This window comes from Dromiciops gliroides, chromosome 4, assembly GCF_019393635.1.
Source record: "Dromiciops gliroides isolate mDroGli1 chromosome 4, mDroGli1.pri, whole genome shotgun sequence".
Taxonomy (NCBI): domain Eukaryota; kingdom Metazoa; phylum Chordata; class Mammalia; order Microbiotheria; family Microbiotheriidae; genus Dromiciops; species Dromiciops gliroides.
The window spans coordinates 15,977,425-16,121,145 of record NC_057864.1 but is presented as its reverse complement, the minus strand read 5'-3'; the positions used below and the strand labels follow the sequence as shown (position 1 = coordinate 16,121,145).

At 44.2% G+C, this 143,721-nt stretch overlaps 3 protein-coding genes across 8 annotated transcripts in view; 1 reads left to right on the top strand and 2 right to left on the bottom strand.

Moving 5' to 3' along the window:
• LOC122754524 (transcription elongation factor SPT5-like) overlaps positions 1 to 2,499 on the bottom strand; it is a 2,724-nt gene extending 225 nt beyond the window's left edge. The window contains exon 1 of the mRNA XM_044003057.1: positions 1 to 2,499. This exon is cut by the window's left edge and continues 225 nt beyond it. Coding sequence (XP_043858992.1) covers positions 1 to 2,499 — 2,499 coding nt within the window.
• Positions 2,500 to 45,296: 42,797 nt separating this feature from the next.
• ATG4C (autophagy related 4C cysteine peptidase) lies at positions 45,297 to 121,625 on the top strand. Of its 6 annotated transcripts, none has more exons than XM_043962676.1 (12): positions 45,329 to 45,390; positions 55,557 to 55,611; positions 69,065 to 69,200; positions 72,973 to 73,056; positions 75,143 to 75,379; positions 78,278 to 78,605; positions 82,421 to 82,491; positions 87,438 to 87,574; positions 96,871 to 96,949; positions 97,617 to 97,693; positions 107,061 to 107,180; positions 120,385 to 121,625. In XM_043962676.1, exons 3-12 carry the CDS (start codon positions 69,125 to 69,127, stop codon positions 120,550 to 120,552), a joined length of 1,377 nt encoding a protein of 458 aa, XP_043818611.1. In that variant the 5' UTR covers positions 45,329 to 45,390; positions 55,557 to 55,611; positions 69,065 to 69,124; the 3' UTR covers positions 120,553 to 121,625. The 6 variants fall into 6 exon arrangements, with proteins under 6 accessions (XP_043818607.1, XP_043818611.1, XP_043818606.1 ...); XM_043962671.1 differs by having other exon boundaries at positions 75,140 to 75,379; XM_043962672.1 differs by lacking the exon at positions 55,557 to 55,611 and having other exon boundaries at positions 45,297 to 45,390; positions 75,140 to 75,379.
• Positions 121,626 to 141,786: 20,161 nt separating this feature from the next.
• Positions 141,787 to 142,239, bottom strand: LOC122725363 (40S ribosomal protein S15a-like). Its single transcript, XM_043962444.1, has one exon. It carries the CDS (start codon positions 142,228 to 142,230, stop codon positions 141,838 to 141,840), a length of 393 nt encoding a protein of 130 aa, XP_043818379.1. The 5' UTR covers positions 142,231 to 142,239; the 3' UTR covers positions 141,787 to 141,837.
• Positions 142,240 to 143,721: the final 1,482 nt, after the last annotated feature.

Below are 143,721 nucleotides of genomic sequence, written 5' to 3'. Positions count from 1 at the left end.
ATGATGCACGGAAATGGTCTGGCAGGTTGAATGGAGCTCCACGCGGGCAATGCATTCCGTCACGACCTTCACGAGCCCGATGTAGCCCTTGTAGGGCCCCTGACGGATGCGCACCGACTGTCCGATGAGACTGTCCTTGCCGCGATGGCCGTCGTGGCCGTGGCCGCGGCCCCCGTGGGAGTCCCGGTCCCGGCTCCTGCCCCTGCCTCGGCTCAGCTCCCCGGCAGGGGTTGTCTCTGATGCTCGCCTCCTGGGACCCTCGGGGCTACGAGGCCTGGGACTGGCGAGGTCAGCTTTCGGGCCTGGAGCCGGGCCCCCTACCAAGAGGCCCTGGCCGCAGCTAGACTGTGAAGCCCCGGTGAGCAGAAGGTGGCGGGACTTGCAGACGAAGAGGCCCCCATTGTCCGTGAGCCTCTTGGAGTGGAGGAAGGCAGTCCCTCTGAAGAGGTGGAGGATCTTGGCCTCGAGTCCAGAGTGTGGGCCCTCAACGACCCTGACCGTGTCCTTGACGCGAATGCTGTTCTGCTGGCCGTCCAGAGCCACGACCAAGTGGTTTTCCTTCCTGGGGGTGACTGCTTGGCGGCGCACCGTGACCAGCTTGTCGTGCATGTTCAGGATCTGGAAAGCGTCTGCGTCCAGCCCGACGATGATGCCCACAGTGTCCCGGTGCAGCTGCACCAGCTGGCCCCAGCGGTGCTCGCCCCCAACGTCCAGCGTGGCTGACGTGTCCCGGCAGAGCTGCAAGTGTCTGGGAAGTAGCTTGATCTCTTCCCTGGTGTGGTCGGAGAAGATCAGCACAAAGTTGTCCTGGGTGCTCAGGACGAAGCCCGTGGTGCCGCGGAAGCGGCCCGCGATCACTTGCACGTGGTCTCCTGTCTCAAAGACCTTCTGCAGCTCCCAGGCGAACAGCTCCATCAGGTCGGTGAGCTGCTCGTGCTTGGGCAGCATGATGACCCGGGGCCCGTGCACGCTGACCACCCGGCCCCGCAGATTGAGGAGCTCCCCGCTGCTCACTTGCACGTTGTCTCCCGGCTTGAAGCTGTGCTCGGCGTCTGCGCTGTCCTCCACGAGCACCTGGACGTCTTGCAGGGCGTCGGGCCGCTCCTCAAACGTCTGCAGCTCCGAGAGCGTGGGCTTCACACCGTCTCTGACCAGGGCCGAGAGGGCGAAGGTCTTGAAGAGGAAGCCTTGGTGGCTGTAGCGGTTCCCCCTGAAGATGAGAAAGTCTCCATCTGCAGCCAGCTTTCCTCCGAGCGACCGAATCTTCTGAGCATCAAAGAGCTTCTGTGGGGGCCGGTTGAACCTCTTCCTCTTGGCGAAGTTGGCTTCCTGGTTGCTGGGGGCTGTGATGAGGCCGTAGTCGATGCGAGGAATCATCTTGACGGAGACAGTTGCTTGGCCCGGCTCGGCGAAAACCACCTGCGCGATGTCATCCTTGTAGAGGCCCGCCCTGACTCGCACCCAGCTCTTGGGCTGCAGGCTGCGGGCCTCCTTGACCTGCACCCTGAGCACGTCCGTCATCTCCTCGATGGGCACCATGCGCTGGCTCTGGCAGCCCTGGCGCAGGCTGGCCACGCCTTCGATGGCTTCCACCACGTGTCTGGGCTTGTAGGCCTCCACGTAGATGTAGCCCTTGAGGTATTCCGGAGCCACCACGGACTTGATCTGCAGCGGGCTGTCAGTGAACTGGGAGGCTATGAACTTCCGCATGAGGGTCAAGGCGGTGGCTTTTTCCTCCCCGAACTTGCACTTCACCATCCACAGTCTGGGATCCCGGATGCCAGGGAGCAGCCTCTGCTGGCTGATGTCCTCGGAGGGCTGCTCAGGGGCTCTGCGTTGGGCTTCCCGGAAAGGCACACTGGCGTACTTCTGCATGTAATAGTGGGCCAGCTCCTCCTCTCCCTGATCCCTCCAGGCATTCTGGAGGCGCCGGGCCTGGGAGAGGTCTTCCGCAGTGGTGGTGGCATGGAGGGCGCTGCGGCCGCCCAGCCCTTCTTTCTCCAGAAGGTCCTCCGCTCCCTCCTCCCATTCTTCTTCTTCCTCTTCATAGTCAGCATCCTCCTCAGCTTCCTCTAAGATGAAACCCTGGCATCTGGCCTTCTTTCTTGGACCCTCCTCCTCCTCCTCTTCGTCGTCGTCGTCGTCGTCGTTGTCGTCCTCCTCGTCCTCGTCCTCGTCCTCGTCCTCGTCCTCGTCCTCCTCCTCCTCCTCCTCCTCCTCCTCCTCCTCTTCCTTTTCCTTCTCCACTTCCTCCCCGACTTCCTCAGACACCTCTTCATCTGATTCTGACACCGACTGGGACCCCGACTCCTCGGACTCGGACTCGGACTCGGACTCGGACTCGGACTCGGACTCGGACTCGGACTCGGACCTGGGCTGCTCCGACGCCCTGACTGAGGCCAGGCCCTCGTCCTCGGACGTACTTTCCGTGTCCTCTTCTTCAGGGACCCTGCGAGGAACCCACCGGGGCATCTTCCGGGCAGACTGCCTGGGGCTCATCTCCAGGCCTCGGTGGCAGCTGCTCTTGGGGCAGTTTCTGGCTTGAGTCACTTCAGTCGCCTGCCTTATATACTCTGAATTCACACCTCAAGAGGAATGACGTTGGGCAGGGAGGGAGGGGCCGGGCTGCAATGATTCTGGAAGTCTTTTGTGCTCGTCCAATGGAAGGAAGGAGATCGAGGCAAGGTGGGGCACAAGGTCTCTACTTTCATGGTCATCAAACCTAAGTCCCTCACGACTGCACACGTAGAACCTATATCAATTTGGGGACTGCTCAACGAGGGAGCAGGGGAAGGACAGAGGGAGGGACGAGAGTTTTCGGAGTAACTCACCATTTAAAAGCAAATGAATGTTAAAGGTGTTTTTTGCATGTCATTGGAAAAAAAATTAAGTATTCCCAAACATCCAAGTCCCTGCCCTCAAGGAGCTTCCATTTCAATGGAGGAAACCACACGGAGACAATCATATACAAACCAAGGGAGCGAGATTGGGAAAGGTGGACATCATCTCCTCAGGAAGGTCCTGGCATTAAGGAAATAACTGCCAGGAACACAGTTCTTTGTTCTCTTTCAATGGCTACATAAATGGCAATAAATCAGTTAGCACTTATTTAGCACCTACTCTGGGTCAGGTACTGTGCTAAGCCCAAGGTAATCAGAGACAAAAAGAGACAAAATTCAGAGACAAGAAGAAAACAATCTTTATACCTTTTAAAAATAAGGTTCTTTTTAATGGATATTGTTTGTCTCTCATATCATAGCCCAGTAGTGAGCCCCAGTATCTCCACCGCTCACCCCACCCCCAGAGACTTCCCATAGAACGATTTCCAATTTTTTAAGGAGGAACAAAAAATCAGCACGACTGGTGGATGCTTTGAAAAAGCTAGAGCCCTGGGAGCTGTGTATGTAAGCCCTGAGGACCTCTTACCTCCTACAACAAGAAGGGCTGGGTTGGGGCCCTCCTTCTCATCTCCACCACAGCTGGCTTGCTCTTCCTAATTTGGTCCCGTTCCCTTGTGATTGTGCCGGTGCGTCATTCTTTCTCGTTAGGTTGTGGTGGTGGTTCGGTGTCTCCCCTTCTGCCGGTTCTGCCTCCTTCACTCTGCAGTAGTTAGGTTAGCTTCCCAGGCTTCTCGGCAATTATGACACAATTCATTTCCTACTTCACAGTAATATCCCATCACCTTCATGTGCCATCATTTGCTAAGCTGGTTCCCCAGATGGTGGGCATTTTCTTTGTTATCACCAAAAGTGCTTCTCTACATCATCTAGAATATGTGGGGACTTTCCTCTTATCAGTGGCTTCTTTGGACCATAATAAGCCCAGTAACAGAGTTTCTGGTACAAAGACTATGCTTCTTTTGGTCACGTGATTAGTATGGCCCGATTTGCTTTCAGGGGCAGCTAGGTGGCACAGTGGATAGAGCACCGGCCCTGTAGGCAAGAGGACCTGAGTTCAAATCTGACCTCAGAAACTTTACACTTACTAGCTGTGTGACCCTGGGCAAATCACTTAACCCCAATTGCCTCACAAAATAAAAAAAAAAGAAGTAAATGGTAAAGCACTCCAGTATCTCTGCCAAGAAAATGCCAAATGGGGTCACAAAGAGTCTGAACAAATTGCTTTCCCAGAAGCTTGTACCATGTTACTGTTTCAGAAACTCTCAATTAGTATGCCTATCATTCCACACCCCCCCCAAAATGGATTCTTGCCATTTGGGGGGTCATGGATGTCAGTTTGGGGGGGTATAGAATTTTGATTTGCATTTCTCTCAGTATTAGTTATTTGGAACATTGTTTCTTGTGGATATGAATACTTCACAGTTCTTCTGAGAACTCTTGGCTGATATCCTTGAACCATTTATCTCTTCGGGAATGTCTCATATTGCCAATTTGTGTCTCTCTGTGTGTTTGTCTGTGTGTTTGTGGGGGTGGGGTGCTATGGCTTAGAGACCAAGCCATCATCAAAGACATTTTTTTAGAATTTTATTTTCCAAATTACATGTAAAAGCAAATTTTGACATCAATTTTTTTAAACTTTGTGTTCCAACTTCTCTTCCTCCCTCCCTTCCCACCCGAATCGACCCCAAGAACTCAAACAATTCAATATAAATTATACATGAGTAGTCATGGAAAACAATTCTACATTAGCTAGGTTGTGAGAGAAAACAAATAACAACAAAACTTCAGATTAAGGAATTGACAAAAAAAAAATGTGTTTCAGTCTGTTTTCAGATACCATCAGTTCTTTCTCCATAGATGGACTGCAATTTTCGAAAATTCTTCAGAGTTATATTGGATCATTGCCTTGCTGAAAATAACCACATGCTTCCCAGCAGATCATCTTACACTAATGCTGTTATTTTGTATACAGTACATTTCTCTCTGCTTCAGTTCATGTGGGTCTTTCCAGGTTTTTCTGATAGCATTCTGTTCATCATAATTTTTATATAGTACCTTGAACTTGACAGAGAATTTTCTTCACAATAGCCCAGCAGAGTAGGTACCATACATCTTGACATTGTCGTCAATCATCATAATTATTTCCCTCCATCCCATTCCCTTCCAGTGATATTTACTCTATTGTCTCTCTTATTTTGCCCCATTCCTCCTCAAAAGTGTTTTGCTACTGACTGCCCCCTCCCCCACTCTACCCTCCCTTCATTCACCCTTTCCTCCTTATCCTCTTCCCCTCCTACTTTCCTGTAGGGTTAAATAGATTACTCTTTCCAATTGTGTGTGTGTGTGTGTGATTCCCTCCTTGAGCCCACTCTGATGAGGTTAAGGCCTTTGAGCTGATTCTGTTTTCTAAATTTTTCTTCCTCCCTCCCTCCTCAACTCTCCCTATGAAATCAAGCAATTCGATATATGTCATACATGTGGTGTTATGCAGAACATCTTCACCTTCCTCAAAAGTGTTTTGCTTTTTACAGCTCCCTCCTCCAAACTTCCCTTCCCTCCTTCCCCTCTTCTCCCCCCACTCCCCTCCGTCTTCCACTTCTCCTTCCACTTTTCCTCAGGGCAAAAATATATTACTATGCCCACTTGAGTATGTGTGATATTCCCTCTTTGAGCCAATTCTGATGATAGTGAGGTTCACTCCCTCCCCCACTCCTTTCCCCTCTTCCCCTCCCCTCCATAGGCTTTTTTCTTGTTTCCTTCACGTGAGCTACCTCTCCCCATTCCACTTCTCCCTACTCCCCTCCCCCAGTCTATTCCTCCTACCCCTCACCCCTATTTTAAAGATGTCATCATGGGTTAGCTAGGTGGCGAAGTGGACAAAGGACCAGTCCTGGGCCCAGGAGGCCCAGAACCCAAATCTGGCCCCAGACACCAGACAACCCACCCTGTTTGCTCCACAAAGGACAAGGATACACAAAAAATAAATGCTTTACAAATACCATCCTTTCATATTCAGTTCAGACCTGTGTTCTCTGTGTATACCTTACTGAAAAAGTTATTATGAGTTGTAAGTATTATTTTCTCATGTATGAATGTAAACAGTTTAACCTTTTAATGTCCCTCATGATTTCCTTTCCCTGTTTACCTTTTTATGATTTTCCAGGGTCTTGTATTTGAAAGTCAAATTTTCTATTCAGTTCAGGTCTTTTCATCACAAATGCCTGAAAGTCCTCTTTTTCATTGAAATCCCACTTTTTCCTCTGAAAGATTATACTCATTTTTTCTGGGTATGTGATTTTTGGCTGTAGTTCCAGTTCCTTTGCCTTCTGGAATATCATATTACATGCCCTCTGCTCCTTTAATGTAGACGCTGCTAGATCTTGTTTTATCCTTATTGAAGCTCCACGGTATTTGAATTCCTTTTTTCTAGCTGCTTGCAATATTTTCTCCTTGACCTGGGAGTTCTGGAATTTGGCTGTAATATTCCTGGAGGTTTTCCTTTTGAGATCTCTTTCAGGAGATGATTGGTGGATTCTTTCAATTTCTATTTTACCTTCTGCTTCAGAATATCAGGGCAATTCTCCCCTCACTTTCTCTTGGAGGATGCTGTCTAAGCTCTTGTTTTGGTCATGGTTTTCAGGTAGTGCAATGATTTTTAAGTTATCTCTCCTGGATTTATTTTCCAAGTCAGCTGTTTTTCCAAGGAGATGTTTCACATTGCACTCTATTTTTTTATTCATTTGGATTTGCTTTACCATGTCTTGGTTTCTCATAAGGTCATGTAAGGGGCTAAAATTCTAGCTAGTCTGTCTAAAATATCTAATGAGTGGTTGCCAATAAATTATAAGCTTTAGCAAGAGTATTTAAGTGTTTAAGTATTTATTAAAGAGCAGTAGGATCAGAGAGGAAGGTAAAAATCTAACTATTTCTAAGAGACCCCATTCTCCGATCTGCCATGTCCAAGTCAGGAACAAAAAGGACAATGCTTCCTCCTTCTTCACAGAAGCCTCCTCTGAAATTGGGAACATCCTGTCCACACAAGCACACAGCTCCAAGCTCATTGGCTAGTAGCTTTGATAGACAGCACCCACGAGCAAAGTCACTTCCTGATGGCAAGGAAAAGCCCCGTGGCTTGCCACCAGATGCCTTCTCCTCATGGCAGAGCTTTCCTACAGTAACTCTCCAGCAGGCAGCATCACTCCAGTCATCACTCCAGTTGTTACAGTCACAATCTCCCATTTGTTTAATCCTAATTCTTAGGCAATGATTTTCATCAGACAGTTTTAAAATTTTCTTTTCCATTTGGCTTTTCGAACTGTTGACTTTTTTCTCATGACTCTGCTGTATTGCTCTCACTTCTCTATCCATTCTTTCCTCCCTATCTCTAAATCTTCCTTCTATCTCTCCTACTTTCTCTTCAAAGTCCCTTTTGAGAGCTTCCATGGCCTGAGACCAATTAATATTTTTCTTGGAAGCTTTGGATGTAGGGGCCCTGAGGTTGTTATCCTCTTCTGAGGGTGCACCTTGATCTTCCCTGTTGCTGAAGAAACTTTCTATAATTCTGAACTTTCTTTGCTTGCTCATGTTTTACTTGACTTTAAACTCTCCACTGGAGGGCCCTACTTCTCAGCTAAGCTACTGTTCCCAGCTTCAGAGGGTCCCAGGTGTTTTGGTTTCAGGGAGGGCAGGTTTTACTCTCACCTGGCCTGTTCTCTGGTCTGAAGATAATCTCCAGCCTACTTACTAAACAACCAACCACCAAAGCTTACTGTGGTGTGGGTCTTAGCTTTGAGGGGCCTGTGCCCCTCCCCAACCTGGGCCTTCCACCTCTCAGAATTTCTTCCTGGTTCCCCACTGGGGTGGGACAGCCGAATTCCTCCCGGGGTCCCACTGATACCCCTGCACTCTGCCGCCCCCCACCAGCTGTTCAGCCCTCTCACCTCACCGCATGCTCAGTTCCAGAAGACACTGGTGCTGTAGCTGATTCAGAAGCTCAGGGGTAAATTTCTCCTGTGCATCATTCCCGGGGTCTCTGATGGTGAGATTGCAGGGTTGGACTTTACTGGTAGCCCAGCATGGCCCCCTGTAATCAATCTATCTATAGCTGGAAAATAATCTCAGCCTGTATTTCTGTGGGTTTTTTCTGCTCCAGGGATTCTTTTATTGCTGTTTTGGGGTAATTGTATCAGGAGTTCTGTGTATTTAATGTCTTTACTCCACCATTTTGACTCTGCCCTCCATCAGAGAAATTTAATTGAAAAAATGTTTTCCTCATTCAACCACTTCCCTTCTTACACTAGGTGTATTAATTTTGTCTGTCTGTGCAGAAACTTTTCAATTTGATTTTCTGCTTCAAGTTATGTAATCAAGAATGACCTATTTTATCATAGGCGTTACCAGCAACCTCAGGTGCTTGTCCACTTGTAGTGAGAAGAGCAAAAGCCTTCTCCAAATAGGCTCCCTTTTTACAGAACTCAAAATCCCTGTGCTCCCTTCATTTGCCACCTGCTGCTCTGCTTGATTTCCAGTCACTATCTTCATGATGCCTCTTTGGAACTGGGCTTAGAGTAACACCATACACCAGATTGCACACCACATTTTATTTTATTTTTTTTTTTGTGGGGCAATGGGGTTAAGTGACTTGCCCAAGGTCACACTGCTAGTAAGTGTCAAGTGTCTGAGGTCAGATTTGAACTCAGGTACTCCTGAATCCAGGGCCGGTGCTTTATCCACTGGGCCACCTAGCCGCCCCTGCACACCACATTTTAAACAGAGACATGACTTTACTATGAAAGATCTGACTCTAAAAAAATGGGGACACAGATCACAGCCAAGAGATGTATTTATTGTGAACCAAACAAGAGCTAGAAGTCATTACAAGACAATACAACAAGAAAAGCATTCATTAGCTCCTGGTAAGTACCAGGTATAGTGCTAGGTGCTGGAGATACAAATAAAACAAAGAGAGTGCCTGCCCTCAAGAAACAACTGAGCATCTATTGAGGAAGACGTGTGCACATAGAGATATGTATGGCCTCTCCTCGAATGTACATGGAAGTGTACTATTGATTTGGGGTTTGTTAGAAATGGACTGGGCTGGACTGGAATGGGTTGGAATAGAATGCAATGGAATGCAACGAAATGGGATGGGATGGAATGGAATGAATGAATGAATGAGTGCTTGAGCCATGGGTAGGAAGCTGGCTGGGGAATGGCTGGGGAATTGGTGAAGGCTGGTGATTATCTTGGAGACCCAGCCTGGATTGGCAGGAACCTGTGGGAAACCAGCTAGTGTAATCCCTACTGCACATGGTCAGGGAGGGGAAATGGGTTGGCTCTAGGTGTTCTCGGGCTTGTGGGGTGTGTGGACCCGAAGGGAAGAGGACCAGAAAAGCCTGGTGTCACGGATTGGGGAGGGGTGGGTGAGGAGCAGTGGAGCGGTCTAGTTTCCCCCTGACAGCTACCAACTCTCCTCAAAAGAGAACAGAGGGAAAGGGTCGAAAGGAATCACCAACAAGGAGGGCAGTTTGAAAAATATATGTCGAATTTATTATACACACTTAAAGAGAAAAGCAAGTTTGGTTGAATCGGGAGCTTCAGGTTGGTGTACAATTGGGAACGAACGGATCTAGCGTTTCAGGTGAGATTCAAGTCAAAGAAAAGCAATGGCCCAAAGCCGTGAAACAAATACACACACAAGTTCTACAGAGGTGTGGTGGGCGAGGGGCGCGGAAGGGAAAGGATTCTGGGAGTCCAGTGGTTGGAGCAGAGGTTGGGGGTGCAGGGCTGAAGACAGCCTTCGGGGTAGGACGGCGGAGCCGGGGTGGGCTTGTGGTGCCAGGCATCTTCCTAATCTGTCGTCCATGGGCTGGAGGGTGTGTTGCGGTTGCTGGGGTCCCAGGCACCAGTGTGGGACGGAGTAAAGCTGCCCTGGCACATGGGGGTCTGGGAGCCGTACATGGAGGTAGTGGAGATGGTAGAAGTAGTGGAGGTAGAAGAGGCACTGAAGGTGCTTCAAGAGGAGGTAGAGTTGGTGGAAGATATAGGGATGGAGGAGGCAGAGATGGAAGAGGTGATGGAGCTGGGGGGTGGGGGTGGGGGAGGTAGTAGTAGACGGTGCAGGTGGTGGAAGTGGCGCAGGTGATGACGGCGATGATGACAGTGCTGGTGCTGGTGCTGACCTCGCTGTTGTCACTGGCAGAGTTGGAATCAGAACCAGTCAGAAACGGAGAGGAGTGTGAAGAAGAAGAACTGACCCTCCCCCACCTCTCCATTTCCTCCATCTCCTCCTAGCCCTCCTCTTCCACCTCCCCCTCCTCCCCCTCCTCTTCCTTTACCACCTTCATCACCTTGGACCCCATGAATTCTAGAGCTCCTTTCTAGCTCCATCATTCAGGCCTCTGTGATTGGGGTGGGGGCTGTGGGGGGACTTAATCCGGCAAAAAAAGCTAACTCAGAAAAGGACACCAATTGCAAATTAAGAGAGCCATCTGCTGGCAGCCTCTGGAAACCTGACTAATTGATTAGGTTCCTGTGTCCAACATAATTTACATTCTCTCTTAGGTACCATTATGAAATCTAATCTAAGATACTAACATGTAACCCTTGGTATCAAGTGGAAAGAAGTGTTTTAGATTGAAGCCAAGTTCTTCAGTATCTCACAGAATCATCACAGCCTAAAGTAACAAAGTATCTCTTGAGAGATTTATTCTCATGTACACCTGGGAAAGAATGTCTTCCATGACATTTTGAACAAGTGGCCACCCAACCTCTGATGAAAGATTTCAGATCATGGAGAACCTCCCACGGTGGCACATTTCATTCTAATTTTTAGGAAGTTTTCCCTTATATTGAGTCAAAATCTACTTCTCCTACAACCCAGAGCCATTATTCCTGTTTAGTAATCTGAATAACTGACATTTCTATATCATTTGAAAGTTTTCAAAGCATTTTGTAGACCTTACTTTTTAAAATAGCATTTTAGGGGCAGCTAGATGGTGCAGTAGATAGAGCACTGGCCCAGGAGTCAGGAGTACCTGAGTTCAAATCCGGCCTCAGACACTTAACACTTAGCTGTGTGACCCTGGGCAAGTCACTTAACCCCAATTGCCTCACTAAAAAAATTAATAAAATAGCATTTTATATTTTCGAATCACAGGTAAAGACAATTTTTAAACATCCATTTTTAAATTAATAAAGTATTTTTTTTCCCATTACATGTAAAGATAGTTCTCAACTTTTGTTTATACAAGCTTTCCAATTTCAGATTTTTCTCCCTCCCTCCCCCTCCCTCCCCCCCTCCCCTAGACAGCAGGTAATCTGATGTAGGTTATATATATATATATATATATATATATATATATATATATATACACACATATATATATATACATACATATATATACATATATATACACATAATAACATTAAACATATTTCTGCATTAGTCATGTTATAAGAAAAATCAGAGCAATGACAAAAAACCTCAAAATAGAAAAACATCAGCACCAAAAACAAAAGAAATAGTATGGTTCATTCAGCATCTACTCCACAGTTCTTTTTTTTCCCCCTGGATTTGGAGATCCTCTTCTATCATGAGTTCCCTGGAACTCTTCTGTACCATTGCATTTGTGAGAAGAATATAGTCCGTCACAGTAGATCAACACTCAATGTTCATGATACTGTGTACAATAAACATCCATTTTTTAAAATAAAAATTTGAGTTCTAAATTTTCTCCCTCCTTCCCTCCCCTGCTCTGCTCCATCCCTAAATCAGCAAGAAATTAGATATAGGTTATACACAATGGTCCCAAAGTCACAAATATTTAATAACTCCTTTTTTTGTTTTTAATTTACAAGATCAAAACATCATATACAGCATATATAGGAAATGAATTTACATTATGTATGAAAGAAGCAAATCTCAAAAATGGCAAAAAATAAAGAAAAAATAATTTTCAAAAACTTATTAAGACATCAGACCCCTTTGTGATTTTTGGGAAATCATGAAAACATTTACATTTTAGTCATGTTGTGAAAGAAGAAACAGAACAAAAGAGAAAATCCACCAAAAAATAAAGAAAGTGAAAATAGGATTCTTCGACCTTCATTCCGACTCCCTCAATTCTTTCTCTGGAGGTGGATAGCATTTTTCATCCTAAGTCCTTCAGGGTTGTCTTGGATCGTGATATTTCTGAGAACAGTTAAGTCATTCACAGTTGATTATCATTATATCTCTGTTACTATATATAGTGTTCTTGTTCTGCTCACTTCACTTTCTTTGAATTCATCTAAGTCTTTCAGACTTTTCTGAAAGCATCCTGCTCGTCATGTCACAAAGTCTTAATAATTTGATGAAGAGCTCTTATTGGCCTCAAGTTTTCAATAGGCTAATGAGTCTTTATTGGCTCCAAGTTCTTATTCATTAAAGTAGCCAAAAGTTCTTATAAACTGATGAGTTCTTATGGGTCCCAAGTTTTTATTGGCTCATCTAGATTCAGACTGAAAATACATCACTGGAAGATGAAGTTTTTCCCTTTAGGTTTGATGAACAAGAGAAGGTAGAATTTCTCCCTGGGAGGCACCTGTGGAAAAATAAATGTGAACAATCACTTTACCTTTGGGATTGTGGGAGTCAGGGAAAAGTCAGGAAGGAAGAAGAGGGAAAGGTAACCAATCTTTCTTTTCTAGGTTGTGATTCCCTAGTAGCTCATTGGTTGTGGGATGAATTTCTCCTGGACATGATTGAGTCCCAGGCTCTTCATAGTCCCAGGCCCTCTTCACAGAGGGCTACCCAATACTTCTAGAAATTGCAGGTGTGCTCCTTCTGGAAGATTTAGTTATACTTTTGAATGAGGCATTGACTGTAGAATCATGGACAGCAACCTTGATTAACTAAGGGAAGACAAGAGAAAAGGGGAAGGAATAAAGAAAGGTAGAAAGGAAAGAAGAAAGGGAGGGAGGGAGAAAGGGAAAGAAAGAAGGAATGAAGGAAAAGCTCATAAATTCCTTCTAATGATTCAGGCACTGTGCTTAGCAGCGGGGCTCTAAATACAAGCAAAAAGAGAAACAGTCCCTATCTTCAAGAAGCTTCCATTCCAATGGGGGAAACAACACATAAAAGGGAGTTGAAAAGTGTGGGGGGAGGGGGTATGGAGGAGTAGAAGGGGGATGTTGAAGTCCAGAATGTCAGGAACTGCTCCTGCAGGGAATGAAGGCAGGCAAGCTTGTGTCCCCATGAAGAACTCACCAAAAGGAAAAGAGGAGAGGGGCAGGTCTTGCGGAGGGATATACCAGGGTGAGCGGCCATCCCAACATGAGACAGCAGTAGAGCGTGGTTTTGATGCCCAGAATGCCAAGAACATGTCCAGGAGGAGACCGAAGGCAAGCTCGATCGATCCCTGTGGGAAAGAGTCCAGAGGAATACCCTAATCGATGAGCTCCAGTCGCTCCCTCCAGGATCAACCAGAGTCAAATACAAAATCCTCTGGTTTTAAAGTTCTCATAAACTGGCTTCTTCCTCCCTTGCCAGTCTTCTACTACGCAGTGACATTGCCCGCTTTCTGCTCCTCATACATGACCATCCGTATTCCAATTCTGTGTCTTGTCACTGACTGGGGTCACGTCTGGCATGCCCTGTCCCTTCACTGCCACTTCCTGGATTCTTTGGTCTTCTTCTGCAGGAGGCCCTTCCCAGTCTCCCACCTAATGTCTTCCCTTTGAGTTTGCCTTTCACCGATGGTGCATATCACTGTTTACCATGTTGTTTTGCTTGTTGGAATGGGAGCCTCTTGGTGGCAAAAGTGTGGTTTTTGCTTTTATCTGTATCTCTAGCACTTAGCACACTAACTGCACATGATAAAGCACTCAGTCAATGTGTGTTGATTTGAATCCAGGTCCATTAACTATATAGCCAATATCTTCTGGCCAAGAGTCAATTAGTTAACAAGTATTAGGTACTTATGGTGTAGTAGATAGGATGCTGTTCAGTCTTGTGCAACTCTTTGTCACCTCACTTGGGGTTTCTCTGCAGAGATACTGGAGTGGTTTGCCATTTCCTTCTCCAGTCAGAGGAGGAAACTGAGGCAAACAAGGTTTAGTGACTTGCCCAGGTTCACACAGCTAGTAAGTGTCTGAGGCCAGATTTGAACTCCAATGAGGTACTCAATCCACTGTACCACCAAACTGTCCCTGCTTATACTACAATGACCCTTAAATGAATAGATGATGAAATTAAAATGCAAGATGACATTGACATTTTTGGACATGGCCACAATGTTGAAATTTGTTTTGCAGGAACATGCGTATTTGTTATGCGGCTTTAGAATATACCTGGCCTATTCTCTGGCATGCTAGTTCTTTGTAGAGAAGATTCCATTCTGCTGGGATATGATCATCTTACCTTCAAACGGATCTCCTAACTGACCATTACCTGCCTCATTGGAGAGAACATACTGGAGGATTTGTGTCAACCTCATTATAAATCTTGGAGGTGAAGGGATGATCCTCAGAGGCCTCACTTGGAAGGATTATGAGCATGCTAATGACTATGCTAATCTTACATTACACTCCTGATTATTATGCAGATCACTCTCTTGGACTCTAGACCTGATTTATGCTGGAAGGATTTTGCAGGCTCAGCCCCACAGGATTTCAGAAGATGAGAATAATTAGATCTTTTCTCTCTTTCCTAAAATAGACTCCAAATTTGGAGAGGACCCCAGCGATGTTTAGTCAAATACATTTAGAGATAGAAAGGACCTCCTAGCTCAACCAGTCCAACCCGTTCGTTTTACAAAGGAGATAGATGATGCCCAGAGAGGTTAATTAACTTCTCCAAGATCACACAAAGTAGTAAGTAGAACAGCTGAGATCTGAACCCAAGTCTTTTGACTCTGAACAAGCACTCTTTACATCCCACCCATAATTATTCAGTGATGAATCTTGTCATTGGTCCCAGAAACTACAGGCACTTTATAATGTTCCCACTCATTTCCTCTCCATAGATATTTGCATAGATTTCTCCATCTCCTAATTACATGTCATTTTGCCATCAGCCTAGCATGTTGTCGATAGTTCTGTATGGGACAATTGCCTCAGTTTACCCAAATAATTCAAGGACACCACCAAGTCAAGCAGAGACAGATTCATTTCATTCCCATGAGAATGGGTGACCTCATGCAAAGAATGAGGAGTGTGCTGATGAGCTCATGAGTTGGGTTTTTATGGAAGTTTAAGGGGGCAGTCCCCTCGTTTACAGGGTGAACTCACAAGCTAACATCCAATTCTGTCTCACCCAAATTTGTGTGATTAGCTTGTGATCGGGGTATGGAGGCCTGCTCAGCTAGGTTCAAGAGTGGGGGGGGGGAAGGGGAGGGAGAAAGGGTGAAACCACTCCACCTGTGTAAGGAGGGAGCAAGGAGGAAGAAAGGATAGATGGTACCAGGAACTAGTACCAGGAGCTAGGGTGCTTTGGAATGCCAGAAGGGAGAGGTAGTACCAGGATGGGGTCTGCACTAACAGGAGACAACTGTGTAATTTTTTTTTTTGTGGGGCAATGGGGGTTAAGTGACTTGCTTAGGGTCACACAGCTAGTATGTGTCAAGTGTCTGAGGCCAGATTTGAACTCAGGTATTCCTGAATCCAGGGCTGGTGCTTTATCCACTGCACCACCTAGCTGCCCCTGACAACTGTGTAATTTAAAATTCTAAATGTGGGTTCTAATCTGTCCCCCCAGTTTTGGGGGGAAACTGACTAAAATCACTGATAAACGAGTTTAGGTTTTTTAAGGGTTTATTGAAAGATAGTAAAAGAAAGAGAAAAATTGAGAACAGATTTCTTATAACCTGTAAATCCTCACCTTCCTAAACCTCTCACTTTTGAAGTCCTCTGCCACCACGCCCAAGTCTCGCACCAAAAGAGGAAGTGCTCTCTTGCCAGCATCTGCTTCCTCCTTCATGTTCCCCTCCCAGAAATGAGAGCTTCTTCAAGATGATTGGCTAGTGTCATTCAAATTCATTGGTTCACTGGACCCAAAGGTGGTCTCAATGTAAAGTTCAAAGTTTTTAGCTTCTGAGAACAATATTCTTAAGTACCAGCCAGATGTGCTTACAATCTAGTAAGAAAAAAAAAGAAAAAGAAAAAAGAAATCACTTAAAGTAAATCATTGTTTAACAAAACAACAAAAAAAAAGGTGGATGAACAGCCCTCACACCAAAGGTGCTAGTCCTCCCTGAACATCCCATACACTCCCCTGCAGAGGAAAGCCAATCCCCATTGGTAGACATTTTTAATGACAGTTTGGTTAAGAGCTATTTCAGCTCCTCACCATAACTTCCTGGAAGATGGGAGTAATCCTCCCAGTGATATCCACAGGTGGAGCCTGCAATGACTTTAATTGAATCAACTTGTATTGGAGTTAAGTGTGTGATGAGTGAGGTTACAGTGGGGGTGAGGAAGTGAAGTAGTGCAGTGGATAGAGTGTTGGGCCTGGAGTCGGGAAGACTCATCTTCCTGAGTTTAGGTACCTGTTTCCTCAGTTTTCTCATGTGTAGAACGTCCTGGAGAAGGAAATGGCAAATCACTCTTGTATCTTTGCCAAGAAGGGTGAGGTTATTAAGGAACTTGAATGTGAGGTGAATGAAATTACAAAGGTGGACTATTCTAAGGTAGGGATGTTCAGTCAATTCAATCATGACTTGATTAAGTGACTTCCCCAGGGTCATACAGTGTCTGAGGCCAGATTTGAACTGAGTCTTCCTGACTCCCAGCCCATTCCATTATTGCTATCTAGCTGCCCCATGGTGGAGATACAAATTAATATAATAGAATTCAAAATAATTGAATGGAGGTTACTTGAGTAAAGGGTAGAGGTAGTTACAAGACAAAAGCTTGACCTCTTGGCAAGTTTCTCCAGAATGAAGATGAGGTGAAATTACAAGGCTAAAGAGTTTAGACTCACCAGGAGTGGAGAGATATTAAACCTATGCCAGCTTGATTGAGTCTTAAAAATGGAATTAAAATCAATTTTCGGGGCAGCTAGGTGGCACAATGGATAGAGCACTGGCTCTGGATTCAGGAGGAGCTGAGTTCAAATCTGCCTCAGACACTTAACACTTACCAGCTGTGTGACCCTAGGCAAGTCACTTAACCCCAATTGCCTCACAAAAAAACCAAAAAACAACCAAAAAACAAACCCAACAAAAAATATCAATTTTCAATTGTACAGTTCTAAGCACTCTACAAATACTATCTTATTTGACCCTCACAACAACTCTGGGAGGTCAGTGCTTTTACTATCCTCAGCTTACAGTTTGCTGTTTTGTTGTTTGTAGAGAACGAAAAGGATAAACAATTATCCTTATTTTATAGTTAAGGAAATCGAGGTAGATGGAGGTTAAGCTATTGACTCTGGGTGACACAGCTAGGAAGTCTTCAAGTCTTCCTGACTGTGGGTCAAGCCCTCTATCCAAGGTGCCACCTAGCTGCTTCTGCCTAATTCCATGTGGTACAAGCTGCTTGTGCCCACCACAACCTTTCTATTGACCAATGAGTGGTCATGAAATTTGGTTCTTTAGAGACTCATGTTCGATGACTCACAGCCATACAACAATGCTGGAAGAATATTGGTGTTTGGGAAATGGTCAAAAAACATTTCTTAAGCTCACGTCATATGCCAGGCATTGTGCTAAGTGCTGGGGCTACAGAGAAAGGCAAGAAATGATCCTACCTCTCAAGGAGTTCACAGTGTAATGGGGAGGTAACCCATAAACAACTATGGAGAAACTACATATATGTGTGTGTATATATATATATATATATATATATATATATACACACACACACACAAACATGCATATGTATGTATACACACATATATATATACACGTGCATATGATAAATGGAAAATAATCAACAGAAGGAAGGCACTAGCATTAAGGGGGGTTGGGAAAGGCTTCTTGCAAAAGGTGAGATGAAGGGGCTTCAGAGAATCATCAAGGCATCTACTGCTGTGGAAATCTTAGTAAATCAGAATAGTGATTTTGAGCCCATGGAGGGAGGGGTTTATTGCTGACTTCTTTCCTCATTTTACTAAAAATATTAGCTTTAGCAATAAGAGAAGAAAAAGAAATGGAAGGAATTAGAATAAGCAAGGAGGAAACAAAACTATCACTCTTTGCAGATAATATGGTGGTTTATTTAGAGAACCCTAAAGAATCAACTAAAAAACTACTTGAAACAATGACCAACTTTAGCCAAGTTGCAGCATATAAATAAGCCCTCCGTAAATCATCGGCATTTCTATATATGACCAACAAAGTCCAATAGCAACAGATAGAAAGAGAAATTCCATTTAAGATAACTATAGATAACATAAAACATTTGGGAGTCTACCCGCCAAGGCAAACCCAGGAACTATTTGAACACAATTACAAAACACTTTTCTCTCAAAATCAGATCTAAACAAATGGAAAAATATCAGACTTCTTTCCTCCTCATCCTCAAACTACATTATGTGAAGCTCCATCATCCCTTTGTTCAGACAAATATTTGAGAGACTGACAGCATGGAATAGGGTAAGAGCATGAAAATGAAAGTCAGGGGAGACCTGTGTTGATTCTTGCCCAGTTAGGAGACCGTAGTCAAGTCAATTGACTTTTCTATGCTTGTTTCTTCATCTGTAAAATTGTGATGGTAATACTTGTGGTTTCTACCTTGTAGGGCTTTTAGGAGGTATAAATGAGATCATGTAGATGAAAGAACTCAGACAACCTTAAAGCACTGCTAAAGTGCAATCAAATGCAGTGGAATAAGAGAATGGACAGCTAAGCTGGTGAAATAGGAAGACTGAATTCAAATCCAATTTTAGACACTAGCTGTGTGACCCTTGACAAATCACTTTCCCTAGTTTGCCTCAGTTTCTTCATTTATAAAAAGAACTGGAGAAGGAAATGACAAACCACTTCAGTATCTTTGCCAAGAAAAACCCCAAATGGGGTCATGAAGAGTCAGACACTATTGAAACAACTGAACAGCAACAACACTGATTATGAGTATAATCATTTCCTGCAAAAGTTTATGTGATGATAAATAGTTCCCATAGTGAAGGAGGCCAAAACAGCCCAGAAACCTCCTTAGCTGGTGTGGGAAAACTTTATGGCATTGTTTGAACTCTATGTGGTTCAGAAACCAGACCTGTTGCTAAGAAACCAGATTAATTTAAGGTTTAACTCAGGATTTAGGTTATGCTGACCAGAAGCCCTGTCTGAGCCAAGAATTGATTCAAGGAATGTAAGGAGTTCTCTCCTATTGTATGTCTTGTTGGGAAACTTCCTCCATGCTGGCCAATCAGCTCCCATTTCCTTGTTCCTTTGTTTGAACTCTACAAGATGTATAACTTATAGACATTTGGGGGGAGTGTGCCCCCCTTTTTGCTCTTCCCTTTGCCGAATGACTTAATAAGCTTCTTTCTAAATTATTCTAGTTGTGGATTTTGTTCTCAGCTAAGACCAGCATATAGTGGGGAAAGGGACAGAGGCCAAGTCACACACAAGAACATGTAATGATTGGAATGACGCCACCTGCTGGATATCAGCCCACTTGGAATGATGTTACTGACCTTATGGAAATAATATTGTCCCCAGGAGAAAGAGCAGATATAGTAGCTGCAGCAAACAGCCTGGAAGCCACGGGAAAGGTTGATATTGGGTGGCCTATTCAAGACCCTGACTGGGACCCCAATAACCCTGAGTATTTTGATATGTTGAAAGATGCAAGGGAAACATTGCTGAAGGCAATGGAATCCTGTATTAGAAAGACTGATAACTGGCAAAAATTTATAGATATAGTTCAGGGACCTGATGAGAGACCTAATAGATTTTATGACAGGCTGTGTAAGTATGCCAGGCAATATGCTAGACTAGACCCATTAGACAGTAGAGACGCCCATATTATCTGCTCTCATTTTGTAAACCAGTCATTACCAGAAATTCGGAAATATTTTAAAAAGCAATGTCCTGGGTGGAATAGTTTGAGTCCTGACAGACTTAAAGAAATAGCAACATATATTTACGAAGGAAATGAGAGAGAAGAAAGGAACAGACAGGACATTTTAGCTCCAGTACAGGAAACAACAGGGCAGAGAAACTGGAAAATTGAAAATCGTTATCAACCCCCTAAATTTTGTGAGTACTGCAAAAAACAAGGACACTTCTTGAGGGAATGTAGAACTAGAAAACAAGACCTTAAGAGGACAATGACCGAGAGCCTTGAGGAATTCTTTGGGGGAAATCAAAATAATTTTGGAAACTTTTATCAGAAAGGAAACAACCGGAGTAATTATAACCCTTATTACAGGCAGAATCAAAATGGATATAAATCTTTTCAGGGGGATACAAAGAGACAGTATCAGGATAACCGTAGACCCTATCAGGGAGGAACAGAAGGACAGAACCAGAATCAGGGTAACCATGGACTCCCTCAAAGGGGGGCACAGGATTGACAAGAGGAAGGGGAGGAATGGAACAAAGATAATGAAAGCAACATATTCCCAGATCTGGATTTTTTGAATGCGCTTGTGCCAGTTCATTCACCTCCCCAGAGTAATGAACCTCATGTGACCCTCAAAGTAGGGGACACGTATTATGACTGTTTACTAGACACAGGAGCTTCTAAATCAGTATTAATAAGCAAACCAGATGCTGGGTGTAGACCTGTAGGATTTTTGAATGTAGTAGGAGTCTCAGGAAAGAGCCAGAGAGTGGCAAAATTGAATCCTCGCATGGTATCTATGGGGCCCTTAACAGTAGAACATTCATTTTTACTCATGCCTGATGCCATGGACATCTCAATCTCATGCATCTGATTAAGTCTGACTCAGTTTCCTCCAATATGTTCGGTGGCATGGACATATATTCCATCCATCTATTTTAAGCCTGGCATACTGTATGGGCAGTACATATTGCTCAAGTGTGGGAATGCTCATATCCCATCATTTCTCTGTTCTTTTATGGTAACCCCCATAATTATCTCAGGTGTCATGATAAATAACAGTGTTGAATTTGGCCTTGACATCTGTTACTAATTATATTAGATTTTAAAATTTCTCATAATGGCATGAGGATAATTAGGCAGATGATGCAAAAAGTGATGAAACAAAGATAAAAATTACTTTTAATAATTAATATTGCAGCAATTGTCTTCTCAATTACCCTCCATAAGGGGGACTATAGTAATATTATAATTTTAAAGAATGTTTCAATTTTTGTTTTATTATATGTTTCATGTGTAACAACTAAGATTCTGAATTCCCTTAGACATGTTTTTGAGAACTTTCATTGTTTGATTTGATTATTGACAAAGCTATTTTAAAGTTGTGTTAAGCTCAATTTTGTAGGAAATTTTCCTGGCTGATTACCAGCATCCACACATCAACCCCTGAAAAGACTTCCATTCCACGACTACACCTAGAGGACATCTGAGAAAAGACTTTCAGAGACTTTAAATGAACAGTTTTGATTTGTTGTTTTTGTTGTTTTTTTCTCTTTCTGTTATAATATACACCATCTGTAACATGTATTCTCTGCAGAGGCCCTCCCTTTGCAAGACCAATGTCAAAGTGTCGGTTCATGAGGACAAAAAAAAAATCGCCCCTCTGGACAAAACTTTCCTCTCTTCCTTTTCTATATTGTTGTTCACATATTATTAGTTAGCAATAGTTATCATATTGTTTTTACTGTTCCGTCAAGGAAACATTTTGTTTCTTGAGGAACAACAGGGGGGACTGTAATGATTGGAATGACGCCACCTACTGGAGACTTGCTGTGGAGAGCTCCACCATGAGGAAAATGCCTCAGAGGCATTGTGGCTTTTCCTTGGCGTCAGGAAATGACGCTTGCTCATGGGTGCTGTCTATCAAGTCTACCAGCCAATCAACTGGAGGAGCCTCCTATGGTCTGGGAGGAGACAGGAAGGAGGAAAGGGAGCCTGCGCAGAGAGCGCTGGCCTTTTGGCTTCCGGACTTGATGGTGGTGGCGGCAGAGGACTTCACAGGAGATTTGAGGAAAGATAGGAATGCCAGACTGTTAGAATTCTGTTCTCAATCTTTTTCTTTCTATTTTCCAATAAACCCTTAAAAACCTAAACTCGTTTTATCAGTGATTTTTAGTCAGTTTCCCCCAAACTGGGGGAACACATTAGAATCCACATTTAGAATCTTAAATTACACAAACAGAAATGTATTTGTGAAATACTGTGGAACAGGATGGCAGAAGATGACAGGAAGTCCCTCCTTTTAAAGCAATGAAAAGTAGAAACAGAAAATGAGACCCAAATGAGCCAAGTCCTCCTCCCAAGAACTTTAATGGGTGAAACTAGTAAATAATATTAATAATAATAATAATGATAATGATAAATCAGCTCCCATCCTTCAATATCTCCATCAAAGCTGTGATTTTATTGAATGAGGAGTTCCCTCTGATGAATAGTGACCACATCCTGTGGGACTCTTGTCCATGTTCTTCTAAAAGTCCACCACAGAGGGGTTTCCCAACTTTCTGGAGTCTTTCCTCACCTTCCCCCAGCAATCGTGAGGGTATCAATAGATCATGTCCACTGTCCTACTGCCATGCCTTGATCTTGCCATGTCATTAGCTCATCTTATCTCCCTATTCTACATTTTTTTTATTATGAAAGCCTTCTGGTTACATATAGAGATAGTTTTCAACATTTTTTTGTTGTTGTTGGTTTTTTTTTTTTGTTTGGTTGGGTTTTTTTTTGTTTTGCAGGGCAATGAGGGTTAAGTGACTTGCCCAGGGTCACACAGCTAGTAAGTGTCAAGTGTCTGAGGTCGAATTTGAACTCAGGTCCTCCTGAATCCAGGGCCGGTGCTTTATCTACTGAGCCACCTAGCTGCCCCTCAACATTTGTTTTTATAAGATTTTGAGTTCCAAATTTTTCTCCTTCCCTCCCCCCTCCCCAAGGCAGCAAACAATTTGATATAGGTTATATATTTCTGCATGTCATGTTGTGAAAGAAGAATCCCTATTCTACATTTCTTTCATGGCATCCTTTACTGCTGTTTTCCTGCAGAGTTCCTCAGTCTGGATTCTGTACTGGATCTCCACCACTACAGTGGTGAATACCTTCGGGGGAAGATATGTGTCTCTGTTTTATGACTCTAATGATATTTATTATCAGGTCATTGAACAGGGTCATCTCTATTGCCGTATCACCTAAGGAATCCTGAATGACCTTGTTATATGGATGGGATACAACCTGCTATAAGAAGCCTGGGTGAGGTGACATTTTGTTCTACCAAATCAAATGCTTTTTCATAACTGACAAACAATAAGCAAAATGGGACCTTCTATTCTCTACATTGTTCAAATAAATGTGAGACAGTAAAGATGTGAGCCATTGTTGATATCTATCGTGAATGCCTGCTGGTTCTTTATTAATACCCTCATAGAGGATACCCCTGATTTGAATATAGATGACTCTCACTAAGATTTTGTATAGACGAAAAAGTAGGCATGCAGGTGGGTAGTTACTGATATTTTCTTGCTCACAATTTTTCAAGTGTTAGTAAGGTCCTAGATTTGTCCAACATTTGATATTTTCTCCTCCTTGAGATACTTTATATATCAGAGCCTTGGTGACTTCATAATTATTATCACCTTCAGGAAGGATCTCCTCTGTATATGTGATCCAATGTGGTTAATTTCTCGATCTTTCTACTCTTTAATGCTAGAATGCTCTATTAACACCTCAGAGGCTGTGATGTTAGGGTCCAAGGATGGTGGCTCTGTTGTCCTTGTGGGAGAAAACAATTTGTTAAAATGGTTGTTACAGATATTTTCTATTATTTTTCTATTTGTAATCCTTCCATTTTTATCCTTGAATGCCATTGGGATGACTGGGCTATCTGGTCAAGCTTTCTTTAAATGGATTTTTATACTCCATAGTTTCTCTGTTTTGTGGGGTTATATTGCTTATAATCATCCATCATCTTTTTCCATGAGATTTTTCAGATAAGTTTATTTTTGTACTTGGTGTTGCCTTTGGCACTTTTTCTTTTTTTGTTTAGGAAGCTGGACACTTACTAAGACACTTTCTGGACTCACTTTGTCTCCTTGTTGTGGCAATTACTCTCCATTGGTTGAACTTATGGTTCCAACAATCATAGTGTTGATATAATTTCTGTTGTCCATTTCCCGTTTTTATTTTTAGTAACATTGAAAATATTCATGGTTAATGTGTGGCACATTCTTTTATCAGTATTTTTGGGTTGTTACAAATTCTGATCTTAGCTCTGAGAAGTTGATGGACTCTATGCATAAAATACTACTGATTCAGGGATAACTCCTCAGCAGTAAGAAATATTTTCCTGTTTGTTATAATGTAGCTAATTTTATTCTTTAGGATGTTATCTGGGGCTTGCTGTATCCAGTACCTTTGCATTCTCTTTTTTTGTCGTTGTTTTTTTGTTTGTTTGTTTTGGTGAGGCAATGGGGGTTAAGTGACTTGCCCAGGGTCACACAGCTAGTAAGTGTTAAGTGTCTGAGGCCAGATTTGAACTCAGGTCCTCCTGAATCCAGGGCCGGTGCTCTATCCACTGCGCCACCTAGCTGCCCCTGCATTCTCTTTTTATGGAAAGTGTTCATGGGCAGCTAGGTGGCGCAGTGGATAGAGCACCGGCCCTGGATTCAGGAGGACCTGAATTCAAATCCGACCTCAGACACTTGACACTTACTAGCTGTGTGATCCTGGGCAAGTCACTCATTGCCCCCACAAAAAACAAAAAGAAAGAAAGAAAGAAAGAGAAAAAGAAAAAAAGGAAAGTGTTCATGATATAGACATATGAGGTTTCTTTATAATCTTGAACTCTTCAGCCTTTCTTGAATCATACTTTCACACATAATTCTCTTAATTCCCACCTTTTCAACCTTTACACTGAAGTTACCAAGTATTTGAGCATGTATTGATTTAATCTGGAGGGTCTTTAGAGTTCATAATAGAATTTCTCTATCACTTTGTCTTCAGCAACTCATATTGGTACAAAAGCTGCAGTTATTTTTAAGGTGGCATTTTTTGAAAATACTTATTTTTACTTCAATACATGGTGACCAAATATCCCATGAAATACCATTTCTTGCAGGCATCCTTTTATTTAGCAGCAACTTCCTTCTTCCTTTTGGATTTATTTATAGGAAGAATGTCAAGACTGGTATGATTTAGTGCTTCTAGCAATATGTCTGCTAATTGGTTATTGAACAAGGTTCTCTTTCCTTTTTTCTTTTACTTTTTTTTTGGTGGGATAATGGGGGTTAAGTGACTTGCCCAGGGTCACACAGCTAGTAAGTGTCAAGTGTCTGAGGCCAGATTTGAACTCAGGTCCTCCTGAATCCAGGGCTGATGCTTTATCCACTGTACCACCTAGCTGCCCCTGACAAGGTTCTCATAACAGCCATGTGGAATGTTCTTGATGATCTATGGGTGATTCTTAGCACCCTTTGTTCTCTTTTCTGTCACAGTGTCTCCATCACTGGTTGCATAAGATCAAAGGACAATTTTTCTTTATTTCATGGGTTGCCATGCCACCATGAGATGACCAGTCTGTTGGTGACTTGCCTCTCTGTAACTGGCTAGGTGAGTGCTTGTAAAAAAAAGATGATCTGCTGGGGCCATACTCATAGCCTTCCCAACATCATAGGACCTCCAGGGCTGCATCAGCATATTCTCAGTAAGCTCTGGGGGTTGGGGAGGCACCCCTATGGCATGATGAGGCACCAGAATAGGATTCTGTGGAAGATCTTAGACATGGTGAAAGAAGTTGGGCAACCAATCAATCAAATCACCCCAAGCATGGTAATTCTAGAAATAGAACATAGTAAGGTTCTAGGATTACCTTTCCTCCCTCCAATTGACTGCCAGGCTAGCCAGGCTGTTACATTCACTGAAGACTCTAGGGTTAGCCCTGATGGGTTAGAGGTTAGGTTTTTCTAAAAGCCCCCAACAATATTCTTCCTACCTTTATTGCCAGGTGATTAGTTAGTCAGCCAGAATGAATTAACTGTAAGCAAATGAGTACTGAATAAGGTGGAACTTAGTAAGAAAAGTTGGTACAAACCATCTCCCCAAAAGATTGGAGCACAGTGTCTCATAAATAGTATGGAGTCCAGGGGGAAGCAGGCTCATATTTGGTACAAGTGATAACTCTTGGTTAACAGAAGACCTTAATCCCTGCTCTGTGAGGTGCCCATGAAGTTTTCCTTGGGAATGGTGCAGTTGTCACTCTGGCCTCTTTGCTGAGCTGTAAATCTGTAACCAGTTTGTCTTTGGCTCACAAGGTAGACATTGCTGATCAGAAACATCCAGAGATATCACCACCAGATTGATGGTGATATAGAAAATAGGAATTCTTCCTGACCCCTAAGGTTCATGAGTTGCCCTGCCCCTGTCCAAGGCGTGAAAGGGTGACTGAGACTGAGACCAGATGGATCTGCCAAGCTTTCTGCTCGCCTACCTCCCCACACCCCACCACAACCACTTCCTTCTTATGGTTTTAGCTTCTTTCTGTCTGAATCTCTTTTGGGCCTGGATTTGCTTGCCCCTTTATAGACAATCCACAAGACATAAACAACTTTCCCAAGTCAATCAGGATTAACTTCCTATTACACCCCAGAAGGTGATAGAGTCTTATTCGAACATGTGAACAATCAAGGTGTTGTAGGTGTTTATCTTACATTCTCAAAAGGACCATGACATCAGGGTAATGCTTTGACTTGCACGGAATTGGATTTAAGTGAGGAAGGGCTGTGCAAGGTCATCTGGGTTCAGTGGCATGGTATATATCAGACAACTAGAGATGGCTCTGGATGTTTAAGGCAATTGGGGTTAAGTGACTTGCCCAGGGTCACACTTCTACTAAGTGTCTGAGGTGAGATTTTAACTCAGGTCCTCTTGACTCCAGGGCCAGTACCCTATCCACTGTATCACCTAGCTGCCCCAAGATATGTCCTTACTTAATAAATGCATCAGAACACTGCTTTAGGTGGGGTCAGGTGATTTTATTGATTGGCCTCAGTCTTACACTGATAATGACAAGGGTCAGGGGACTATGGGAAAAGAACCCAGGATGAGACTTCCCTACAAATCCTTAAAGGCTGGTTCCCCCCCCCCCACCCCCTGCCAAAGTCTGCTCCAGGGTGAACATCTCAAGCTGATCCCTATATAGCTCAGGCTCCTGTCTGCTCACCATGATGGTTGCCCTCCTCCAGACACTCCCCAGTTTATCAATGTCCTTTCTAAAATAGAGTCCCGGGGCAGCTAGGTGGCACAGTGGATAAAGCACCGGCCCTGGATTCAGGAGGACCTGAGTTCAAATCTGGCCTCAAACATTTGACACTTACTAGCTGTGTGACCCTGGGCAAGTCACTTAACCCTCATTGCCCTGAAAAAAAAAAAAAGGAAAACAGAGCCCCCAGAACTGAACAAAATACTCCAGATGCTGACCCAAGGAGACCAGCTCTACTCCCCTGATTTGTAGATGAAGCCATCGAGACCCTCAGAAGTTTGATGATTTGACTTTTTATAACAACCAAGCAAGGGGCTATCTGCAACAGACCCAAAGATCCCATTGGTTCCCTAGGAACAGGGATGTCAATTCTCTGCTGGCTCCCCGTAGGAGTAAGAGGTCTTGTGCAATGACTCCTAGAGATTAACTCTTCCTCTGTTACAGTAGGAGGATCAGAGCATTAGAGATGGGGAGTTGGAGGGATCTCAGTGGCCAGCCCTCTCATTTAACAGATGAGGAAACTGAGGCACAGGGAGGTTAGGTGACTTGAATGAATATGACACGTAGTAAGAAGCAAAACTGAAATTTGAATTCAGGTCCTGTGACTCGAAATTCAGCATTCTTTCCATGGCACAATGCTGTCTCAATCTGTATCTGCCCCTTCCTCCCCATCCACAATTCCCCGTCCTATTTATCTCGACTCGACCACTACAACAGTCTCCTAACTGTTTATTCAGGTTCTTTTCCTATCTCCCTTCATCTTTCACAGGGCTCCAAAGTTAATCTGACTGATGTAGTCACCATGGTGTGGTGGAAAGAGTGCTGGACCTGGAATGAACCAAGGGAAGAACAAGTACTTATATTGCCCACTATGTGCCAGGCACTGTGCTAAGTGCTTTATTGTATTTGATCCTTACAACAACCCATCAAGGTAGGTGCTGTTACATTTTACAGTTGAGGAAACTGATGCATACAAGGGAAGTGACCTGGCTGGGGTAAAATAGCTAACAACTGTCTAAGGCTGGATTCGAACTCAGGTTTTCCTGACTACAAACCCCATATTCTATTTACTGTGTTATCTATTGGGTGTCTGGAGCTTTGGGTTTGAATCCTGCCTCCCATGGTCAAGGGTATGCTGGTACATCCTTAGAGTTCATTTTGCTTAGAACTAATCCCTCCCTCTATCTAATTCCCCCTGCCCTTCTCTCCTTTCCCTCCTTTTTTCCTGTTAAGTGAAATGGATTTTTGAACCCAACAGTGTGTGTGTGTGTGTGTGTGTATTCTTTCTTCTTTTGAACACTTCAGATGAAACTGAGGTTCAACTATCAGCCATTCCTCTCTACCTTCTTCTTGTTTTGTTTTGTTTTGCTTTTTTTTTTTTGCAGGGCAATTGGGGTTAAGTGACTTGCCCAGGGTCACACAGCTAGTAAGTGTTAAGTGTCTGAGGCCAGATTTGAGCTCAGGTCCTCCTGAATCCAGGGCTGGTGCTCTATCTACTGCGCCACCTAGCTTCCTCTCTTCTTGTTTATATAGGTGTCTATGCATGCTGATTATGTGAGATAATTTCCCTTACCTTCCTTTCCTCCAGGGTATAATCCTTTTCCCTTTTCTTTCCATTTTCCCCTTAAAATAACTATAACATAATAGGACCACTCCCAGGCTTTGCCTAGTTTGACTCCTTCTATGAATCCTGGTGATGAGAGGGTTCAGAGGGGACACGTATCATCTCATATTTGAATGTAAGCAGTTTATCCTTGTTTGTTTTTTTATAATTTTTTATTCATATTTTACTTTTTTATGTTTCTCTTTACTCCTGTGTTTGAACTTCAAAGTTTCTATACCACTCTGGTCTTTCCATCAGGAATGCTCAGAAGTCCTCTATTTCATTAAATACCCATTCTTGCCCCCTTCATTGCATTATACTCAGTCTTGTTGGGTAAGTTATTCTTGGCTATAAGCCCTTCTCCTTTTTTTCCTGGAATATTTATTCCAAGTTCTATGCTCCTTTATAGTGGTGGCTGCTAAATCATATGTGATCCTGTGGCTCCCCCATACTTGAATTCTTTCTGGCTGCTTGCAGTCATTTTTCCTTGATGGGGAAACAATGGATTTTAGCTGTGATGTTCCTGGGAGATTTCATTCTGGTGTTTCTTTTAGGAGGTAAGCAGGGGATTCTGTTTATTTCTACTTTGCCTTCTGGTTTTAAGAGGTCTTGGTCATTTTCTTTTCTTTTCTTTTCTTTTTTTGTGGTGGGACAATGGGGGTTAAGTGACTTGCCCAGGGTCACATAGCTAGTAAGTGTCTGAGGTCGAATTTGAACTCAGGTCCTCCTGAATCCAGGGCCAGTGCTTTATACACTGCACCACCTAGATGCCCCCCTGGTCATTTTCTTTTAAGATTTCCTGAAACAGTATGTATAGATTACTTTTTTGGGCAAGGCATTTTTTTTTTTTTTGCTAATAAGATGGGATTTAACAAAGAAATGTTTTATACTTGGCTTCCAAATGTACTTAATTTTTGTCTTTATATTTTCAATTCCTGATAGATTGCCTACACATAAAAATTATTTAATAAATATCAATAAATCATTGAATTGAAGAAATCAACTTCAGAAGAACAAAAGGATATGGAGGTGGCTCTATAATACTTACTGGGGAGGGGAGTTAGTGTGAGGGTTTAGCAGAGTGCAAGATTAATACCAGCTAAATTTTTTATATAACAGCCAAAAAAGTTGATACATTGAGAAATGTAATGACCAGAGCTAGAGATATATTATTCTTACTATACTCTAAAAACATACTGTACTATACTATACTGTACTTTACTATACTTACTATATAATATAATACTATGCTTACTGTATTATACTATGCTATGCTATACTATATTATATTATACTTACTATACTATACTTACCCTACTTTACTTATACAATACTACACCAGACTATACTTAATATACTCAACTATACTTACTCTACTCTACTTATTATACTGTATTATACTTACTCTACTGTGTAATTTAAGATTCTAAATGTGGATTCTAATCTGTTCCCCCAGTTTTGGGGGAAACTGACTAAAATCACTGATAAAACGAGTTTAGGTTTTTAAGGGTTTATTGGAAAATAGAAAGAAAAAGATTGAGAACAGAATTCCAACAGCCTGGCATTCTTATCTTTCCTCAAATTTCCTGTGAAGTCCTCTGCCACCACCACCACCAAGTCAGGAACCCAAAAGCCCAAGAGCTCTCCGCGCAGGCTCCCTCCCCTCCTTCCTGTCTCCTCCCAGAAAATAGGAGGCTCCTCAAGTTGATTGGCTGGTAGCCTTGATAGACAGCACCCATGAGCAAACGTCCTGATGCCAAGGAAAAGCCACAATGTCTCTGAGGCATTTTCCTCATGGTGGAGCTTTCCCACAGCAAGTCTCCAGTAGGTGGCATCATTCCAATCATTACACTACACTACTTACTATACTAAACTATACTATACTTACCCTACTCTACTTATACAGTACTACACTAGACTATACTTACTATACTAAATTATACTTACTCTACTCTACTTATTATAATATACTACAATATACTATACTTACTCTATACTACTTATTATATTATGCTATACTATACTATATTATAATTACTATACTATACTTATTATACTATACCATACTTACTATACTATTGTGATGTTTAAAATCTAATGTGTGGTTGGCTTACCTGCCCCCAGTGTGTGTGTGTGTGTGTGTGTGTGTGTGTGTGTGTGTGAGAACCAACTAAGTTTACTGATAGATTTGGCAATAGCCCAGGCTTTTAAGTATTTATTAAAATATATTAGGGGTTAGCAGAGAGAGAGATAGAGAGAAAGCTGCCTTCACTTAACTATTCAAGAGAGTGAATTTCAGCAAGTTAGCAAACCTGGCTACCTTCCTCTTTTTTCTGCCACCGCCAGCTCCTTTCTGAACCAAAGAGAGCTATCCTCAGCAGCTTCTCCCAGAAGCTCCCTGTGGAACAGGAAGCAGGGCAGTCCCCACACACAGCTCCAAGCTAATTGGCTGGTCCATTGATTGACTTGGCTTACAGGTGGTCTATGAATAGAGGTAACTTCCAGACTCCAGGCAGCTTCTGGAGGGACGCTAGTTACATGCTCTCTTTTCAGGGGGGCATCACCCTGGTTCTCACAATGTCTTTCTCAGCAGGGGGTGGCACCCTGATTTTCACACTATATTATAATTACTATGCTATACTATACTATAGTACACTCTGCTCTGCTATGATATGCTAGCTCTTGTTTCTTCTCTAGCACTCTCATTCCATTTATTTTTTTAAGCCATGTTAAACTCTTTGAAAATATTCACTTTGTCTCCTGCAGGAATTGTAGTTGAGTTTGTGCCTAAGCTGTTTTTTTCTGAGGCTTTGCTCAGAGCTATTTTAGAGTCATTCTCTCCTTCTGGGTTTGTGCTTTGAGTGTCCCTGTCCCCGTGGTGGGGTTCTTGTTTGTTTGTTCGCCTGCTTGTTCTTCCAGCTACTTCTAGACTTTACACTTGATGTGAGGGCTGGGCTCTGCCACACTTCTGGAGGGAAGGTCTGGGGTGGTGCCATTGCTGCTTTCTTTGGGTAGTGAGTGTTGTATCATTCTAGGATCTCAGGGACTTGCAAGCTTTCAGTGTTCCCAAGGGGGTCTGATGGGGGGGGGCGGCGCGGATCTGATTGCTGCCCCCTGCAGGGTTTGGGTCTGTGTGAACTTATAGTTCTTCTAGGCTCTGCCCTTGTCAGTAGGATGGAAAGCTCCATTGGTTCAGTGACAGAATGGTAGGAGTCCCCTTTGGTATAGATTTCTTGCTGTGGGCATTCCTCTGCAGGCTTGAATTTGAGCCATACCACTGCGACTGCTGACTTCTGAATTTCCTCCTTTCTAGGTACAACTCTCAAGACCTCTCTACATGGGAAAGGCAACCCCATTGCCTAGCTGCATCATGCACAGAAGGTTCCCTTCTCACTCTGCTCTGGATCTGTGTCCCAGGATTGGACAACAAGACTGACACTTGGCATTTGTCCTCAGTTGGGATCTACTGGTGCCTTGGTACAGGTCTCAGACCTCCTTTTGTGTGAGTGTACAGATTCTCTGACATTTGTTTTTGCTTTTGTTTTTGTTTTTGTTTTGTTTTGTTTGTTTTTTTAGTGAGGCAATTGGAGTTAAGTGACTTGCCCAGGGTCACACAGCTAATAAGTGTCAAGTGTCTGGGGCTGGATTTGAACTCAGGTCCTCCTGACTCCAGAGCAGGTGCTCTATCTATTGCACCACCTGGCTGCCCCGTAGTGTACATAGTGCCCCTGGGTACTGAAGTGCTCCATACAACATATACTCCTGCCTTGACTCTATCACCGGAGTCTACACACCTCTCCAACTGTATTCTTATGTTAACTTGGGTTGGACAATGGACTCATTGTGGCTTCCATCAGGATTCAGTCTGGTACATTATGTAGATCTGTATGGAGGGGTTATGGATGGGAGTTCAGCTGCATTGCTTCCTTCTGCTCCACCACCTTGGCTCTGCCCCCTGCTGTCATAATAGTGGTTTGAGCACTCACTGGTATTCTGGGATAAGCATTTTCTTAGAGTCCTAAGTGTGATTTAGACAATCATGATGATTGAGGTGGAAGGAGAACTTGAGTCATGCTGGGTCATTTTAAAAGAGACAATCACAGCCTTTAAGAGAACAGAGGGGCAGTTGGGTGGTGTAGTGGATAGAGTGTGGGACCTGGAGTCAGAAGGACCTGAGTTCAAATGTGACCTCAGACACTTACTAGCTATGTGACCCCAGAAAGTCACTTAACCTCAATTGCTACCCCGCCCCCCCCCAAAAAAAAAGAGAGAGAACAGATAGGAAGGAGCAAGGAGACCGTGTTCCTAGGCTTGCTTGGGACCTAATGGACTGGACTAGACAGAAAGCATTAGTAGCTCAGGGGCAGCAACCAAAAGAAAAGACCAAAAGGAAGGCAGAGTTGCTGGCAGAGAAGGAAGAGGTCAGGATGGCCCACGGGTCCTCTGCAGCTGTTTGGGAAGAGCAGACTCAGGCTGGAGTCACACTCCCCTCTTCAAGGACTGAGGGAAGCTCCCCAAACTTCTCCTCCCCATGCTTATCCAGGAGCAGATGCTGGAATATACTCTGTTCACTTCTTTTACTCAGAGGGTTCCTGTATCTTTAATTTTTACCTTGAGCTCAGAGAGGACAGAGGTTAACTGGAAATACAAAGAAACTTACATTTGGGCAGAGATCCAAACTTCTGTTTGAATGTTAGGAAATTTTCCCAACTGGGGGCTATGAGCTATCGTGATTATACCAATAGCTTTTTACTTGATATAAAGTCCATAAATAGCAAAGGACCAAGTGAACCTGAAGGCATTTTCCCCCCTTTTTCCTCTCCTAGCCCCCAAATGAGTTAATTATTGTAATAGAGAGCTGTTGATTATCTCTCTCTCTCTCTTTTTTTTTTTTGGTGAGGCAATTGGAGTTTAGTGACTTGCCCAGGGTCACACAGCTAGTAAGTGTCAAGTGTCTGAGGCCAGATTTGAACTCAGATCCTCCTGACTCCAGGGCCAGTGCTCTATCCACTGTGCCACCTAGCTGCCCGATTATAGCTCTCGAGAGAAAGGAGGTCAGTGATCCTAAACCACCTCGCAAGGAAAGGATATATGCAACACCTGAGAAAGATTCAGTTCCATCTCTCTCCAAGAGTGAGGAAAGAAGAGAAAGGATCAAGCACTGGTCAGTCAGCTCTCCTTATCCCCAGCAGCATCTAGTTTGATGAAGAAATCACGTCTGCTTCTCCCTCCATTGCACGGCATACAAATGTTCCCCACCATGCTTCTCTCTTCTAGTTCCTGGATTTCCTTATGATAGCACAGTTCCTTAATAGACGAGGTTATCCCATAGTTCCCTCTACCTATCCTTTCTCTATAGAAAAGAAGCACGTGCTTCCAAAGCCATCTCTGAGCCATTGATTGATCCCACTGAATCTCAGTGATACCTGCCTCCTTTTGTTAGGACCCCTAGCTTCTATTGTGTAAGCTCTGGACAAGTTAACGGGTAGATGTAAAGGGTTTTATGTAAAAATGTAAAGGCCAAGGGTTTCATTCCTGGCTGCTTTCTTGGATTGTGTCCCCATGAATTCTTGAGTGTCTCAAATGTTAATCTTCTTTGTTTACTCTAGCTACTCTATGGGGTGTCTAGTTTGGGTCTTAGACACGCAGTCCTCTCCTCAGTCTCTTGCATGACTTATAGGAACAGGGAGTGTGGGATTCCCTCATCTCTCTTTCCCTTCAAAGGATCAGGAAGGTGAGCAGGGGAAGTGAGGAGATGATTGGGTGAAGGGCTCTGTGAGATGCAGCACTTCACAGCTCTGAGATCTTACGTTACATTTAATTAAGCAATCCAGCTAGAGAAGAGTGAATTGCCTATGACGCACTAATATGGTTAGTCAGTGACAGGAAATTTACTAGAGGTGGCATGGGAGCTAGAACCATAGAGATCTCCAGATTTTAATAAATCCAAGGCCACATTTTGTATCTTCCCCCTAGATGCATTCAGAACCCCGGTCAGGAAGTGTATCTTTTTGCCCGACTCTTGGAAACTGAGGGGCTTGGTGGGGCTGGGCTGCTTGGGCAGGCACCAAGCGGACAGGAGCATAGGGATGGTGGCTGCAGTAGAGCGCCATCTGCTGGTGAATGGAAAAGCGACGCTTTCTTTGTATAGGTCTCTAGAAGGCAGGATCTGGCTGCTCTATGTATCCCTGCACATGCAGCTTGTGCCAGTCACAAACGAGGTTGTGGCGGTTGGCTGTCAGTTCCCAGGCCCAGACCTAAGGTCATAGGTCTTCTGGGCTGAACTATTGTCTTTATGCTCTTCCTTCTATTTTTTTTTTGGGGGGGGCAATGGGGGTTAAGTGACTTGCCCAGGGTCACACAGCTAGTAAGTGTCAAGTGTCTGAGGCCAGATTTGCACTCAGGTCCTCCTGAATCCAAGGCCAGTGCTCTATCCACTGAGCCACCTAGCTGCCCCCAGCATCAACTTAAATCAAGGAATAAGCATTTATCAACTGCCTCCTATGTGCCCCAGCACGTTTGAGTACAAATATAAAAGTGAAGCAGCTCCTGACCTCAGGGAGCTTAAAGTCTACTAGGACAAGACTTCTTAACCTGGGCCCCATGATCTCCCCCCACCTCCTTCCTTCCTCCCTCCCTCTCTTATTTTATATAGATTTTACATATATTATATATTACAAACTATATATAATAGTTTTTGTTCAGTTGTTTCAGTCTTGTCCAACTCTTTGTGACCCCATTTTGGGGTTTCTTGACGATGATACTGTATTGGTTTGCTATATCCTTCTCCAGCTCACTTTATAGATAAGGAAACTGAGGCAGCAAGCAGGGTTAAGTGACTTACCCAGGGTGACGTGGCTAGGAAGTATCTGAGGCCAGATTTGAACTCAGGGATATGAATTTTCCTGACTCCAGGTCTGGCACTATCCACTGTATCCTCTAACTGCCTTATATAATCTATATTATATTGAATATAGATTTACATATATAATATAGCATATATGATTTTGTATGGATTATATATAATCCATAAAGATTTATGTATCTTAAAAAAGAAGTTTTAGAAATGTTTATATGTACACATATGCATATATAGATATAAACTGTATTTCAATACAGTTCATTTCCTTTGTAATCCTGTGCATTTTATTTTATACCTGTGAAAACCCAATTCTGAGAAAGGGTCCATAGGCTTCACCAGACTCCCAAAGGGTTCTATGACCTAAACAAAAGGTTAAGAACCCCCGTACTAAGGACATAATCATGTTAAAGACAAATCAAATACACTATACATACAAAATAAATCTACACTAATGGGAGGGTACTCATAAAAAGGCCTCTTGGTTGAAAACTAAAGATTTACATCGAAAACTGCTCTATTCCCCTCTAGTGTGTCTATAAAGCTGACACAAATTCCAAGTTTAATGATAATAGTGGAGAACTAGTCAACTTCCTAACTTCCTTTAGGAAAAGACTTTGAATTCTTGAGATAAATGATATTATCTGTGCACAATGCACTAAGAAGCAACACATTCTCTTATCTTGAATGGATAAAGTCTGGGCCATTATGGTTAATCAAATACTTGTTAACAGTGAATCATTAGTTATTGGCAGACACTACCTAACCTGGTTAATTGATCCACTGAAAAGACAACATTTTAGGTGAAACAACATCATAGGGGACCGTTATTTTCACAGCAATAGTCTTGTAAATGGGAGGTAGGTTTATAGGCAACCAAAATTTCTAGGACAAAGGTCTCAAATTTGTCTTTTTAGGATGCTGCATCTTTAAGAATGAACCATGCAGCTGGCTGGGTGGGTAGGTGTGGGCAACAAGCCAGCAGTATGGAACCTTGCCTTGTGCAATGATCGGAGGAGCCTTGAGGTTTGCAGTGTTTGGGTGGGCATTTATATGGTAAGGGTTGCAAAGTACCTGAGCTGTGCGGTGCCTGGGACATCCTTAGCTCCCATGATAGGTCTTCCTACAAAGGACAGCTCTTCCACGCCTGATGCACAGTGTGCGGCTGCATCTACCCTCTGCATTCATCATTAATGGCTAGAGAATATAATCAGTTCCAAACAAAGGCATTTCTTGAAATGACTCAGTAAGAAAAGCACCATGGAGATCTTTTCTGTTAACACTTCCCCTATAATTCCGGAGTTCATTCTCCAACAAATTCACCCAGCTCCAGGGGGGAGAGCCTATGCAGACAGGCATACACGTGTAGGGAACATGTATGGCAGGTGCACACAGACAGGGCCACAGGCATGGAGGGCCGTGACCAGGCAAACACGGGGCATGTCCGCTCACACTTCCCAGGCTGCCTAGCGGCTGCTGCCTTCCAAAGATGTTAGGACACACGGCTTCTGCTCCCTGCTGGTCTCCACCAGATGCTGCTCAGCTGGATGGATACACAGTGGCTCCTAAACGCTGCTTGGTAGGAGTCTCTACTGGCTCCAGTTTTGGCTCAGTTGGAGTCCTTGCTCTCTTCCTCACGGGAGGGGCCGCCATGTTCCCAGCTTCTCCAAAGCTCAGAGCTTAGTTCTCTTGTTAGAGCAAGAAAAACTTGCCCGGGCCCTGGCAGATGCCTCCCCCCTCTTAGGCTCAGCTACTGCTCCTTCACCTTCCCCGCAGGGCCCTGTGCCAACCTCTTTAGAAAAAAGAGGAGAAGTGTTATCCCAGCTGCCTTTGCTCCTCCCCACCCTCTGCCCCATCCCGGTCACCCTGTATCTGCTCTGCTGGTGTTTTGTGTACATCCATAACCATGGGGTCTGCTCCTGGGAGCAAGGCCAGGAGCCCTCTGCTACTGGACCCACGGAAACTAGCCCCTCTTTGCATAATCAGAGGCTTCCAAGCACTGCCCGCTAGCCCCTCTTACCTCCACCAGGTTACCCAGGCATCAGCCTAGGCAGTGTCACAGGAAGCCTGGGCATTCGAATGTGTCCACCTTTGTGCTCAGCTCTACAGTGTATCTTTCTGGCTCATGGTTTATGCGATGACCAGGGTTCGAATAATCCTTAATCTGTCACAAATCAATTGGATAGGGGCTTTCTCCCTCTCTAATCGGCTCCACTCCCCTAGCCTGAACTGATGGAAAACATCTCTTATTCCTTTTCTTGGGAGGTTTGGTTCTCCTCTTAGAATGGAAGATGTTTGAGGGTAAGGCCCATTTGGCTTTTGCCTTTATGTTTCCCGTGCCTGCACACAATAGGCACTTAATAAATGCTTATTAATTGGTTGATGGATTGATTCTTCTTCCTGGTGCAGGTCTTGGGCCCCTTGTTCAAAGGCCTCACCCTTACTTATGGTGATTATTCCATATACTTCCTGTTTGCAATCTTTGAAGGTCAGACCACAAACAGGTAAAGGTTATTTGCCTAATAATTGCCAAATCACTCTAGAATTTTCTCAGTTTTTAAATCTTAGGTCATTTTAATTCTCCTAGGTAGATGAGTGGGTAGAGAAAAAAGTACAGATACAAGCTAAGCCCTCGAGCCATTGTTCCTGTCACCTGCTCTCTGACCCTTCAGAGGCAGATTTGGCCAAAGTCAGAAACATTTTTTTTTGCCCCACATTCTGACATCTGTCATCTCATTTGGACCTTACAACAACCCTGTGAAGTGCCACAAATATTGGTCTTCCTACTTTAGAGATGAGAAATCAGCCCTCAGACCAGTTAAGTGACTTGCCCAGGGTCACACAGCTAGTAAGTGTCAAGTGTCTGAGGACAGGTTTGAACTCAGGTCCTCCTGAATCCAGGGCCGGTGCTCTATCCACTGTGCCACCTAGCTGCCCCCTCCCCCTTTTCTTTTCATGATATCTCAGTGTTGTGGAAGGAGGTTGAGTCCAGAGGCCAATAGTGTCCCCTGGGCCCTTATTATATCCCAGGTCCTTGGTCTAGGGACAGTACTTGATAACAAGGTAGAAAAAAAATACCGCACAGGGGAAACACCACCTGGCCTAGGGTGAGCTTCAGCCTTTTCACATGTGATCAAAGTTTTGTCTTGACACTATTTAAACCCCAGCTCAAGGTCAGCCATAGCAAGGGGTCAGGTCTCTCTATTCCAACAGAAGCACCAATTTGCATAGAACAAATTCCTGGTGTCAGATGTTAAATTCCCTGGGAACTGACACATCCTACTGTCCAGGATTCCAGAATGCAGGCCCCATCCGTGTCATCTTAAACTCAATTCATCTCCCTATGTTTCACCATCCAGGCAAAATTCCCAGTTCTCCACTGTTGGCTTGAGAACAATTACAACCATCTAGGGCCATCTTGAGAGTATTTTCTTATCTCTCTATCCATATATTCTTCAGTATAGCCTGTAGCCCCAAATCAACTATTTGTATTATTCATTATGTCATCATAGGGAATCCTTTGAACCCAGGACCCAGAAACTTTGGGTCAAAAAGTAAGAATCCTCATGTGGTTCTTGTTTTATTGGTGAGAGGCAGCACAGTGTTAGAGAGCCAGTCTCGAACCCAGAAATAGCTGAATTTAGATTCCTCCTCTGACGCATGTTGTCTTATGTGATTCTAGACAAGCCACTTAACCTCATTCCCTTACCTTCTCTAAGAATATTGTGACGAGTCAAATTAAATGTGGTGGACTTATTACTATCCCAAGTGTAGGGAAAATCAGCTGGAGTTTCTAATATATTTGTTAATTAGAAATGAGAGGCTATTGCACCAGTTTGGGGCATTAAGCATTTATTCAAGTATATTAGATATTAGTAAAGAGAGAACACATGGAGTTCAGAAAGTTCAGAAGCTCTACATACCTAGAACAAGGCGCTTCCCCTACCACTTCAGAGTCTCAGGCCAAAAAGAGGAAGTTCCTCTGCCTGCCAGAGTGGAAGTTACCTGTGGTCAGGAAGAGAGGTGGTCCCTACACACCACTCCAAGCTAATTGGTCAGCATCCCTTGAATCTATTGGTTCAATGGATTTGTGGGCAGTCCATGAGTAGAACGTGCTGATGTCAGAGACAGAGAACACACCCCCTAGCAGGAACAAGGCTTTCAGGTAGGTGTGATTTTAAATGAGGTAACTTCCTGACTCTGGGCTGACCTTAAGAAAGGTCAGGCCTGGGGCAGCTAGGTGGCACAGTGGATAAAAAGCACCAGCCCTGGATTCAGGAGGACCTGAGTTCAAATATGGCCTCAGACACTTGACACTTACTAGCTGTGTGACCCTGGGAAAGTCACTTAACCCTCGTTGCCCAGCAAAAAAAAAAAAAAGGAAAGAGAGTAAAGAAATTGAGTGATGCATTGACAAAAACTAAAGGGGGCGGTCCCCTTTAGGAGGTGGATTTTACAAATAGTGTATGTAATGGGAAAAGGAAAACAGGAAAATGTCTATTTGAGTCTTTGAAAGTCTTATCTCAGATGGCTCTTGGAATGTCATCTGTGTATAGCTCTGGATTCTGGCTCTGGATTCTGGGCACGGTCTCAGGTGTGCTTGTAGAGTTTAAGTCTCTCAGGTGTGAATGGAATTTGTAATCAGGTACCCGGGGAACACTGGGGATTGAGTGGTTCTCCATGCTGCTGGAAGGTTACCTACAAAATTGATCTTAACACAACTTTAAATGGCCTTGTCAATAACCAAAAATCTCAAAGACATATGTCTAAGAAGGTTAAGAACTCCTCCCAGAATTTTACAAATGAGACAGTTTAGGGGGCAGCTAGGTGGCGCAGTGGCTAGAGCACCAGCCCTGGAGTCAGGAGGACCTGAGTTCAAATCTGGCCTCAGATGCTTGACATTTACTAGCTGTATGACCCTGGGCAAGTCGTTTAACCCCAATTGCCTCACTGAAACAAACCAAAAAAACCAAATGAGACAGTTTAGGCCCAGAGAGGTGAAGGGACTCACTCAGTCCCAGAGATGGTGAGTGGCTGAGTGGGGATTCTAATTGAGGTCCTCTGACTGCAGATTTGGGTCCCCTGTACCCCAAACTTCTGTTTTTATTTTATTTTAAAACTCTTGCCTCTTTCCCTTTATGATTTAGAAGGAATGAAAACAGGTGTGAGGGAGAGGCAGTTAGGTGCCTCAGTAGCTGGAGAACTGAGCCTGGAATCAAAAAGATTTGAGTTCAAATCTGACCTCAGGTACTTAGCAGCTGGATGACTCTGGGCAAGCCATTTAACCATTTGCTTTTGAGAAGCATATCCGGAAGAAAACCCCATGGCCAGTATGCTCCTTCGGATCAAGAAGAGTGGGACACGACTGAACAACAATAGGTTGTATCCATCAGTTCATTGCCTGTGTTGGACCTGGGGCTGCTCAGATCAAGACTTCCCCATAGTCAGGGAACCCATCTGGTCTCTCTGTTGACAGCTAACCAGGAAGGAAAGAAAGGCTCCACCTTCCCTTCCCCCACCTCGGTTTTAGCCATAGACCCTTCAGGGCCTTAAGTATAAGGGATTATTATAAAGCAATGTTGGCAAGAGCAACTTGTACCGGGCATTCACACATTTCAAACACAGTTTACAATGTTTAAAGAATTCGAAAACACCTAGTTCCACACTTGAGAGGCATATTTGATGCTTAATCCACGCTGAGCACAGGTAATGCTTTCCTGGGTCCTCAGGAGAGAGTTCTACTCAATGAGCATTTACCAACCACCTTCTCTGCGCAGGACATTGGAGCACAAAGGAAACAGGCCATGCCTCCTAGTAGCTTATGGTCTCCTGGAGGGAAGCCAAACACACACACAGATGTGGCCTCTCGCTCAAGGCCCCAGGTTCAAAGTCCACGTGGAGCGGGCCTTTTGTGGGGGTGGCCTCTTTATTTCACTTTCTTTACGCCTCCCCCAGAATGGACTCCGTGAAAATCTTAGGATAAAGCTCACACCTTGGTTTCCCCTGACGTGTATCACGGGGCTGCTGGCTCATGTCCCCGGAGGCCTTTCTGATGAGGGCATTTGGGAAGGGAGGCAGGAGCCAGTTTTCAAAGGGCTTTAAATAAGAGACGGGGGAGATAGTTTTTTATCTTTGAGCCAACAGGGATCATCCAAGATTCCTGACCAGAACATGATGTATTTGAGGCAGATTGTCATGAGAACCGTGGAGAGACAGGGGAGGAAGTGGAGGCAGGGAGGCCCTTGAGGAGGGGACCGGACCATTTTCAGCAAGAGGTGATGTGGGCTTGCTCAGGGGAGCAGCTGTGTGAATGGAGAGTGAGTGTGAGGGAGCCAGGAAGGTGAAAGAGGGGAAGCTTTTCTTTATTTTTTCTGGGTAGTTTTTTTTGTGTGTGTTCGTGTCTTTTTTCACATGACTGATACGGAAATACGATTTGTATGAGTGCACCTGTATTACCCATATCAAATGGTTTGTTAGGGAGGGGGCAAGGGGAGGAAGAAGGGAACTTGGAATTTGAAATTTTAAAAAATGAATGTTAAAAATTGTTTTTAGGGGGCAGCTAGATGGCACAGTGGATAAAGCACTGGCCCTGGATTCAGGAGGACCTGAGTTCAAATCTGGCCTCAGACCCTTGACACTTTCTAGCTGTGTGACCCTGGGCAAGTCACTTAACCCTCATTGCCCCACCAAAAAAAAAAATTGTTTTTACTTAAAGTCACCATTGCAGATGCCTAATCAATCATCTCTATTTGAATAAATTGATTGCAAGTATTAAAAATTGTTTTTATATGTAATTGGGAAAATATTCAAAAATATTTTAAAAGGAGGTGAAGCTAAAATCATCAAGTTTTGGAAAGTTGTAACCTTTCAGCACCTCAACCTTCAGTGGTCACCCCATTGTTCCTATGGACAAGAGCTCATTATTAGAGGCTCCTAGCTGATGGAAGCCTGGGTTATTAGACATTCCAGCCTGACATGTTCTCTTCTTTCCGATTTTGCCCCAACTATTTCTTGTTTCTCTCTGAATTATCTGAATTATCAGGGGTGTCTCTGATTTGGGAATAGCTTTTTAATTTCAACTCAGGTTCTATAAATGGCTAAGCTGGAAAACCCAAAGACCCCACTGGGGCCAGGGACACTGTCTTCACCCCACCTGCAGCTGTCCAAATCTATTTTTGAAAGTCCATGGCATAGCTCACATATACTTTAAAGCCATATTCAAGTTCATTTACACCATGGGTCATTGAAGGGACAGAGTCTATTAAGTATTTAGCATATTTATAAAGCTGCTCTAACATATCACTAATATAAAGGGAAGAAAAAATGGCCCATGCTTACTGCCAACTCTGCACCATAGAAGACGAGTTAATTACAGGTTCTGGGCATTAACTTTGAATGACTCCAGTGGCAGTGCTTTGTCTCATTGCACTAGGGTTGTTTTCGTGTGTTAATATGAAATGCAGTAGATCATTCTCCAGGAACTGAGATTTTAAAAATTTACATGATCATGCTGCATAATTTAGCACAAATTCCTTGCTTCTTCCCTTAGATGACATTCTATCTCCTGCCTCCAGGCCTTTGCTAACCCTGAGTCCTCAGCTCTGCCTTTCAGAACTCCAAGCTCCCTTCAAGGTTTATTTCAAGGTCCATTTCCTCTAAGAGGTCTTTCCTAATTTCCTAATTGTTAGAGCTCTATCTTCCATCCTTGGGTGTTTATTTTGTATTTAGCCTATGGTTGCTTATCTGCCAACACATCTATATCTCTAGTTGAATGTAAGCCCCTTGAGGGCAGGCACCATTTTATTCTTGTCTTTGTATCTCTAGAGCCTGTTGCAAAGTAAAAATGTAATAAATGCTTCTTGATTAATAGCAGTTAGTTTGTATAATAGCTAATGCGACTAATCAATTAGCTAACCAATGAGCATTTATTAAGGAACATTTTTTTTTCTAGGTAATAGGTTTGGTCCTGGGTGTACAGAAACAAGAGGGAAATAATCCTTAACCACATAGAGTTTACAATCTAGCTGTTGGGTCAGGGAGGGGAACAATATATATGTGTGTGTATTAAATACACACACTTATGTATGCATATATGTATATAGTTATATATAGTTTTATATGTAGTTATATATGTTACATAGTCATATAGTTATATATAGTATTATATTGTGATGAAATAATGGGATTTAGCAGATACTCAAAGACCCACCTGGAGATTAATCAAGACTGGTACTGAAGCCTTTAAAATCTTAATTGTGGTCACCAAAATTTAAAAGGCTTCAGTACCAGTCTTGATTAATCTCCAGGTGGGTCTTTGAGTATCTGCTAAATCCCATTATTTCTGCTAAATCCCATTATTTCATCACAATATATATAGTTATAAAATGATGATGATGATGATAACTAGCATTTTTTTGTTCGGTCATGTCCAACTCTTCATGATCTCATTTGGGGTTTTCTTGAGATACCAGAGTGGTTTGCCATTACCTTCCCCAGCTCATTTTACAGATGAGGAAACTGAGGCAAACAGGGTTACGTGACATGCCCAGGGTCATACAGCTGGTAACTGTCTGAGGTAAAATTGGAACTCAGGAGATGAGTCTTCCTGCCTTCAGGCTCTGTGCTCTGCGCGCTATGGCGCCCCCTGGCGGCCCCTCAAAAATCCCTCTACTAAAAGCTCATTCGATCGGCTGGCTGATTGTTAATGAGAAGGATCTGGGGGCCCTTGGGACCCAACCCTCAATTCTTCAGCAGGAGTGTAAGTTGGTGGGGGGATGGGTGTGTGTGCAATGAAAAAAAGTAGATTTTTCTCTCTTCTACCGTTAAAAAAAAAAAGGGAAAGAAAACCCAACCCCTTGTCACAAATATGCATAATCGAACAAAAAAAAATTCCCCCCTCCCTCCCCCGTTGTCCTCGTCCACAAGCGCGCGCTCCGTTCCACATAAGACATCCATAGGTTAAGTGTGGGATCTTCACGGCCAAGCTTTTACAGGACAATCCCAAGGTCCTAGTGCCCTGCTTCCTTCTTCCACAGAGGCTACTGGGGAATGGGACAATGTCTGGCCGCAGTGCATCCTGGGTCTTGTAGTCCCTGTGTTGGTGGTGCAGGCTAAGCGATCTAGGTCGCTAAGCTTGAGGGTGTTCGAAGTCAAGGCGCACTGCATGCTGGGCCTTTTAGTCTCTGTTGATGAGGCGGAGCGATTGCCGTCATGCGACATTCTGGGATTTGAAGTCAGGGCGCATTGCATGCTGGGCCTTGGAGTTCTCGTATTGGTCCCGCCTTGGAGCGACCCTTCGCGGGGCATGCTGGGATTTGAAGTCAGGCTGCTCATACAGGCATAACTCATTCATTCTTGAGAAATACTTCTCTTTAGAAACAATGCTTGCCCGTTGATGGCAGCAAAGAAGGGGATGAAATAGCCCAGGCCCAGGGAGGACAGAGCGGATGCGTGTGGGGCCGTTGTCATGGCAGCAGCTGTAGAAGAGCGTCCTCACGTTAGTGACGGAAGGGGAAGTGTCGTCGGGAATGTTGTCAGCTCTTGGGCGGAGGGAGGCCGGGAGGGGCGGGCCGCTCTGCCTACGGTGGCTCGGACGGCGGCCCGCTAGGAGGCGGAGCGAGCCCCGGGGGAGGAGCGAGCCCGGAGGGGCGGGCCCTGCTGCCTACGGTGGCCCGGAGGCCGCGGCTGCGGAAGGACGGAGCCGCCGAGAGGACCGCAGCGGCCGCGGTGGCGGGTTAGTACTTCTCTTCGCTCGTCTTCCCTGGGCTCGGCCGGGCGGGCGGGGCCGGAGCCGAGGGAGGGAGGCGCCTGGGAGTTCCTGGACCCCCGCCCCCGTGGGGAAACTGAGGTCAGTCGGGGGGGGGGTGACTTTCCCCAGGTCAGAGGCGGGATTTGAACCCAGGACCTTGCCCCGCCCACACCTCCGCACAGCTCGCCCCTCGGCTCTAGTCCTCCGGCCATCTGACTCCTCACTGCTTGGCGGTGTGGTGGTGGTGGTGGAATGAGCATTTATATGGCACCTACTGTGTGCCAGGCACTGGGCCACCGCAGATGTCACCCCCTTTTTAGATGAGGACACTGAGACACAGAGAGGTTCAGTGACTTACCCAGGGACACGCAGCTAGTGGGTGTCGAGGCAGGATTTGAACCCAGGACTTACCGCCCAGGTCCATTTTGGGACTCGTTCCCCCCCCCCTCCCATCACATGGCGGGTGCAGCTTGTGAGTCTCCATTTATTGAGCACCTGCTGAATGCGGGGATCCAAGGAAAGGCCGAAGGGGCCCGGCCCCTGGGAGCCATCCTTAGACGTACAGGGAAACTGAGTCCGCGGGAGATTGGGGGGAGCATCAAAGGGGGCTTTTGAATCGAGGCCCCGATGCCCCCTCCCATGGTACCCACGTTATAGAGGGGCGGGAGGGGGTGGCCTGTCACTCACAGCAGGATAAATAGGGAGGGGTCTCGGAAGGAAGACCCTGGGGTGGAGGAGGGGCAGGGGCTGGGGAGGAAGGGTTTGGACCCCTACGGAGCCTGTCGTGTTGCTTCCCCTGGTCCTTATTGAGGAGGGGCTGGAGTGGGGGGGGCGGGAGTGAGGGGTGAGGGTCTGCACTGGGGGGGCTGGGGGAGCAGCGTCAGAGGGGAGAAGGGGGCAGAGGCTGACCCCTGGGGGCAGAGGCCCCAGGCCCCGCCCCATCATCAAGCCCCTCCCTCGCCATGTCTGGGGCTTTTAGGGACCCTCATCCTTGGCACTGATAGTGGTTCTGGTCCAGACCCAGCCCTCCTGGTACCTCTGCACCCGGGGCCTTTAGACCGTGGCCTGGGCCATGAGGAGTGAAGGGACTCGACCAGGGCCCCACGGCCTCGGGCCAGAGCCCAGGTGGGGCGGCCTCAGAGGCCCTTTCCCTCCCTCCCGCCCTGTCCTGCTAATCCTCCCAAGGAGGCGGGGACATCTGGGGCGGGGGCTGGGAGATTGTGTGAGGAGGAAGCTGTGGCCCGGCCCCGGGCAAGCAGTGATGACCCCCTTGGCCCAGCTAGGGTCAGTGGTGGGAGTGCGGAGAATGGGGCGCACTGGAGAGTTGGGGGGGGGTGGAGGAGATCTGGCCGCTGATAGAGTATGGAAAGTGAGGGGCCAAGGAGGACTCTGAAGTCGTCTGTCTGAGTGGGACCTTTGACTGCGGGAGGGAGGGCTGGGGAATGAGGGAGGGCTGGGGAATGAGGGAGGGCTGGGGAATGAGGGAGGGCTGGGGAATGAGGGAGGGCTGGGGAATGAGGGAGGGGTAAGTCCTTGAATTTGAGGCACCTGTGGAACGCCCCTTGGGACGGGAGCAGGAGGCCGTTGGGGGGGTGGGACGGGAGGCAGTGAGGTCCCTGAGGGGATGTTCCACTTGGTTACCTTGCTTGTGACCTGGTGATGAGAGACTGGAAGGGCAGGAAGAGACCGGGAAATCCCATCTGTGAAAGGCAAAGTCACTGGATGCTTCATGGCTGAAGAAGCGTAGTAGTTTCTTTAAAACTTTAGGGATTGTTTAAAGTTAAGTAGGACCTTAAAAAATGAAAAAAACAAATTTAGGTTTATTGCTGTTTTCAAATCTGTAACTTTTTTCTGTTCTACCAATCGTTAGTGCTTAGTTTAAAAATTGGGGATAATGTAGCCAATGTGTCATCCCTGTGTTTCCCCTTCTCACCCCCACACCCTCAGTGCCCCCAGGCAGTTTTGATGACCTTGTGTCCAGCCTTCCCAGTCTGGTTCCACGTTATCTCTGCCACCTTTCCCTGCTCCTGCTGACTCGGCATGCCGGTCACCTCCGTGCCTGCCCATGGGCTGGGCCTCATACCTGGAGCACAGTCCCTTCTCACCTCCTCACCTCCTCTCCTCACTTCCGCCCCTGAGAATGTCAAGTCCTCCTTCCTCCTCACTGAGCACGTGTGTACTCAGGATTCCAAGGTGGGTTCAGATCCTGGCTCTGCTCTGACTAGGTCTGTGCCTTGGGTAATAACGATACTAATGATCACTGGGAAGAGTTAACGGTTCTAGAGAGCTGAGAGGTTTTCCAAGCAATGACACCCTTATCTTCTTTGATCCTCATGACAACTCTGAGAGGTGCATGCTGTTCTTATGCCCATTTCATGGATGAGGGCACTCAGCCTGAGAGATGTTAAGTGACTTGCCCAGAGTCACACAGCTATGTCCTGTAGCCTCAGTTTCCTCATCTATAAAACGAGGGGGTTGGACTATATGGTCTCCGAGATCTCTCAGCTTTAAATCTGTGATCTGCCTTAATCTTTTGTAGAGACCAAGGCTGCACTGTCAGCTCAACTCCCTTAACTGCAACTTCAGTTCCCTTAAAACTCCTTAATCAACACTTCTTTATTAAGTAAATACTGCTTGTTATTCATTAATTTATGAGCTGAAAAACTGGAGATATTTATTCTTTGATCCTAATTTGGAATTGAGAATGTGCTGAATATGAACTTGATTCAGTTCTGTTTGATATGTGGAGTTCAATGTATTGTGACCTCTTTAGAAAATGTAGTTATTAAGAGGTTTCTTCTCCTTCTCCTTCTCCTCCTTCTCCTTCTCCTTCTCCTTCTCCTCCTTCTCCTTCTCCTTCTCCTTCTCCTTCTTCATCATCATCATCATCATCATCATCATCATCATCATTGGGGTTAAGTGACTTGCCCAGGGTCACACAGCTAGTATATGTCAAACATCTGAGGTCCGATTTGAACTCAGGTCTTCTGACTCTAGGGCTGATGCTCTATCCACTGCGCCACCTAGCTGCCCCAAGAAGTAGTAGTATTCTTAATTGAGAACATAGTGCTTTTCTACGCAGGTGGGTTCTTTTCTGGGTTTTCTTTTATTTATTCATTCATTAAATCTTTTTTGAATATCTGTAACTTGTGAGCCATGGTGCTCCTTGTGTGAAGATGTACTAAATCCAGGTCCTGCTCTCAAAAAGCTTATCTTCTCAGCCTTCTTCTCAGAATCTGGCCTGAAAACAGCTGCTTTGAGGCAGGGGATGAAGGAATGAAAAGCCATTTATCAAGGGCTTACTCTGCTAACGCACAGTCCCTGCTCTCAGGGCTTCCATTAGATTAGGAGGCTCAGCAGAGATAAGAGGGTTCAGCCATAAGCGAGAAGGAAAGGTTCTTTGACGGCACAAGACGTGTCAGGTCTCTTCCTTTGTGCCATTTCTGATTGTGAAATCTTGCGCATTTCTGATGTTGAATAACTTGATAGTGCCAAGGAGTTTGGTGTTGAGAACATTCTTTTCTGGGTCTTCAGTGGCTGAAGTAACTTGGAAATAAGACACCAGGGAATATGTGAGTGCTGTGATAGAGGAGTTCCCACGGGGGAGCCCTCACTTCTAACAGGGAAAGATGCCGAGGCACTTCAAGGAAGAGGTGGTGCGGCTGATTCTGGTCATGCGCAGTAGTTACGTTTCATAAAGCTGCCGTGAACACTGAATTAGCCGATAGTGAACCGTTGCACCGAGGACAAACACAGGTTCAATTCTTGCGAGCCTCGGGTCACAGTGTTTACTGGTACTTTCTGCACAGCCTCATGTTCAGACCAGCGAATTTCCTCTTCCTTCTTCTGGCTCTCCCAGAGTGTTGATTCATGACCATTGAGCTCATGGCCAACGGTGCTGTGACTCATGCCTGAGCAAGCTTATTGAATTCGTATTTTTTCCTAAGGTACCTCACAGCCTCCTGGGCTTAGGAACATGATGGTTGGGGGCCATTCTTAACCAGCAGAATCACCAAAAAAGCACAAAAGTGCAAAAAACACGGCACTCGCGGGCGCGTGGAAAGGACACTTGTGTACAGGAAGAGAGACGAAACACGGCAGAACATGGCGGCCTTGGCTGGGATCACCCGTGTCAGGCGACTCACATTTTTGCTGCTCTGCACATGTCTGTGAAAACTCTGAAAGGGCCTTGACTGTTGCTTCTGGGGTTGCACATGCACTTTAGTGAGTGCATGAATCTGCAGATTTGGGGTCCATGAATAGGGAGGATTGACCTTGTGGAGCCTCAGAACTTGGCTGGGTCTTTCGTTCTAGGAGACTGGTGGAGAGGGCGGAGAGGACGGAGATGATGGGCTGAACAGGGGTGTGTGCTGAGGGTATCTGGCGAACAGTGAATGTGTCCACTCAGGCCCCGTCAGACCTGATGGGCAGCACTGGAAATGGGGCTAGGCTCCAGCTTGGGGCAGTCGGCTGACAGAATTGGAAGGGCTTCAGGAAGACTCACGGGAGAGTGAGGAAGATGGGCTAGAGCAGGGGAGGACACAGGCCAGAAGCCCAGCCTAGAGGCCTTCACAGGCCCCTGTGGGATGGGGGATCCAAAGAGAAGGACGCTAGGCCTTGCCGTAGGGGTGCTGCAGGGACTGGGGTGGATATCTCAGTGCCCAAAGCCCCAAGAAGAGAGCCGGACCCCAGTCAGGAAGACCTAGCTTCACATCCTGCCTGGGATGCACACAGACCCTCGGGGAGCCCCTGGGCAAGTGACTCAGTGTTTCAGAGCCCACGGCAGCTAAGACTAGGGTCTGAGGGAGACAGGGGATGAGAGCTGCACCCAGGAGGTTCCCCATGCTGTTTAAATTACGGAAGTGACTCGTCCTTGCCGGTCTGCTGTGGGTTTGAGAAGGCTGGAGGATGCCAGGGCTGGCCCTCGTCTGTCTGAGAGGAGCCTCTGCCGGGACTTGATTCAGGGGACCAGATCTTGTTCTTTTGTACCGGGGGGCTTGGGGGGCGGTTTGATCTGTGACAGGGATTGGCTGGAGAGCTGTGTGCTTGTTTCTAGCTCACTTTCAGTTGTTATTTTCCTTAAAAACCCTCGTGTGGGGAGAGGCAAGGAGACGGGGCAGGTGCTGGAACTCAAAGTTTAGGATTCCGGTTGACTTTGGCACACTGCAGACCGTTGGTCATTTGGGCAGCTCCGCCTTTGTTGTCCTGTTTGGCTTTAGATGAAGGACGTGATGGATAAAACTGCAGGCTTTGGAACAGACTCAAAGACACCAAACCTTCAAATTAGCATCGAACCATTATTTTCATTAATGCTCCTTTAGTTAGTAGTCTATCTTTGAAATGCTTCGTAATTATTCTGATTCCCTAAAGCCACTCTTTTTTCTTTTTTGGTGGGGCAATGAGGGTTAAGTGACTTGCCCAAGGTCACACAGCTAGTAAGTCAAGTGTCTGAAGCCAGATTTGAACTCAGGTCCTCCTGAATCCAGGGCCAGTGCTTTATCCACTGTGCCACTTAGACACCCCTTCTTAAAGCTACTCTTGTGAGGTTGTCATTTTCTGCACCGTAGAGGGGAGAAAAGCTAAGCTACTGAACCTAGTCTAACATGCTGGAGGTAGGCCCGGGTCTGGAGGTGGTGCGACTGTGCTTCGCTGCCCTTGGGAGCTCAGGTTCTCAGGGAACTTAAAAAACTGGCAGACAAGATGGATAAGACAAAAGGAGACGTGGAGGGTTTTGTAGGATGAGAGAAGGCCAGGGCTCTGGTTTTCCGAAAAGGGATGAGATCAGGCTCTGTGAGCTGGGTTTATAATGCTCCTCGCCCGGATCTGAGAAGGTGTTACTGGAGAGGTGGGTGGGGAGTTCTCAGGAAAGGGAGTCATTCTCATCAGGGCCAGAGTGGCTCCATCAAGGGTGGGTTATTTCCAGTCTGACCTCGCTTCCTTTTTGTTTTTTTGCAGGGCAATGAGGGTTAAGTGACTTGCCCAGGGTCACACAGCTAGTAAGTGTCAAGTGTCTGAGGCTGGATTTGAATTCAGGTCCTCCTGACTCCAGGGCTGGTGCTTATCCACTGCGCCACCTGGCGGCCCCCAATCTCGCTTCCTTTTTGACAGGGTCGATGACCTGGTGGAGGAGGGGCCGCTGCAGCTATAATTGACTTTCGTTTTTAGCAGAGCAGCTGCAGCTGCTCCAACTCTTGGGTCTTAGGACTCCTTCACACTCTTAACTCTTAAGGACACCCTCCCTCCCCCAAGAGCTTTGGATTATGTGGGTTCTATCTATTCATCTTTGCCGTATTAGAAACAGAAACGTCTTAATATTGTTAGGAAACTAGTTTTGGCCTCATGGGACCCTTTGACCACACTTGGAGAACCACTGGACTAGACGATACTGGGATTGTAGCATCACAGATCTCGAGTCTGGTTCAACCCCCTCATTTTACACATGTGGATACTGAGGACCAGGGAGGTTATATGGCCCGGCTCCCTAGAGGCAGCCAGGTGGTACAGTGGTTACAGCGCTGGGCCTTAGAGGTAGGAAGACCTGAGTTCAAACCATCCTCACATACTTATTAGCTGTTTGACCTTTGGCAGGTCACTTAAGTGACTGCCTGCCTCAGTTTCCTCAACTGTAAAATGAAGATAATAGTGCCCACCTCATAGGGTTGTTGTAAGGATTAAATGAGCTGGTATTTGTAAAGTTCTCAGCCCAGTTGTTTCTTTCTGTCTTAGGCCTTGCCAGGTTCAGAGGTGGTAAGTGTCAGAAGTTTGACTTGGACCCAGGTCCTCTGGTTTCAGTGCTCTTTCATGCTGTCAGACGTGTGGATTTAGAAGAGGTCGCATGGCCGGACCCAAAGAATAGTCACTACAGACTCCTTGTCTGCTTAGAACAGGTGTTCTCGATCCTGTTTGTGTCTTGGACTCCTACGAGGGTCAGGCTGGGGAAGATCATCGACCCCTTCTCGCAGTTGTTTTTTTTAAGTGCATGTAATAAAGTATAAGGAATTCCAAAGGAAGCTGATCATATTGAATTATTAAAAACAAAAAACAAAAAAATCTCCAGCTGGTTGGCTCACGGACCCCGGGTTAAGAGCCTTGGACATTGAAGGAGGCATCTTGTGGAGTATTCCAGGGAGTTGGGGGCTGTTCACCTTGTTGTTCTTCTGAGCCTGAAACGACTGGGTAGAAGCATCTCTTGGTGGGGAGTCTCCCTCCGCCGAGGCACTGAAACTGTTGTACGGTCTAGCCTCAGAGAGTGCCCGGGTCGTGAGAATGTGCTGAGAAGGAGACGTTGGTCAGCATTTTTATCCGTGGCCTTGACAGAGGCCTACGGGCTGTTCTTATCCCGCTTTCAGATGATACAGTTTGGGTGCCTGCGCCTGTGCTGCGTTAACAGGTCAGGATCCGAAAGATCTGAGCGGGGATGGTTGGTGAGTGAATTCCCATGAAATTGAATACTGGTGTCTGGGCAATTTGCTGAACGACCATGAGTTAGGGAAGAGGGGGCCGGGTGCTTGACAAATTTTGGGGATTTGAGTTGGCCTCAGTCTCAGTGTGTTAGAGGGGTGATAGGGCAGCCTAAAAACTGAGGTTATCTTGACAGAAGCATGAGCTGCCGCACAGTGTCGTGGGTAGAGAGCAGGCCATGTGTGCTTGCTGAGCCGGGCTAGACCTCCAGCAGTCCTCACTAGGAACATCTACCTATGGAATCCTGAAATTCCCGGGCTTGTCAACCCCTCCCTGGAGCCAGACTGTCTAAGGGCAAAATTAGAACTCTTGGTTAGCAGTTGTAGGCTAAGGAGATGTCTTCTCATCATAAAGAATGAATTTGAGGGGGCAGTTAGGTGGTGCAGTGGATAGAGAACTGGCCCTGGATTCAGGAGGACCTGAGTTCAAATCCGTCCTCAGACACATGACACTTACTAGCTGTGTGACCCTGGGCAAGTCACTTAACCCTCATTGCCCTGCCCCCCCCCAAAAAAAGAATGAGTTTGAATTCTCTAATTTCTTGTTAGGTAGTGAGCTCCCAATGATTGCAGGTGTTCCACCACAGTCTGGGGTGTTGTAGAAGGGAGTCTTGAATTATCAGAGGTTCTTGGTGTCCCAGGTGTGCTCAGCTAGTCTTCGCAGGTGATCAAAATTCCTACATCAAGCCAGAATAAATATTACTCTCCTTTGAAAGAGAATATTGATAAAACCAGCTAAGAATGCTTAATCTTAGCCTCTGTCTAAATTAGGCTTCTTAACTATTTCCACTCATGACTTCTTTTCTCCCGAGAAATTTTTACATGACGCCACGTTGAGTGACATGACCCAAGTTTAAGAAGCTCCGATCTAAATGATCTTGTTATTTGAATAGTTTTTAATTACTTTCCTTCTCAGTGCCCCTACACTGATGAGGTCGCAGGTCTGTTGAAAGTATTGAAGTTTTATTTCCTGCTAGTGTTAGTTATGGTTTCCACTTCATGCTGTGCTTTAGCACAAAGCAGAGAATCCCTGCCCCTGAGGATTAGTTTGATTCGATGGATGTGCGATTCTGTCCATATGGAAATCACAGCCCTCTTGTGCCTTATCTCCTGTGATTCCCTAAGTTCCCTCTACTGGAGCAGACCAGCCGCTGGGGAGAGAGAGAGGCCTTTGTCTTGCTCTTTTTCCATCTGGGAGCTAATGGTCTAGTACTTGGACTGTTCTCCTTTTGTCTCTCATTCTCGGCACGAGATGAGTCTACCTCCTTTTCTGGGCTTATATGCCATAAGGATATCTTTTTTTTAACCACTTTTCTTCCCCAGGCTGAAAATGTACTCAAGTGACCAAACCCACTGCCAATTGGCCCAGAAGTTTTGATCATTCTGTATTTGACCTGGGGGTGGGGAGTGGTTTGCCCCTCCTTAGGCAACCTGGCAGCTTCCCACCCTTCCCTTCCGGGGACTCAGCATTCTGGGCACTATCTCCAGACAGTGTCTACACTGTATCCGCTTTACTGTGACTACAGCTCAGAACTCCTGATGGCTCCTAAAGGCACCCCAGCTCCATGTGCGTTCTCATCCCTGATACCTGTGGATTTTCATCCCTGGCCCAAGTCCCTTCTCCCCCCAGCCTGTCCTCTCCTCAGGAGCCAAAGCGATCTTCTTAAAATGAAGCCGTGACCGGTGCGCCTTCCCCCTTTTCATAAGCTCCAGTGACTCCCTACTGCCTACAGGGTCCAATACAAATTCTCTGGTTCCAGTTCGAAGCCCTTCCCACCCTCTGGGGTCCAGTACCCAGGGTCTCCTTGTTGACCCTCCATCTCCTGCTCTGGTCATTTTCCTGGGCCCCCTTCAAGTCCCCGCTCCAGCCCTTCCTTCTACAAACAGCCTTTCCCGATCCCCTGCATCTTGATGCATTCCCTCTGTTGACTATCTCCAGTTGGTCCTGTATGCATCATCTGTCCATCGTTGTCTGCATGCTGACATCCCCGTTAGACTGGGAACTCCTTGAGGGCAGCTTCTAGCTTTTGCCTTGCCCAGCTCTCAGCAGAGAGCCTGGCACAGAGTAGGCACACAGTGAATTCTTGTTGGTTGACTTTTTCTTGTGTAGTGGCTGGAACACTCTTATTTGACATGGCTGTGAATTTTAGTGAAGACACTTTGCAGCGTTGGATGCATCTGGTATGACGTCAGCTCTGGATAGGAGCACTGGGTGAACTTCAGCACTGAGGGCAAGTCCTAACATCCTGACCCTGCGAAGCCCGTGTTCTATGATGTTGGAACACCCAGCTTGAAGGTGGTGCTCACTTGTCTGCCTGCTTCCGTCAGGCTCCAAGCCTGGGATGCTTTCAACAAGTCTGGGAGGCACAGGGGTGGGGGAATCTTGCAGGCTTGGCTTTTTTCTACTGTGTCAAATGCCTGAAAAAGCAATTAGGGAACCAGTAGACAATACAGGATCTTCAGCCCTTTGTTGGTTATGTGTCTGTACAGATGTGGAAGATATGGAAAATCACCTACAGAAATCTGCCCGTCCCCTAGGTTTTCATCCAGGATACTCTTGTGGGATCCGTTGACCGTTCTCATACGGGGTTTATAGCGATTCTCACAAGGCAGACATAGGGTTTGGTGGCTCTTCTGTCCTTTATAAAATAGCACTTTCAGGGTATGGTTCTCGTCATCTCTGTTTTTCAGTTGGGGAAATCGAGGCTCCAGAGTATGGAATGAGTTGCCTGTAGTCGTGCAGCCAGTAAGTGCGTGTCCCATTACATCTCCCTGCTGTGGTGTGGATGGGCCTCAGTTCCTTGAGCAGTGAATGTGTGACCTTGTTAGTTGTCGGGAAAAGATTCCATGCTGTGAGTACCAAAAATCACTGGTGGAGGGCCGTCTAAAAGTCCTGTGGCTCCTGGGCTCCCTGGCCTTCCTCCTGCTGCTCTGTCCCTGTCACAGTGGATGCACGGGGCTCAGGGCCGTTTTTACTTGTGCTGTTTCCGGCATCCATGGTCTTCGCAGCGCCTGGGGCTACATTTCTTGGTGATGAAATTTAGCAGGGCTGCTCCCTGGACAGTGGACACCGTCTGTCCTTGGCACCACGCTCGAGGCTTTGGTTCAGTGTTCCGAGCACCGAGGATATGAAGGTGGGAGACAGGACTTTCATTCTCCTGACACGGCACCCCGTCCTTCCCATTAGGACCTGCCGGAGGTGGTGTTCTATGGCATCACCTGTGTTCCCCGGGATTTCTGACCAGCCTTTCCCTTCTCTTCAATAGCGTTTGTACTTACTTATCTGTCTTGTCCTCACTTTCCACCCTGTTCCTTGTCTGAGACTCCTGGTCATCAGATGTGTGACTGGAAGTTCAGTTTCCCCCGGTACCATAACCCAGCCTTAGTTTGCTAATTGCCCATTTACTGTAGATGGGGAAAAGAAAGGAATGATGTCAGTGAACTTTTCTATTTTCTAGCCTGGAAATCCCCCTCTAGCACATCCACGGAGCCCCTCTTTGGTGCTTGGCTTTTTGGTGGGTGGTTGTCATCTAGGGTTTGCGAAGTAGAAAGGATTCTGGGCTGAAAACTTTCATAAATCAGTTTAGTAGGTAAAGGATAGGTCAGAAGTTTGTCAGGTGTGGAAGAATGTAGCATGAGACAAAGTGGAAAAAGAAGGTAATTGGCATTTCTGGAAACAATCAGCCACAGGGGCTGAAGGCCTTCAAGGTCAGAAGAGGAATTGACATTTGTTACTAAAAATGCAAGCATGCAGAAAGGGATCCAACAGATATAAAACCTTGTGGCAGAATTCACAGTATATTTTATTTGAGAGTGTAGCTAAAAGCACATCAGAAATTCTAAATCAATATCTATATTTCACCTTGCCACAGAATACCATTTGGGGAGTGTGCTTAAAGCAGTACCGAGTCCCAGAAGTCTGCAGTATCTTTTATCCATTGTACTCGGTGACTGAGGACTGTTGGGTAGAATTAGTGCCGTTTGACTTCAAGTCAAGGGCCTGTGATAAGGAGTGCATAGAACTGGCTCCTAAAGGTTTGTCTGTCAAGAGCTTTTACTTGACATTAAATCCTAAACGAATAAAATGTCCATTGACTATTGCCAGAAGAACCAAGCTGATTCCCTTCCCCTGCTTGTCAAAGACATTGCCCAGAATACCCCTTACATTGATCAGCTCCTAATTTATTGACTCTCTCAATGCATGCTCATCGCTAGGAAAATGATTCTGTAAAAATGGCATCTTGGAATGGAGCAGTGATTTCCAGATCAGATTTTCCAACCGGAGTCTCTGTCTCTCCCAAAGAATCCTTCTTGTCGTTGATGCTGTTTCCCAGTTTGCTAGATAAGGTTTGAGGAATCAGCACTTAGCTGGCTGTCTTCTCTGTCATTGATGAGGCAAAGAGAATCCAGTGTGCCCATTTCTAACCACATTATCTTCTAGTTAAAAATTGATTTGTCAGAGTGTAAATGTGGCTCTGCACAGTGAACAAGGAGACAAATGTGATGTTGCTATTTTAAGTGATAAGGTTTTTTGAAGCATGCATCACCAAAGACATCCTTGATCTTATTATTTTTTTTAAAGACAGGATCACAAAAATTGTGAAGAGTACTGGTACAGTGAATGTTTCCTCAGAAGTAATTTGGGGGGCAGCTAGGTGGTGCAGTGGATAGAGCACCGGCCCTGGAGTCAGGAGTACCTGAGTTCAAATCCGGCCTCAGACACTTAACACTTACTAGCTGTGTGACCCTGGGTAAGTCACTTAACCCCAATTGCCTCACTTAAAAAAAAAAAGAAGTAATTTGGAAGGCGTGAACAATATATCTTACATTTTCTTGATGTTATTTTAGGCCTACACTGCACAAAATGGACTAAAGATTTGGCAATTATGAAATCAGTTTGGTCAGTATATTAGGTCAAACCAGAGAATTTAGATGCTAAAGGAGACTGAAATTAAGTAGGTAATGGTCAGATCATCACTTTATTTTGTAATTTATAAGCAAAACAAGTTAAAGAAGGAGTAGACTTTTGGAAAGAAATTCTTTGGGCCCAGCCTGAGTTTGGAAATTTGCAATGAGACTATCACTCTTGCTATGTAGACAACTGTGGTTTCTTTTATACTTGGCTGTCTTCAGCTCGCCGGCTTTTAATAGAAGGTAGGGGTTGTCTTGAGGGACAAAGATAAAGGAAAATGCAGTGAGGCTAAGTGTGTGGGTTGCAGCCATAATTCCTCCCAGATTCCATATTCCACACTTATTCTGAAATGAAACAAAGATGCTGGGTCATCAAAGGAGTATTCCAGGTCACTTCGTTTGACCACAGAGTTGCTGGGAAACTTAATTGAGGAACTTGAGTTTTCCACACGACTGAACCATGGCACCGGATATCTTTAAATGTTATGAGAATGGAAGGAACCCCTTTGTCTCAGCAATTTTTCTTTTCCTGCAGCTTGTTTATAAATTTTGGAGTATGATTTTGTAGTAAAATATTTTCTTTATATATAGTGTATGTATATAATATATATTTATATATACACATATATACTATATATAGTTATAATTTGGTGTACTTAAAGAATGGGACACATTCCTTTTTGAAACCATCACAGTTTTCTGTTTTTGTTGATTTAAAGATATGCCCACAGTGCCGAGAGCTGAGTTCTAAGTCACTGTCTCCCAGTTTTAGGATTTTCAGGTGAGTTCATTTCTTTTCTGCAGGAGAAATAAAGTGGGAAGTTTCAGTCTCCTTAGCATGAGTTGGACTTAGAATCTTATTAAGAGAGAACTGGTCAGTGCTGAGTTACCAGCTCTCAGAATAGCTGCTGGGCTTCCTTAGTTTGCCTTTAAAGCAGAAATATTCCAGGCAAAAAGTTTGCAGGGCAAACTGTGGTTCTTTTACTTCGTATCGCCAAATAGATGGACACAAAATGGCTAAAGGGATTTGTTTGGGATTAATGACCTGCCACATCTCTAACAAAATGTAGGACTAGACCTTTTCTCTGATGCAGTGATGATGCACAAGAGATAAAACGATTTCAGCACCCTCCGTGGCCCAGACCTTCAAAATCCCTAGTGAGGTAGCAGTCGAATAAACCAACACAGAGAAGGCCACTGCCAACCCCTAACACAAGGAGCAACCCACAAGGTCTGCATAAGTGGGTTTGCAGCAGGCCTCCACTCTCCCCTCACCCCCTACCTCTAGCTTCCTTCTGGGGTGACCTCCCACCCTCCATGGTGGGGATACAAAAAGAGGCAAAAGACAGTCCCTGTCCTCAAGGAGATAGAAGATTCAAAGACCTTGAGCATAAGTGGAGAAACCATTAGGGTAAATGCCGATAACAGAGGGGAGTAGGGCCCTCCTGTACAGCTAAAAGAGTCCAGACATTTCTGAATAAATGTTGCAGTATAACAACTCATGAGGCATAGGACCCCGTGGATTCCCAAGAGTGTGGGACCACACCGGCATGTTCCTAAATGGTTTAAAAGAGAAATAAGAATTTTAAAACCAGGGTTATTGGCCTCCACCACAGAAATGCTCAGCAGAATCAGATAACTTGAATCCACTGTGGCAAGTGTCACTAAAGAAACAGAAGAGAGAGGAATTAATCAGGAATGAAAAATATATAGAAGTGAAGGCTACTTTTCAAGAATGGAAGCAAACAATGAATATATTAAGATAGAACATGATCTCTCAAAGACAGGCTGTGTAGAGGTACTTGAGTACTGTAGGTGTCCCAGAAAAACACATCAGGTCAAAAAGCCTGAAACCCACAATACAAGAAGATGGCCCCAAACTTCTGAACATGGAAACAAAGTGCTCATCGAAAGAATCCACAGTTTGCCTCCAGAATGAAACAAACTTCTGTGTTGCCAAGTCTGAGAAACAGTGCTCAGTTAACCGGAACAGTTCTGCTGATAGATGACGAATCCTGCCAGTACTCTGGAGAAAGACCTTCCCATACAAAGGAAAGGAAACTGGCAGAACATTCGACTCTTCTGTGCCCAAGATCAAGAAACATTCCCAGGTGCCAAACATTGCCAACATGAGCTTGACCATTAGTGAGCAAAGGCGAGCATTAAATAAGAAGATAGGTGGAAAAGAAGGAAAATGAAGCCCATATAAGTGATTTGTTTTTCAAACACCCCAAACAATGGAATACAATTGAGGTAAACAGTTCACTTCATTTATTTAGTGCCAGGCTCTGTGTTAAGCATTAGGGAGGCAAAAATAGACAAAACACAGTGCCTGTTCTCAAGGAGCTTCCAGTCTAATGAGGGAGACAACAAGCAAAGAAGTATATACGACACAGGCTGTGTCCAGGATAAAAAGGACATAATTACGGGATGAAAGCCTGGGAATGAAGAAGGGTGAGGTAACGCTTCCTGTAGAAGGGTGGGGGGTTTGGTGAGTCTTGGAGGTCAGACGTCGGAGTGGAGGAGGGAGAGCGTTCCAGGCACAGAAAATGCCCAGAGCAGAGAGATGGTGCATCTTGTTCATGGAACAGCCTGAAGGCGGGGTCCACCTGTTGGGGGATAAGATAGGAGGGGGTGAGGTGATGAAGCGCTTTGAATGCCCTGCATACCAAGGGCAGCAACCAAACAACAGAGACACCATGAGAGTTCTGTATAAAACACGAGGAGCTACTTTTTTTTTTTGAAAGCAAAAGGCAAATAGACGTGATGGTGTAGAAATAGGTCTGAACCATTATGAACTAAACCCCTGGACTGTGGGTGGATCAGCGTTTCTGTGAGGGGGCACATAAAAGATGGGAGGTGAGGAAGAGGATCGAGAGGAATTTGTGAAATGGAGTCAGTCTAACTGTACAGGGAAAATAACTCCTGTTTCTTCGAAAGAAGAAAACCTAGAGGAAGATGGGCAAAGAGGCAAAGGAGGGATTGAAACATCAAGAAAGAAAAGGGGGTGGGAGAGGATACCACCGATGGAAGCTGCCATGGGAGATGGATATTCTACAAAGGGACATGGGGACCTTAACAGTGGGTATAATCTTCAGGGATTTGGTGCTTACACAGTCTACCGCAAGAGAGGGAGGAACAGGTTCTGAGGCACCTGACATCTGGAAGAGTGGGAGGGCATGGACCTAGAGAGGAAATTTCATGACAAATGGAAAAAAAATGATGATGGGGAAGGCAAAGGTTGATAAAAAAAAGTGCATAATCAGGAGCCATAGGCAAATTCCTGTCATAGGACAATATCCTCTCTGACTGCAGGAATCTGTATTTCCAAGAGTAAAGCACAACTGAAAGAGGGACCAGGGGGCAAAATCTATAGGACTGCATCATAGAAACTGTTTAGAAAGTGGTACTCTGGAAGCTTAACTAACATGAGGAATGCAGAGATTAAAGACGTAATAGATCAATGAATAAAAGCCCAGAATAGACAGAAAGAAAAGATAATAAGAGAATGAGGTGGAATGGAAGGAAAAGTAATTCCTTTTGTTTTTTAAGGAAAAGTTGCTGAAAATTAAATTAAGAAAAATCTAATGAGCACAATGAGTTGAAAGGGAGGAGAAGAAGGGACATTTTACTTGACTGGTTAATTGGGTGGGTGGGAGCAGGGGGAGATCAGAGGGAAAGAATGAAATGATTAGACAAACAGAAGAAAGAAATATGAGCTAATAAGCTAAGCAAAACTAGAAAACTAGGGAAAGGTGAATGGGACTTGAGGGTGAGGGGAAGGGAGCAATGGGAATAGGCTTGCCTTAAAGTAGACTGAGCTAAAATAACTGAAGAGGCAAGGCACTATGTTTTCAGAGGAAAAAGGAAAAATCTTAATTGGGAAAAAATAACCATCCAATACTCAGGACAAGCGGAGGAAAATACAAACTTAATTCTCACATCTTTAAATGTGAATGAACTTAACCAATAAAATGAAATAAAAGGTTGGAGAAGAATACAAAACCTGCTGCTTACAAGAATCATTTAAAAAAATGAAAAACCAAAGGTATGCAGAATAAAAATAAGGAGTGGGAAAAAGGATGTATCAGATGAATCTGAAAAAGCAGAAGTTGCAATTATGCTATCAGATAAAGTAAAAACAAATATTCACAACTAAAAGGGATAAACAAGGAAACTACATTTTGCTGAAAGGAATGATGGACAACAAACGAATATGAATAGTAATATTAAACGTGCTACAAATGCCTTAGCATCTAAATTTATAAAGATAAAATTAGCTGAACAACAAAAAGACACAGAGAGTAATATAATAGTGGTAGGAGGTTTCAGTGTCCCTCTGTCAGTAATGAACAGGTCTAAAGGAAAGTGCAACAAAGGGGAAAATAGGAAATTGAACAAATTGGTGGAGAAACTAGAGATAAGAGACTTATGGTGTTTTCTAAATGAAACTGTTAAGGAATATATGGCTTAGCACCATGTGGGACTTTTACAGAAATTGACTGTGTATTAGGGTCCAGATATATTGCAAGGAAATTTTAAAGATAGAAATAGTAAACATATTTATCACAGGCCATAATATAATTAAAAATAGTAATCAGCTCAGGGAACATAAACAAATGACAGACCCAAATGGAAACTTAACAGTGAAATCCTAAAAAATGAATGAGTTGGAAAACAAATTATAGAAACAATAGTTATGTTAAAGAAAATTATAATGATGAAACCACATATAGAAATTTGGAGTTGTAGTTAAAATAGTCCTGGGGAAAAAAGCATATCTTTACAAACAAATATTGACAAAAGTAGAAAAAGAGAGGATTAATGAACTGGATATGCATTTTAAAAATTAGAAAGCTAATAAATAAACCTAAAATACGCACCAAAGAGATGTTAAAAATTGTAGGAGAAATAAATCGGAAACAAACAAAAAGACCCCTATAGGAATAAGTAAAACCAAAAATTGATTCTGATAAAGTTGATAAACTGTTAACCAATATGATTTTTTTAAAAGGATGAAAATTAAATCAGTATAATGATAGACAAGGTAAAATAACACAATGCAAAATAAAAGAATTATAAGAACCCACTACAGCATAGTTATGTACTAACAAAACTGAGAACAAATTAAAGGAATATCTTACAAAATATAAAACACGTAAACTAACAGAAGACCAAATAGAGGTCTTCAGGAATCTGACCTCAGAAAAGGAAGTAGATCTCTCTGTAAAGGACTACCAGAGTGGGAAACAGCTCCTGTTGCTGATGCCTGGACAGTGCAGTTCTATAAACGTTTAAAGAACAATTTGTACCAATGCGCTACAAGTTATTCTCAAAAATTGAGAAAGAAGACTCCCCACTCGATTCCTATTGTGAGACAAAGCTAGCCCTAATACCCAAACCAAGGAAGGACAAAACACAGAACTGTATACACCAGTATCATTTGTGAATATCAATGAAAAGTTTTTAAAGAAAATCTTATCAGACAGACTGCAATGATTCATCCCAGAAATCATTCATCGTGGCCAATTTAGTTTTATACCAGTGATCCAAAGATAGTTCAACGTTAGGAAGACAGTCAACATAATTGTATTTTAAAAATCTAAAAATACACAATTATCTCAATAGATGTAGAAAAAGCCTTTGACAAAATACCACACTCCTATATGATAAAAACCTACAGAATGTAGAGGATTTTTTTTTAAAAATCATAGTATTCAAAAACAAAAACATGTATCTTATGCAATGAGGATACACTAGAACCTTTTCTAGACCATATAGATTCCATATAGAAGTAAATTCCACATAGAAATAAAGCACAAAGGTGCCTACTCTTTCCAGTTTTACTTGATATGGTTCTGGAAATGCTAGTAACAGCAATAAGACAAGAGAAAGAAGTGAAGGGTGCAAAGAGAAGATAAAACCATCTTTGTTTGCTGACTATGTGATGGTTAACTTAGAAAATCCTAGGGAATCAACAAATATATTAATTTAGACAATATCTGCAGTGAAGATGCAAGTGACTCTAGGCAAGTCGCTTAACCCCAGTTGCCTCCAAAAATAAAATCAACAGCATTTCAATATAATAAAATCCAAGAGGCAATAATAGAAAAGGAAATCCCATCCCAAGTAACCACAAAATACATGAACTACCTGAGATCAATCCACCAAAGCACACTAAATACTTTTATAAAGGCTATTTTAAAATGCTCCTAAAAAAAGAATAAATGAGTGGAAGAATATTGTTCATGGCTTGGTCGTGCCAGTATAATAAAAATGGCAATACCACCACAGTTAATGCACACTTTTAATATTACATCAATCAAATTATCAAAGGGATATTTTACAGAACTTGATAAAATAATAAATTCATTTGGGAAAATAAAGAGATCTAAAATATCAAGGGAAATAATGAAAAAAGGGAGGAATGAAAGGGGAGTAGCACTTCTAGACCTCAAACTATATTATAAAGCAACAGTCATCAAAATCATTTGGTATTGATTAAGAAAAACAGAGGGAGATCAATGGGCCAGATTAGACTAGGGACAATCAGAAACACTGGACTTAATAACCCAGTGTTCAATGAAGCACAAAACAAAATTTACTTAGAAAAGAACTCTCTATTTGATTAAAACTACTGGGAAATCTGTAGAGCAGTCTGAGAAATTAGACCAATTATTATTTAGGTCAACACCTAACACCATATTCCATAATACATTCTAAATGTATTCCATAATACATTCATATTAAAGATCACGCTTTTAAAAAATTAGAAGAGAAGCAGATCATATATTACCACTGTGGGTAGGAGATGTATTAGCAATCAAAGGTTGGAGGCAATTATAGAAAATAAATAGGTAACTTTGATTACATGAAACTGAAAAGTTGCACAGACAAAATTAATGAATCTAGAATGAAAAGGGAAGTGGCTGAAGGGGAAAAAAATCTTTGTATAAAATTTCTCTGATAAGGATTTGGTATCCAAGACATAGGAGCAATTAATGTGTGTATACATGCATATATACACATATGTACGATACATATATGTACACATGCCTGTTAACATATGTATATATGTATACACTCATTAGTCAGTCATTTTTTTCAGTCATGTCCAACTCCTCATTTGGGGTTTTCTTGGCAGAGATACTAGAGTGTTTTGCCATTTCCTTCTTCAGCTCATTTTTTTTTTTTGAGGCAATGGGGGTTAAGTGACTTGCCCAGGGTCACACAGCTAGTAAGTATCAAGTGTCTGAGGCCAGATTTGAACTCAGGTCCTCCTGACTCCAGGGCCATTGCTGTATCCACTGCGCCACCTCGCCGCCCCTCTTCAACTCATTTTACAGATGAGGAAATGGAGACAAATGGTGAAGTGACTTGCCCAGGGCCACACAACTAGTTAAGTGCTTCAGGCCAGGTTTGAACTCAGAAAGATGATTCTTCCTTATTCTAGGCCCAGCGCTCTAGCCACTGAGCCACAAATGAACACTCAAGTTGAGGGGAAAAAATGTGTGTGTAGATGTATGTGAATGAATTTGTTCACGATCTCCTCTCCCTCCCTACAGCCCCCTGCCTGTCCAGAAGCCACCAGAGTGTCACTCCTTTGACTCTGAGCTGCTGCTGCTGCTGCATCAGGGCCAGTTTGGAGAACTGCTTTACCCTGTTTCAATCCCTGATACTCCTTTTCCAGGCATTTTTAGGCTAGAAGTGCTGTAGACCATCATTTTTCTGGCACTTATACTTTCTGTTAACCATCTTCCTTTTATTAGAATGTCTGATAAACACCAGCAATGCTATTTTGTTTTTTCTTTTTGTCTTTTTCTTTTTTTTGCAGGTCAATGGGGGTTAAGTGACTTGTCCAGGGTCACACAGCTAGTAAGTGTCAAGTGTCTGAGGCTGGATTTGAACTCGGATACTCCTGAATCCAGGGCCAGTGCTTTATCTGCTGCGCCACCTAGCCACCCCCAGCAGCAATGCTATTTTGATATTGAGGCAAACATTTAAAAAATGAAATTAGACGTGACAAATAACCAGTGATATCCAGAAATCATATTCACAGTATTCCTAAGTCTTTATCTCCCTTTTTATCTTCCTCTAGTTAAACTTGGTTTTTCTTACATGTTAGCATTTACAAAAGGAACAAAAACCTAATTTTTTTCTTTCTTTTTTCCTTTTTTTTTTTTTAGTTTTCAACATTTGTTTATGTCAGATTGCCAATTTCAAATTTTTCTCCCTCCCTCCCCTCTCTCCCCCCCTCCCCTAGACAGCAGGTAATCTGATATAGGTTTTATATATATATATATATATATAATAACATTAAACATATTTCTTCATTGGTCATGTTAAAAGAGAAGAATCGGAGCAAAAAAGGAAAAACCTCCAAAAAGAAAAACAACGGTACCCAAAACAAAAGAAATAGTATGGGGGCAGCTAGGTGGCGCAGTGGATGGAGCACTGGCCCTGGAGTCAGGAGGACCTGAGTTCAAATCCGGCCTCAGACACTTAACACTTACTAGCTGTGTGACCCTGGGCAAGTCACTTAACCCCAATTGCCTTACTAAAAAAAAAAGGAAAAAAAAAAAGAAATAGTATGGTCCAACGAGCATCCATATTCCACAAAAAACTATTTTTGAGTTTTATTCTTTCCCGTTTCATTTATTTGCTAGCATTACGGGAGTATTGTTTTCTAGGATTTGCCACATTTTAGCCGATCATTTATTTATTTATTTTAAAATCTTGTTTTGTTTTGTTTTTTAGTGAGGCAATTGGGGTTAAGTGACTTGCCCAGGGTCACACAGCTAGTAAGTGTCAAGTGTCTGAGGCCAAATTTGAACTCAGGTCCTCCTGACTCCAGGGCCGGTGCTCTATCTACTGTGCCACCTAGCTGCCCCCTATTTTTAAATCTTAATGGTATTTTTTACAGTTACATGTAAAGATAGTTTTCAGCATTCAGTTTTATAAGATTTTGAGTTCCAAATTTTTCTCCTTCCCTTACATCCCTCCTCCTTCCCCAAGATGGCAAGCAATCTGATACAGGTTATATATGTACAATCACATTAAACATATTTCTACATTAGTCATGTTGCGAAAAAAGAATCAGAAAAAAGGGAAAAACCTCAAAAAAGAAAAAACAACACAAAAAGTAAAAATAGTATGGTTCAATCTGCATTCAGATCCCACAATCCTTTTTCTAAATGTGAAGAGCATTTTCCACCATGAATTCCTTGGAATTGTCTTGCATCATTGTTTTGCTGAGAAGCTCTAAGTCTATCACAGCTGATCATCACACAGTGTGGCTGTTACTGTGTACAGTGTTCTCCTGGTTCTGCTCACTTTACTCAGCAAGCTGATCGTTTCAACAGACTTGTCAGCTAGCCTGGGACCCAGACCAAAATCGGTAACATTGGAAAAAGGGTTTTCCCAGACAAGTTCCAAACAACTTATTTCCACATGATCTTTGGGACCATCATAGAGATGAGGGTTCTCCATTGGGGTTAAATTTCTAGTGCCTTTACATAGCAGCCAGTCTTCTCAGAAGGCCCTCCGTGTGGAAAGATACAGTGAGTCAGCATTCTCTGTGCCTGTCTGCTTTGGACACTGTTTGGCCAGGGGAGCCTCTGAGTGCTCCTGGAAAATTTCTAGGACCAGGTTGTAGCACTGTGCGGACTAGCACGGCCAATGAAGTCACAGGTCCTGTCTGTCTCCTGGCCTTTAGGTGTCAGAGTGCCTAATTTTTTTTTTTTTTTTGCATGGCAGGGAGGGTTAAATGACTTGCCCTGGGTCACACAGCTAGTAAGTGTCAAGTGTCTGAGGCCAGATTTGAATTTAGGGTCTCCTGAATCCAGGGCTGGTGCTTTATCCACTGTGCCACTTAGTAGCCCCCAGAGTGCCTAATTTGGCATCAGGAAGAACTGAGTTCAGGTGCTGCTCATTTAGCTGTGTGATCCTGGGCAAGTCATTTAACCCTCTGCCTCAGTTTCCTCAACTGCAAAATGGAAACAATAATAGCATCTACCGCATAGTTATTATGAAGTTACTGTGAAATGAGTTAATATATGTAAAGCATTTTGCAAACCAGAAAGTCCTCTGCCCATACTATTGATTATCATCATCTATCATTATCCTCTGCTGCCCAGTAAGGATCATTATGTGATTGTCTTGGTCACGTAAGGTGACGTAAGTGGCAAATTGACTATTTATAGGATGATTTCTGTGAATCCGTTCGGGTTTTCCCTCCCGTTTTTCTTTCTCCTTGACCACCAAGAAAAATAGCTTTCTTTGGAAGTATGCATTAGGAGAGAGCAAAGGCAGGGAGGGACAACTATTGCTGACATTCTTAAACTGACCAGAACGAGCAACTTCATGACAAAACGGATGACTCGTTTTAAAGCCAAGAAGAAGGAACTCGGTAACTAAACCAAAAGCATAATTAGTAGCATTTTAAAATGCACATTGTAAAATAGAATGTGTATGGTTAGAAAAATAATTTTATCAATATTTTGAGGAGATTTTTATAACTTGAAAGGTTAATGTTCTGTGAAATATTCCTTTCATGGAAAGTAAACTATGTGTTATGGCAAAGAACTGCAAAGATTTTCAGGTACACTTTATTTTCCCTTCAAAATATATCCCCCTACCCCACCTTAGCTTTGACTCTGACTTTCCTCTGAAAGCCCCAAGAAGGCCTGGCTCCACGCCGCAGACTGCTGTGTTGTGTTGCACGGTTGGATCTGCTCCGTCTCACATGTCTGCTTCAGTGATGGAGAGTTTGGGAGTGGGAGGGAATGCCTCAATTAAAAAAGTGCTTCAAATTCATAGGGAAACAGTGATCTGTTTCATGTGAATAAGTGGTTCCACTCCGAAAATATCCCATTTTTTATAGGGATTCCACAACCTTCTCCAAATACAAATAAAACAAAAGTGGGGGTAGCTCACGAGCCCCAGAGTGGGGGGGGGTGTACTCTAGCCAGGCTTGTTGTGCAGTTGAGAGCCATTGGAAGAGGTTTTTTGTTTGCCTTTATGTGATAATTTTATTGTTGTGTATTTGGAATTAAATGTTTTCGTTACTTAAATATTCATAGAACATATGATCACTTTCTGTTTCTATAAATTGAAGCTTTTGATAGCCCTTTTCCTAGTTGTGTTTATCATTTAAATATTGTACGGATAGTTGGCATCACCTACCATGCTTGTATGTGTGTGTTTGTATGTATATATGTGTATACATGTGGGTTAGAGATCCATATTTATGAGCATTTCTGATCTCTTGTGTTTGTGTGTGTATAAAGGAAGAGAAACAAGCTCCACCGAAGAATCCAACCAAGGGATGGCTTTCTCTCTAGTTGAATATGGAGGCCACAGGGACAGATGAAGTTGACAAGCTAAAAACTAAATTTATGTCAGCTTGGAACAACATGAAATACAGTAAGTGTCGCTATTGATCTTGTGAAATTATTTAAACTGAAAGAAAATCTTTGATGCCATTTCTAATCTGTCTAAAATCAGCCGGTGGACAAAGGGCAGGGCTCTCACTCAAGCAGAAATTGAGTCCCACTCTTTCCTCAGACATTTACTGGTGGTGTGATACTCGAGCTCTTCCATCCTCAGTTTCCCCATCTGTAAAATGATGATCCTAATAGCACCAACTTCACAGGATTGTAGTGAGAATCAGTGAGATCTTGGATCTAAAGGCCGTGCTTTGGAAACCACAAAGTGCTAGGGAAATGTCAGTTCTTCTTGTTTGATGGAGGGTCTACTTCAGGTTAAAAAAGATTTGCATATGACCGTTTCCTCTGCGGGGTCACTGTTGTGTAAGGTCCCCGGGATGGGGCATCATAGTGAGGTTCTTCTGATCTCTGAACATTGTTTGCTGGCAGGGAGCGTGGCCCCTGTGAGAATGTGGCAACTCCCACAATGTGTTCATTCTTTAAGCAAAGGCTGTGAGGGAACAGTGAAGAGGTGACGCTTGTCCAGCTCTTTACGGTTTTCAGAGCAGGGCTCATGGGGTGTTGAAGAGCCCAGAGTCTCTGCCGTGCTGGGACCAGTGACAGAGCCACGGATGTTTAGCTGGGAGGAAGGAGCATGTCAGGGGGAGCTGACGGGAGAATCCCTTGGGCCGCCACGGCGGGGGGGCGGGGTGTGATGGCGTGGTGGGGAGACTGATCAGGAGGCCGAGGAGAAGTGATGGGGGCTGCAGTAAGGGTGAGTGACTGGAAGAGAGGCTCTAGAAGTAGAAACAGCGAGCCTTGGCAGTTGGCGAATCCCACGGCACTGCCAACTTGGGAGAGTTGGAGAATGGCGCCTTGGACAGATCCAGGGAAGTTTGGAGGAGTGAGTCGGGGGAAGTGGATGAGCTCAGTTTGGGATAAGCTGAGTTTGAGGTGCCTTTGGGAGGCGGGACCGAAATGCAGGGCAGAGGCTGGTGCGCTAGATGTAGCTCTATGAGTCATCTGCATCGAGCCGATCATTCAGCCTTCAGGATCCTGGATGGAACCTTGGGGAATGTGCGTAGTTAGGGCACGGGAGGGATGATGAGCCGGCAAAGGAGAAGGAGAAGGAGCCGAGGTGAGACAGGTAGGAGAGCAGTGACTGCTCAGAGAGGAGAGGGCGGTCAGCAGTGTCAGATGTGGGATGAAGACAGAGAAGGGACCGTCCGGTCTGGCATGTAAGAGGTCGTCGGTAACTGAGACCCCGATGGCAAGTTGTTGAGGAACAAGAGGAAGGACGTGCCGGCAATGACTATGGGCAGTTTTTCCCGGGAGTTTGGTTGACAAATAGAGAAGAAAGAGAGGGTAGTGGAAGGGGTGGCAAGGACTGCAGAAGGTTGTTTGAGAATCCAGGAGGTTTGAACATATTTCTAGGCAATAGGGAAGGAACCTGTGGTAGGGAGAAGGTGAAGACCAAGGAGGGAGGGTTAAAGAGAGGCCAGTCTGCTGGAGGAGAGGGGAGGGATGGCCCAAGGACACAGGTCGGCCTTGGAAGCAAGAAAGGCCATCCCATCACCAGAGACCGGTGAGAAAAAAGCATGGGGGACAACTTCCAAGAGTTTTGAGTGCCTGGCACATAGTAGGCATTTAATAAATGTTTGTTGGTTGAGAAAAGAAGAGGAGAAGGAACCCATGGGTGGTCTCAGTTTGCTCATAAAATAAGAGACAAGGGGGCAGCGAGGTGGCGCAGTGCATAGAGCACCGGCCCTGGAGTCAGGAGGACCTGAGTTCAAATCCGGCCTCAGACACTTAACATGTACTAGCTGTGTGACCCTGGGAAAGTCACTTAACCCCAATTGCCTCACCCCCCCCCCCAAAAAAAAAAGAGACAAGATCCTCAATAGAAAGGGAGGTGTGTGAGAGTCTTGAGGAGTGTTCGGAAAAGTTCTGTGGGATATGATTGAGGGCCCCACTTAGGGAGAAAGTGCTGCCTTGCTGCACCGAGAGTTTGTCGTGTACCTGCTCCACACGTTGGCCTGCCTTCCTCCAGTTCAGTTCAAGGGCACGTGAGTGGGACCTGAGGAGACCCAGAGGGGCTGGCGTTGGCAAGGGCTTAGCAGGGATGGGGCAGAGTGCGAGGGATCCGGAAGTAGGAGAGGGTGGAGCTGAACTGGGCATTATAACGGGCAGCGGGTAAGGTCGGAGAAGGGTAGAGGCTTCAGGAGGTGGGGAGAGGCGGAGGGGCACAGGGAGGGGGGGATAGGCTGGGGAGGGGTGAGGCATAGGGAGGGGGGGATAGGCTGGGGAGGGGTCAGGCACAGGGAGGGGGGGATAGGCTGGGGAGAGGCGGAGGGGCACAGGGAGGGGGGGATAGGCTGGGGAGGGGTCAGGCACAGGGAGGGGGTGATGGAGGAATGTTGCAGCCTTTCCTCAGGGCACTGGAGCACTTGTGGGGGACGGTGAGCTCTGGGGGTCCCCATGGCTGGGAGGGAGGGGGTTGTTTGTGGGATTGAGAATACTGAGGGACTGGGAGGGTGGGGCGGATGGGTGAGGCACCCTAGGACAAGGGCAGGGACCGGGAGGAGGGGGCTCCAGTAGACAGCGGTCACCGGGCTCTAGGTGGGGCGGAACATGTTGATAGGGAGTGTCTGAGGAGGAGAAGTTTTTGAGGGAGAGTCTGGAATGAGGGTGAGGAGCAGGGAGGAATTGGACTTCCCCTCGAGGTCCAGTATGTTGGGCCTTGTCAGCGAAGCCACAAGCAGGCTGGAGGGGACGGCCAGGGATAGGGTGACTTCTGGGGGTGGCTGGGTCTCTGTGAGAGGGAGCCAGTGGCACGAGGATCAGTCAACCAGGGAGCGTTTGTGAAGCGCTTGCTCTGCCAGGCCTGCACGGAGTGCTGGGCATAGGAAGAATGCCCTCAGGGGCTCACGTCGGGGTGGGGGGCAGATAGATGAGGACAAGGAGCCTTGGAGAGGGGAAGGAGGCAGAGGGGTTGGGAAGGCCTCTTGCCAAGGAGGAAGCCGGGGGTATTGAGGCCAGGCGAGCAGGGAGAAGGGGGGCATTCAAGGCAAGGGGGACAGGCTATGGAGTCCCTGCGGTTGTGTGAGGAGGAGGGGGCTGGTCTCCCAAGGCCAGTATGACTGGATCCGAGAGGGAGGAGAGGGCAAGGGTCAGAGCGACCGACCGTCGTTCCTCCGGGAGCAGGAATTCCCGAGGTGGGCGCCGATGGAAAGGCTGGGAGAGCTGGTGAGGGGGCCGTGAGTTGTGTGGAAGTCATGCGAGGATGGTGACAGAGATGCTCACAGGCTCTGCAGGGGATGTTCTCGTGGGACAAGAGCCAGGGCTGCCCTTGGGTCAGAGCGGGCAGGCCGTGCTGCAGGGGAGAAAAGGGTGCCTGGTCTGGGGGACTGGTGCTGGCTGTTTGTCTCGGAAAGGTTGTTTGAGCCCTTTGTGCCCTGAGCCACTTCATCAGAACACCCTGGGTCGAGAATTCGGCTGAGTTCTCTGGCCCTTTCTACAGAAGGCACATTGACTTGTCTGCCATTTTCTTTGTTGGTACAGCGTGGCTTTCTTTAGAACACTTGATTTTAGTGAAAATGAATGAGCACAAAAGACCTTTGTCTTGATTTGTGTTCAGATATTTTCCCTCCTTCTCACATATACTGTGATAATTGTCAATCTCCTGGGGTTGGGCAGAGAAAAATGCTTTTGTCATTTTAAACTCGCCATGTTTTTATGATGAAGCCTTCTCTTTTCCCCTCTTTCTCTAGGCTGGGTGTTGAAAACAAAGACGTATTTCAGCAGGAGTTCACCGGTATTATTGCTGGGGAAGTGTTATCATTTCAAGTCTGAAGGTGAGAGTCCCAAGTTTGTAAACAGCTTTGACATTTTTTCTAGAAGTTCAGCGTGAATATTTGCTTCTCTTAAATTATTTGCATTGTTCCTGGTGACTTGGTCTTGGCCTGTCGTCTTCAGTATTTACACTCCTCTGTGACGGTTTGCACTTAATAACATGCTGCCCTGTCCTATGGGTTTCTATTTCAAACCATTTCTCTCCTCCCTGATGACAGACTATCTAAGGCAGGAACCCAGTCTTAGGCTCCTTTTGTATTCTTCAGAGACCTTGTCAGTTCCTGGAGACGAGCAGTCAGTAGTCAGTAAACATTTATTAGCACCTGCTATGTGCCAAGTACTGTGCTAAGTGCTGGAGGCACAAAAAAGGAAGAGAAAGTGCCTGCCCTCAAGGACTTTACAGTCTAATGGGGAGACAATACACAGAGAGAAGCCAGGTTGGGGTCAGAGTGTTTGAGGGGGCCCCCTACGATGAGGGCTCGGAGTAAAGGAAAAGGCCGCGTGAAGGGCCTGTGAAAGCTCATAGCCAATGGGCTTTGAGGGCCTTCTCGAGCCTTTGCAATCTGGCTTCCCATCTCGTCATTCCGCTCACATGGTCTCCTCCACACTGACCTCTCTGCAGCATTTGGCCCCATGGACCGCCGTCCATCTTCCCATAGCCCTTTGGGATGGATCCACAGCCACTGAGCGTTGTCTGGAGAGCGCTGGTGTTCACAAGAAGGGGTTCTGTGGCAGTGGACAGTTTGGGGTTGTTGGAAGCACTTCAGAATTTCCAAAGTGAAGTCGAGCCGGATATCTTTTTCCTACTTAATTCTGGACTCAGTTTATTTTCCATCTGGAGTGCTTATCCAAGATACGCGTATTGATGGACTCATTACGTGGGCCCTCATCCAACTGCATGTCATTATCTGAGCAAGATGCATTTTTAATCTGGCTAGTTTTTGCAGTGGCTTTACCAGTGTCTTTTATGTTACTGGGAATTTCAACAAGGAGGTTTTGTGTTGTTGAACTCAGCAATTGAAACGAGCAGATTTATGAAGTACCTACACAGGTGAGAATGAAGGAGCCTTCTTGCGACTGGGGAGACAGTATGTAGATAGTTGAGTCAGTACACACTCAAACAAGGGTGGGATGGCAAGGAGGGCCTAGTAACGGGGCCTGGGGACCCAGCCCTCAAACTGAGCTGAGAAGGGAGTGAAGGATTGATTTCTAGACATGGAGGTGAGTGGAGAGATGAATGGAGAGACATCCATGAAGTGCCTACTGTGGGCTGAGTCAGCAGGTGCCAAGCCCTGTGGCTCTGATTATGTCTAAAATGATAAGTTCCCATAATCCAAGTCTCATATGATTTTAAAAGTTGAGGATAATAGTGATCTCAAAAAACGTGAATGTGCCTAGACTCAGAATATAATATACAATTATGCAATAATTCCAAATAATAACCTTTTTTTTACTAAGTATACAATTACTTTTGTGAAAAATCAGAACATATTTTAATACAAGTTAAAACACAATCTTAAAAGAATATGAATCTCTACAAAAATAAGCCCGTACTAATGAGTTCAAAATGTAGTTGGCAAACCCTTATGTAACATTTAAACTGACTTTTTTTTTTAAATTAAATTTACCTCCCATGATCGCGTCTGAAATTTTAGTGTGAGCATTCGCCTCAAGCACAGCTCAATTTAGCATATTTCTACCCGCTGAAAACTTACTGTATTTCATTTACAAGTAGTGACTGGGGTGACTTCCAGTGGGGTGATCTTAGAGTTGGTGATGTATGAAATGAAGTAAACCAGTAGCCATCATTGCCACTGATCACGAAATCACCACCATGTTTTAGGTTTGTATGATGCCTCACCATTTACAAAGCACTTCAGTTGACAGCATCCCTTACAGCAGTCTCGTGCAGTCAGCAGGATGGGTGCTGTTGTTCCCACAGATACTTCTTTTACAGAGTATACGATTTGCCTGATGTTCTGCAGCTAATTAGTGTGGGAGCCTGGGAGGGAATGGGTCCCTTGGCCGAGCTGCCCGTGGTTAGGCCCCTGGCTGTAGTGCAAGCCTCCTGCTTTTGTCTTTCAGAAGACGAGGAGACACCGCCTGTCAGATCGAGATGGGCAGTAGAGAATGACCACGTGGTCATTTCAGGGAACGTAGAAGAATTTCGTCGAGATTTCATTTCTAGAATATGGCTGACCTATAGGGAAGAGTTCCCGCAGATTGAGGGCTCCGCGTTGACCACAGACTGCGGCTGGGGCTGCACTTTGAGAACCGGCCAGATGCTCCTGGCGCAAGGGCTCATTCTCCATTTCCTTGGCAGAGGTAAAGTGACCCCCTTTAACTCCCGAGACTTTCTAACGCTTCCTGAGGGTTGTTTCCTGGACTCCCTCGGGCCAGGTAAGTTCAATGTGTGCTATTCCTTGTCCCCACTGCCTTCCTCTTAAACACATTTTTTATCTAAGCCTTTTGAAAAAGTCCGCTGTATTTCTGGTTAGCCCTCCCCTCCCCCAATAGTTTTCCTGGCAATAAAGAATTTTTTTAGCAGAACCGGCTGAAAGGTCGATCAATTCTAATGGCGCATGCAGCACTTCTCCCCCACAGCCCTCCACCCTCTCTCTGTCTGTCTCCCTCTGTCTCCTCTTCCCTCCCCTCCATCTCTGAGTCTGTCCTCTCATCCCCGAGTGTGTGATTTTCCTGGTTCTGCTTCCTTCTGTTCGCACAAAGCTTTGGGGTTCCCCTTGGCCGTGTGGGCCCCGAGACAGGAGCCAAGCTCCTCGCCGGGCCTGCCCCCCTCTCCTTCCTGCTCCCCATCATGCTCTTGTTTGGTGATTGAGGTTCATTACATTGCTGGGCAGGAGTTGCCATTAACAGTCATAGTGTACTCTTCCTTCTGTGTTGTACTTCAGCTGATGGGTGGCTTTCTTTTCCGCCCTTCCTTGTCCTCCAACCTCCCATCATGCAGATAGCGGCCCTCCTCCCCCCTCCTCTCTGCCCTGTGCTGGGGCCCAAGCAGCCAGGACCTCTTTCCTGGAAGTTCTCTTTGGTCCCACTGCTTGTGTGCCAGTCCTAGCTGGTTACAGGCAGCTGCCCGCTCATGCCCCGCCATGCACCTCCTCTGGGCTCTGTTCCCAAACAGTTACTTAGAGGGACTCTGTGAAAGCTGCCAGGGAGACCTGGCTGCAGTCAGGAAGAGCTGGATTCGAGTCCTGCCCCCTGACTATCCTGGCGGTGTGCTGGAGGGCAAGTCCCTCCACACACTATAGGTAAAAAGTGTCAAGAAAGGGCCCTGGGTGAGGGAGCTCCTCGGATGTCCCCCTGAAGCCCCAGCTCCCCCGCCGGGCCCCCATCTGCCTTTGAGCGCTGCTGTTTTTGTAATGCATTGAAATCGAAGTGATTTTCATTTTTGTGATTGTTAAATTGCTGCCCATCTTCAGCATGTAGGAAGGCTGTGTGATTCGCAGGGACTCTCAAGGGTATCACACCAAAGTCTAACTTTAGTGGTTTTTCCTCGGGTATTTCAGCTAGTTTAGAATCTTTCCTACCAACATAGCCAGCCATGCTTCAGTTTGATTTCTTTCTGAAGGATCTACTCTAATGCGGATGTTTTTTGTTTTTTACTCTTAAACTTTGAGATATGATTCATGGGTTAGTCATGATTTTAGTTCATCTTTTTTAGGAAAACTACATTATCTGGTTATGCAGCTGTAATATTTACTTACCAAAGTGCGTATTGGTGAGCCGAGTTTGGAAACTTTTCTATTACGTGTGTGTACACACACACATACAAGCATACATACATACATACACATTACAAATGTGTTATAAGGCTGCAATAGAAAGAATGCTTCCTATCATTTAGCTAATAGAGGGGGTTTAAGACGGTAGGACAGATTACGAAAGGATGTGGTGAAATAATTTTCTTTGAAAATCTTTCTGTTTTTCTGAGGCAGTTTTGCTCTCGTCCGTCCTGTGATGGTGGCCCAGTACTGGATGAGTTCTTAAGGTCCTCATGGGCCTCCTTTCTGCTTCTGTGACTCATTTTGTCCACTTAGAATCAAATCTGTGCTTGCTACGTTTGTCTATATCGTATTTAAGCCTTTGCAGACTTAGTATTTGTTCTTACTCGACAATTCCTCCTTCCTCAAACCTCTTGCCATCCCAGGAAAGTAACTTAGTACACCCCCCTGAGGTGACTGTGTCTGACAGCTTATGTAACGGTCCGCTGTGGTCTGGCCTCTCTCGGCTGAGAAGAGTGAGACGTGTTTCATCATCTGCCTTCTGCAAACAAGATTGCAGACTTTCGCTTGGAGTTAGGCTAAAGAAGTAGAGTTACTCCCTTTCCCCCATGAGAGTTCCAGGATGTGAGAGCCGGGAGGGGAGACTGTCTGGTTCAGGGATGCTCACACCACGTGTGGCACGGACTCCTTTGGGTGAAATCTATGTGGCCGTGCTCAGAACCATGTTTCTAGTTAATTTAGTCAATAGAAGGAAATGCTCATTGTCATCTGGAGATTAAGGTGAGAAAAGATGTAAGTTTTCCCCCATTCACATTTATGAACCCCCTGAAATCCCAGATTAAGAATCTAGTCTATTCCCATAACTGAGACCCAGAGTAGCTGTGACTCACTCAAGGTCAAACATCGGGGTAGAGTTGGGACACATGTGACCAGAATTCAGATCTCAGTCCCAGCCAGGTTCTCTTTCAGGTGTATTTTATCATGATGCCGCTATAGTTTTTTGGAAAAAGAAAATCTTATAGAAAAAAAAGCAACACCTGATGTTTAATCTCTAAGTACAGAAAAATATTAGTCTTTTATAACTGCTTTGCTATTTTCAAATATCATAAATTTTGTTCTGTTCTCTTGTGGAATCTGCTTTGCTTTTTTTTTTTTTTTTAAGTGAGGCAGTTGGGGTTAAGTGACTTGCCCAGGGTCACACAGCTAGTAAGTGTTAAGTGTCTGAGGTTGGATTTGAACCCAGGTACTCCTGACTCCAGGGCCGGTGCTCTATCCACTGCACCACCTAGCTGTGCCACCCCCCGCTTTGCTTTTTGACAGTAAAGACTGTGTGGTTGGTAGAGAGAGTTGTAGTTATTTATTGGTAATTGTGGTCTGCTCAATACAAGGTACAGTTACTGGTTTTAATAGGCTTAGTTTCTGTTTAGTCTTGTTAAAGTTTGGTTGTTAAAAACATGAAAACCCTGTTTTGAAACCACTGTAGCCTGGACCTGGCCAGATGCACTGGACATTGAAAACTCAGATTCTGAATCGTGGACTTCTCACACAGTAAAAAAACTCACAGCGTCATTTGAAGCGTCCCTTACGGGAGAAAGGATGCCCAAAGTCCCCTCATCCGCTCTTAAAGAAACACACAGGAGGGACTCTGACGATGAAGGCAGAAATGAGGGCTGCCACAGGAAGATCATCTCGTGGTTTGGAGACTCTCCATTGACCTGCTTTGGCCTGCATCAGCTGATTGAATATGGGAAGAAGTCTGGGAAAATGGCTGGAGATTGGTATGGCCCAGCTGTTGTTGCACACATTTTAAGGTAAAATTCTCTTAAAATTCTCATCATATGTTATAGCTTGTCAGACAGAACTGAGGGGATGAGGAGAGGGGAGAAGTAGGGGGGAAACAGAGAAGAGAGAGATAGAAACAGAGAGAGAGAGAGACAGACAGACAGACAGACAGAAACAAACAGAGAAAGAAGGGGGGAGGGATATTAAGAATTCAAGAGATTCCCTCCAGATATATCAGATCTTTTAATTTTTAAGTTATATGACATAACTGTAAAGAGTTCTTCTTATTTGCAAAGCAAAGAAAGCTCAGTAGAGTTTCAGCTTAGTGTGCCCATTCATGCCCCACTCAGTTTATTTACTGAGACATGCCACTTTCCCCCTTGTTGGTTGCAAATGTCCAAGGTCTCTTTAAAGCTCAGCTTTCAGTCGATAGAGCACCTTATTGAAATGTTCTAAAAACTAACAACTCTTTCAACCTTGGAACATGCATAACATTATAGATTTTTTTTTTAATACTGTAACCTGGGGGCTGTAATGTACTGATAGTGTAATGAAATGTCAGAGCTAAAATTGATGTTTTCAGCATTTCTTTGCACACATCAGATTCTTGTGAACTGTAAATGTATGGGACTATTAATATTATAATTATATCATAGTAAAAGTAAAGGGTCTGTGACATTCAATGTGGGCGGAAAAAAGTCGAAAGTCAAATTTCACTATACTTTGCCTTTTTATGTGCCATTTATTTGGATACTTCTTGATTTTTTGTTTTTTATGGTCTTAGGTGTTCTGTGCATGTCCCAGTATTGTCATAAATGGAATCATTAATATGTCATCCAAGTATAAGAGGTCAAGGTGCAGATGTAAATTATTCCAGTTAGACACATCGATCCATTTAAAATTTTTCTTAAGTCTCGACTCATGGCTTCCTGAGCTTAGACATTTTACAAACCAGACCATTCAAATGGAAGGATTAGCTCCTGTTGTCTAGTTTTTGTTTCTTCAGCGTAATAACCAAGTGATATTTATTATCCCCAAGTTGGCCTAGCACTTATGAAAAGGAGAGTCATTCCTAAGCTCATTTCTACCCTCCAGGGCTCCTCTCATGATGACAGCACGGACTGGAGCACATTCCTCTCGAACCCGATTTAATTGATAGAATAAAGGAATCCTAGATAACACTGACAGAAATACTTTTGGGGAGCTGATCTCTTTATGATTATTTCCCTTGTGTATCTTGTCATAGCTTGTATACCTTCAGCTGGAAACTCACCTCTTCAGGTCGTAAGGGTTCCTGAATAATTAAAAAAAGCATCTTAATAGTATTTTCTTTTTTTTTTTCCAGTTACACATAAAGATCGTTTTTAACAATCATTTTTTATAAGATTTTGAGTCCCAAATTTTTCTCCCTCCTTCCCTTCTCTTTACTCTCCCCAAGGCAGCAACCAATCTGATATAGTTACATATGTACAACCATGTTAAACATATTTGCACATTAGTCATGTCGTGGAAGAAGAATCAGAATGAAAGGGGAGAACCTCAAGAAAGAAAAAACTAAAAAGGTGAAAATAGTCTGGTGCTGCCTGCCTTCTGAATACAGCTTTAAAATCCAGCTGCTGTTAAAAGAGCTTCGGGAAAAGACTCTGTAGAGCTAACACGGGCACGCCCACCGTATGGGTGCGTGTTTCCCATTCGGCTTCCATACCTGATGCTATTGGCATGGATGCTCCCCGAGAGAGATTGGGGTTGAGCTCACTTCATTGTCCTGTAGTCAGCCATGAAAGGAGATGGGCAGCACCCACAGCCATCCCTGGTCCCAAGGCTGAAGCCTCTCAAGCTTGGGAGCAATTGGTAGCCTTTGCTTCCTGCTGGATGGGCTTTGGTAAAGCAGAACTGTGTCCTCACCTTGAGGCCACCTGATTGTTCTCCCCCTCCCCTTCTCTCCATCCTTTCCCCCTTCCTCTCTCCCTTCTCTCCTTTCTCTTCTCTCTCCTCCTCCCCCTGCTTCCCTTTCCTCATTCTCTTCTGCTCCCTCCTCCCTTCCCCCCATCCCCTTCCCTCTGCTCTTCCCCTCCTTCTTAATGAATCTGAGGCTTCAGAATAGTCTACGTTTCTTTTGAGTCTCTCATTCCTTATTCTCGACCTATGTTTTCTGATATATGTATTGCCATCCTTGCTTATTTCCATGTTGGTGTGATGTCACCAAGTATCAAAGTTTATATTAATTTGAAGGGTATTTTGAAGTTTTTTGTAGAACTTTCCTGCCATTAATTCTTAACTTCATGGTTGTGACCCAAGATCTCTGTCTACCTCAGTACTTACTTCCCAAGGTGGTTGTGAGGATTCAATGAGATCTTATTTTTTTTTTTTGCAGGGCAATGAAGGTTAAGTGACTTGCCCAGGGTCACAGAGCTAGAACATGTCCAGTGTCTGAGGTCGGATTTGAACTCAAGTCCTTCTGTTTTTGTTTTTGTTTTTTGGTGAGGCAGTTGGGGTTAAGTGACTTGCCCAGGGTCACACAGCTAGTAAGTGTTAAGTGTCTGAGGCTGGATTTGAACCCAGGTCCTCCTGACTCCAGGGCCAGTGCTCTATCCACTGCGCCACCTAGCTGCCCCCGAGATCATATTTTTAAAATGCTCTGCAGACCTTAAAAGCACTACCTATATAAACATGAGCTCTTATAGTTTGTGTATGCACTGACATTTTCTTCTTGGTCGTCTTTCCTGCTGAGGTAACCAGATGTCCCCCAGAATAACATTTCTTGTTGCCTTTGGACACTCTAAAGCCGACTCTGCCTGGTTCTTTGCTCCCCTCTCCAAGGAGAACTTGTGATCGGGTCCTTCCATTTAGCTGCAGTTTCCTTTTTCGTTCTGATTTTGTTTATAGGGAGAATGTCGAGATGAATGTGATTCATTTCCTGTACTCACTGATCAGTGGACAAGCACAAGCCTTATTTTAAAAATTTATTCAGGAGCCCTTGCGACCCTGGGAGGCGAATTTGCTACTGATGGTATAAAAGCTGTGACAAGATTCATAGGGAAAGTAACCACAGAGAGAGAGACTAGGTCAACTCCTGAAAAGTATTTCTGTTGGTGTTATCTGGGAGATCTCTGTCTTCTCCAGATTGAATTGTTCTGTGGATTGACAACCAAGTTAGAGTTTGTAGATGGTTTAGCAGCTGGCATTCTTTGCACCCTCTGACCTCTCCTCTGCCATTGTCACCTTCAGGGTAGTGAAGGGAGCTATAGCAACTCATTTTTATTAGTCTTTGGTTCCAGGGCTGTTATGGCCCAAGCATTCAGCACCAAGGCCAGTCTCCTGGCTCTGACCCTTGGGAAGCAGACTTGATTTACCCCCAGGGCCAGTGCACCCTCCTAGAGTTCATGTTCTGTTGGCAGAGCCTTCCAAGAACCTACACTTGTCTCTGCACCACACGTCTTTGGAGCCGTACTTTATTTCATTAGCGAGGCTGGGTTTTTTTGAATAATATAAGGTAGTATTTCAACTCCTTTGAAAAGAATCCTGTTATTTTTCCCCTGCACATAGTAGGAACTTAAAAAAATGCTTTTGTTGCATTTGAATTCATTGGGATGAACACTCGAAATGCAGAAGGTGTTTGCAAAGTGCTGTATGTGATACTGGGTCCTCATATAGCCCTGGAAAGTAAGTTCTGTTATTATCCCTTACGTTATCCTTGAAAACACCAAGACTGAGAGATGTTATGAGAATTGCAGTCCAGAGGGAAACTCTCTGCGTTGGTTGAGGTTAAGTGGTCTTTGGTTACCGCCTAAAAATTCTGTTTAATATTTTAAAGGAGAATCCTGTATTTCCCCTTATTTTATAGAAAAGCTGTTGAAGAGGCACGACACCCTGATTTACAAGGAATAACAGTTTACGTTGCTCAGGATTGTACAGGTGGGTCGTCATACAGTTAATTCTTGCCTGGGTCAAATATACAGAATCAGTTTATCCTGTGGGTTAAAGCTTGAGTTCCTCGTAGCATTTGTAGGCACTTGGAGGATGCTGTGTCTTAGTACCTTACACATAGTACACAATCAGGACAAATTTATGCATGAAAAAGTCAATATTGTAACGCGAATTTCCCTCTTAAAAGCTTGACTTTGAAATAGGCATTTATTATATATCTAGGGAAACGTTTGCCAGCTAACTTTTCACTAAGTTAGTGATTTTTAGGGAAGAAAAAGTATTCTCACATCATCTTTCAAGGGGCTGTGTTTTGTGGTTTGGCAGTAAAATCTTGCTCTCTGTGACCATTTCTGTGCTTCTTACTTGCTGTCTGTGTTATTTTTTATTTAATTATTAATAGATGTGGGCAATTAGGTGGTGCAGTGGATAAGGCACCGGCCCTGAATTCAGGAGGACCTGAGTTCAAATCCAGCCTTAGACACTTGACACTTACTAGCTGTGTGACCCTGGGCAAGTCACTTAACCCTCATTGCCCCACAAAAAAACAAACAAACAAACAAAAAAAGGACTAATCATTAATAGATAAAAATATTTTGGAACTTTATTGGGGTTGAAATAGAGGCCTTGATTTCCTGAGAACATTTTTTAAAAATGCCCAAATGGAGATACCTCATATAGGGTTAGTTTTGTTTTTTTAAATAATACTAATGCCTTCAGTGCATTTGAATGCCCGAAATGGTAAGCATCATTTGTGATGTATGGGGTTTGAGTGCTTGTGATGCTCCTCATGCTTTTTTAGACTAGAGGAGACATGGCTGTTCCTAAGGCTCCTAGGTATGAGACTGGAGCAGGTCTTAGAGGGTCTAAACTCCACCTGAGGTGTAAACCCCGTGTCCAGCGTCCTCAGCAGGTGGATTGGTCACCACCCTCTGCTTTAAACTCTGAAGTGATTGGTTCCATTTTGGGGCAGGTGGTCTTTATATTGAGCTAAAGTCTGCCTCCCTACAAATCCCGATGAGTGTGCCAGTGTTTGCTGTTGGGTGCTAAATAGAAGGAGTCTGGTTAGTCCCCTCTTGTGTGATAGCCCTTCAAAGAAATATTCAAAGGTAGAACCATATCCCCTTGTTGCTTGTAACTTTATGAGAAACCAAGACACAGTACAGCAAATCCAAATGAATAAAAAAATAGAGGGCAATGTGAAATATCTCCTTGGAAAAACAGCTGACCTGGAAAATAGATCCAGAAGAGATCATTTGAAAATCATTGGACTACCTGAAAACCATGACTAAAATAAGAGTTTAGATAGCATCTTCCAAGAGATTATCAGGAAAAACTGCCCTAATATTCTAGAAGTAGAAGGTAAAATAGAAATTAAAAGAATCCACCAATCACTTCTAGAAAGAGCTCCCAAAAGGAAAACCTCCAGGAATATTATAGCCAAATTCCAGAACTCCCAAGTCAAGGAGAAAATATTGCAAGCAGCGAGAAAAAAAAAGAAATACAAATACTGTTGCTGTTATATGTTATCTCATTGTTGTCATTCTATATAATGAAATTATTGATGATGACCGTGATTTGCTCTTTAACCCACTCATTCTTTAAGATTAGGTTCATTTCCAATTAATTTCTAATCTGTTTCAGTGGTCCCTTATTAAATATAATTTTTATTGCATTGTGATCTGAAAAGGATGCATTTAATATTTTTGCTTTTCTACATTTGGCTATAAAGTTTTTTATACCCTAACATATGGTCAATATTTGGAAAGGGACCATGTACCACTAGGGAAAAGGTATATTCCTTTCTGTTCCCATTCAGTTTTTTCCAGATGTCTATCATATCTAGTTTATCTAAGATTTTATTCATCTCCTTGACTTCTTATTTATTTTTGGTTAGATTTAACTAGTTCTGAGAGGGGAAGGTTGAAGTCACCATTCTTATAGTTTTGCTATCTATTTCCACCATTTAGCTTTTCTTTTAAAATTTGGATGCTATAGTATTTGGTGCATACAGGTTTAGTATTGATATTACTTCATTATCTATGGTAATATCATAATGTAGTTTCCCTATATAGCTTTTTAAATTAAATCTCTTTTTGCTTTAACTTTGTCTGAGGTCATGATAGCTACCCTTTGCTTTTTTTGTATCAGCTGAAGCGTAATAAATTTGATGTCAGCCCCTTATTTTTACTCCGTGTGTATCTCTCATTTTTAAATGTATTTCTGGTAAATAACATATTGTTGGATTTTAGTTTTTAATCCATTCTGCTATCCATTTTTGTTTTATGGGTGAGTTTGTCCCATTCACATTCAAAGTTATACTTACTAGTTGTGTGTTTCTCTCCATCCTATTTAGACTCATTGTTTATCTTTCTCCCTCTCTTTTTACCCTATCTGTTCCCCCTCAATGTTCTAATTTACTTGTTCCACACCCCTTCTAAAAATCTCGCCCTTATCCTTTCCCTTGACTCTTCTTAAAGTCCCTCTCTTATCATCTTCCTTTACCTTCCTACTTTTTGATCTGCATACACTCTGAAGAGTCCCTCCCTTATCCTATCCTCTTGCCCTCCTATTTCTTTGTAAGTTAAGACTTTTATATTTTGTACCCTTTTAGCTGTATTGTTATGCCCTCCTTAATTAATTATTTAATTGTTCTGAGGAGAATAAGGTTCTAGCACTACCAACCCTCCACCCCTTCCTGCTTCCACTGCTTCCATTCAAGCCTTTTTGTATGAGATAATTGCTCCATTTTACCTCTCCCTACCCCATTTTATTTTTTAGGGCCATCTTGTCATACTCAACTCAATTCTAAGCCTTCCATCTATGTGTGCTCTTTCACACTACCCAAGTAATGATCCCATTCTTTACAGTTACAGATATAAGAAGTAAACTGTTTGGGGCAGCTAGGTGGCACAGTGGATAAAGCACTGGCCCTGGATTCAGGAGGACCTGAATTCAAATCCGGCCTCAGACACTTGACTCGTACTAGCTGTGTGACCCTGGGCAAGTCACTTAACCCCAATTTCCTCACCAAAAAAAAAAAAAAAGAAGTAAACTGTTTGACCCTATTGAATCCCTCGTCATTGGTCTTTAGTGTTTACTCCCTTGGGTTTCTCAGTTATGTACTCTACTTTCCTCCAGTTTGCTCATATCATTTTTCTAATGTGAATTGGTTAGACTTCATTACTCTTCTGCTCAAAACCATGCAGCGGCTTTCCATTGCCTACTGAGTAAAGTTGACTCATAAAGGCCTTCATGGACTTCCACAACTTGACCATCTCTCACCTTTTGGGCCCCATTTCAGAAGAGCGGTATCCTCGCTCTTTTTCTGATCTTGGCCCCTCTGCTGTTTGTGTGCGGCCCTCCACACCTTTCAGTCCCATCTCTGCCATCAGCCTCCTCCTTCCTGGCCCTGCCAGCTCCTGGCTCCTCCGTGCATCCCTGAAGGAGTGATCCACACCTTCCTGAGAATCTCAGTTTACTCGAGCCAGCTGTCCAAGGGACTTATTTTCTAATTTAGAGTCATTTGTGTGCTTCTTCCTCATGTTATATTGTAAATTCCTGGAGGCTCATGGACTATATAATTTTTCATTTTTGTAACCCCAGTTCCTGACATAATAAGTTAATAAGGGCAGATGGTGGCACAGTACACAGAGCACTGGACCTGGAGTTAGGAAGACCTGAATTCAAATCCTGCCTTAGATACCTGCAGTGTGACTCATCCTTATAACAGTACGTACCTGGAAGGATTGTTTTGAGGATTAAATGAGATACTATTTGTACACTGCCTGGCACATAGTAAGAGCTTAATAAATAACTTGTTTCTTCCCCTTAACAAATGTTTGTTGAATTTGAATGTATGTGAGTTCTCTCTCTTCATTTGAAGTAGGTTTTAAAGATTTTGTATCAAGGCCTGTAGGAGCAATGCTAATTGCCTGTGCTGAGGCAGCTGAGAATGGCAGTGGAGTCGGGAGAAAAGCAGTGGCGTTTTCTATGCCCCTCTGCTGGGCATGCCAATGGAACTGTTCCTTTGTCTCGGTAGTTGGAATTCCAGTTTACGGCGATAGTAGAAACCTCTTAGAAATGGAGATTCACTTGACTGGGATGTATTGGGAGAACAGAGCAGCAGAAGACAGGAGGTCCTCAGAAAGCCGGAATAAATAGCCTTGAATTTGCCGTGATAAGAAACTGTCATAATATCAGATTTAGGCCTGGAAGGGACTTCCCCTTCATTGAATGGATGAGGAAACTAAGACCCGGAGCAGGAGGTCAGAGAAGGGACTCATCCCAGGCACGTTTTACTTCAAATCCGTGTTCTTTCCGTTCTATTGTGTTACCTCCAATGAGCATTGCCAGGAGCCCCCATACTATGTGTCTTAGCCTCTGTCTGGGTGAGGGGACAGAACTAGAAAGACCGTGGAGTAGTTTGCAGAGTCCAGATCTGAGATGGGGGGCTTGATCTTGTTGAGTGTTGCGGGGGGGGGGGGGCAGGGTGGAGGTATTTGGTAATCAGCAATTAGGCTCTGGAAGATCCCAAGAGTTTAGAGGAGGAAAACTGATTGTGATGTTACGTACCAGGAAGTCTGGGGTGGGGAAGGGACGCTTGAGAATCTTGGCATATTTAGCTTAAAAGGAGTTTGAGACATTGTTGTCTCTCTCTTGGGGGATAGAGAGATAAACTGGGCAGTGAAAAGAAGTCCAGAGAAAAATGATCTTGGAGTCATTTGTCTTTTGGGTTTTTTTGGCAGGGCAATGAGGGTCAAGTGACTTGCCCAGGGTCACCCACCTAGTAAGTGTCAAGTGTCTGAGGCCGGGTTTGAACTCAGGTCTTCCTGAATCCAGGGCTGTTGCTTTATCCACTACACCACCTAGCTGCCCCCAGATCTTGAAGTCATTTGTATGGAAATCTAATGTATACTAATTGTGTTTTTTTCCAGTTTACAAGGCTGATGTCATTGACAAACAGTGCATTTCTACGGGCTCTGAGAGTACAGAAGACAAAGCGGTTATTATATTAGTTCCTGTTCGACTCGGAGGGGAGAGAACCAACATGGACTACTTAGAATTTGTGAAGGTGTGAGATCAGAGGCCCATCACTGTTTATGGTTATTTTTATCTATTTCTTTTTTTATTTTTTTCCATCAAAGCATTTTATTATTTTCCAGTGACATGTAAAGATAATTTTCAACATTTGTTTTCATAAGATTTTTAGTTCCACATTTTCCTCCTTCCCTCCCTCCTCCCCAAGACAGAAAGCAATGGGATATAGGTTATACATGTACAATCACCTTAAACATATTTCTGCGTTAATCAGGTTGTGAAAGAAGAATTAGAACAAAAGGGAAAAACCTCAACAAAGAAAAAAAAAGCCAAAAAATAGAAACAGTAGGTCCATCATTTTTTTTTTTTTTGTGAGGCAATTGGGGTTAAGTGACTTTCCCAGGGTCACAGAGCTAGTTAAGTGTTAAGTGTCTGAGGCCGGATTTGAACTCAGGTACTCCTGACTCCAGGGCCGGTGCTCTATCCACTGCGCCACCTAGCTGCCCCGGTCCATCATTTTTAAAAACAGCCATACTGGCAAATAGGAGCAAATACTATGGTTGGCAAGTCTTCTTTCTATTAAATGTGTAGGGATGATGTTATAGATCTAAGTTGTAAAGTTTGACTTTAGCGATTTTAAATTTCAGTATTACGAGATCAGACAGAATTGAAGAGCACACAGTGTTCTGAGGCAAAGTGGAAAGATCTACTTTATTTTCTTCAGAGCCACCTGGAGAGAGGCAGTAATTACAAACAAATTCTAGTTATAGTTCACGTCACCTGCCTTTGCTACTTTTTAAGGTGTAGATAAATGTCTTTGTGTATAACTCAGATCTAAATTAAACCACTGAAAATGATCAGATATTGAAACACAGACTTCTCTATGGACATCAGATTATTTTTTCTTCCTATTGATTTGTTTTCTGGTGCTGTCGTGAGGTCAATAAGAGAAGATTAGAATGGTTTTTTTATAAAGGTAGAAGTGATGGGGTGAGCTAGCAGCTGAGGGAGATGCCAGGAAGAAATGCTTAGTGGGAGGGGAGAGGAAAAACCTGAAAAGAGCCATATTTAACTCTGATTGGGCAGGGTCAGGCTCCAAAGCCCTGGTGTCCAGCTCAAATAGAAACTGGGGCCACCCAACCATATGTAGGCATCTCTGTGGGTCGGCTGCAGATTGACTCAGAATACCACACATGAACATTATCCATGTTCAGTGGCATTTTTGTTCATTTTGTTAAATGTTGCCCCAGTGACGTTTTTGTCTGGTTCTGGGGCTGCCTGGGCATGTTAGACACACCTGCTTGAAAGCTGCTCTGTCTCTTATTAAAGCCTCACTCTTATGCCCATTGGGGTGCAGGAGGGATTCTGGGGGTTGGCAGCCCTTCCTTCAGAATTCTCAAGCTTGTAAAGCCTCTGGGGGGGGGACCTTGACCCAGGCTTTGTGTTTCTGGTCTGAGGACTTGCCCAGAAGTACCCCCAGGTTGGCTGCAGGGCGATGGACTTGGCACCCTGCCTAGAGTGGAGGCACCACACCTGGAGGGCAGTGGCCCTTCCAAAGACTGTGTTTAATTCTTTCTCCTTCCACCGCAAGACTTGGTCCAGTCCCTTCTTCTTGTAGAGGTGACTTTTGTCTTCTTGAGTGCCCAGCGGGTTTTTGAGACTGGCACTCACCGCGGTGTCCTGGAGTTTTACACACTCAGTCCTGATGAAGGAGTCGTGCACAGTGCGAGCTTTCTCCCTCCTCCCGCTGCTGACCCTTTCCCCAGGGTTTTGTGAGGTTTTCTTTTTCCACAACTTCAGATCTTTCTAAGAGCTCGGAAGGTACAGAGAACAGTGTTTTCTCTTAGTCCTGTTCAGTCTGTGTCCTTGGCCACCACTCTGCATCCTTTTCCCTGTCATTGCCCCAGGGTATTGATGGTCCACTTCACTTGTTCACTGTGGCAAAGGGGACATCTGTTTGTCTGTCTGCCTGCTGTGGTCTCACAGGGGGTGCTCTGTGCCACCAGAAGGGGCTCTTCTTCCGTGGAGTTCTTGGCTTGGTCTTTCTGTGAATCTTCTGTCGAGGATGGACTTGGTGCTCCCGAGGTATGTCTGGGTCTGTTCACCTGCTGTGGAGACCAGTGCTATGCTCAGGGGCTCATGCCATAGATGCCCGCTGTGCATTTGGTGTGCTTCCCGAGAAGGAGCAGTATGGAGTAGAAACTGTTTAGAAAGAAAGGTTCGGCCTGTTTCCGATGCCCTTCAGGGGGTACGGTGTCTTCAGTAACCCTATCGGAGGCATCCCAGGGCTGAGACACGTCCTTCCTTAAATGTAGGCTGAACCTGGGCCAAGCTCAGTCTATCCCCATAGGAGCATAACTGGGGGATGTTCTTAGAGGAATTTGGAGGAAGACGGCATTGCGACTTCCAGGGTAAGCCATGAGAGAGTCTCCGCTGGTCCCCTCCCACCGGGAGATGGGGGCAGTCTGTGCCAGCTTGGAACTAACTCCGAGAAGCTCCTGTCCATGGGCAAAGGCAGCGAGCTTGGAGTCATTGGGATGCAGAGGGACCTCGTGCTTTATTTTGAACTGGGTGTCCCACAGATGTCTTCACCTCAGCATGTCCCAAACTGGACTCATTATCTTTCCTTCCAAATGCCCCCCTCTTCCTGACTTCATTATCACCATCAAAGGGACCACCATCCTCCAAGTCATCCAGGCTTGAAACTTGACCTTTCACGCCCCACTCATCCAGTCTGTTGCCAAGGCCTGTCGATTTTGCCTTCATGACACCTCTGCTCTGATCCTGCCCCTGCCCTGGTGCAGGCCCTCATCACCTCATGCCTGGACCATTGCAGTAGCGGCTGGTGGGTCTGCCTGCCCCAAGTCTCACCCCTGTCCAGGCCACCCTCCATTCCAAAGTGGTCTCCCTAAAACCTAGGTCGGCTTGTGTTGCCCTCCACCCCCACCCTCCTAGACATATGTACCCAGTAAGCTCCATTGGTTCCCTATCATTTAAATAAAGCTAGTGAGCAGCATAGTCAGAACTCCAGCCCCTTGCCCTGTCTCACATACTGAGGAAATAAGAGTAAAAGCTCTTGTTTCTTCATACGGAGCTTTCACAGAATCACAGAGTTGTAGAATTTGAGTCAGAAGGACCTCAGTGGCCCTCTTGTCCACCCAGACCTGAAGAAAACAAGTACCGTAACAGGGTCAGTTCTGCTGTAACACTTGTTTTGAAAACACCTTTTTGTTCCAGAGAAATCAATCTATCAGGGACCAATTTGACCTTAATGTGGATTTTGAATTTTGCATTTGATTATGCTCAATTTTGACCTCAAAAACCAGCAGAGATATAGAAAACTGTAACACTTCACAATGGCTCACAAGAGGCAGCCCTTCTCATGTCCACATTGATAAGCAGGCTCAAGATCTTTTTTCAAGGTAAAGGGCTTCATTTATTGCGTCTTCTGGTGTAGTAGGGGCCGTGGGCTGAGGACGGCTGGTTTTCTCTTCCCCACCTCCTGCTATGCCTCTGCCCCTCAACCCATTGAGGTAGCCCTCTGGCCTGTGGCCGTGGCCTGTGCCAGCCTGTCCCTTGGGATTGGAGTGCAGCCTGAGCAGCAGCCCGAGTCATGGACATTGACACTTTTTATTTTGGTATTTAGAGATTTCTTAGCCGCTTAGCATGTATAAAAGTCTGTTGCTGTTTTTATTAGGTTCCTGTCTTTTTTCTAATATCTCCCTGACAGAGATTTCGAGCCCTGTGGTTTGTGTTGCCTGCTTTTGCAAATATCACTGCGTGGCAGAATGGACTGTGCTTGACAATTGTCCCAATAGCCTTTGCTTGGAGACCTCCACCGAGGGCATCCCGGCCTTTCAAGACGGCCTTCTCCACTTCTGGACTGCCGTGATCCTCAGGAAGTAGAGCTTCCATTGGCTCCTTGGTAGCGTCCCCACATTGCTCCTGGCTCTGTCCTCTCCCCTTCCATGTGACAACCCAAACACAGGGCTTCTGTACCCTCCTGAACCTTCTCTTTTCTGATGCCTTTAGTTGGTCCAGCTGCCCATCTTAGGATGCCTATTCACATCCTTCTTAGACTGTGGCACCCAGAACCGAAGCCAGGGCTTCAGACTTGGTCTGAGTAGGGCAGAATATGGGAGGACTATCGCCTCCTTATTTCTGGAAGCTAGGGTTAAGTACCTCCGGTATGCCAGGCCCTGTGCTAAGTATGGGGGATAGAAAGAAAGAAAAACTAACCCTCTGCTGTCAAGACGCTCCCAGGCTAATGAGGGAGACCACGTGCAAACAGCTGTGTCTGGGTGAGACAGACAGGAGGGAGTCCACTGAAATGCCTGGAACTTTTTCACACAGTCTGATAGAGAACCGTGTCTTCTCTCCTCTCTATTTGTGAGGCTGATTTTTTGGAAACCACGTAAGACTTTACATTTATTGGTATTAAATTTCAGCTTCCAAGATTTAGCCCAAGACCCTTGTCTCTGAAGGTATTTGTGCATCCTGACTCTATCATCCAGCATGTTGGCTGTCCTTGCCTGTTTTGTATCGTCTTCACATTTAGTGAATGTGCCATCTATATATTATTTAAATCATTGACAAATATGCTAAGCCACACGAGATCCAGCCCACACCGTGGAGTGAGCTACTGGAAAACTCTTGCCATGTTGATATTGGACCTGCCACCAATACTCTGTGGATCTGGGTGTTCCATCAGCTCCCAAAGCCGTCTAATTCTGTTACCACAGTCCACATCTCTGCAGCTTTTCCACAGAGCTATTTTATCAAATGCTTGGCTAGAATCTAGGACTTAGATGGTTTAGTAGTGTTAAGGGCTAAAATTCTAGCTAGTCTGTCTAAAATATCTAATGAGTGGTCGCCAATAACTTATAAGCTTTAGCAAGAGTTAGACTTTTAAGCATTTATTAAGGAGAATAAGAATTTGATAAAGAGAGAGAAAGGCCTAGATTCCTATCTATTAAAGGGAGAGCACATTTCTAGCTCCACCAGCATCCAAAGGAAAGAGAGTGAGACTGAGCGCCAGTCTCTTCCTTCCTCCTCCCACTAGCCCGCGTCACTTCCTGACGCCAAAGAAAAGACTCCCGGTCTTGCCCTCAAAGACCGTCGCTTCATGGGCAGAACTCTTCTACAGTAAGTCTCCAGCAGGTGGCGTTATTCCAATTGTTACAGTAGACAGTGTTAGACTTGGAATCAGGAAGACCAGAGTTCAAATCCTACCTCACACAGCTCTCAGCTGTGGGACCTTGGGCAAGTCACCTAACTTTTCTCACTCTTGGTTTCCTAATCTGTAAAATGGGGTTAATATTAGTACTTCCCTCATAGGGTTGTTATAAAGATCAGATGAGATAACATGTAAAATGTTTTACAATATCAGTGCTGGCTGTTACGACACTCTCAACCACCAGTTTAGTAACCCTATTAAAAAGGAAATAAGGCTATCCTGTTTTCTATGAAAGTCTGCTGGCTGTTTGTGATCACCGCTTTCTTTGCTAGAACCAAACACCCCTCTAATGAATTTTCCTCAGAACCAGGAGTTGTGAGTGGGAGTTGCAAAGAAGACCCCCTGGGCTTAATGTCAGGAAAAATGCATTAATCATTATTGCTGTCCTAGAGTGCAGTGGGCTGCCTCTTGAGGCTGTGGGTTCCTGATCTGGGAGGTCCTCGGTAGAAGCTGGGGGGCTGCTCATCATCAGGCTTGTTATAAGGGGGATTTCTTTTGAGAATGGATTGCAGGGGCAGCTAGATGGAGCAGTGGTTAAAGCACCGGCCCTGGATTCAGGAGTACCTGAGTTCAAATCCGGCTTCAGACGATTGACACTTACTAGCTGTGTGACCCTGGGCAAGTCACTTAACCTCCATTGCCTGAAAAAAAAAAAAGAGAATGGATTGCACCCAGTGGCTGCTGACGTCCTGTCTTATTTTCAGATTCTGTGATTCATGATCAACAGCAAAGATAAATAATTTGATGGCTGTAACTGTTTTCCACAGCTTGATCCTTTCTGCAAGTCTCTTGATTCCTGTATCAGTAACTTACCACTCCCTAGTCTGCCTGACCAAAACCAGATTTTTCTCGCTAATCCACAAATCGGTTGTGTCGTTTGAAGTTGCACTGTGCAAGATGACAAGGAAGCTGATTTTTAAAAAATCCATCAAATTTTGGGAAGAGACTCTTTCATCTGTTCAACCCAACATTCTTTCCCATTAGATTGTAAGCTCCTTGAGAGCAGGGACTTCCGTCTCTTTTTATATTCGTGGTGTTTAACACAGCGTCTGGCAAACAGTAGGTGCTTAATAAGGATCTATTGATTAATTGATTAACTATACCTTCTACCCTTAAAGCCTACAAAACACTGGTGCTTGAGAAATTTCCATTTGAGATTAAAAAAGGACTTTGATGCCAGGGTAAATTGAGTTTTATGTATTGTCTCAGGATTTAAAAACCAAAGTGAGACTGAAAGAAAAAGGCAGATTGGGAACCATAGTAACCACAGAGAGTCAAATGTTGGGGTTCAGTGCACGTGGCATGGCGTGTCCTTGCCAATAGCCAGAGGACCCCTGTGTTCATAGCCATTAATGTCCATCTTCTTCCATCATTACCCTTTATCTTTTTATGAAACACCAAAGAAATTCCCAGGAGCCTACTGTCGTTAGGAACAAAGGGAAGATGGCTGACTTCAGAACTGTTTTTGTTTCCTCTGGGCAGTGTGAGGGGCTTCCTCGGCCGTCGCCCATCATGCAGCACAATACACAAGGCCTCTCCTTGACTGACAACTTCAGCCTTATCTACACAGCCTCCTGCACGCAGCTCAGAGGCCTTTTCATGGTGGAGAAGCCAATTTTTGGAGTCTTTACAAGACAAGGTCCTGTGAACTCAGGGACATTCTAGTTCCTAGACTGCTCCTGATTTACTACTGAAAGGCAAACGCGAATTAAGTTGTCAAGTGCCATCATTTTTTATCTGCCCATCTCTTGGAATTGTTGGCTTTCTGCATTGGGTCCCAGGCAGGGCCTCTTGGTGCTATTTTCTTTCTTTTCTCTTTTATCAGTGAGGGCATTCTCACCGCTTCATGGGTTCTAGTGTGAAATAAGTGATTTGGGAGACCAAACTTCTCCCAGTCAAGCACATCATCATTTATTAAGTGTCAGGCACTCACTTAAATGCCAGATACAAAAAGAGGCAAAAGACGGCTCCTTCCCTGTAGGAGCTCACAGTCTAGTCGACTCTCAAATGAAAGGAAGGAACTACTATGCAAATTTTCTGGGAATCTATGATTAGAGGGGAAAAAAAGGTTGGTGGTGACAGCGAATCCTTCATGGGAGCAACCCAGTTAGCATGAACTAGTTTTGTCTTATGTGTAATTTTATCTAATTAGAAAAAACCCATCTAGTTATTAAATTTTCAGTCTCATTTACTTTTCTTAATTATGTGATGATTAGGGAGATTCCTTGGATTTAAAACAGTTGCTTTTCAAAGGAAACTATTGTTTAGTTACTAATTAGGGCTTTTGAGCACATACTAAACTTATTTTTATTCCTCTTAAACCAAAATGTCTCTTCTTTTGTTTGAAGCATGGGGGTTTAGAAGACTGGTTAGTTTTCTTGGGATTTGGTAACACTTGACCTAGTCCTGTTGCTATTCGTATAATTGACTGCAGACATTTAAAATTATGAGACTCCTATTTTAAAGAATGTAGGATTGGGCAGCTAGATGGCACAGTGGATAGAGCACCGGCCCTGGAGTCAGGAGTACCTGAGTTCAAATCCAGCCTCAAACACTTAACACTTACTAGCTGTGTGACCCTGGGCGAGTCACTTAACCCCAATTGCCTCACTAAAAAAAAAAAAAAAAGTGTAGGATCTACTCACATGGTATGATTCTTTTATATAAGAGGAATCCTTCATGGATATTTAAAAAATTTATTGTTTTTTGCGGGGCAATGAGGGCTAAGTGACTTGCTCAGGGTCACACAGTCAGTTAAGGGTCAAGTGTCTGAGGCCAGATTTGAACTCAGGTCCTCCTTAATCCAGGGCTTTATTCACTGTGTCACCTAGCTGCCCCCCTTCATGGATATTTTAAAGAATAAATTATATAGTAAACTGGAAGATTTTAGGTGGAATTCTACTCTAAGTAGAGGGGGTGGGTATATTGCATAATCTTTTTGAGTTGGTCCTGTGATTTAAAAAATTTATTAGAAACTTACAAAAATTTTTTTAAAAAGTGAAAAAAAAAATGGGGACAGCTAGGTAGCACAGTGGACAAAGCACCAGCCCTGGATTGAGAAGGACCTGAGTTCAAATGTGACCTCAGACACTTGATACTTACTAGCTGTGTGACCCTGGGCAAGTCACTTAACCCTCATTACCCCGACAAAAAAAAAAAAAGAAAAGAAAAAGAAACTTAACCATCAAAGTCAAATAATCTGGTAAACAAAATATTACATTAAACTCTTAACCTTGAACAAAGTAGAGCCGAATGAATTGAAAGTAAACATCCCCCCAAATGAGTGTCATCTCAATCTCTTTTCAGTTGTCTCAGAAGTTCCCTTCCCTTTGACTTATTGTCTTTTTAAAAATACAGTTGTCAAGAACCTGCTTATGGTCTCTGTGATGCACATTTCACTTTGCCTCCTCTCATGAAGGTTTTCCCAGATTTCATCATAGTATTTATACATTTTTATACTTGCATCAGATTTCATTACATTAACACACCATAATTTATTCAGTCGCTTTCTGATCATTGTAGGTATATCTTCTAATCCATTGTATTTATGATCTCTTCTCTTCCTGATCCACATAAAATACTCATGAATATTTTTTGTACTTTTCTTCTGTTTACAGTGTTAGGATTATGTCCTAAGACTGTAGATTTCAGGGCCAAAAGAGATGCTCCATTTTGTCACATGTGTTGCATAGTGTCCTAGTGGCCGCAGTGTGACCAAGGGGCGAGTTAAAGACCTTCTCTGGGCCTCAGTTTGACAGATGTAAAATGAAGAGGTTGGGCTCGCTGGCCTCCAGTGGCCCTTCCAGTTCCTTCTTGATGATCCTGTGAGTCCCTGGGTTTTTAGGATTGGTAGGACAACACGTCTTTAAGTAGAACCAATAAATGAAATATAGTCCCAATTATTGCCATAAATACATTCATTTATTTTTTGGTGTTGAGTTTTACCTCAGACGATTCAGTGAAAATAAAATTTGACTAATGAACATTAACTAACACTGATTAAAATCTTGGTAGAAACATCTTTGTTACCTTAAAAAATTAACTTTCATTTTCCCGTTCACTTTCATTAAATATGAATTAATTTTTGTTGGCAGGGAATTTTAAGCCTTGAATATTGTGTGGGCATCATTGGTGGAAAACCCAAGCAGTCATATTACTTTGCTGGATTTCAAGGTTAGTGATTTAATCAGATTATGTTTCTTCACAATTTTCTTTAAAAACTCAGGAAGTTAATATGGGATCACTTGGAAACAAGATGATTAAAATAGCAAAATGAGGGCCTTATTAATTCATCAGCTCCACTAAAGTCCACTCATTTGTCATTTGCCCCACAAAGTAATTGGATTCTGTAAAATGTATGTTTAATTTCAGTTGTTGCATAAACAAGGCAGAATTGATGGTTTCACCAAACTTTCGAAGCCGTCGCTGTTACAGTCTGGTGGTCGTTATTTACAGATTTACTTTTTAGCAGTTTTTAGTGGTGCTACTTGATGTTAAAATGACAAGCAATATGAGCTTCCTGTCAGGGTAACGTAGTAAGATACATTTTTCATATGCAAACTCCAGAATATAATTGTGTGTTTGTAAAAGTAATTTTATCACCAAAAATTAAGTGACAGTCTCATCACTTTATAAAAATTCTGCTTATACAAGCATATTTGATTATGCAGAAGTTAATCTGTCCTGTGAAAACCTCTGTTTCAGTCAATGAGTATCAGGGTGGCAAGCTGTTACTCGTAGGAGGTTTAAAAAAAACCCTGTTCTACATAGAAATTGGATTGTAAGCAGTGCAATAATAAGGTGTTTTTTGAATTACTTGTCTTCTGTTTTGTCCTTGCAGATGACAGCTTGATATACATGGACCCTCATTACTGCCAGTCTTTTGTAGATGTCAGCATAAAGGATTTCCCTCTTGAGGTGCTCTGGATAAAGAGTTGGTTCTGTTTTCTTTCCATAGGAATCAAGTGCTCATTATTTAGAGACGTTCAGGGAGTGATGCTTTTATGGTGTTGGGGTTACCTGTGTTCGTTCATCAGCGTTTTACTCCTTGTAAAACCATAATAAACAAAAATGGCCAAAGGTTAAATACTTGATGCAGAATTTTAATTTATGATAGACTTAAGACTTCATTTATCTCTGTCTCTCTCTTGTGGATACCGGAACCTCCCTGCTCCCCCACCTCCCCCCAATCCCCTAATATAAATGATCAAAACTCCAAGTAATTTTCTTGAAAAGACAGCTGGGTTGGACCGGAGACCTTAGAGTGTTAGGCAGATTTAAAAAGGAAAAACATAAAGAGCAAAAGTGGGGGGATGTCTGGGGTGATAGATCATGGGAGGAAAATGTATCTTGCTAAGTAACAGGCTAGGTGGTTTAATTTGTTTTAAGTGTAATATGTTAAATATAATTTGATTTCTTTTTAAAAATAATTTTTAAGGTTTTAAATCTTAGCTTTGGTTGTTTGCTCTGGTCTAAGGGTTCTTTGCTTTGTGTTGTGTCCTGGACTCCTTTAGTCAGTAGTCTAAGAAGGCCTCTGTGGACTTTTTCTGGGAGATATATATATATATATATATATATATATATTGTTTGTTTGTTTGTTTGTTTTTGTTTTTGTTTTTTTTTAAATTGTTGGGTTTTTTTTTCAAGCAATGGGGGTTAAGTGACTTGCCCAGGGTCACACAGCTAGTAAATGCCAAGTGTCTGAGGTCGGATTTGAACTCAGGTCCTCCCGAATTCAGGGCCGGTGCTTTAACCACTGAGCCATCTAGCTGCCCCTGGGAGTAATATTTTTAAGTACATAAAATAAATGAATAAGATCATAAAGGAAACCAGTTCTTTTGAAATCGTTATTTAAAAAACAAGTTTGTCTAGTCCAAGGTAAGAATCTCTGCTCTCTAGTCTTTTTTATGCCTCTGTCATTTTCTACATGGTAGCACTATACATGAGAACTTTTGGAGTGTATGTAAATAAGGCACATGGTTATTGTTGTCTTCCGAGTTGCAGAGTTTGAAAAAATTTAAAATAATTTTTTTGACTTTTTAAAATATCACTAAAATTTCCCCCAGTGTCCTTTTCCCTCTCTCTTCCCAGAGAGCTAGCCCCCATAACAAATAATGTTTTCAAAGAAAAAGAAGACAAAAAGATCAGCAAGACTGATCAGTCCATTCAAAAATTCTGAAGATGTGTGCAGTGTCCCCTGGCCCGGGGCCCCCCATCTCAGTAGAGGGTGAGATAGCGGTGTCTTCACAGATCACAGAGTCAGGCTGGCTCTTGGGAATCCCACGTCATTCTCTTTGGACTGGTTTATGGTCCCTGTTTCCATGTACATTGTTGAAGTCATTGTCTATATTGTTTTCTTGGCTCTAGCAGGTTGTTTTTGTAGGTGATTTTTTTATTTTTTGGTGAGGCAGTTGGGGTTGTGACTTGCAAAAGGTCACATAGCTAGTAAGTGTCAAGTGTTTGAGGTTGGATTTGAACTCAGGTCCTCCTAACTCCAGGGCTGGTGCTCTATCCACCGCACCACCTAGTTGCCCCTAGCAGATTGTTTTGTTTTTTAAATTATTTTTAGCCCTGATATCTGAATGGATCAGTAAATTCCAAGGGCCTGACGGAAGCTGGAAAGGGCCTACTTCTTGTATGTCAATACTTCTGGCCTACTGGCTAATAGTGGTACCTGCTGATGTTTGTCCTTGACTGTGTTGGGCTTTTTCTTCTCTTTCAGAAATGTTTTATTTTTTTTAAACCTTGTTTTCACTCCTCAAAATCACCACCCTACCCAAACTGTCCCTAAAGAAGTGAAACCGATGCTCATATTAGTCATGTCTGAGAGAGCGTGCCGACTTGTACACCTGTGGTCCACTCTTTCTCTAAAGAAGAGGGAAGTACGTTTCACCATCACTTCTCTGGAGGCCCGGATGGTCATTGCATCGAGCAGTTTTGATGTTTTTTAGTGTTGTTTTCTTTTTTCTTAAATTTTTTTCAACCAACAAAAATCTACCTTTTCTACCTCATATCCCCTGTCCTTCCCCCAGTTTGAGAAGGAAAGAAAAAAAACCCAACAACCTCTTTTACAAACATGTCAAGCAAAACAATCCCTTCATTGGCCACACCCCAAAATGTATGTCTTTGTCTGTACCCAGGGTGAGAAAGTGAGCAGCGTGTTTCATCCGGAGACCGCTGGGGTCATGGCCGATCATTCCATTGATCAGAGTTCCAAAGTTTTTAAGAGTTGTGTGTCTGAACAGTGTTCTTGTTATGGTATAAATTGTTCTCCTGGTTCTGCTGACCTCACTGTTCATCAGTTTATTCAAGTCTTCCCAAGGCCCTCAGAAATCATCCCTTTCATCACTTCTTACATCCCATTACTCTTTCATCTGTTTCCTAATTGGTGGGCACCCCCTTGTGTCCAGTTGTTTTCTGCCACAGAAAGAATTGCTCTAAGTATCTTTGCACATCCTTTAGAGTTCGTTTTCCTTGGGACTGTATCCTCCTTTAACATAGTCACCCTTTTTATTCTTCCTTTTCCTTTCTTTTTCCATCTTTATTAAAATGTATTTTTGTACCCAACTTTGTAAGTGTTTGTTTGTGTATTTTTTCCTCCTTTGACCAATTCAGATGAGTTAGGTTCAAGTATCAACCAATCCCTAAACCATTTCCTCCTTGACTGTATGTAATTCTTATTGTGTACTCTAGTCATGTGGTTATTTTCCCCATCCTTCCTCTCCCTTCCACTACCCCCTCCTTCTGGTGTATTTCTCTTTTCCTCTCCTTCCATTCTGCATCTGAGATCATGTCAAAGTAGTCTCTCCTATGGCCCTGATGATGACGGACTTCAGAAGTGACACACACACATCATCTCGGAAACATTGATCCTTGTTTAGTCCTTTATGATTGCTTGTTCATCTTTAACTTTTTGTGTTTCTCTTCACTCCTGTGTTTGTCCTTCAAAGTCTCTATGCAGCCCCGATCTTTTCTTTGGGACTGCTTGGAAATCTTCTGTTTCATTAAAGTTCTGTTTTCCCCTTGGTACTTGAATTCTTTCTTTATGGTTGCTTGAAGTATTTTTTCTTTAATCTGGAAGTTCTGGATTTTGGTTAGAATGGTTTTGGAAGTTTTCATCCTGGGGCTTCTTTCAGGAAATGACTGGTGGAATCTTTCTAATTCTGCTTTGCCTGCTGGTTCCAAGAGATAAAGGCAGTTTAAGATTTATTGAAATACAATGTCTAGGCTCTTTTTGTGGTTATGGTATTCAGATAGTCTAATGATTCTTAAATTTTTCTCCTTAACCTCTTTCATAAGTCAGTTGTTTTTGTTAGGAGGAGATACCTTATGTTTTCTTTCTTTTTTTTTCAGTCTTTTGACTTTGTTTTAATATTGCTTGTGTCATAAAGTTCTTTTTTTGGGGGGGGCAGTGAGGGTTAAGTGACTTGCCCAGGGTCACACAGCTAGTAAGTGTCAAGTGGCTGAGGCTGGATTTGAACTCAGGTTCTCCTGAATCCAGGGCCAGTGCTTTATCTACTGCGCCACCTAGGTGCCCCTCATAAAGTTCTTAACTTCTGTTTGGTCATTTCTGATTTTCAGGAAGTTTGATCCTTGGGTAAAGTTTTGTATTTCCTGTACCAAACTATCAGTTTCCTTTTTTACTCTTTCTTCCATAGCTCTCATTTTTTTTCTATTTTTTCCTTCAGTCTTTTCATTTAATTTATAAAAAACATTTTTAAACTCTTAAAAACCTCTTGCTTCATCTCTTCCAGGAATTTGCATTGACTTTGTGTCCAAGCTGAGTTTGTCTTTGAGATTTTGCTTGTCGATGTTTTGGAGCCAGTGTCTTCTTCGGTGTGGGTGTCTTAAGCATCCTTGTCACCACAATAGAGTTTATGCTGGGTTCTTTTTTGTTTTTTTGTTTTCTTGTTTGTCCAGCCTCCCTCCTGACTTTGTGCTTTTTGTTAGGGCCAGGCTGTGCATTTCTGCAGGGAATGTCTGGACTGGTCCTGATGTTGCTTTCCTGGAGGATTTAGTGTTGAGTTACTCTAGTATATTAGGGACAGGGACCTGTAAGCTTTCAGTTGTCTCAGAGTGGTCTGACCCAGGGCAAAGTCTTATCATGTCCTTCCTGGTCTGAACTCTGCAAGCTCCTGGTGTTGATCTGAGTGGGCTTGTCGCCATGGATACCCCAGTAGACTGTTGCTGGGAGGACTGCTGACCCGCTGGCTTCTCCTTGGGCTGGGATTCCAGCCCTGGTTTGCCCCACAGACCCCCAGTGGGCTGTAGTCCAGGAGTGAGATGAGGAGGGTCTGCGCTAGGGAGAGGGCGGTGTCAGAGGAGAGAAGGGGGCAGACTCCAGAGACGTTGCAGAGGTGGCATGAGAGATAGTGAGGATGTAGGATGACACGTCAGGGTTGTGAGCTTGAGAGAATGGGAAGCTGCCTTTGCTGTCCATAATGACAGGGAAGGTAGGAGCAGGGAGGGAAAAGGTCACGAGTTCTGCTGGACATATCCAGTTCAAGGGGCAGGAATCATCGGCATGGAGATGGTCGTTAAATCCATGGGAGCTGATGAGATCGTCAAGTAAAGCGGTCTAGAGGCGGAGGAGGGCCCAGGACAGAGCCTCGCTTCTACTGATAGAGCGAGTAAGTGGAGGGAGGATCCAGGAAAGGCGGCAGAGAAAAAGACACGATCGAAACAATGCTTTGGTGTTGCCAGTGAAGAGGCCGAGGGGCCCCAGGGAGTCAGTGACAGGGCCCGGAGCAGGGCTGACACTGAAGTGGACCGGGCTGTGGTGAGTCTGTGGCTACCATGTTGGGGGCGGCGCGTCCTTCTGCGGGCAACATCTGAGCTTCGCCCCAAGTTCTGAGAGATGATGAGCAGATGGGACCATGTGACATCTCGTCCCTCGTCTTGTCCCCTGGCTGCATGGGCAGCTCCTCCCGTCTGTTGTTCCCGGCTGAATACATGGGCTGCAGGGCCTATTGGTGAGACCAGGGGGTCTGAACCACGATCTCTGGTTTACATGCCACACTTTCCATCTGTGTGTCCTCGAGCGGGTGACCTATGTGGTCACCTCGCCTCTCTGAGCCTTTGGATACCTCATCAATAGAAGGATGAGAACCAGACTTGTTGTGAGATAAAGGCTTTGTAAGCCTGAAGATGCTCTAGTAATGGGAATTAATGTTCTTGTCCAAAGAACAACAGGGTCGATATTGCTGGACTCCCGTGATAGAAGTGAATGAGGAGACAGATGCACACACTTGCTAGTAAAAATGCCAAATGTCACCAACACTCCAGAGAACCAGAACTGTGGCAGTGTAGAATATGTCCATAGGCTTGCTTCCAGTCAAATCCTTAGAAAGTTTTATATTAATCCGCTGTATCATGAAAGATGAAAAAGTATGTGTTTGAGCAGACAATTGGGCAAGTCCCCGTCCTGTAGAAAGAGACAGGAGCTGTTGAAATCCAGGGCAGCTTTTGATTTTAGTTTTAAATAAAAAAAAAAAAAGCTCTACAGGAGGAGTTACGTTCTGGACATTAATCCTCTTAAAATGGGAGCCAGCAGCTGCTAATGTGGGTGGACCAAACCTCAGAATTTTAAGAATTGGAACTTCCTGGAACCTGACTTCCAGTGATTATAATCCATCTTGATTACATGGTGTGAGTTGGCAGCCAGGTACTGTAGGGTTGTGTCTAAACATAGTGTGGTGAGTTTCTTATGGTTGATTGGACAATATTTTGAGAGCTGACTTGGCCTGTAATAAACAGAAATCAATCTGAATTATAAATCGGTATTGTTTTCTCTGAGTTCAGAATCTGCTTGAACGAGCAAAAGCTTATAGCCTCAGGTTTGAACAATTTCAAGCAAGTCCCGGTGTTTAATTAATGATACTCCATAATACTTTGGAAGTCATTTTAATGTTTATGTAATCATTTAAGTGATCAAAACAACCACCCATGGACATTTCATGTTTGACATTCCTCTGGGGAGAGTAGGTCAGTCTGTGGAGGACAGCATTGAAACTCACCAATGGACATTGTATGTTGTCTGTCCCAGCGTTGATCCTTGATCAGCACAGACACTCTGCTCTTTGGATCAGAATTCAAGATGGAAGGGACTACAAACAGTTCTGATCTGGGCTCCTCTATGTCTCCAGTGGAATCGAATCCATCCATTGCATCTTAAGCACCGGCTGCATGTATGGCACCAGAGCCGCAATGACTGACTCAAAGCCTCCTTGCTTTGCAGGCTTACAATAAGTGAGCAGATGAGTTAGAGTGAGCTTGGGCTGTGAGGGTGAAGGCTCCAAGGACGCAGGAGAAGATGAGAAGGACTAGGAGCAGGGAAAAGAGAGGCCGAAGGGCAGACTGACGGAGCAGACAGACAGAAGGTCGGTGAGAGAGAAACCCAGGGGTTCAGCGGTGGCAGTAAGGAGGAGAGAAAAGTTAGAAGCAGGGGATTTACAAAGTGAAAGGGGCTTGGAGTTAGAATAAAGGACCTGAGTGCCCTGAGGCAGGGCGCGGCTAAGGCCCTTATTGTATTCAAAAAGACGCAGCAGGTGGGAAAGAGATGCACTGCAATGCAGTCAGGTTGTACATTTTATTTCCCTGTATTCTTAATTTAAATAGTATCTCATAAATAAACTCTGCTTTGATTATTTAGTTAAGAGGCATCTTAATATTTTGCTTATCAATTTGGGAGTGGAGCAGTGTGGTGGAACTTTATAAACGACCCATATTAAATTAAACGCAGTCAGATAGCCAAATAGTCAAAAGTCCACAGATTAGGCCCCCCCCAAATTAGTCCCAGTCAATTTAAAATATTTCCACATTTGAATGGCGACCGTGGCAGGACATATGGCCCAATTATAATTTCTCTAAACTTATTTTTCATATGATTATAATTTTTCATTTGTCCAAAATTATATATAATTTTTCCAGGTTAGATTAGTTAGTGAATAATTATTTTTTGTACAATGTCAAGTGTCTGAGGCCAGATTTGAACTCAGGTATTCCTGAATCCAGGGCCGATGCTTTATCCACTGCGCCACCTAGCCACCCCCGGCAGCATAGAATCTTAAGGAATTCCTTGGAGGGACTGGCCCCCTCCCCACCATGCCAGGCTGCTTCTTAAGCCGTCCGTAGACAGGAAAATGAATTCAGTGAAGAGGCCTCATTGCTGTCTCGCCAATGAGTACAGGCGGTGATTTGCATGGCTTGGTGCAAGTGGGGCAGTCAGCAAACTGAGGGACAGGATCTGATAAGAAATGCCAAGCTGGGAGTGGCACCAGGGAGTGAGTGTGGGGGTGTACAGCGAGCATCTTCAGACAAGGTTACTTGACTTCTGTACTCCACAGACCTGCTTCTTAACAGCTTTGCCCCTAGGAAAGATAGCGCCATGGGAGAACACTTCCATGAAGGGGAAAGCCTGGTGCTGACGGGTACTCTGGAGACTCTTCTCGCCCTTCCGGAAGAGCCAGGTTGGGCTTCACTGCACCAGGACGACCTGAGCCAAGCTTCCTGCCCCCAACAGGATCCGTCTGCACGGTCTCTGTCTTTTGACAAGGCGTGTGATCAGAGCCTTAACAAACAGCTGAAATCATTTAACCAAAGAAAGCAGTTTGTGTTTGCATGTTTCGTGCTTGGATGTGGGAGCACAGGGCACCAGTTAGGCCTGGGAGAAGAGAAGCTCAGCGGATGAGGAGGATCCATAGATACCTGAATATGGGGGATCTAAGAACTAAGAATTTCAAACGGTTTAATGAGTGATTTTAACACCCAAATATTAGGCCTCAAACAGCCCTCATTGAGTGTGGGGGCTTGTCACCCTTTGTTCAAGCGAGTTCAAGGATAACCCAGGTTAGTTCTTAATAGCTTAATTCTTTGGCTAAGGGAAATTAACCTGGTATTTCTAGGGAAGGTTATCCATACACTAAAATTCACCATTTGCAGTGATTTCAGATAATTTGAACAGAGGCCTAATGCTTGAAGTTGGGAGACAGCTTGGTGGGGTGGAGTGTTAGAGCTGGAGTCAGGAGGAGACTGAGTTCAGATTTGGCCCTGATTTGGCTGTCTGTAAACCCAGGAGGCAAATCACAGAACCCCGCTGAGCCCGTGTCTCCCCCCTGTAAACAGGCTCCTGTTTGCGCCACCTCCCCCAGGCGCTGCTGGGAGCAGAGCACTCTGACCCTCCAGGTGTGTCCATATCATTACTCACTGTTTAGCAAGACCATCCTGGAGCACCCAGGACCGGGAGCCCAGGACAGTGTCCTGTAGACCAGCTTGGGAAGAGTGTGACGTGTACTCCTGCCACCCTGGGGCAGGGGCCTGGGAAGCAGAAAGAATGGCCTTCAAAGAAGGGGAGGGGAGGTGTTTGAAGGGAGACAGTTCCCTCTTTCTGTTCCTTCTCTTTGTCCATCTCCAGTCCTCCACAGGCACTCACAAAGAGCCTGAAATTCCTCAAATGTGTCATAAGCTCAGAGGAAGAGCTTGGGCCTGCTTGTGTAAGAACCATTGGTTTAGGGAAGCTAATCAGTTTCCTTGGCACCAGTAATAGCATGTAGACTGGTTAGATAAATCCATCAACAGGGCAGGTGCCACTGAGAATTTTTGTTTTATGTCTGCCTGTATGCCTTACTGAAGGGCTTTAAGACTTCCCAGCTTTGTGTCATGGCATGAGATGGCTCAGATTGTTACCTAACGTGATCTAACTCGGTTGTACGCCTGGTGATTTAATAGGGGGTGTCCCAAAAGTCTTAGTGCAGCGTGAAACCATTGACATTGAATTTTGCACTAAGCTTTTGGGGACACCCTGCCCTAGACTAGTTCTATGCGTGTGTGGTCCGTGGTCCTGCATAGCCGTTCCCTCTGCAGATGTCATTCAATGCAACCAGTATTTATTGAGTGCATGATAGATGGGAAGTTGGGGGGGGGCAATCTGGGGAGGGGGAGACAGATTGTGGAGAAACTACAGTAGAGAAAGCGCTAGGACTGCCAACTTTTTTGGGGAGATACACTTCCCTTACTCTGTAAGATGACACCAATAATTAATAATTAATAAAGCTGACTGGTGCGGAATTGAACATGCATCCAGTGGTAGCTCGGTAGTGCTGTGCTTTGGAATGAGCAGGAGCCCAAATGGGACAGGTTCAGAACTCTTGGGGTTTTTGAATCTAAGTCTGAGAAACAGGAAGCACGGCCATGTTAACCATCCTCAATGACATTGCCCATTATGGAACGCCCGTAAAAAGAAAAGATGTTTTAATCTCCTAAAGGAGGTTTTTTTTTTCTATTGCAGTCATTTCATTGTCCTTCTCCCAAAAAGATGTCGTTCAGAAAAATGGACCCTAGTTGTACTGTAGGATTTTACTGTAGAGACGTCCAAGACTTTGAGCGTGCTTCAGAAGAGATCACCAAGGTAACAATGAACATTTGTTTGGTGCCTGTCCACTTGTGTTTGAAATGCTGCTGCAGCAGAAGTGGATGGTTATGGGGGGGTGGGGGAGGTGGAGTTGAGTGATCACTTGTTAAAGATGACAGCCTGTGAATTTGGGAAATTTTTATGTGATTGGACTTTTCTCTCCCTTTCTGTGTGTGTGTGTGTGTGTGTGTGTGTGTGTGTGTGTGTGATAGCAGTTCAATAACAATAGTTCAATAACATCTATCTATACATACATAGAGAAAGAGATTTCAATAACACAGATATACACTCACAATAATATTGATGGAACTGGCGATGAATCGCAAAAAGCAAATAGAGAAATACGGACTAAAAAAAGGTGGGTCTTTTTAGGGGGAGACGGGTGAGGGTACCTAGAATGATTAACTGTGGAGCCAGTGGGCCACTAGGTGGCACTGTTGAAATAGAAATCCATAGAACGAGCAAATTGCTACCTTGTGCAAGCAATTAGATTATATTCTATTTGAAGAGGATTTTAAAAGGGCAATCCCTTAGGGGTAGAGGAAAAAATTAATGAAGGATTTGATCAAAGCAAATTGTGCATTATTTCTTGTTAGTCCAAGTGCTTCTGTGATTTTTAAAAGAGAAAACGGTATTTTTGGATTCTGCAGGACTGAGTTATCAACTAGGTAGGATGTTCCCTTCCAGTAAACTTCCCTGATCTGCTCGATTTTGTTTAAAGGATATTTGCGATAGGTTTATCTAACTTCTTCTCGTGCTCTTTCAGCTTGTCCATTTTTCTGCTCTCGGAGTACTGCTACACCATTTCCTGAGCCGTAATGGCCAGTGGTACCAAAGCTCCTGAACGTCAAGAGAATTAGCTTGGTGGGCGCCAGGGCCAGTAAGAACCGGAGGCCTTCCTGGTCATTTGGTGCCAGGTCTGCCCTTGGCTTTCCCAAAAAACCAAAGCGCCGCGATCTAGCAGTCAGTTGCTCATGACTAATTGTTATCGCTGCTTAATTTTTAATCTGAAAAATGGCTCTGGGGATCCAAGCCCTTTTTTGGCAGTGAGAAAGATCAACTGAAAAAAGTGAAACCAAAAGTTTCCTGTAAGTTAGTTTTAGTTTACCTGACCTGCCATGTAAAAGAAGAAATTTAACAGGGACATGACAGAAAAATGAATGAGCAGAGGAGAAAATGAGATATGGGAGAACCTTTCCTTGGGCTTCATTTCTCAGTTGTCTTCCCTTTCAGTCTCTTTTTTCAACGCGGCAGGCCAAGAATGCCGAAATGTCTATTTTCCTGGTTCTGGTGTCTACTGTTTGACAGTAGTCGATAGAGCCTCTATTTAAAACTATTAGCAAATGGGATTGGGCCCTTCTTTTGGTCTTGAGAAAACGCTAAAACAGATGCTAAAACAGACAGAAACACTTACTTAGATAATAATAGTGGTAATAATAAAAGCTAGCATTTGTAGAGTACTTCAGGTTTGCAAAGTGCTTTTCAAAGACTGCTCCTATACCCACACAACAACCCTAAGAGGTGGGTACTATTATTATTTCTCTTTTACAGATAAGGAAACTGAGGCACTCAGGGTGAAGTGACTTGCCCAGGGTCATACAGCTAGGAAGTGTCAGGCTGGATTTGAACTAGGGTCCTCCTGACTCCAGGTCCAGTGCTCTGTGCACTGGGGTGCACCCTCACTGCCAGTGTAGACACCAGTATTTAGATGTCTCAGTGGTCATGGCGACAGACTCCTCCTGCATTCCTCATCACTCGTGATCCTTTCCCATGTCTTCTTATTAGTCCTCCATAGGTGATGCCCACACTGGGGAGACTCCAGCTTTCAGTGTCTCAGAGGGATCAATCCTTGTGGCCCTCGGCATCAAAAGCAAACAGTTTTCTCCTTTAAAGTGATGAAGCCGGGGCAGCTAGGTGGTGAAGTGGATAAAGCACCAGGCCTGGATTCAGGAGGACCTGAGTTCAAATCCGGCCTCAGACACTTTTACACACTTACTAGCTGTGTGACCCTGGGCAAGTTACTTAACCCTCATTGCCCTGGAAAAAAAAAAAGATTCAATTAAAGTGATGAAACCACAACAACCCCATGTATGTGGCCTGGCCTTTTCCATGAGACATCTACACACACACATAAAATAAATTATCCTTTAACTCACTATTTTTGGCAAACGACATTTTCACCTGGGAAATGTAACACAAAGTAAAGAAAGCCCTGGACTTGACTTCAGAAGGCCTGGGTCAGAGGGTCTGTGTCCATCTGTCTCTTACCAGGCGTGCTGCAATTTCACTCTTCCCAGCCTCAGTTTCCTTACCCATAAAATGGGCTTAAAACTCTATGTCACCTCCACCACATAGGAGAGTTGTGTGGTCAAAGGAGACAACATTTGTAAGAATGTTTTGAAAGCTGTCAGGCGCTCTAGAGTTGGGGTTGCCTGGCACGGTGGGCAGAGTGCTGGGTGTGGAGCCCAAGGCTCCCTCTGCTGCTTCCCTGGAGGACCTTTCGCGCCCCCGCCCCCCTTACATTTTCTGGGATCTGTCATGTGACGGACCGAACTCAATGACCTTGAAATCTAGAACTCTGTGGCCTGTGATACGTACACAACCGAAATACAGAGGATGTTGTTAGGCCCCACAGCAAACCATTGTTTGATCTCTGGGGTAGAGACAAGTAGAGAAGTAACCGTGTACCGTGGCTGTGTCCTCTGACTCAGAAATCCCTCTAGCAGGCCCACAGTCTGAGGTTGTGTTCCTTCTGGAGGGGAGAGCACGGGGCTGCATCACCTTTTAAAAATGACTTTTACCTTTTACACCACCTTGATTCCTGAATTATCCCTTTCCAGAAGAGCCATCCCTTATTAAAAAAATAAAAACGCCAGCTCTGCACAAGTAACACATCAGCCAGTTTTGGCATTTTGTTCGATGTTCCGCACCCTCTACCCTCTATCTAGTCTCATATTTCTTGTTGGCGGGTCAGGCTCGGTTCTTCTGCTTTCACAGTATCTTTGTTTCAGTCATCGTGTCTCTTGTTTCATACAAGTCTTCCCATGTGTCTCTACATTTTTATTAGTGGGCTTTGTACCTAGTAGGTACTTCATAAATGTTTTTTCATTCAGCCATAGTTCTTAAAAGTCCAGTAGCATTCCATTTCATTCCCATACCACACTTTGTTCAGCCATTCCCCCATTAATGGGCATCCATTTTATTTACAGTTTTAGCTACTACAAAAATGCAGCAATAAGTATTTTGTTGTATGTGGGTTTTCTTTTTATTCTTCCTCCCCTTGGGGTATAGGCCTTATTTGGGATATCTGGGTCAAATGGAATGGACATTTTCAATTACTTTCTTAGCATCATACCCATTGAAAATGCCATACTTTTTTGGGGGTGGGCGTGGGGCGCGGGGCAATGAGGGATAAGTGACTTGCCCAAGGTCACACAGTTAGTAAGTGTCAAGTGTCTGAGGGTGGATTTGAACTCAGGTCCTCCTGAATCCAGGGCCAGTGCTTTATCCACTGCACCTCTTAGCTGCTTCCTGAGAATGCCATATTTCTAATGCATTTGGCCTAATGCTTACTATTAGGGAAATTTGGAGAAAGGCAGAAAACAAATTATGGCATCTGTTGAAGGCAGTTAATATTTCTCTAGAACCAGCTAACTTCTATTAAGTAATACTATTGTTAAGTTGTAATTAATGGCTTTTGGTAATGATAGTAAAAATCTATTGTCAATGAATAGCTTGACCATTTAAAATTGAAATTTTGCAGTCCGAGGGGTTGCCCTGGCTCCAGTGTCTCTAAGCTCCTTTGGCCTCTTTGTTGTGGCTGTGCCCATGTTCATTCTTGAGGTGGGCAGGGAAAGAGCTGACTGGTCACTTTGGCAGCCGCTCTTCTATTTGGAAGACAAGTAGAAGGCTTTTGTAGTGGTCTAGGCAAGAGATGACCGGGGCCTGTCAACAGCGATGTCTGTGGGAGTGGAGAGTGTAGAAATAGGGTTGTATGGGAGCTCGTAAGGGTAGAAACGATAGGATTTGTCACCTGACTGGTTATGAGGGGAGAGCGAGAGGCGAGCAATTGAACGTAATGGGGAGCCTGCTTGGTCGGGTTAATAGTATCCTCGACAGACATAGGGAACTTGGGAAGAAGGAAACGTTTTGGAGAAAAGATACCGAGTCCTGTTTTGGATTCTTCCCCACCCCCAGTAATCTGAAGTTTATTCTTGCAATAAAACCCGTGTTCTTCCAGCGAGGCTGTTAATCATCTTTGAGGAAAGAAAACTTGTGGCTTCCCGAAAAGGCAACGGGCGGTTGTCCTGTGGTCCTATCTAGGATGTGGTGTGTGACCGGCATCGGGGAAGCAGCCGAAATAGACCCTAGACAGGAGAGTGGGGGATGACAGAGGGGACCCAGAGGTTTAGAGTAGCACCCACGGAATACCAGGGCCCCGAGGGAGGATCCGGTGTGTTGGGCAGACCCTGTAGGCCATTGGTGGGCCTGGCCTTTGGTCACCCTTGGTACAGGATGAAGAGGCCTGGGGGAGGGGCCGCGATCTGCTCTGTTGGAAGGAGATGGCCCCTCTTCTGGAGGGAGCGTCAGCTGTTGGCAGTCTTCCATCGTGTTATCTGTCCCTCCCCACTGTTTGGCTCAGGGGTGCTCCTGGTCAGTTCTCTGCCATTAGAGAGTGACGCGACTATTGAGGTCAACCCAGAACTTGGCTGCTCTGTTTGGATCAAATGCCCCCGGTGGGGAGATCCTTCCCACAACTGGGCCGTTGGGCAGCTTTGTGACCCTCACCGGGGGCTCATTATCCAATTCCTCCGGCTTGCCTCCGTCCAGTTCTGCAGATGTTGATTAAACACCTGCTCTGTGCGAGGTGCTGGGCATGCAAAGACAGGAGAAGAAATCATGGTGGGTGCAGTTCAGACGCAGAAGAACAAAGCACAACGTGCTTTCGGGACAGAGAGGGTGGTGCCTCCTGAGCGCTTCTGCCACCACATCCCTTTGTCTCAGCCTCCTTCCATCTTCCCTCGGACGCTCTTCACCTGCCACGCTTCCCCACTCGAGTTCCAAGCTCCCCTTTGACCTGTTCTCTTCTTCTTCTTCTTCCAAGTTTGCTCTTCCACAGCTGGACTCTATCTCATCCGACCTCTGCTGTTTATACACAGGAATTTTGTTGCTGAGAGCAAGAAAGGGGGCTCATCGTGAGGTGGTTTCACATGGGTAGCACAGGCCCCAAAGAAAGCATTTCCTGCCTCTTAAAACAGTTCTCTTTTTTTGTCCGTTGTCCTTCATAACCAACAAGCTCTGTAAGGTTAATGACTATGTAAATACCCCACAGACTTAATATTAAATATGTAACAAATCGTGCTGTCTCACTGATGGGAACTTGCTTTTTTTTTTTTAACCAAGGAATGGAGGACTTTTCATCCCTATTTTGCTTGTTCTCAGACTAACATTCATATTTAATAATCAGAATAATTTTTACTTTGTATATGGTAGAATTATTTACTGATTTGTAGTTGAATTTGAGACTAGTAATCAAAAACAGCAAATGAAAGTTTGAGATGAAGCGCCGGGCGATAGCATGGATCAGGGTTTAAATGTGACATGTGACCTATGTTTCAGGAGTCACACAATTTCTTTTGGAATCAGAGTTGAAATGGAACTCGGGTCACGCAGCGTGATCTCTTAGGCAATAGGGGAATCGAGCGTTCTGAAGAGATGGTCGCTCGGCCATTTGGACACTCGGAGTGCCTTTGACTTCCCTCTGTCCTAAATCGATGGGTCAGCGCCATTGTTGAGGAGGTGATTCAGCAGAGTTCTGTGAGAGGAGGCCAGGGTGGTTTCCTTGTACCCTTTTCCACTGGTCCTAGAGCACTCCCCTTCAGAGTAGCCCAGGACAAGGCTACTCTCGCTTCCACACGACTGCTTCTAGATCCAGTTGTCGAATTCTTTAGTTTTCTCTTGTCCAGGCTAGAACGTTCACTCCCTCAGTCGTGCTGCCCATGCCATTTCCTCCAGACCTTTCTCTATTCTCTTGCCTTGCTCTGGGGGACTCAGTTTGCCCAAGATCATGTGGGTCTCTGGTGACCATTCTGCACATGGGCTTGGAGTGGCTTTCGGAGCGAGGCTCATCTCGCTCGTCTTCACATAACCCCCGTCTTCTTTGGTCTGTCCCCTCCACAAGTTCTCCTGTGGCCAAGCCCATTTTCTTAGGGCATGTCAAGCCTTTGCTCACCTAAAGGCATCGGTTCAGCTCTCTGGGGCTCCCTTGTCTACCCAAATATGGCAAAAACCCTGAAAAAGGATGATGTCTTCTGGTCCTCCTTTTCTCCTCTCAGCACTAGAGGGTCTCACCCGACTCTAAGGTCCTATGATCTTGTTGAGTGGGGACTGAAAAAGTTTATTGATTTCAGTGATTAAGAGTCTGATGATCTTGGCCAGAATAGGATCAGGAGAACGATGGAGGCAAAAACCACGTTGCAAGGGGTCAGAGGGTGAATGGGAGATGATAGTATGGTGGCTTTGAGTGTGAACTGTGGCTGCCCTGAGCATCTCATGCTGGATACAGTTCTGGTGCATGCGCCTGATGGTGTGGGAGATGCGTTGGTCTGGGGAGGACAGCAAGTGCAGAACCAAATTGGGTCATTCCAGCTACTTCTTTACAGTTAATTAGCTGTGTGACTTGGGAGTGAGCAGTTTTACTTCTGGGGTCCTGACTCCTCACCGATACAGTTTTAGGTTTTACTTGGCAGCCCCGTTCTTCAAAGGTACCTTGTAAAGACCGTGTGATGAAAATGTATCATTTTGATGATAAATCCGCTGTTGCAAATTAGAAAAAAAACAGCATCAGAATATATAATGGAAATTATATATTATGAAGATAGTTTTAGGAGCAAGACGCACAGACATCAAAGAGGGGGAAGCTTAAATCCTCTTTCTAGAGGGGTGAAATTGTTGAAATTCGATCTGAAAAGCATCTCTGAGGCCCTGGGGGGTGCAGCAGAAAGTGTGTATCACAGTCACTCAGAAGACCGGGGCGGGGGTCGGTGGCACCTTCCGTGGTTGGGCCGCTCACTAGACAGCTCCGAGTCTCACTCCCGTGGGGTTTCAGTTCATATTTTTCATACATTTAGAGCTGGAAAAAGCTCGTCGTTTCACAGACGAGGACACTGAGGCACAGGGATGTTAAATGGCTTCCCCATAGTCAGACCCTAAATAGTAACAATAATTCCCATTTCTGTGGGGCTTGAAGGCTCACACGGTTTTATATACCTGGGCTTTGATTGTGACAGTGCTTATTACCCTTGTTTTACAGTAAGGGAAGATGAGGCAGAGTGAGATTGGGTGATTTGTCTTAGGCAGGATTTGAACCCTTGTCTTCCTGTCTCCAAGTCCAGAGCTCTGTCCATCAAACCTTGTCCCCAAATGATGAAGGGGGCCCTGAGCTGTGTCTTCTGACTCCATCGTCTCTACCCGCTGCACCTCGCTGTAGTCTCATGCGTGCTTTTCAAAGAGGATTGCCACAGGTTTGGTTCATCATGTTTCTGTGAAATGGTAAAACGCCAAGAGGCATGATCATCTCCTCTGACTCACAGGGTTGTGGACAGGAAAGGATGCTTGAGACATGGGAGTAGCTGCTGAGGTCCTTGGTCTTAGATGCAGCTTTGAATTCAGAGAGGCCCCGAAGTGGCCACATGTCGCAGCTGCCCCATGGGGAACCAGAGAAGGCAGATTTTTCATTTTAAATTGGTGTGTATCTCGAGTTAGGGAAGGATCTTGTAGGATCATGGCACTAGACTCTATATAGGGATTATGATATGAAGGAAAGTTTTCACACAGACACCTTGACGTCATTTCAAAGTCATTTCTGTCTGTGGCCCCACCTCAAAAAAGGTCTTTCCAAAAAGCAGGGATGCTGGGCTAGAGAAGCCCCCCAGAAAGTCAGCTTGGCTTTGGTTCTTTCCACAGGGGCTGGGCTAGTTTGCTTCTCCAACAACCCCAGGGCCGTCCTTGGACATTCCTGTTACTTTATGCTGGATGGATTGTTGTCCGTGGGTCACATGCAAGAAGGTTTCATTAATTAATCATTCATTGCAAGGAGTTTGAAGAGCAAGCCTGAATCATTGAGTACTACATGCACACGTAACAGAACCTTGTCATAGCTTTTGGGCAAGACATGTGGTGGAGCGGAGTGGCTGAATGACTCCCTCATAGGGTGGGAAGAATCTGGGGGACTGGGCACTCATACTGCGGACCCAGGAAGGGTGTGCTTTGGCATGATTATGTCTGGGAGGCAAGTCGGACCAACTTCCCCACCTCCGCCCACTGCCCAGCCAACCCAAGCCATTTTTATAAAGATAGGGCGGCGTTGGTGTGGTTGTAGTGGCTGGGGTTTGTTTGTTTGTAGTATTTCTTTTTCTTTTTTTCTTTTTTTTTGCAGGGCAATGAGGGTTAAGTGACTTGCCCAGGGTCACACAGCTAGTTAAGTGTCAAGTGTCTCAGCTGGATTTGAACTCAGGTTGTCCTGAATCCAAGGCAGTGCTTTATCCACTGTTTTTAGTATTTCTCTGGCTCCAAACTCTGTTCTTTATACACCGTCCTTGTTCTGCGTGCTTTATTGGACCATCATACATGATTCTTTTCTAGCTGTCTCTCGATCCAGAGTCTCCTAGAGTAGGTTTTACTATTCAGTTGAGGAAAGTGAGGCGCAGAAGAGATTTGCCCTCTAGTCACATGGAGGGTAAGTGGAAGGGGCAGGCCCAGAAGCCAGGCCTGGGAACCCCTAATTGGTGTCCTTGTCTTTGCCTCTTTTACTTTCAGAAAATGCACAGGGGAAAGTTAAAATTGATCACAAAGCAGATGAATCTTGGGGCGATTATTTGCACTACAAACAAGATCTCCTGTAATAGCAAGTTCTGCTAGCAGGTGTCCAAGTTTCACAGAGATGAAGGAGCACAAAACTAAGAGGACTCGAATCTCTGACCATTGAAGATCCATCCAAAGTGAATAGAAGCTTATTGGAGATTCTGATGTTAGCCACAGGGAGATGTGATTCACTTTACAAAAATAAGACTCCTTTTGGGGAGCAGATCCCTGCGTTCAGGGGAGTATGCTGGCTGAGCACTGTACTCTAGAGAATAATGAGGATGTAGCTGGATTTCGGGGACTGTGCATTCTTCTGGTGGACAGTGCGCAGAGGTGGGGGCTAGAGCAGGGGTGGCCAAGCGACAGAAGGGTGAGCACTGATCTACACCTGAGGACCCCCACGACCACATGTTGAATTCATCTGGAAATGTGACGTGATCTGTCTTCTTTGTGGTTTTAGGCGTTTGATTAAACATTGCCCAGGGACATTTGAATCTGGTTTGGGCTGCACTTGGGAGCGTTGTGGCTATTGTGGGGAGCAGGTTTGATTTTGGGGGACAGCAGTTCACCCGAAAGAGACCTGGATGTTTCTGAAGTGTGCAGAGCAATTCGAGGTGGGGGCCAGCAAAGCGGACGAGATCTGAGCTGATGTTTATAGAAGCGGGGGCCCAGGCTGGGGCGGGGAGCAGTCCCATCGACCTCTGCCCTGGGTTGACCGCTTCTGGAGCCTGTGGGGCCTTCTGGGAGGACTGAGCCGGAGCCTTCAGAGGCGAGGCCCATGATGGGGCAGGTGTCCAGTGGAGAGTGCTGGACTTGGAACCCAAGCCAGCCTCCATCTGGGTTTGACCCCGAGCAGGACCTTCACTGCTCCCACACTCAGACGCCTCATTTGTAACACAGGGTAGTAATAACACTCCCCTCGCAGGACTAGGGTGAGGCTCAGCTGAGAGCTCAGCAAACCCAGGAGGATCTAGATGTGAGCACTGATTAAGCACCTCCTGTATGCCAGGAACACGGGCGTCCGGTGAGAATTAGTCATCCTCCAGGAGAATCGCTCACAGCTAGAGGACTGTGTGACCCTAGAAGAGTCCTTTCCCGGCCAGCTTGGGGGTGGCCCTTCCAGCTCCGAGTCTGCGGTGCTGCATTGTAATTCCTATCTCTGTGCCATCCAGTCTGGCTGGAGGAAGGCACAGACCTGTGCCCACAATTCCAGTCAACGAGCATTTATTCTATGTATACTTTGTGCCAAGCGCTGTGCTTAGTCGGTAAACATTTGTTACATGGCTGCTGTGCCCTGTGCTGCCAGCCAGTAATCATGGATCGAGTCCCTCCTGTGTGCTGTGCTCAGCCCTGGGCTGACACAGAAAGGCAGGAGATGGGCCCTGCCCTTGAGGAGCTCAGTCCCCAGGCACCTGTCTGGCCTCTCCCCCACACTATGTAATAACTTCTTATTGAATCTTCCGGAATGGAGTCTCTCCCCTCAGCACTCCACGTCTGTACAGCACAGTCTGGCCACATCATTCTGCTCACCAGATTCTGGGGGCTCCCTATGGCCTCGGGTAAAATACAGATTCTTTGGCTTGGCATTCAGTGCCCTTCACAAACTTCCCTCCCCAAGCTTTTCTATGTTATCATCTTTCATGGATTCTGAACTTCAGCCAGGCTGGTCTTCTAGCTCTCCCCCCCCCCCCCCAACGTTCCACCTCCACACTGTTGCCCAGCCTTCCTCCCCTCTGCTTCTGAATGTCCCCGGTTTTCTGAGTTCTGCTCGTGTGCTGCCTCCTGCATGAGGCCTTCCCTGATTGCTGCCGCTGGAGGACCTTCTCCGAAAAACACCTCGTATTTACGTCGTCTGTGATTATTTCTTTTCCCACGGTCCGGTAGGGGCTCTTTGGGGGAGTGCCTTTAATCTTATCTTTGCATCCCTCCATACCTAGTGCAGTGCCCAACACGTAGTAGGCACGCAAATGCGCGTTCATGGATTTTATGGACATCATTTTACACTTGAATCCTTTTTGTAGGTGTGGCGGGGGGGGGGGGGGGGCGGGGAAGTCTCCTTCCATCTGTACAGAACTACACCTTAGCTGTAACTCCTAAGAGAATTATTTGAAGTGCTAAGAGATTAGGGAGCCATGTTCTCATAGGATGTGCCAAAGGCGAAACTTGAAACCAAGTCTGAGGTGACCTTTCTCTCCACTGTGTGGTCCTGCCCATCCCCTCCCCTACTTTTTTGGGGTTGGGGGATTTAACTTTCAAGCACTACCAGGTAAAAAGAGCCCTTTCTAAACATGGTGCCCAGAATCCTAGGTTTTAAACTGGCATCCCCAGATCTGTTGGTCTCAGAAGTTATACTCATGAGCCGAAGACTTTTCTTGAACTTGAAAGGAGTCCCCAAAGCAGCGATGGTTGCTAGCTTCCCACTGACTGTCTCTCAACCAATGGTATGGATACCCGCCCATTAGATACTGGATTTTTATCAATGCCATGAAATGTTCATAAAATGGCAATAACTTTGGGCAGAATCCCAGGCCTGTCCTTGGAATCAGTGGCCAGGATGGGGAAATCCTCGATTAGACACCAGTCCTGTCACCCTCTGCCCCAGGCTCTTATTTTTCAAACTTTTGCACATTTCTGGTCCTTCTCTTTGATTATTCACTTCCTTCCCCTTTCCTCTTTCTTTTGGTAGGATGTAATTATAATAGATTAGACTAAAGTATGAAATAGAAAAGCATTATACACATTGTAGCATCTGATTTTTATTTCAGGTTGGATTTTACGACACTTGATGGTTTTCTAAATAGCTCTTACTGTCTAAATTTCCAGTTGGGCATCTTAGCATTTCAAAGTTTTTTTTTTTTAAGTTATAGATTACATATGTATGTTGCACTATGTATTTATGGATAATTACATTTTAAAGGGAGTAGTAAATACAATTTTAAAACATTGTTGAGGATCCTCAACATAGCACGTTGATATTTTAGGAGATTTAATTTTATCAATGAAAGTGGTCTTTTTTTAAAAACAAATTAACAGTTGGAGTGATCATAGTCAGAACTTGCACAGTGAGTTTGTTTTCAGTATTTTCTTCTCTACAGAGAACCCATGCAGAACCTTTTTTTCAGTAGAGAGACTGTTTTCTGTTGTTAATTGGGCTTCGACAGTTAGTCTTAATTCAAATCTTCACCCCATATGCTCATGAAAGTTGATTGATTTTTTCTGATGGAATTTGCTTTAACTTGGAAGGAGCTGCTGAGTCAGTTAATGACAATTTCCAAAGTGGGCACGTTGTTGTCATAATCTACTTGAGTTGTGAACACTTAAAAACAATTCTGATGTGTTTAATGTGATTATACATAATGGAGGGAGAAAAATTTGGAACTAAAAATCTTATGAAAACAAATGTAGAAAACTATCTTTGCATGTAACTGGAAAATAATAAAATACTTTTATGATAAAAAAACCCCAATTCTGGGAAGTGCAGATCTGCTCTCCAGATGACACATGCCTCAGTAGAAGTCAGCCTTTGGCCCACTGTTTGCACACATAAAGACGACTCATATCAATTATGGCAGGGGCTTGCAGGAGAAAGACTATCCAAGGCGTGGGCACAACTGCTCACGCACAAAGTGATTTCCTTACAATGACCCCGTGAGGGAGGTCATCGCAGCCTTCTCCTAGGAATTGACACGGGAAGGCTTTGTTCTGTGTGGCACCAGACAACTGGGCTAGGATCAGTAACCTCAGGGCGAACTCCCAGATAAAGAGGAGTCGAAGGGCTCCCTCCTCAGGCAGAGGCCAGAGGACCGCTGGCCAAGGAGGCTGTAGGGAAGATTCCGAAGTGTGTCCGGGTTGGGTGAGATGCATTTTCGGAGGTCCTTTCCAGCTCTAAGCTTTGGTGCTTCTCTCGAGGAGGCACAAGAGGTAACAACATGAATGGGTGAGGTGCTCTGAGGGGCACATCTGAAAGTGGCTTGTCTGTAATAGCGCAGCTGTGGAGCGGTCTTGACGCTCTGTCCTCTGGCTCCTCTTAGTCCTGTGCTCATCCGTGACCCTTTATGAAGGAGGAGAGGTAGGGTTGGTGTAGGAGCAGCAGAGAATGCAGACCTCGTAGACGCCTGTGCATAGAAAAAGTGGTCACTCTAATGCTCCAAGTGGGAGCCCTTGGCGATGGGGGCCTCGGGGCGAGGCCTTGAGCAGGAGCGGAGGGAAGGAAGGATTAGGGTTAGGGTTAGGGTTAGGCCTGCTGCTCCAGGCCAGAGGCTTTAAGGGGCAGCTCTTCCTGTGGCTGCTTGCCTTGAGTCTATGCCAACTAAGGGTGCGTTCTCTGTCCCTTCTGCAGGTGCTGAAAGCCTCCTCCAGAGAGAAATATCCTTTATTTACTTTTGTCAAGGGCCATGCCAGAGACTATGATTTTACCTCCACTCCGACCAATGAAGATGACCTTTTCTCAGAAGATGAAAAGAAAAGCTTGAAAAGATTTAGCACAGAAGACTTTGTCCTGCTCTGAGGACGTTCTGCATTAGAGTGTCCGTAGTTACTCAGAACGCTTCTTTGAAAATAAAGAACAAAATAAGAGAAACCTGCAATGCAGAAACTGATCTATTTTTGTAAATATTTTGGTGATATTTTTTAACATTCTTTCACAAAAGAACATTTGAAAATATACCTTTTTAAAGATGTGTATATTTCTGAAAGCGCCTGATTGAAAGAATCTTTGTTGCTAATGAACGTCTGGCAGTCCTGGCTCACGACTAGTGGGTGGCGGATGATCTGTGTATGTGATTTCCAAATGAATCCCCTGCAGTCCTGTAGATCTGGGACCTCTTTACCGTGACTGGCCTGGGGGTTTTGTTTTGCCCATCTGTGATCCTGGAGCCCGAGGCCACTCTTCGACATCCGAGATTTAAGCTCCTCTCGCTGACTGACGAGACTGGACAATTAACCCCTGACGCCACCTACCCTTCCCCTCCACATGTTAATACGGCCAAAGGGTCCATCGAGGCGTTCCTGGTTCAGTCTGACTAGCAATTACTCACCGTAACAGGGGCAATTATATCGGCAGAATTGTGAGTGAAGAGCCTGCTTAGCAGTATGATTTCATGATGGCCTCTCCTTAAGCTTAACATGTAACCTTATGAGAGGTGACTCGGAAGTATCGGCTTTCCCCACATTTTTAAAGCTGATGTTATTAATATTAACTGCAACCAAACAAGCCAGATAAAGGCAAGGATTACATGGGAACGATGCTTGTTTCCTGTCTCAACCACATACTTTTATCAGGACTCTACTTGTGCTGCTCCAGCATCACACTCTAGGCTGACAACCTGGCGGGGGCAGGGGTGGGGGGAACCAGTAAATATCCTTGCTTGGGGGCTGTCCGTCCCTTGGTCTCTCCACAGTGACTGTAAATCAGCGTGCATTTGTGCAGGTGTTCAGTCACCGAGGTTACCCACGAGGTAAATCTTCCTTAAGTAGTAGTATGCCTTCACAAAGAGCAAATTTGTGATTGAAAAGTACTGAGGCTATAATGGAGCCGGGATTGTAAAACAAATGCGTTAATAAAGATGTGAGAACATTAAATGCCTTTGCTTTGGTTTTAATGTTGAGATTATTTTAGTCCTTTCGTTGGAGAGAATCATTCCTCAAATGAATCCTGTTGATTTGTAATAAAGGCAAATAGTATTATTGCTCTACAAGCAAAATATTAACTTTTTTATGATGCTTCTATGGCGCGGTGGAAAAGGGGGTGTATTTGTAAAGGTGCTTGTGTGTCCTCTGAAGTCACTGGTCTCTTCTTACAAAAGCAACTTGTTTGTCTGCAATGGCTGGAACATCGACTGTGCCAGGGGGATTGCTTTGTAAGACCAGTGCAACATTTTGGAGTGATGACGGTTTACTGCAATAAAGAAAACGTCCCCATAGTCCAGAGGGTTCCTTCGGCTAACCGAAAATTAGGCTAAAGAACTACAGAATTTCAGAGCTGGGAAGGACTTGGGTAGCCATCTCGTCTAACTTATACCCAAAAAGGAGTCCTCACTAGAGCAGCCCAGCTGGTCATCCTGTCTCTCCTGGGAGATCTTCTTGCCAGGGGGGTGGGTGGGGGGAGCCCACTCCTTCTCCAGGGAGAAGCAAGAACTTAAGCAAGAGCTGGACAACCATCTGTCAGGTGGGATGTGTTGGAGATCAGGTTGGACTCAGTCATCATTTTGGGACCTTCCAACTCCAAGAAGTTCACTTTGGCTTGCTCTAATTATTAGAAAGCTTTTCTTGATACAGAGCTTAAATTGGGCCCTTTTGAACTTCCCCCAGCTTCTCGCTCTGCCCTACGCTCTGACACCTGTCCCTCTTCCACATCCTGGCCTTTCAGGTACTCGAAGGCAGCTGTCACATTGACCCTGAGCCTTCTCTTTTCCAGGCCAAACAGTCACATCTCCTTCAGTGTTCTCATTAGGACACATCCTCAAAGTCCTTTGCAGTTCTGGCTGCCCCACTCTGGACACTCTCCATTTATCCAAGCCCTTCCCAAAAGGTAACCCCAGAGCTGAGCATGATCGCTGCCGGTTAAGCCCTTCTTGTGGCATTTCAGGGTCATAAGTGATGCGTGGTGCTCAATTTTAAGAGTGGGGCATCCCCTGCAAGCTTCTCTTGCTTTTTTATGTCATGGCTGTCCTGGTGACAGCCTCAGCAACAAACACATCAAACAAGTGTGTCCCGAGGAGGACGAGGGCCAATTTTAAGATTTCTCCATTACAAAGTGACTCCGAATGCTTAGTCAGGAGTAGTAGAAAAGGATAAAAACATTGTAGTTTAGCGTAGTATTTGGTTATTTGCAGGGTTTAGGAGCAGTTAGCATCACAGTCTGAGCAAAGCTATTCTTTTTATATACTAAGGACATGAGCTGAATATCAGCTGCATTGGACACTGTTGACCACAAGAAGTGGCTCCCCACCCCACAAGGTGATCTCCCAGGAGAGAGCGGATGACCAGCTGGATGCTCCTGCTGCTCTCTGGGTTTGGGGACATTAAACTCTTGGTTCTGTTCAGTCTCCTCTCCTGCACCACTGTCCGTGCCCTGCACCCACACCTATGCCTCCATACCTCAGTGTCGTGCCTGTACAACCTCCTGAAGCGCTCATCAGCTCTCATAGGTTCAGTGCTCAAATCTGTGCCACTGACTCCTTTCCTGATCCTCAGTCTTGAATTATCAGCTATTGGGCATTCTGAGTCCCCAGGATACATCTCCAACTTAACATGTGTGACCTTGAGCAAGTCACTCTGGGCCTAAATTTTTTCATCTATTAGATGGTGGAGTTTAATTAGAAGGTTTCTAGCTCCCTTTTCAGCTTTAGAGCCATGATCCCATGTCCAAAATTGAACTCATTTTCCCCGAAAGCTGCCCTCATTTAGAATGTCCTTTTCTCTCAAGGGCACTGCTATTTTTCCAGTCACCTGGTGGTTAACCAGGGAGTTAACTTCAGCCTCTTGGTGTGATGCAGTAAAAAGAATATTTACCCCAGAGGCAGAACACCTGGGTTCAAATCTTCCCTAATGAGGGTATATGGGTCACACTTTAGATCTCACCGTGACTGACTTCCCTAAGAAAAACTCTTGACATTCCTCTATATGCCCATAACTTCCCATCATCCCTTCTTTCTCCACCTCACTGCATCTAAACCCATTCTTTTTTTTTTTTTTTTTTTAGTGAGGCAATTGGGGTTAAGTGACTTGCCCAGGGTCACACAGCTAGTAAGTGTTAATGTCTGAGGCCTGGATTTGAACTCAGGTCCTCCTGACTCCAAGGCCAGTGCTCTATCCACTGCGCCACCTAGCTGCCCCTAAACCCATTCTTAACCCTTGAAACTGCTGATCTTTCTACCCCTCAGTACTTTCTCAAGCTATTTCGTTACCATTTCTCTGCCTTCCCTTCCTCTCCAGGCTTTACCACATAGCAAATTCACCTCTATCCAGGCCTCTGCTCAAACCCCTTGTCCCCTTGTCCTTACTACTCATCCCTTGACAAACCTTCTGTCATCTGCCTCCTCTGCTCTGACTCATGCTGCTGAATGGAATTGGAGGAAGTCTAAACACATTAAACATCTTCAATTGGGTCATCACCATAGCAAAGAAATCCTTTTATTCCTCCCTAATTGGTTCTGTCTCTGTCTCTTCTTCTTCTTCTTCTCCTCCTTCTTCTCCTTCTTCTCCTTCTCCTTCTTCTCCTTCTTCTTCTCCTTCTTCTCCTTCTCCTTCTTCTCCTTCTTCTCCTTCTCCTTCTTCTTCTTCATGAGGGTTAAGTGACTTGCCCAGAATCACATAGCTAGTAAGTGTCAAGTGTCTGAGGCTGGATTTGAACTCAGGTCCTCCTGAATCCAGGGCCAGTGCTTTATCCACCGCACCACCTAGCTGCCCCCGATTAATTTTTTTTTTTTTTTAAGGAAGAGAGTGGAGAATATAAGTAAGCTATGGGCTAGTAGGCTTGATACTAATTCCTGGCAAAATTCTAGAATGCATTGTTGAAGGGTTGATTGATTAGGGAATACATAGTCAAAGAAGCAGTGATAGCAAAATGCCAGTGTGATTTTGTCCTGGATGGGTCATGGCACCCTTAGCTCTAATTCCTTCTGGACAAGGTCCCCAGACTGGGGGGCAGGGGAATGCTGCAGGTGGATTTTCCATTGCTATCAGCACATTTGACACAATCTCTCACGTTTCCCTTATAGAAGGCGATGGCAACATGAAGGTTGGATGGGTTAGGTAGGGGGACTCAGGACTGGTCAAAAGCGTGTTTCAATGCTAACTTTGAAGGTGCCCAGTGGAAGTGCGCCAAAGGATTTGTGCTGGGCCTTGCCCTGTTTAACATTGTTATAAGTTGCTTGGATAAAAGCATGGACGGCCTGGTTATCTCATTTACTGATGACACTGAGCTGGGAGAGATAGTTAATACACTGGGTGACAGAGTCGGGATCCAAAAATGATCTTGGCAGGCTAGAGCATTGGGCTGAATCTAATAAGATGAAATTTAATGTGGATAAATGTGAAGTGTCACATCTGGGTTCAAGAAATTGCATTCATAAGTATTGTATGAGGGGAGGGGGTTAGGCAATTTTTTCTTCTGAACAAGATATATGGGGATTGTAGTGCCCAACAAGTAGAGAATGAGTTAATCGTGTGTGATGTCAGCCAAGAAAAGAGAAGAAATGACATGACCTACTGAGGTGGGTATAGCATTCAAGATTTAGGAGGTGATGAACTGGCTGGTCAGACCACAACTGGAGCATTCCGGTCAGTTCTGGGAGCCACCTTTTGGAAGAGTATCCATAGAAGGGCAATCAGGATGGTGAAAGGCTGAGAGTGGATTCCATATGTAGATCAGTTAAAGGAACTGTGGGGTTTTAACCCAGAGAACAGAAGACTCGGGGAGAATTCGAGACCTGTTTTAGATGATCTGAAGGGAGATGATTAGACTTTTCCCACTTGGTTCCAGGAGGCCGACCTAGGAGCACTGGGAGGTTGTTACAGAGAGGCAAGCTCAGTCAAGAAAAACTTGCTAAAATAATGAGAGCCGCCCCAAAGTGGAAGGGGCTGCTTCTGGAAGGTGTGGGCTCTTCTTCCCTAGAGATCTCTCACCATTTGTTGTATATATCTTATTATTATTAATTTTTGGGGGTGGCAATTGGGGTGAAGTGACTTGCCTAGGGTCACACAACTAGTAAGTGTCTGAGATCAGGCTTGAACTCAGGTCCTCCTGACTCCAGGACTGGTGCTGTATCCACTGAACCACCTACCTGCCCTTTGGATATGTTTTAAAGGGGATTCTTTTCCAGCCAATAGTTTGGACTAGAAGATGGCTTTGAGGTCTATTCCAATTCTGAGATTTTGTGATTCTCCTTCAGTGAGGAGACAGACTCAAGCGTTGTGCATGTAGAACTTAGCATGGATAGGTGGATGAATGAAGATTATGGCTACGGATGCTGATGCATTCACCTGGCCTGTGTGAGACAGCAAACAATCTCCTAAGGGATGGTGTTTATATTTTCTTTTAATTTTTATTCAAAAATACTCTGCAGTTTGGTCCCTTACAGTAGTAGATACCATAGGATGAAGCTGACGGTTGAAAACTGAATATTAACTATATACCACAAATGGACAGCCTGTATAGGCTTACATGCTTATACGGGACTTTGTCTTCATTGGACTAATAGCATTTCTACAGCACTTTAAGGTTTGCCAAAGTGCTTCACATGGGATCACACAACAATCCTCCCAGGTAGGTATTGTTATCATCCCTCTTTTATAGATAAGAAAACAGAGGTAGACAGAGGTTAAGTGACTTGCCCAGGGTCACACAGCTAATAACTGCCTGAGGTGGGGTTTGAACTCGAGTTTTTCTGGCTTCAAGTCCAGTATTCCACTGAGTCCACTGAGCTACTTAGCTGCCTCTATAGCCATACCTGGATTTCTACAACCTTTTATAAGACTGCCCTTGTTGAGTTAGGAATTGGAAATTGAGGGGTTGCCCATCAGTTGGGGAATGGCTGAACAAGCTGTGGTATATGAATGTAATGGAATACTATTGTGCTGTAAGAAATGATGAGCAGGTGGATTTCAGAGAAACCTGGAAGGACTTATATGAACTGATGCTGAGTGAGAGGAGTAGAACCAGGAGAACATTGTACACAGTATCAACAACATTGGGTGTTGATCAACTGTGATAGACTTGACTCTTCTCAGCAATACAATGGTCCAAGATAGTTCCAAAGGACTCATGATGGAAAATGCTCTCCACATCCGGAAAAAAAGAACTGTGGCATCTAAGATGCAGATTGAACCATACTATCTCTATTTTTTGTTTTTCCTTTTTGCTCTGATTCTTCTTGCACAGCACGACTAATGCAGAAATATGTTTAATGTGATTGTACATATATAACCTATATTAGATTACTTGCTGTCTTGGGGGGGAGGGAGAAAAAATTGAAACTAGAAATATTATAAAAACAAATGTTGCAAACTATCTTTGCATGTAACTGGAAAATAATAAAATACTTTTATGGAAAAATGAATTGCCACTGTCTAGTAGAAATGTTTATATTGCAGTTCTTTTGCATTTAAACTGACCTATACCTCTTGCCTATAAAAATTGAGCTAAACTGTTTGTATATTTGTTTTATGCTTTCAAAGTAAATATTTGTTTGTAAAAGCTAATACAAAATAAATGGATTAGGCAGTCCTAACATAAAAGTACTTAACATTTAAAAGAGAAAGACATGGCACAGAAAGCTCCCAGTGAGGGGGAGGGCAGCCAGGTGGTGCAGTGCTCTGAAGTTGGGAGGACCTGAGTCCAAATTAACCTCAGACATTTACTAGCTGTATGACCCTGGGCAAGTCACCTAACCCCAATTGCCTCAAGCATCTGGGGTCATTTCCAGTCATCCTAACATATATACTGCAATTGGACCCAGATAGCTCTGGAGGAGAGAGTGAGGTTGATGACCTTGCACAGCCCTCCCCTCACTTACATCCAATTCACTGCAAGTCATGACATCACCCCAATGTCATGGTCCTCTTGGATAATGAAGTACAAACAACAACGACCCAGTGAGGAATTTCCACCAATGCAGGTCAACACCTCCTCTGCAATTTATAGTCTTAGTTGCCCAGGACATGGAGAAGTTAAGTAACTTGCCTTGGGTCATGCAGCTAATATGTGACAGAGGGCAAGTCTTGTACTCTGGTCTTCTTAGGTTTGAGGCTGGCTTTCTAGCCATGATGTGCTATATTTTAATTTCTTTCAAACTTTTAAAAGGTTACCCTTATTGACTTAAAAAATAATGGACTAATATGAGAGCACCTAATTTTTAAAAAAGGAAAAAAAAAAGATAGTACCCATTAGATGCCACAGTGGATGGAGTGCTTGCGCTCATTTTCCTGAGTGCAAATCTAGCCTCAGACATTTACTAGCTGTGTGACCTTGGGCAAGTCACTGAACTCTGCTTCAGTTTTCTCATCTGTAAAATGAGCTGGAGAAGGAAATGGTAAACCACACCAGTATCTCTGCCAAGAAAACTCCAAATGGGGTCATGAAGAGTTGAGCACAACTGAAATGATTGAACAACAACAAAAATTCATGTATCTTATTCAGAGCACTCCAATAACCTAAGAACCTTTTTTCTTCCATCCAACCCCGAAGAAGTATATAGCACATTGCTTTAGGGGCTTCTTATAGAGAGGTTTATCACCTTGCCAGAAATGTTGAGATTCCTATAATTTCTACATAATGGAAGATGGGAAAGATTTGTAATTGGAGGACCTGGGTTCAAATCTTTTTTTTTTTTTTTTAGTGAGGCAACAGGGGTTAAGTGACTTGCCCAGGGTCACACAGCTAGTAAGTGTTAAGTGTCTGAGGCCGGATTTGAACTCAGGTACTCCTGACTCCAGGGCTGGTGCTCTATCCACTGCGCCATCTAGCTGCCCCTGGGTTCAAATCTTACTTCTGCTTTTTACTGACTACCTGTATGACCTCAGGCCACCTTTTCAAAACATCAGTTTTCCTATAAATTGGGAGGGTTAAATTTGATCATCTCTATGATCTCTTCCATCTCCAAATTTACAATCCTATGATTCTAAGTAATGGCTCTGGAGTATAATAGAGTATAACACTGTCTTTAGGAAATATGAACCTGCATGATAATGGCTCATGCTTGTAGACAACTTCTCTATGGAGGGCCAACCACATGTCGTGAAGATTGTGATAAAGGCACACTGTGGTTGGCTGTAGTTTTTCCTTCCTCTCACTAGATTTAGAGGTACTGTATATTCTGGGTTTTGATTTTGTTTTGAACTCAGAGATTTTTTTCCCTTCAGGTTCTGACACTGGGTAAACTCGGTAAAACTGATAGATGGTCTCTTTCAGCTAGGAATCAAGGGAAGTCAGAAAGGACAGGAGTCTGAGACAGGTGTGCTGTGAGAAATCACATCAGAAGAATCCTCAGCTTAAGCAACAATTGTGAGACTCAGGATCTGAGCATTAACATTTCAGAAATGAATTTTTAAAATTCTTAATGGGACTTTTGGATGGTTACGATTCCTCCTCTCTGTTCTTCATGAAATTTGACACTTTAAATTCCTTTTTGTCATGTGTTAACCACCAGCAGGCAACCTGGAGAGTTATCATTTGCCAAATGACTGAATGAAAAGATCCTTTATGGTATAAGTAATATCAAAATTTTTTTCCTGGAGGTATCCATTTTTCTGTCTTTACATTAACCAACCCCATTAAATCTCTCCTAGTGAAGAGCGAACTTCAGAGGGTTAAAAATTAAGGTCATTTCTATATCCTATTCCCTTTGGTACTTAACATCGTCCAAGGGCAAATGCACCTAGAAGTACATATATTTTTATAAACTGTAGAGTTTATCCTGCTTTTATTGTTTTAAAATGAAAAGAACAACTTTCACTGGTTCATTTTATTGCTAGTCTCTTTTCTGTCTTCTTTGGCATCTTATGGCTTTGAAATAAGGAGGATGAATTCCAAATGCCTCCTTGGAAGAGAAGAAGACTATGTGTTTTCCATTGGTTGTGGCCATCAATCTCAAGGTCAACAGTCTTCAGAATTACAGTGATCAAAAATGGGGGTGTCTGCTTTGGGTTTTTAAGAGTTCAATAAACAAATTTCTGAGCATTTTTAGGTTCTCATCCACATAAATTTACAAAGACAACATCATTGACTAACTGTAGATGTTTACAAGCAGAACTCATGGCTCAGCTGCCTTGTCTGTTTAGAGATCTCCTGTTAGTATCTGTTCTACTCTTATGGAAAATACTTGGTGTACATTTTCTATGGATTTCTCTGCGTACATTGTTTCTCCCCAGTTGAATGTAGCTCCTCAAAAGCAAGGATTGTTTCATTTTTATGTTTGTGTCTCTAGCACCTAGGATAGCACCTGGTGCCATATACAATTTCCTACTTTTATTTCCTATTATTTGCTGTTTGGAAATGCTGCGTACCTAAGAGGGTAATTGTCCTGGTTCACCACTGCTAATGTGTGTGATGTGCTATGACTTAAATATAAAATGAGTAATAGCTGTTATAGTCACTTATAAAGACTTCACTAACTTTTAAAAAGGAGAAAGAATGAAAAAACCAAACTATCCTTTCTAGGAAGGACTTGCAAAAACTGGAGAAAAAGATGAGAGAGGTGAAAATGGAATAGACATGAGGTGAGGAGAAAATTGAGAATAAAAATAATGGAGAAATAGAAGTGGGCTATTCATAATGCCTTATTCAGGCAGTTATTAGGAGAGAGAAGTGGAAATTGCCATCCATGAAAAGAAAAGTACCTTTCTGTCTCAAAAAAAATTATAGACAAATAAACATTTATCATTCGACATCATTTCTGGCTTAATCCTGACAATCAATGATGATTGCATGCTATCGTTCACTCGAGCTGTTAGGCCAAGTCTGAGATTTCTCCTCAATGTTTCATAGGATCCTAGATTGAAAAGGTGAAGTAGCAGATGGGGAGAAATTGGACACAACTTAATAGTCCTGGAAAACAAATTCCTGTCATATTTTAGTTTGAATCCTAAGTCAGTTTAGAAAGCCTAAGCACTTTTGTGTGGTTTTCATAGTTATTTAAAGACTTTCTCCTAGCCTATAAACTTTGAAAAATATTATATTTAGAGCCAGTATTGCAGATATGTTTCTGAGCTAGCATTTTCCTCTCTTTCCGTTTACAATCCTCTTCAACATTATTGGTGGCAAGCAATGGTCCAAAACATTCACAGCTGCAGTTATAAAATTTCACTTCTTCCCTCACAATGACAGGAAAAATTGGTTAGAAACTGATTATTTGGAAGGGATACATAGGCCTTATCAGTTCAGTAGAAAAATTTCCTTTGATGCCTCTCACTCTTATACCTTGAAGAGCTTAGGAGCTAAGTGTCCCTTCAACAAAGGCCAAGTTCTGGGCCACATCTCAGAGTTGATCGTAAAAGAAGAAATGCAACAAAGCATCATTTTTCAGGTCGACCATTGGAAAGCAGCCCAACCAAATTCATGACCATTGAGAATTCATTTTCAAGAGGTGTTAAGGAGAAAAGCTAGCTCAGGGTGGAGATCCAAGAGAGAGGCCTGATAATAAAAAGCTTGCAAAGCTGGCATCATCAGTTAGTAGCATCTGAGTGCCCACCGGGTGTATGGCATCAATGTTGACTGTTACACAGGTCAGAAAGTATGAATTAAAGGCCTCTGGGTGATAGTACTACCAATACTGGGAAGAGGAACTAAATGCAAATAAATATTCCTACTTGAATTCTCTATAGTGGTTGTTCCAAAAGCCTTCTTTTTTCCTGAGGCCCCCCAATTTACCCTGTGTTCCTCACTTACTCCGATTAGGTAACACATGATTCCTGTATTCCTGAGATTGGGAATACTGTCAATGTCTCTTGTCTTCTCTTTGTATCTCTTAGTATTTTCCCTCTTATTCTTTTTTATTCCACTTCTGAAAGATGACATTTACAAGTAGATTTCTTTGAGCTGTGGATTTGATCCCTTTACCTCACTTTTCTAGAACTTTGTCCCATCAATTATTATCTCCCTCCCCCCAACAGTATTAGTCTTCAACTAATCAACTGGTTTCTCCTCCTGTGCTTACACATATGCTCAGGTCGCCCTAGCCTTGTCTGGAAGCTGCTACCTCACCCAACTGTCTTCTAGAAGTAGTCTCCACTCACTGTTTTAGCTTCTTGACTGGCTGGCCTTTCCTACTTGTAGTTCCCCTCCCCCACAACCAATCCGTCCTATCCATTACCTCCAACTTTCATATAATTTTCCTTTCAACAAATATTTATTAAACACCTATTATCTTCAAGGTAATATGTACTTCCTGAAGCACAGCTCTGACCATATTTCTCTCCTATTAAAAATCCTTCAGTGGCTCTCTGGTGACTCTCAAATAAAATATTATTCCGACATCAAGGCCCCCAATGGTATCATTCCAGTCTTATTTATATTTACATCCTTATGATGTCCTAACAGACTTGCCATTCCCTAAACATGACCTTTGTTTTCTTGCCTCCACACCTTGTTTTTGCCTGACACACAGTAGGTGCCTAAAATGCTCGTTCCCTTCCCCAGCCCTTCCTATCACCTGTACCTGATGAATCCTGCTCATCCTTAAAGGTCCACCTCAACTGTGACTATCTTCCTAATTTCCTCCTTAAGCCTTCCCTGATTTCTCATTCCTGTCCCCAGATCTGGAGGGGATGGCTTTTTTTCCTGAACTCATAGCTCTCAGTACTTTTCTTATATCACTTATCAGAAAGTCCCCTTGATTAGCATTACTTCAGGACCTGCATTTCCTCCTCTGCTACATTAATTCGTACCTTGAGGTCAAGGGCTGGGTCTTATACGTCTTTGTATTTCATGTGATGGCTAGCTCTGCGTTGGCCAGTTAGAAGACATTCAATAAAGTTTTGTACAAATGTGAGTTATTTTTGTTTGTTAAGGAGGGGGATGAGGAGGAGGAAGAGGCAGGGGAAGGGAAAGAGAAGGAGGGGAGGGAGGAAATGGAAGAAGAGAAAGGTTATTTTCTACAAGGACAATGAAGGAACCATGATGTTCCCTACTGCTCTATCCTTCATAAGAGAAAAAAGTGATACAGATAGAGAGAGAGAGAGGGAGAGAATTTTAGAGTTGGAAAGGCCTTCAATAGTATCTGGTCCAACTCATAACTGTAAACAAATTCTCTCCAACAATGTGAGAAGTGGTTGTCTGATCTTTGCTTTACACTCTTCCAGGGAAGGGGAGCCTATTATCTACTGAAACAGCTCATTCCCCTTTTAATCAGCTCTAATTGTTACTGAGATTCTCTTTCTATTAAGCCTAAGTTTGTCCACCCATTGCTCCTCATTTCTGCCCTCTGAGGTGAATCAGAACAAATCTAATCTCTCCACTCGACGACCCTTTAGATGATTGAATGTGGCCATGTTCCTGACTTCTCCAGGGTAAACAAACCCATTTGGCTTCACTGCTTCCTCATGGGGCGTAAACTTAGGGCCTTTCCCAAGTCTGGAAACCTCCTCTGGCCATTCTGCAGCTTATAAATGCCCACCATAAGCTGTTTTAGAGGCTTGTTGTTTCTTTGTTTTTACATTTCAGAGATTAAAAAAACCCTGAATTTGGATCCTGGTTCTTACCATTTGCTACCTGTGTGACCTTGGGACAAATAGTTTCCTCATCTTGTAAAATGAGGGGGTTGCCTTAGATCAGAAATTCTTAACCTTTGGTCCCTGAACTTATTTGGGGAAAAAAAGAGATTTTGTTAATAGTATTTTGATAGAATTAATGTCCTTCATCATCTTTTATCTTATTCTTTTAAATATGTGATTTCTGACAAGGGCTTCTTGAGATTCCCAAAGGGGTCCATGCCACAAGCATTGGGAAGAACCCTTTGGCTTAGCTGGAGAAGAGGTGAGAAAGGGATGCCCAAAGAAGGTTCTAACCTTCAAGCTCCATATACTCCTTGACTTGCTCTCTGCCAAGATCTAGGCTAGTTCGAGGGTGGAAGGCATCCTGTGTATATTCCAAGCTTGGGAAGGCAGTGTATTCCAAAGAGGGAGCCAGTTTTGAATCAAGGAGGTCTTGCCTTAATTATGACATAAAGCTGAATCAACAAATTATGAATTAACATGAAGTCACATCAATAGGATTTGTGGACAACTCTGGTTCTGAATAGAGTCTTTGGGGAGAAGGGCAAGGAATTATTTATCCCTCTCTTTCCAGTCCCCCAACCCTTCCAAGCAGCCTGAGGGGCAACAGCTATTAATTATGCCTCAGGAGGCAGACCCCTAACCCACCGTTGGTGGGGTGTGCTATAGCAGACTCGATTTCATAATGAGGTGTGAGCAGGTCTTAGCATGTTTGCCCAGAGAATCCTCCTAAAGTGCCTTTGGTCCCCCTGGAGGGACCTGAGCTAGAACCCAATATCCCTTGGTGTGTGGTTTTTTCCCCCCCTTTAAACAAAAGCAACAGAAACTCTCAGGACTAGAAGCAGTGTGGTATAGTGGAAAGAGGCCTGGGTTTGAATCCCAGATTTCCCACTTACTGCTTATGTGGGCAATTCCCATCACCTTAATGGACCTCAGTTTTGCTATCTGTGAAATGGACGTGGGTTGGACTCAATGGTTTCTAAGGTCCCTTTCAGTTCTATGATCCTCTTACCCTGTAATTTGATGACTGTCCCTGTGAGAATGTGATAACCACCCACTGAGTGAGAGGGGCTAGAGATTATTATTTTCTGCAAGGTTAAAAATATTGGAGAACCAATATGAACCGGTGCTAAAACTGGTTCCAGGGTATTGAAAAATACATTCTTTTTTTGTGGGCCAACAAGGGTTAAGTGACTTGCCCAGGGTCACACAGCTAGTAAGTGTCAAGTGTCTGAGGTCAGATTTTAACTCAGGTCCTTCTCAATCCAGGACTGGTGCTTTATCCACTATACCACCTATCTGCCCTAGAAACATACATTCTAATGACATCTTGTGATATGGGGCAAATCACTAGGCCTCAGTTTCTTTATTTGTAAAATGTAGAGTTAGGGGCAATATGGCATAGTAGATAAGGCACTGGTCTTATAGACAGAAAGACCTGTGTTCACTTCCCACCTCCGACTCTTACTTGTTTTGGTCTATAGGAAAGTCACTTAATGAGGAGGCTGGACTCAGTGGTTTCTAAGGTCCCTTCAAGCTCTAGATCTTTTTCCCAAGCTCTAAATCTAGAATCATTTTGTTAATCACCCTTTTCTGTATAAATACCTCCCCCTATGTAGATGTATTGATGTTGTCTTTACTCCATAAGCACAATTTCCAAATATTTCCAACCCAAACTATTGAAAACATTTTGTGGTCTTACTCTGACAAGGATTTCTTTTTTGAACCATCATCATTTGACATTTCTTTCTTTCTTTCTTTCTTTCTTTCTTTCTTTCTTTCTTTCTTTCTTTCTTTCTTTCTTTCTTTCTTCCTTCCTTCCTTCCTTCCTTCCTTCCTTCCTTTCCTTTCCTTTCCTTTCCTTTCCTTTCCTTTCCTTTCCTTTCCTTTCCTTTCCTTTCCTTTCCTTTCCTTTCCTTTCCTTTCCTTTCCTTTCCTTTCCTTTCCTTTCCTTTCCTTTCCTTTCCTTTCCTTTCCTTTCCTTTCCTTTCCTTTCCTTTCCTTTCCTTTCCTTTCCTTTCCTTTCCTTTCCTTTCCTTTCCTTTCCTTTCCTTCCTTTCTCCCTCCCTCCCTCCCTCCCTCCCTTCCTTCCTTCCTTCCTCCCTTTCTCCCTCCCTTCCTTCCTTCCTTCCTTCCTTCCTTCCTTCCTTCCTTCCTTCCTTCCTTCCTTCCTTCCTTCCTTCCTTCCTTCCTCCCTCCCTCCCTCCCTCCCTCCCTCCCTCCCTCCCTCCCTCCCTTCCTTCCTTCCTTCCTTCCTTCCTTCCTTCCTTCCTTCCTTCCTTCCTTCCTTCCTTCCTTCCTTCCTCCCTCCCTCCCTCCCTCCCTCCCTTCCTTCCTTCCTTCCTTTCTTCCTCCCTTCCTCCCTCCCTTCATTCCTTTCCTTCCTTTTTTCTTGTGATTGGCCATCTAAAGTACCTTCCCCCCTGAAATGAAGCTATAGGGGGAGATAAACAATGGCTGCGTATTTGTTGAAAGGCATCACGTTTGCTGAGGGAGTCCTCTTTTTCTCATCACCTTTTCTAGAGCACATTACCCTGTGCTCAGCTAGAGAACCTGATGCCAGAGGCCCTTGGCCTTCCTGTTCCTTTCTGGGGTGACTGACCTTCCTTAGGTCTCCAGCCCTTTCTTGTTCAGAGCCTGTAGTCAAGAGGGACCCTCTTGTTGCCCAGCAATAGGCATAAGACCCATGAGCAGATTGAAAACTTTGCAAAATATAGCAAGTTCCCAGCTGCTAATCCGGCAGCTCCATTGGCTTGCTCAGGCTCAGTAGAGGCTTGTTTTCATGCTAACATAAATTCTTGTATTAATAGAAGCCTGGCCCTGGCTTCTTTCAGCCGTATGGGAAAAAGTTACTGGTGAGATGGTAAACAGAGGGTAAAAGAATCGGTCCCCTGTCCTCCCTTTAAAAAAAGACGGGATGAAGCAATAGTGGAATCATTTTAATTGTAACCCTCTACCACTCACGATCAGTAAGTGCATTTGTGTCCTGTTTTTAGGCAATGGGCCACTGAAGAGGACATGGAGCATTAGAAATGCAAAACATGACTGCATGTTCTCCAGATTCTGTCAGGCTTCTATGAAAGAGTGCTTGTACTGGGGGGCGGCTGGCCTCTGAGGGTCTCCTCTGTTCCGTGTGTATTTACAGAGATGTATGAATATTTGATTAATGAGTCATGGTCTCCGGAGAAATTGAATAACTGTACTGCTTTACAAAGCCTGCTCCTTAACTGTTAACACAGCTACCAGTGGCATTATTGACATTGCAGCCCCTTCGGAATCTAATATATTTGGGGGAATAAAGTCCTTGGTTAAAACGGGCTCTGTGAGGGACATTATTCAGTTATCTGTTTTGAACAGTTGCAAGTTCAATTTACAGGCTCTGATTTGTAAAGATTTTTCCAGTGGAAACAAGCAGGGAGCGGGGGAGCTGTAAAAATGACTTTTTGGGGTTGTTTTTCCGAGAAGTTAGTTGAGAAGTCAGCTGTAAAGGGGTGATATGTGTGTGGAGGGGGGGGCTTAGGGCATTTTTCTGGAATGGGCGTATATGACATAAAGGATTATTTCAGTCTGATTGTGTAAGATGTTTTCAAAACCATTTGGTCGATTACTTAAAGAACAAATCATTTTTAATCTAGTGAAATAGAAATATAAAACAGTAAAATTTGTGTTGTGAGTGGATTAACACCCCCCTTCCCCATCTCTCTTTGAATCCTATGTTTGAGATTCATCATTACATTTGACTTAGTACATTTCCAGAAATAATTAGCTGCTAATTTACCCTAAATCTATCTCATTTTTGTATCTAATATCTATGAAGAGATCAATTCTCCCTTCCAAAGTTAGGCAGATATTTTAGTGATGTTACTCCAGTTAAACTGCTTAAGTAACAGGGGGAAATGTCAAAAAAAGATAAATTTAGTGCCGGTGCTTTCACTGGAAGCTATAACTGCAGGTTAGAATTATACATGCAATGCAGAATTTCCTGCAACCCTTCTCCTTTGGGCCACGATGCATTACAGCAGACGTATAATGAAGCTGCCATAAAACCTGGGGTAATTAAGGGGGATTTGACAGTAATTGCAACAGTGAATCAACTTAATTATTACCTGCTTCAAAGAGAGCTAACCTGATGTTATAATCTAACCTTTTCTACTTTTAAAATGAGAGATTAAACAAGTATTATATGTAGCATTTAAGAATGAAATCTGTTGAGATAGAATTGGGTTAAGATACTTTTTATGTACATTTCATATAGGTGCATACAGCAGCATAGCCATGAGGTGCTGGTGTGATCAGTAATCCATGAAGAGAGCTCCCAGAATGGAGCCAGGCCCTCATTTCTGATGCATGGTGGCTTCTTCCTAAGCCTCACGCAATCGTGCCCATGCCTTACCATATTGTTACAGTTCCTAGGAGAAAGCTGCAGCCTCCTGCCTGGCTCTCCAGCTCCCATCCTGAGCCTGGGATTTCTGACTGGTGAGAGATTCCCACATCTAGCCCTATGCAGAGCCACCATCTTGCATTACTGTTACTGAAAAGGAAGACCACCAGCTGTCCCACCCCTCTGTTTACTAGTCCTGCAACTTCCCAGACCCTCCCCCTTACTTCTCTATAAGTGTTGTTTTCTCTTATTAGAATGTAAGCTTCCTGAGGGCAGGGACTGGTTTTGTTGTGGCTGTTTCTGAATTTGTGGCCCTTTGCTTACTATCTTGCCTGGCATTTAGTGACCATTTAATAATGAAGGGACTACAGCAGCCCACATTTACATAGGTCCCTTTAGAATCTCTAAATGCAAGCTCAGATCCTTCTGGTTGGCTCAGTCATCTGAGCATTCTGGGGTGGCCTGGGTTGGCTTCAGGAATGTTTGTGCCCAGGTTGCCTTCTCACTGTGTTGCATCCCTCCATGGCTGTAGCTCCCTTCTCCCATGGGCGAGTTCTCAGAGCCTTCGTGTGGGGGAGGGGCCCAGGCTGGCCACTGTCTATCCCTCCATCCCCCTCCCAAGTCTGCTGCTGCTTCTTCTTGTTACCATCTTTCATTTCCCTTCTCACTCTCCTTTCAGCCTCTCTTTATGTGTTGTCATCTCCCATTAAATGTAAGCTCCTTAAGGGCAGGGATTGTCTTGCTTGCTTGTATTTGCAGTTAGTCCTGGGGGGATAAAAGGGGGAAAAGCCCAGTTCCTGCCCTGACGGAGTTCACAGTCTAATGGGGAAGACAACAGACAAACGACAACACACAGACAAGAAATATGTGGATCCATTCGAGGTAATCTCAGAGGGAAGACATTTAAGATTAAGGAGCACTGGGAAAGGGTTTTGGAGAAGGTAGGACTTTAGCTAAGTATTGAAGGAAGCCAAGTGGCAGATGAGAAGGGAGAAAATGCCAGGCAGGGGGGACGGCCAGTGACAATGCACAAAACTGGATGATGGAGCATTATGTATGAGGAACAACTAGGTGTCACTTGATGGCAGAACAAATGAAGGGGCTAAGGTGTAAAGAAAAGTAGGAAGTCACCAGGTTATGAAGGGCTTTACAAGTCAAATGGAGGACTTTATGCTTGACTGTGGAGGGAATAGGGAGCAGCTGGAGTTTATTGGGAGGGAGGTGACATGATCAGATCAAGCCTTTAGGATGACCAGTTTGACCGCTGAATGAAGGATGGCCTGGGGTGGGGAGACATGATATATAAATGTTGGCTGCTACTACTACTACTACTACTACTACTACTACTACTACTACTACTACTACTACTACTACCACTACTACTACTACTGCTGCTGCTGCTGCTGCTGCTGCTGCTGCTGCTGCTGCTGCTGCTGCTACTACTCCCACAACCACCACCTGGAATAGGATTTGTTGCTTATCTGTTACCTATTACATACCCAGTAGACTAAAAGTTCTATGAGGGCAGGATCTGGTTCATTCCGCCTCCCCCTCCTTTGTATCCCCAAGAGCCTGGTATATTGTAGGTACTTAATAAATGTTTTTTTAAATAGACCTGAATTGCTTTTCTCTGCTTCCCACTGCCTGATTTTTATTCTCCATAAGTTGGAAAGGTTTGAAGAGAAACTACTGTTGTTGCCATTGAGTTGTTACCCAAGTGCCATACACAGACGCCATCTGCATGCGTATTGTCAAACATGTCCAGAATTCATTTCTAGATTCTCTATCTCTTTCCTTCTGGGCTTTTATTATTAGCAATCTCCACCCCCGACCCCAGACAAACCTACAGAAACAAACAGGCACACATTGCTACTGATCTCATCATGGAACCTGGTCCGTGGGATTGGAGAAGGAGTTGATCACATTTATCACGGTGGTGGTTTTTTGGGTTGGCTTGGTTTTTTAACTACTTAGCATTTTAGTGTTCTTTAGCCATGGTGATTGAAGAAGCTCTTCTCAGCTTGGCTGTAGTTTGTTACTATTTCAAACTCTATGTCATTTAATCTAAAAACCAACACTAGTCATACCACTAGTACATTTTGTTTGTTTGTTTGTTTTTGGTGAGGCAAATGGGGTTAAGTGACTAGCCAAGGGTCACACAGCTAGTAAGTGTCAAATGTCTGAGGCTGGATTTGAACTCAGGTACTCCCGACTCCAGGGCCGGTGCTCTATCCACTGCGCCACCTAGCTGATTCCCAGTAATACATTATGTATACCCAGAGCTGCATATTTGAATCAGAGATGGATTCACAGATCTAGACCCTTCCCTGTCTCCAATCTTCTCCTCCACCCAATGTTGGTGGGGCCTGTGATGACCAGCTGGAAGATCATCAAAATGGTGATCCCTAAACCCTAAACCTCATAGATCATCTGATCCTATGAGTGTTTGTGACAGAATCTCTTCTACGAACATCCCTGACAAATGGGTATCCACTCTTTGCTTGAAGACCACCAGAGAAACAGAGCTCATTAGGACTCAAGGCAATTCTATTTTTTGGAAAGCTCTAGATGTTGATGCAAAATAATCTTCCCTATAACTTCCTTCTACTGTTTCTAGTTCTGCCTTCTGGACAACCAAAGCAAATGTATTCCTTCTTTCATGTTAAGGAGCCTTTAAGAATTATACTAGTAATAGCAAGAGCTAACATTTATATACTCCTTTAAGCTTTGCAAATTGCTTTACATATATTAGCTCACTTTATCTAACAACCTTGTGAGGTATCCTCATTTTACAGGTAAGGAAACTGAGGCTAAGAGATTAAGGGATTTTTCCAGTGTCATATTGGGAACTATCATAATTCCTCCCTCCCTCCTTCCCTCCCTTCCTCCCTTCCTTCCTTCCTTCCTTCCTTCCTTCCTTCCTTCCTTCCTTCCTTCCTTCCTTCCTTCCTTCCTTCCTTCCTTCCTTCCTCCCTCCCTCCCTCCCTCCCTCCCTCCCTCCTTCCTCCTTCCTTCCTTCCTTCCTTCCTTCCTTCCTTCCTTCCTTCCTTCCTTCCTTCCTTCCTTCCTTCCTTCCTTCCTTCCTTCCTTCCTTCCTTCCTTCCTTCCTTCCTTCCTTCCTTCCTTCCTTCCTCCTTCCTTCCTTCCTTCCTTCCTTCCTTCCTTCCTTCCTTCCTTCCTTCCTTCCTTCCTTCCTTCCTTCCTTCCTTCCTTCCTTCCTTCCTTCCTTCCTTCCTTCCTTCCTTCCTTCCTTCCTTCCTTCCTTCCTTCCGGATCCTGGGGTCCTTTCTTTGAGATTCTGTGATTTAGAGCTGTAAGGAACCTTAGGCACAATCTATTCAGACCCTCTTATTTTATATACTGGGAAACTGAGACCCAGAGAAACTGTGATTTGTCTATACATCACAAACATGGTGAATGTCAGAGTTAGGGTCTGAGTCCACTTCCTCTGAATTGAAATTCAGGATTCTTTCCACCATAAATATCATGCTGGTTCCCAATATGTCCATGGAATTTACCAATCTTATAGCCCTATTAAAAAAAAAAAAAAGGATGGACTGATGAGCCAGAGGATGCCTACTCTGTGTTAGGATTTATATATGTGTGTGTGTGTGTGTGTGTGTGTGTGTGTGTGTGTGTGTGTGTGTGTGTGATAGAGCAAGAGCTTGAATCAAGCCTTAATCTGCCTCTTCATATATCTCACCCACCCTGTTCAGCATACTTGCTTCCTTCTGACTTTACTTCCAAAAAACAAAGTTAAGTATAACCTGCAATAATACAGATTTGTCACTTTGGAATATCCCAGCTCCAAGTGATGCAATGCCAAAAAGAAGGTCAGAAGTGTCTTGGACAGTAGATACATGATTAGATGGAAGATGTGGCCTCAAACTTGGAAGAGAAACAGATTCATTTGTACACACACACACACACACACACACACACACACACACACACACACACACTCTTATGTTTATTTATTTGTTTTTGAAGCAGTCATATGGGAAGGGGAGGAAGAGAAAACACTGGATTAGGAGTCTGGGAACTTGGGTTCAAGTTCAGACAGTGGTGTGGTCTTAGACCAGACACTGCCACTCCTTTATCCCAATTTCCTCTTTTAATGAGGAGTCAGACCCAAATCAATGGTTTCATGAATTTTTTTTTTTGTCCATTGGAGCATTTTATTTGTATGTATGTTTTACACCCTTAGAAAAAGAATCCCAGGATTTTTCCTCCTGTGTGTTTTCGTCTTGCTTCCTCATGGTCCATGATGCCAGCTGAAGTTGTAAGCACAATGAACCCAAACTGACGGGATGGTAGCAGATTATTCTTCCACTTTTCCAGATCTTTCAATTGAACATCAAATCTGGGGCTGATTACGCCACACTTGTTTAATCTGCCTGTGAGGTTCACAACAATTTTTCCTGCTCTGTGATCATCGATGATCTCAAATTCGCCAATGTAGCCGTGCTTCATCATCACAGTTAAGAACCTGACGATCACTTTAGAGCACGGCCTCATGAGAACCTGGCGTTTTCCTCGTTTTTCTGCATTGTTGATGCTTTTGAGAGCATCTGCCAGGACATTCATGCGCACCATGGTGGCATCACTGCAAGATGGTGGAAAGAGGACGAGATGGGTGAGCGCGGAGAGATATCCATGAATTTGTTTTTTAATAAATATTTTGATAACTTTTAGTATAATTGGTTTTCTTTGTAAAATCTTACACATTTTATTTTATGCATTTATGGAGATTACTCAAAGAAGAGATCTATGGACTTCACCAGATTTCCATAGGGGGCCAGGACATAGTAAGGGTTGAGATGACCTTAAAGAGTCCTTCCAGCTTCAAATCTCATGAGAATATGAGAAATCTGAATTTGTTGTTTTTCTTACTTGGACCTAGAAAGTAACAGTTTTAGTGGGAAGAGGCTGAATGTATTGACTAAAATAAGGTTTGGGACTGTCTGTGGATTTAAATTATTCATATCGTCCCTCTCACTTGCACTATTTTATTTGTTTATTTTAAAAATAAGTTTTGTGGATACTTTTTTTATCTCACTGTCATTTCTTGATAGTCCCCTCCTTAACCCAAGACTTAATCCCTCTCTTGTAACAAAGGAAAACAGTGAAGTTCTTAATGAACATCTTAACAATGCAGGCAACATTCTGCCTTTTAGTCACCCTTCTCTATCAAAAGAAGGGCTGTGTGCAGGAGTGTGGTTGTAAACATTTAACAACTAGCTCTCTTGAAGAAAATGTACACGACCCACTTTTAAGTTTAATCTGCAATATTAACATTTTCTTCATCACCTTTTAAAATCCAGACAATCAACTAAACAATAAATCAAGCTCAGATTTGTGTATATACAGGCTTCTGAGGTGTATGGGCTCAGGATGAAAATTCAACAGTCAGTTCTCACCAGCCAGTTTGAGTGGGCTCTAACAGACCCCTTTGTGAATGTTTCCTTATCCAGTTTCTGGGACTATTATTTCTTTTTTCAGTAACTCAGAATTCACCTTCCTACTAGCGATCTTTTTATTTACTGTGTTTTAGTCAATGTGCTGTATAATGTCCACTTGGTTTTGCTCATTTCGCTTTGCACCAGTTCATGCAAATCTTCTTGTGCTTCTCTCTATGCAGAACTTTTAGGGATATCCCATCACATTCCTCTACCAGCTTGTTCCCCCCATGCCCCACTCAGTGGGTGCTTCCTTCCTCTGTTTTCCACTATCACAGAAAGGGCTGAAAGGATTTTTTTTTTTTACTCCATGCTGGTCTTGTAATTTTAAAGTTAAACAGAGCAGGTCATATGACTGCACCATAATAGATTCATGGATTTCTCTAATAGGCCAATTTAGGAATAAGCTCATGAGTCAGCAAGGTGAATGAATAATGAAAAAGCATTAAGCACTTACTATGCACTATATACTGGGGATATAAATGGAAAAAAGGGATGGTCCCTGCTCTCTAGAAGTTTCCCCCTCTAATTGGGGGAGACCCCATATGGAAGACCGTTCAGCCACAATGTAGATGGAAAGGCCTGGTGGTCCATAGCGTGTATTGGTGCATCAGATGTCAGTGTCTGA

Coding starts and splice junctions, on each gene's coding strand:
- ATG4C (XM_043962672.1), top strand. CDS start 69,125: ATGGAGGCCACAGGGACAGATGAAGTTGACAAGCTAAAAACTAAATTT. Junction 75,380..78,277: donor TCTCCATTTCCTTGGCAGAG/GTAAAGTGACCC, acceptor AAACCACTGTAG/CCTGGACCTGGCCAGATGCA. Junction 82,492..87,437: donor CGTTGCTCAGGATTGTACAG/GTGGGTCGTCAT, acceptor GTTTTTTTCCAG/TTTACAAGGCTGATGTCATT.
- LOC122725363 (XM_043962444.1), bottom strand. CDS start 142,230: ATGGTGCGCATGAATGTCCTGGCAGATGCTCTCAAAAGCATCAACAAT.